The sequence below is a fragment of the Rattus norvegicus genome, chromosome 14 (assembly GCF_021556685.1).
Source record: "Rattus norvegicus strain SHRSP/BbbUtx chromosome 14, alternate assembly SHRSP_T2T, whole genome shotgun sequence".
NCBI classification, from domain to species: domain Eukaryota; kingdom Metazoa; phylum Chordata; class Mammalia; order Rodentia; family Muridae; genus Rattus; species Rattus norvegicus.
Window position 1 is genome coordinate 71,592,228 of NC_141547.1, and position 144,179 is coordinate 71,736,406.

The window sequence follows — 144,179 nt, forward strand, 5'->3', positions numbered from 1 at the left end:
TTTTCAAGTTTTGTTGAATATAAGCTTTTGTAGTAGGATCTGATGATTTTTTTTTAATTTCCTCTGATTCTGTTGTTATGTCTCCCTTTTCATTTCTGATTTTGTTAATTTGGACACACCCTCTGTGTCCTCTGGTTAGTCTGGCTAAGGCTTTATATCTCTTGTTGATTTTCTCAAAGAACCAACTTTTGGTTCTGTTGATTTGTATAGTCCTTTTTGTTACTCCTTGGTTGATTTCAGCTCTGAATTTGATTATTTCCTGCGTTCTACTCCTGGGTGTATTTGCTTTTTATTCTAGAGCTTTTAGGTGTGCTGTCAAGCTGCTGATATATGCTCTCTCCTGTTTCTTTCTGCAGGCACTCAGAGCTATGAGTTTTCCTCTTAGCACAGCTTTCATTGTGTCCCATAAGTTTGGGTGTGTTGTACCTTCATTTTCATTAAATTCTAAGAAGTCTTTAATTTCTTTCTTTATTTCTTCCTTGACCAGGTTATTATTCAGTAGAGCTTTCTTCAACTTCTATGTATATGTGGGCGTTCTTCCCTTATTGTTATTGAAGACCAGCTTTAGCCTGTGGTGGTCTTATAGGACGCATGGGATTATTTCTATCTTTCTGTATTTGTTGAGGCCTGTTTTATGACTGATTATATGGTCAATTTTGGAGAAAGTACCATGAGATGGTGAGAAGGTATATCCTTTTGTTTTAGGATAGAATGTTCTATCTGTTAAATCCATTTGGTTCATGACTTCTATTAGTCTATGTCTCTGTTTATTTTCTGTTTCCATGATCTGTCCATTGATGAGAGTGGGGTGTTGAAATCTCCTACTATTACTGCATGAGGTGCAATGTGTGCTTTGAGCTTTAGTAAGGTTTCTTTTATATATGTAGGTGCCCTTGTATTTGGAGCATAGATATTTAGGATTGAGAGATCATCTTGGGGTTGGGGATTAGGTCAGTGTAGAGTGCTTGCCTAGCAAGCAGAAAGCCCTGGGTTCGGTCCTCAGCTCCAGAAAAAAAAAAGAGTTCATCTTGTTGAATTTTTCCTTTGATGAATATGAAGTGTCCTTCCTTATCTTTTTTGATGACTTTTGGTTGAAAATCGATTTTATTCTATATTAGAATGGCTACTCCAGCTTGCTTCTTCAGATCATTTCCTTAGAAAGTTGTTTTCCAGCCTTTTACTCTGAGGTAGTGTCTGTCTTTGTCTCTGAGGTGTGTTTCCTTTAGGCAGCAGAATGCTGGGTCCTCATTGCATATCCAGTGTGTTAATCTGTGTCTTTTTATTGGGGAATTGAGTCCATTGATGTTGAGAGATATTAAGGAATAGTGATTGTTGCTTCCTGTTATATTCGTATTTGGATGTGAGATTATGTTTGTGTGCTTGTCTTCTGTTTTGTTGCAAGATGATTGGTTTCTTGCTTTTTCTAGGGTGTAGCTTGCCTCCTTGTGTTGGGCTTTACCATTTATTATCCTTTGTAGGGCTGGATTTGTAGAAAGATATTGTGTAAATTTGGTTTTGTCATGGAATACCTTGGTTTCTCCATTTATGTTCATTGAGAGTTTTGCTGGATACAGTAACCTGGACTGGCATTTGTGTTCTCTTACAGTCTATATGACATCTGTCCAGGCTTTCATAGTCTCTGGTGAGAAGTCTGATGTAATTCTGATAGGTTTGCCTTTATATGTTACTTGACCTTTTTCCCTTACTCCTTTTAATATTCTTTCTTTGTTTTGTGCATTTTGTGTTTTGACTATTATGTTATGGGAGGAGTTTCTTTTCTGGTCCGATCTATTTGGAGTTCTGAAAGCTTCTTGTATGTTTATGGGCATCTCTTTCTCTAGGTTAGGGAAGTTTTCTTCTATGATTTTGTTGAAGATATTTACTGGTCCTTTGAGCTGGGAGTCTTCACTCGCTTCTATACCTATTATCCTTAGTTTTGATCTTCTCATTGTGTCCTGGATTTCCTGTTTTGGACCAGTAGCTTTTTCTGTTTTACATTATATTTAACAGTTGTGTCGATGATTTCTATGGAATCTTCTGCTCCTGAGATTCTCTTTTCTATCTCTTGTATTCTGTTGGTGATGCTTGTATCTATGGCTCCTTGTCTCTTCCTTTGGTTTTCTATATCCAGGATTGTCTCCCTTTGTGCTTTCTTTATTGCTTCTATTTCCATTTTTAATTCCTTCACCTGTTTGTTTCTTTCAGGGATTTTTGTGATCCCTCTCTATCAGCTTCTACCTGTTTATGTTTTCCTGCATTTCTGTAAGGGAGTTCTTTATGTCTTTCTTGAAGTCCTTGGTCATCATGATGAAACATGATTTTAAATCTAGATCTTGCTTTTCTGGTATGTTTGGATATTCAGTGTTTACTTTGGGGGGAGAATTTGGCTCTGATGATGCCATGTAATCGTGGTTTCTGTTGCTTGGGTCCCTGCACTTGCCTCTCGTCATCACATTGTCTCTGGTGTTACCTTGTTCTGCTATTTCTGACAGTGGCTAGACCGTCCTATAGGCCTGTGGGTCATGAGTGCTGTAGACCTGTTTTCCTTTTTTCTTTCAGCCAGTTATGGGAACAGAGTGTTCTGCTTTCAGGCATGTAGTCTTTCCTGTATACTGGTCTTCAACTGTTCCTGTGGGCATGTGTCCTGAGTCCACCAGGCAGGTCACTTGAAGCAGAAAAATTGGTCTTACCTCTGGTCTCGGGCCTGAAGTCGATCCTCGGGGGCTGCGTTTCAGCTCTCTGTGAGGGCAGCAACCAGAAGGGCCTGCCCCGCCTTTTCTCGGGTCCCTGTGCACAGGGTTCCCAGATGGCGCTAGGCATTTTCCTCTAGAGTCAGAAATGTGGGCAGAGTGTAGTCTCTTCTGGCTTCCCAGGAGTGTCTGCCCCTCTGAAGGTTTAGCTCTCCCTCCCACTGGATTTGGGTGCAGGGAGCTGTTTGACCGGTTCCCTTCAGATCCTGGTGGTGTCTGGACTGCAGGGGACCTGCGGCTCCAGTGCCCCTATTTTCCTGTTCCCAGAGGCCCTATACAGTTTCCTCTTGGGCCAGGGATGTGAGCAAGGGTGGGCAGTACTGGTGGTCTCTCCTGTCCTGCAGTCTCAGGAGTGCCCACCTGTCTGGGTGATGAGCTCTCTCTCCCACCTAAATATCCCATTTCAATGCATAATGCACTGATGTTTTCATTTATCATTTATTCACTGAGCAAACATTAACTGTTCATATGAGATGGCAACTGCACAGGCCCCCTTGAAGCACTGGTGGATGCTAATAAGCAGCTGGACCATGTCAGCACACAATAGACCAAGGAGGAAGCATCAGCAGGCGGAGGAGGGCTGGGCAGAAATAGCAGGTGTTCATTGTCACCCAGGCAAAAACTAGGAGCATGGAGGAGGATGGGAGAAAAGTGTATAGAAGTGTAGAGTGCCATGCTCTCCCTGACAGCAACTGAAAAGTTCTTCAGGAATCTTAACCAAGTGGGTTTCTGAAGCACTGTTGAAGATGGCAACAGTACCAACAGGAAGAGTCATGTCACCCAAAGTCAGAGGAAGGTCACAATGTCTTCTTACTCTCTACCTCAAGGATGAATAGGATGGAAAAGGCAAAACTTTCTGTGCACCAGAGCACACTACTATTTAACCATAATTTTATACCCATTTCACCTCCATTCCTGCATGTCCTCCTCTGTCCCAGGGAGTCAGCATTCTACTTCTACAGGCTTCTCCTCTCTCTCTCTCTCTCTCTCTCTCTCTCTCTCTCTCTCTGTGTGTGTGTGTGTGTGTGTGTGTGCACACAAGCACACGCATGCATATGTGGCTGCACAGAGCCAGAGGGATGTCAGATGTTCTTCTCTATCTCTCTCACCCTGAGACAGGGTCTCTCATTGATCTGAGAGCTAGACTGGTGGCCAGCTGACCCAGTGGTCCTCTTGTCTCTATCTCCCATGGGTGTGTGCAGCCATACTAGGCTTTTATGGGATTCTAAGATCCTACAGAGCCAACTCTCAGCTTTTAAATGCCTTTTAAATAAGAATTTAACAGGGATGTGCAAGTTTGATACATTTTCTTCTCATATGTCTTTTGGAAGGGGAGTTCATCAGTAGTGCAGTGACTTGTTTAAGAATAACAGGCATTTTTCTGGTCATCTATCTTTTCCCTTCCCAAGAAACACTATGCAATGATGCCAAAGCCCTTCGGAGAACCTGAGAAACTTTCCCAAGAGTTTCCAGGATGCCTTTGCTCAACCAGATTGGCCTTTTCCTCAGCCACACTTGGTTGTGGGGCTTGGATATTGCTCAACTGGTGGAAGACTTTAGCATCATTTATATGATGCTGTGTTTGTAGATGTACAGAATGCATGTGTTAAGCCATCATGAAGACTTCCACTAAGATTTAAAATCAACAGGCCAGACAAGACCTAGCTGGTTCAGGATCTCTGCAGACAGCTCCCGAGTCTGTAATCCATTAAAGTTGTTGGGATGGAGATAACAATGGAGTGGATGTTCCATGGTAATGGAGAATATTAGGAACATAGAACATCTGCTGAAGAGCACCATAGGAATTGAATACATATAATACAGTCTGCCTGAGCTGGAACTAATGAGAAGTTAGAGGCCAGAATGCCAAAGCCCATTGGTGCTCATAACATCACACCATACCCCAGGTGATGAGCATGGACCTACTGACCTTGGTGTTTGCATTCTGAGGTTTGTTCTTGACTTAGCCTAATATTTTTTTGGGTGGAGGGGGGCTATTTTTCTCTGTCTCCTTTTTGGGATAGAAATATTTACTTTTTGGCATTGTATATTGGATAAAGATAAGAACTAAAAAAAAATTTAACAGGGACTTACAACTAAGAATCCTTGAATGTTGGAGGAGACTTCAGTGTTGGGCTTGTAAACAATACTGCAAATGGTGAGTATGGAAACTCACAGGTCCAGCCTGGAGGGGTAGGAAATGAGACCCCAAGAGGTACTGTGGCCTTGACACCCACTATAAGACTCTCAGCTGTTAGTTTTGAACTTTGTAAATGGTCAATGGCTGAAGAAATGGGAGTACTTACTAGTCTTGTATGCTTATTAAATATTATATGCAATTTTTATGGAGTAGTCTATAAAATAAGCAAATTAAAAATGATAAAAAATTTAGAATGTGATAAAAATATATGAGATTCTCAAAAAATGAATAAAAACATTATAGAACCCAGGTGTCTAGATCTTTTTTTCTGTCCTTGTAAGGCTATGCTATGCTCTATCATTTCTCTGGATGTCAGTTTCCTTCCCCATAAAACTCAATATTCCAATCACATTTCATTCTTATTGGTCTAAAGAACATGAATGGCATTTGCCCTATTATCCCCAAGGGAGATGGGGAAAAGGGCACTCAATTACCAAATGAGAAGCCTGTGCTGGTCCACAGTAATCTACATTGCTCAGCCTTTCCCTACTACAGGGAGGTAGTCAGGAATACATAACATGAATGACAGCAATGTGTCCTTGGAAACATTGTTGCAAGGTAAGCTGGTTTCTGGCTAAACAAAGAGGTGTTTCAAGAACAAAAAGAAAACACTAACAAAAGAAGCAGACCTGGATGCCGGGAGGGACCCTGATTCCACTCCGTTTCTCCTTTCTTGAAGTTTGGGAAAATGGCTCATCCTTCATCTTCTGCCTCAGTGAGTAAAGTGAGAGCTCAATTCTCTTGGTTAAGAGAGAGGTGTTACAAGACCCTGAGGCTCTCAAAGCACTAGAGGTCAGGTTTCTCCCCACCTTCCACATTGTTCTGCCTGAGAGGGTAGCTCTCTTCAATTCACCCTGTCTTTCCTGGTCTCCACTCTCTAGAATTTCACAGTGTTGTTGACAGCATCAGTTTCCACTCCTTTTGGGGTACTCCCTAGTCTCTTCAGACTTTGAAATTTAAGTCTTTCTGTTCAGAGAAATGTTTGGCTCCTTTCTTTATTCATGGTTTCATCCCCATTATTTTCTGGACTTGTTGTTTTACTGCTGCCTTGTTAAGGTGCAGACCTTTTGGGTTGCCTCTGTGATTTGCTTTTCTGTCTTATTCCCAAAACCATTGCTTCTTAAGCTAACTAATCTTTTTACTCCTTCCACTGAAAAAAAAATATATATATACCATTGAATATATATATTCCACTGAATATATATATTCCACTATATATATATATATATTCCACTGAATACACACACACACACACACACACACACACACACACACACACACACACACAATCTTCCAACTACATTTTCCCTAAATTTTTTTTCTTTATACAATTAGCTGTATTTGTTGATCCAAAATGTTTCCATTTGAAGCTCTTTTACTAAGGTCTTCTTTCCTCAGATAAGTCAGTCTCAAAACTCTTTCACAGACATGCTGAATGCTTTGTCTCTGAGGTGATTCTAGAGCTGGACAGGTTGACAATCAGTGTTAATGATTGCCATAGTATCTTGTTATAGTTTTATTTTCCAGTAACTAAATATGTCATCTTTTGCTTAAGTTTTCGTCGTTTTTTGATTGTCCTCCGGGTATTTTTTTCTGCTGGTCGGGGTGTCTAAATTTCCTTTTAGGGGAGAAATTTCCTTCCTCATATTTAGTGTGATCTTTATCTTGTTTACCCATCGAGGTGACTAGTTCAGGATGCATTCCTTAGCAAACTAGACCCTTCAACAAACAGCTTTAAAATCACTGTCCACATTTGCTTCCAGGGCACACACACAGCAGGTGAAGGTCTTTTTGTTTTGTTTTTCAATATCTTCACCCAAGGCCATAAGATGCTTCGAGTTCCACCTCAGCTTATGCATGGATGCCCTGAAAGGAAGGAGAAAGAGTTCACAGTGGCTCTCAAAGCTGCTTTTCTGGAGTGGCAAGCATTGTGCCCTGTTAGCCATGGCCGTGACATTTGGGGAAGTTCCTTGACTTATAAATAGAACAATTTATTTTTTCCTTATTCTAAAATAAAACATATTAAACTATGGTCATCAACTAGAGACTATTACAGATGCTTTTCCTCCAATGAGTTTCCCTAAAATTGTAGATTTCAGTTTGTTTGCTTATTTTGTTTTCTTGGGGTTTTTTGTTTGTTTTATTTTGTTTGTTTTAATAACAGGTTCTAGTGTTCCAGGAAATAGTTCCCAGGATGAGGAATAGCCAAGGAAAGGAAGTTAGGGAGGTGAAGAATAAACTGTCACTCTACAGTTGAGATTCTAGATTGGAAATCTACTTAGCTTTGTGCTGTGGGGCCCGCAGTCCTGAAGTATAACACAGCCTTTTGGGCTCCTTCAGCATCTTAAACATGCTGAGAACAAGTGCGAAACACCCGTTATCCCCACCTTGTTGAACTGACTTAACTGTTAGAGGTAGCCCGAATCCAGCGATGACTGTGACGTCACCCATAGGCGACAGGGTCCTGCGCATCCGTTGCCCGGCAATCGCCATAGATTCCCAGCGTCCGTCTGCCCCACCTCCCACCCTGACCTGCAAGTAATTAAATAGTAGCCCAAATAAAAGGCAGACCCTTCCTGATCTTTGCCCCCTTTTTCTCTTTGTTTTCATCGCTCCCCTTTGTCCTTTTCCCCATAAATAAACCTTTCTCTCGTGGAACTGTACTGGCCTGGTGTGCTCTGTCCTGAGAGGAGCCTCATTTCTAACACAATACACCTTCCTGTTGCTAAGTGACCACTCACGATATTTAGCCTCCAGGCAATAAGAAATAAAGAATGGAAACTCTGGCTAAAGGGACTGATGAGTAAGGTTGCCAAAGTGATGGTTTAGTGATAAATTGGAAGTAAAATTAAGAAATAAAAAATGAAAGTGTGTGTAATCAGTATCTGTGTAACAAGGAGCAACTAGAATTTTCTACAGATTTCTGAGTGTCATGTGTTACTGTCTTGGGGCTTATTAATTGGTGGCTGTGTATATCTTGTTGTTTCAAGATGAATATTTGACCTCCTAATAGAGAGGTAAGGGAGAGAAGTCCTGGTGAGATTAAGGCCAAAGAAGAGACCTCTCAACACAAACTGCCTTCTATATCATGATTCTCAATGTCAGCAAACCAAGAGGCTGAGCTGTTCTTATATCTATATCTCTTAATCCACTGAATGCACCAAGATAAAATCCATATGTAAAGACAGAAATGTTTTTGTTTTTGTTTTTTGAGACAGGATTTCTTTGTGTAGCTCTGGCTTTCCTGGAACTCACTTTGTGCACCAAACTGACCTCAAACTCAGGGATTCTCTGCTCCTAGGATTAAAGGTATGCATCATCATTTTCTGGTTAAAGCCAACACTATTAAATGATCACTCAGTATTCCATAGGACTGAGGAGCTTGGGTCAGTAGGACTCAAAAGTGTTTACCAAACCTTTACCAAACCTGTACACAGGTCCTCACCTTGGCCTGTTTAAAATATAAACACGATCTGGCTTACTACATAGCTACTGCAGGGCCCTGAAATTAAAACACACTTTGTGTCAGTAATGCTGTGAGATCCAGGTATATTTTTAGTTCTGAGAATTTTATCAAGATTCAGATTTTCAGCCAATGAAGCCACCATGTTTCTGCTTTTAGCACCATGGCTTATTCTTCTGCTGTCCGAAACCAAAAGAATCATAGATTCTGGGGATCCAACTAGAGTCGCCATGCTTTTTCAACCGAGCTGTGCACCTAACTCTCAGTCTTTGGACTCCTTTTTGAATAGATTTTTTTCTAAGTTGTTTTACTCCTACTTTGCAGAAGACAAAAAAACCAAACAACAACAACAACAACAACAAAAACCCACCATTTTAGACTCAGATCTTCGAAAAATCTATTCCCAGGGAAATCTCACATAGAACTCAATTGTTTGAAGTCATGAAAATATTCCTGTGACTTTTGCTTTAAAACAAGAATCCCAATTGGGCCTGCAATTCCGAGGTGTGTATTAGAAATCAGGTTATAAAACAGTTCACTTTCTCTGGATTGTAACTATTTTTTAAATAAAAATTAGAATTTATGAAATAAAATTTATAAAACAAAATAGGGTATTTCTAAAAATAGAAATTCAGGGCCTGGAGAGCTGGCTCAGGGGTTAAGAACACATACTGCTTTTTCTGAGCTTGTTCTGTAGCACCTAAGTCAGGGTGTTCACACAACAGCCCAAAACTCCAGCTCCAGGGATCTAACACCTCTGGGTTCTATGGATGCCAGGACTCAGACACACATATCCACACATAGGCACACACATCAATAAAAAATATATATATATAATATATATATAATATACATATACCTATAATTAAGTGAGAAACAAAATAAACCGTTTTCTTGGGTTCGTATGCTCTCCCAGGCATTAAGTTAGTCATTACCCCCCAAACTCCAATCATGCTGATTAGCTCTGCATGGTAGAGGAGAGACTTTTCACTTTCTTATCCCTCCTTTCAGAAATTTTGCCAAATTTTATTTTGTATTTAGGGGTAAAATTATGAGACTGGCCCTCGAGATCAAGCTTGCATAAGCAGATCTACTCACAACATTTCACTCAACATATTTTGCTGATCGTAGGACATGTGCCTGAATTATCTTTAGGCTCCAAAATCCATAAAACCAAGATGTTGTTCCAGCAGAATCGGAAGAGCAGGCTTTGAGCGTTCCTGGATTTAGAGTATACAGGCTTGTCAATAACTCTGGTAAACAGCCTGTTAATTTTAATGAATCATTTGCATGGGGAAGCTGGGAAAAACAGATGTGGCTGCTTCCCACCAACCTCAGGTGAATGAGAGAGGCCACAGAATGTCCTTGTCTTTGACAAGAATGCTGTAGATGGCAAGAAGGTACAGTGCACTAAATACAAAATAAAATTTAACCAGCCTTCAAACATTCTGAAATTCTTTATTAGACCAGTCTAGAAACTGACATGCAAAAATTATAATCACTTACTCTACATTACTACCTGTCAATTCAGATGTAGTCTTCATTGAATAAATGCATTTGCTCTGGTCTTCAGTTCAGAGAGAAAATGGTGATGTATCTTGTCAACCTAAGGCTAAACAGACGCACTATGAACAAAATATCTTAGGATGGTATTGCTTTTCCGAAACATATTTGTTTTGCCTTTCTTATTGGCATATATAAATAGGCTTTACTATATCTCTCTTGCAAAAATAATGACAAGTCTTGACAGAAATTCATTAGCAACATGTGCATACTTCTCTAAGCTCTACAGTTATAAATTCTGTTCAGCTAAGGGAAATACAAGGTTATGCAGATGCCTTCCACATTACAAGGCAAGACTAGTTTTTCTGATTCCATGCCATGCCATGTCCTGGCTGGCACTGTCTGGTCTAATGGAACATGGTGTAATTAAGGAGAGAAATCTAAATTGAGAAGCTGAGGAGCTGGCTGAGACTCTGTTAAATGGTTTCTCCCAGTTTCCTCAATCTTGAAATAACAATGTAGCAAGGGCTGTGGGAATTAGCAGTACTCGCCATGTTCAAGGCTGTGGGAATTTTCCTCATAGAACTGCATGACTTGAGCCTCCTATGAAGGAGGGTGGCTGTGAACTTCCTGGAGCTGTGTCATCAGATAGCAGGTGGAAGCACGAGTAGGGGCTTAGTGTTTTGGCCCCTTTATGATGCGCAGGAAAGGGCCCCTTTATAGAGTGCTACCCACATCTTTCTCTTTCATGGAATTTGCAGTTATAGACACTGCTTCTATCCTATAAGCCACTGTTTAAAAAAAAATCTCTTCCAAACTACATATTTGCTGGTCAACAATCTGACAAATTTGTAGGCTAACAATTATCGAAATCTTCAAGCAAGAAAGACCTAAGAAGCCATCCTGCCTGTTTCCTTCATTAAATTAAAAAGTAAGCCCTAGATAAATGAAGTGACTTGCCCAAAGCCACAAGGCAGGCCCTTTCCATCAACACCAAAGCAAAGCAACTTCAATGCCATTTTCAAGGACAGCTCTGGGTCCCCAGTACTCTTTTTATGAAGAGGGATTGTTTCCCATTGTGTCCTTGTGCAACTGAGAACTGGGCTCACTGTTGTTTCGTTCCAAGTGGAAGGAAGAACTGCTCAATGGATGCCACGTTTACAGTTGTAAAGCCAGAAGACTCATAGATTGAGCCATCTTAAGCAGTCCCTATCATCCATGGATGCTCCTGCTGACACACTCCCTTGACTTTGGATTAATTCTTTGTCACCCACTAGAGCCGGAAGTGCTAGACAATAGGCTAGTGTTTGGGAGAGCATTAGTGAGCTTGCTCAGGATGTCTGTGAAGGCAGGAAAGCTAAGTGAGAAAATGCATGAATGAAGGGAGGACAGTGCAAGAAGGTACAGGGATCTCAGAGGCCATCTGACCCATTTGCTGATTTAAAAATAATAAAAATAAAAACATATCCATCAGCTCAGGAATACTTGCTGAGAGCCTGATGGGGACCAAAGACTTACCTAGATATTAGAGTTTCACCACAAATGGGCAGTCCCTCCTTCATGGGCTTTATCTGCTATTTAGTATGTAGTTCAATAAATTGTTGTGCTAATTCATCCAATAAATATTTACTGACCATCTAGTACAAGCTAGGGCTTTCGTACATATTAGAAATATAGAATAGAATAAAACAGAAGTCTCTGTCTTCCTAGAATTTACATTTTAATTAGAGAAGACGGAAATAACCAAGGACTTACATAAATGACATATCACACAGTCCCAAGTGCAACGGGAAGCATCGTGTAGATTAAGAAGTCTTAGAGTGTACAGCCACACCCACACCCACTGGCTTTGAAGTCAGTTTTACCCTATGATAACCCTAAAACTCCCATCAAGCTACGCCACGTAATTTTTCTATACCATGTGCTGATAGTCACATGGCCTACTTCACAGCAATTTTTGTTAGAACTAAGTGAAGTATCTGAGAAGTACTGTTAGGTTGGTACCCAGCTACTCACTATTAAATGTCTAATCAATAAATAACAGCTTCTCCCCTGCCCCCAAATTTAAAGAAACCAAAGACTTGTCTGGATGTTAGGGTATTGTGAAATGGGTAAGCTTCTTGGATTTAAAGAAATTAGGTTACAGTTTGCCTTTCCTCCATGTTCTCACATCAAATCCCCTCATGTTTGGATCAACTAGCAGCACTTGTTCTGGCCTCTTTCAGGTTTTTACCTCTTGCTTTTATTGAAAAGTAATTATTAGTTTTCAGCAAAGAAATGAAATCAAATACAGAGCATGTAGAAAAGAGGCCAACTGCTCCCTTTCATGTCAATCTCAATATTTTCAGCAGACCAGGAAAATGGCTCCCAGATAGCTCCTCTTCTGTGACCCAGGCCAGTGTCTTTAATGACTCAGTAAACTTCAATTTCCTTCATCAGGTTGGGACTCAGCCTGACTTCTATCTTTCTAGAAAATCAAGTGACACCCATGCCGTAATGCCTAAGCATGATTTTCTGAAAATGACTGAGCATGGATAGCCTCTCATAAATTCTCTGATATGACCCTGCATACACTAGAAACTCAGTGATAGACCACAGCCTCATAACCAAGTATGAAGTTCATACACATGCATAACCAGATGACAGGCTTCAGGTTGGGCAACACCTTTTACTAGCAAGACTCAGAAATTTCTTTGTTTAATAAGAAAAAGGAGAGTTTGGATTATGTGTATGGGAGGGGACTCCCATCTCACTGAGTGGTGGGCCAGCCCAGTTCCTGGAGGTATGGATACCAGAAGGACACTAGTAAATGTGAATTTTAGCACAAGCTCTTCTTCAAGCGCTGCAGTCACATGTGACTTTCACAACAGGTGGCACTTTCTGAGAAACCAGGTGACATCCTCAGATTCCCACAACTAAGTAATGGGAAATGTACATCAAACTCTGCCTTCAAGTTAAATACCAACTGTTCCACCTGACTGAAAGTGTTCCCTAAATATGGAACTATCAGTGCCAAAATACAACTGTCCTGAGAAAATTGGGACAAATTGATGACCTTGTCTTTAGTACAAAGTTTTCCATCGAATTGCTCAAGCTGTGGCTTACATGGGATGTTACTGTGAGATAGCCTGATCATCTACTCATGGTTTGAAACATGAGGATGTTTTCAATTCATTCATTCATTCACTCATTCATTCATTCATTCATTCTACATCCCAATTGCATCTCCCCTCCCTATATCCTATCCAGTACCATTCTATCACCCCTTACCTCTTTCCCACTCCCCTTCAGCAAAGGTGAACACTACCAGCACAACCTATCATACCAATCCTCCCTGGTACATCGCGTTACATCAGGACTAAGCACCCATTGAGGTCAGACAAGGCAGCCTAGCTAGGGGAATTCAAGGGCAAGCAACAGAGTCTGAATCAAAAACAGACCCCACTCCAATCGTTAGGGAAACCCACATGAACACCAAGCCAAATATCTGCTACTTATGTGTGGAGGCCTAGATCCACCCATGCTCTTTGGTTGGTGGCTCAGTCTCTGTGAGCCCCCATAGGCTCAGGTCAGAAGGCTCTATAGGCCTCCTTATGGTGTCCTTTTCATGACTCTTCCAAGACTCCCTCAATCCTTTTCATGACTCTTCCAAGACTACCTGAGCTCCGCCTAATGTTTGTCTGTGGGTCTCTGCATCTGTTTCCATTAGCTACTGGATGAAGTCTCTCAGTAGACAATTTTGCTAGGCTCCTATCTGTAAGCATAGCAGAGTATCATTAGTAGTGTCAGAGGTTGGCTCTTGGGGTAGATCTCAAGTTCAGCCAGTCATTGATTGGCCATTCTCTCAATTTCTGCTCCATCTTTATCCCTGCATATATGATAGGCAGGGGAACCTTTGGGTCAAAGGTTTTGTGGGTGTGTTGGTGTCCTGCCACTTCAGGTTCTATATTTTGCACTGCTAGAAGTCTCAGTTAGGGTCATCCCTAGACCCTCAAAGGAGCCTCCCCTATCGCTGGTCTCTGACTTGTCTCAGAGATGGTTCCCCTGGATTTCCCTTCTCTCTCCCAGCACTCCCACCTCCACCACCACCCCTGCTCTCCCCACATCTGATCCTCACCCACATTCCCCTCATCCAGTTCTTTATCCCCATTTATTTCTATCTTATTTCCCCTTCTGACTGAGATTCAAGCATCCTGCCTTGGGCCCTCCTGTTATTTAACTTCTTTGGGTCTGGGATTATAGCATGGTTATCCTGTACTTTGTGGCTAATATCCACTTAAAAGTAAGTACATACCAGGTGTATCTTTCTGAGTTACCTCACTCAGGATGGTATTTTCTAGTTTCATCCATTTGCCTGCAAATTTGGTTGTGTCCTTGTTTTTAAGAGCTGAGCATTACATTGTATAAATGTACTACATTTTCTTTATGTATTCTTTGCCTGAGAGTCATAAGTTGTTTCCAGTTTTTGACTATTACAAATAAAGTTGCTATGAACATATTGAACAAATGTCTTTGTGGGATGCTGGAGCATCTTTTGGGTTTATGTCCAGGAGTAGCATATAGCCGGATCTTGAAGTAAAAGTGTTCCCAGTTTTCTGAGAAACTGCTAGATTGATTTCAAAAGTGGCTGTAAAAGTTTGCACTTCCATTAACAATGGAGAAATGTTCACCTTGCTCCACATCCTCTCTACTATAAGCAGTCACTTGAGGTTTTGATCGTAGCCATTCTGGTAGGAATCTCAGATTCATGTTGATTTGCATTTCCTTGATGACTAAGGGCCTTGAACATCTCTTTAAATACTTCTCCACCATTAAAGTCCTCTAGTGAGAATTTTTTGTTTAACTCTATCTTTTTTTTGTTTGTTTTATATATTTTAGATATTAACCCTCTGTTGGATGTAGAGTTGGGGAAGATCTTTTCTCATTCTTCAGGCTGCCATTTTATCATATTGAAGGGTGTCTTTTGCCTAACAGAAGCTATTCATTTTCATGAGGTCCTGTTTATTAATTGTCAATCTTAGTGAGTGAGCTGAAACAGGAGAATTTCGAGATAGAAAGTTAAAAATGACCCTTGTGCTTCCTTCTCAACCTATTCCTCAACAACAGCCTGAATACCCATGTCACAATGTGGTTCCATTTTCCGCTTCTTTCTTTGGGGGTATTCAGGCACTGCTCCCACCAGGTAGGGAAGGATGCATCTTTGAAGTCTGGACTGAGTGGGTCAGCAGGATCCCAGTCTTGCAGTGAAAGCTGGGAGTAAGGGGATCTTCTCCAAAGATTTCAGAATTACAGCTCTGCAGCGTATTTCTAAATCTAATCTGTAATTGTGCATTTCATTTTCTATTCAATTAAAAAGATAGGATATTTTGAGCCATAAAGATTATAGATGTTTCTATTCCAAAAATGCCATCCCAAAGAGTTTATCTCCTAGTTTATAGCAACAACAAAATTGTACTTTTCCTTCATATAATTTAAAAATGCCTGGGTGACCTCTTTGTGAGGCTGGCTTGTAGGGTTCACTTTTCCTTATAAGCAGAGGGGTTGAGAGTCCTCCTGGGGAAGTCATTCATAGTGCTATCTCTATTTTATCATCTATCATATCTATTCATTGTTGTGCTTAAGAACAAACCCAGGCCTTGAATACGCTAAGAACTCAGTTATTAATCCTTCTAGGGCCTTTATTGTTCTTTGGCATTCTGTTTTTGTTTGAAGACCCATCCTTCTACACTGCCCATGCTGGTCTTGAATTTGAATATTCAATCATATCTTGATCCAAGTACCTTCTGTTGGTCTCCAGATGAGCCAAGAGCATGTACCTGAATAGTAATAATGGTGCTAAAGGACGTTTGTGTACATTTACTGAGTAGTGAGGAGTTAATGGTAGTCATGAGCCTGTCGACTTAGCTGTTTTGAAACACCCATTTTCACCTCCTTCTAAAACAATGGCATATTTATCTAGTTCAAAACAAAGCCTCTTCTGTGGCTGGGTGAAGTTAGAATTTTAGTGAATGGTATCAGTTAAAAGTGTTCTATGAAACATTCTAGAAGCCTCTTAAAAGACAAAGCAGAAGTATTCTTTGGTTCTCTGTCTTCCTTTCCCCTCCTTCCTGTTACTTGGATCACAGATGCAATTCTTGGAAAGCCATTTTGGACCATGAAAGCAGAGGACAGCCCTGCAGTACGCAGTAGGCAGTTGGGTTTCTAAGGAGCCTTCCTGCCCCAAATCACTGGCTCTGGAGTTTTTTAACATAAGGAAAAGATCAAGTATTTTTGGCACTAGCTAATGATTATGAGTTTTACATTTCTTACCCTGTCTTTATTATCTTTTATTCAGATCCCAGAAACCCTTCAAGGTAGGCATTGTAAAATTTTACAGTGAATGGAAAAAGCTTTGGGGCTATGGAGTAGAAGAATCAGAATCCTCTACCCTAACACTGAAACAACCCTCCACAGGGTTCTCTGCTGCCCCCTACTGCCTCTCTTCTCACTCTCACTCTTAAGCTCCATCCTTCAAGACAGAAGATGCTCTTGAACACAAGGGCAATCAAAGCAGCCATTCTCCAGTTCTTATGGCTCTCAATGTACATCATGTTCTGCTTAAGGAAGCCAAAATCCAGAGAAGCCAAGTACATTGACCAAGGTCATGTAATACAGGAGGAATGGAATCCAAACCTGGCCTTATTTGACCAGTGATATTTACAGACGAGAATGTCAGGCAGAGAGCACGGTGTGCTGAGGGAAAATAATGGGAAGAAGCATTAGTGAAGTGAGATGATTAAGGAAGAGGAAAATATGGCAGGAGAGGGAGGGGAAGACCCTGGGCTTCGCTCAGTTGTCACCACTGGTCTCTTACCCTTCTTGACACTCAAGGATTTCTCATTCTATCAAGGTGAGCTGCTGACGTGACCTTTAATGCCAGTGTGGTCAGCCACATTCTGGAGAGCAGGAATTGGGTTGGCAATACAAAGGCTGCTAAATGCATTGGCTTAAGGAATGAAAATAACAGATCTCAGGGTCTTAGACATGGGGCTGGGGAGTCCCATCTTTGTCTTGGTCACAGGATTTGGAGGAGATCTCACTTGAAATAGAGCCAACTCTGTTCTCAGATGGTATCTGGACTTTTTTACTTTAGATGGGGAAATATTAGCCACTTAAGTTGATTCAAAGCTAGCGAAAGGTTGTAGTTGGTCCTTCTGGTAGGTAAGAGAGCCAGTCATTCTTTTAACTGCTACCTCACCCCTCAAAGTCCTAAGGTTTCAGCTTCTAATCCAAGCTTGTCAAGGATTTTTTCCAGAACAAACACAACACCCTTCTAAAAACCAGCATTGGTAGAGTTTTTGCAGATGTTGAACAGTTTTATAAGAATTTTACATTTCATTTCTTCCTACAAAATCCTCAAAACAATGTAACAGGTAGGTGTTCTAGTCTCTGTCTTGTTGTTGTGGTAAAATACTCTGACCAAAGACAACTTAGGGGAAAGAGATGAGCATTTTAGCTTGTAACTCCAGGCTACAGCCCATCACTGAGGGAAGTCCAGGCAGGAGCTGAAGGCAGGGACTTGAAGGCTGGTTTGCTTGCTATTCCATACAGCATTACCTTCAACCAAGGAAATCACTTCATAGGCAAAGAAGTGTGGCAGGAAACACAGAGAACACTACTTTTTTTAAAATGTAGTTTAGGACTACCTGGCTAGGGAATAGTGCTGTCCACAGTGGGGTAGACCCTCCTACGTTAATTATCAATCAAGACAATCCCCACAGATAAACCCACAGGCCAATTCGATTTAGGAAGCTCCTCAACTGAGGCTCTCCTTTCTCTCATATGACTGTACTATACTTTATGTGTATGTATAGATCACATACTATAGGCTGTGTCAAGTTGACAGTTAAAGCTGACCATGACAGTGCAAACTACTGTGACTCCCATTTTTAAAATGAGGGAACCAGATCCTGCTCTAAGCAGTTGTTTATATCAGGTCTTCATATCAGGCAGACCTGTGCAGTGAATTTGAGAATGATATAGCAAGCAAGCATCAGGATCCACCCATCACCTGCCATCCATTCACTTCTGCAAATTCTATTCCCAGAAATAGCCATGACTGTTTAGCATAAAAGATGGCCTATTATCTAGAAGTAACGAAAGACTCTTTCACCTCACCAGTCAGTGGAGTACCTGGAGATGTTATTTTTGCCGGAGTGATTCCCAAATCTGTTTCTTGCCGTCCTGCAGAATCCATAACATCCAAATAGCATTTAGAAAAGACTTTTTAAACACTGAAACAAAGACACAGACTTTGCTTATGAACAAATACATTGCCCATTCCAGGCATCAGGGGTTTCAAATTACACCTTCCTGAGCAGCTTGCTCCTGTGTGGACAAAGAGGAAGAAAGGGAGCTGTGAGGAGAATGACTCAGGGGAAGCTAGGGCAGGGAAAGGGAAGAGGAAGCAGAAGAAAAGAAGTCTCAAGGGAAAAGGCAACTTAGGAAGTAGAGACCTGGCATCAGACTGTGTAGGGTGACCAGGCTAGACATCACTAGGCCTCAGTTGCTTCATCTGGGCTTGCTCCACAGGAAGAAGTTGCAGCTTGATGAGAGATCATTTGGAGGACCTTGTGGCTTGGCACATGTGTAGAAATGGCGACCCAGATTAGGTCCTGGTTTTTTCACGATCCGCATCACACACGGCTCCCTGTGGCCTCCACAGAGGGGCATTGGTGATGGCCCACTCAGCACGGACTTCCAGAATGAGGCCTGTGCCTCCTCCTCATCTCTGACCTCAGAAACCTTGACCTGCTTATCGGTCCCTGTGGCTATCACATCCCCTTCCAGAGTTGTTGGAGTTACGAGAGTGCCCACTAGAGGCAGCTGAGGCAGTTCCACAGCAGGAGAAGTCTGGGAAAGGCTAACAGAAGGCTGAAAATAGCTCCTCAGGTTTTTCTGGGGTCTTCTGGAACCAGGCTTTCGAGGCCTGGATGAATGCCTATGGGCTTGAGATTTTCTTTGTTTCTGTGGTTGGATTTGTTTGCTGGACTGCAGGACTGACTGCCCGCACATAGGTTCTTGTTCACAAGGGACCAGGAAGCCAAGAATCTTGAGCTGGGTACCTGCAAACTCGGGAAGGAAACGGGTGCACAGAGCTGGACACTGTTTCGCTGGCACACAGGACACATTCAAGACAGCTCCCACAGGGCAGTGGTCAGAGCCCATCACCTCGGGGAGCAGAAAGGCATCTTGTAAAGTGTCTATAATTAGATCCCTGTTTCCTAGGATGTAGTCAAGTCGGGTACCATAGTTGAGACTGCGTGCCCCACTGATCATTGACCAGCAGGTGAAGGCCCTCTCCTGTTTTGGATAGAAATAGCGGTAGCTATCCATGAAAGGCCCTATATGGGACCCAGCCGGGTATTCCAGGTTACTGAGCAAGCCATCCATCCATCTACGTCCCAGGTCTTCTTCAAAGCACTCCAGATTGCCAGCATTACAGTGGTCAATGGGATGGTGGGCTGTATTTATGTCCCCCAGGATTATCACATGACTTCCGGCTGCCAGGAGTGCTTCTGCTCGGATCTGCAGCAGGCGATAGAAACGCATCTTAAAGGTCAGCCGCTCATGGTTCCCAGGACTGGCATGCGGGCAGTACACATTGATCAGGGTCAAAGGCTTCTCCTTCCCTTCCTGTGTACAGATCTTGTGCTGTGTAAGGAGAGCCCGGCCCTCGCTATCCAGAGCCCGGAGTTGCTCTTGGGTGAACTCGTTCATGTTTCCATAGCAACCGACATGCCCACTCAGGGTGGCAAACTGACCACTCAGGCCTTCTTCAGCAGCCACTGGTGTAACACTGTCCTTACAGAAAGTAGCTACACCAGAATAGCCACTCCGGCTGCGGCTGAAGCTGAAATAGGAGTTATAGCCCTCAACAACAGCCAGGGGCTCTGTCAGCGCATCTCTGCTCACTTTGGTCTCCTGGAGACAGACTATATCGGCATCCAGTTCCCTTAAAATATGTCTCAAGGCTGTGGGACAGTTGCTGGTTACCTCGCATCCCAGACCTTGCAGGGGTCTCCGGATCCCATTGATGTTCCAGCTTACCACGCGCAACATTTTGATAAACTGCACTGCTTCGGGAAGAATGTACAGGCATAGGCAAATTGCCGGAAGTTAACAAATTTCCATCTTCCTCGTGCGTTGGCTCAGTTGTCTCACGCCACAAACCACTGGACTACTCACAGGGCCTTTAAATTCAGTTCTCTTTGGAGGGAGACAAATTATGGTGGAAACTGGGAGGGTGGTGCAGATCCCAAAGAGGAAAGAAAGCTGGGTTGTACATGCTTGTAACCCCATCACTCAAGAGGCTGAGGCAGAGGGTTGCGATGAGTTGAAGACCTACCTGGGGTACAGAGCAAGACTGTCCAAAATCCAGGAAAGAGTAAGCGATGAGAGGGACATCTATGGTCCGTTTCTTCTGGCCGTACACAGGAGGAGACTCCTGAGTGTAGGATCACCTTTCTTCTCTATTCAAAAGTCCTCTTGATGCATCAGATTAGTTACAACCCGGATTTCCAAAGACTATTACTCAAAAGCAAAACAAAGTTCTTCCTAGCATTTAACAGTCAGCCAAGCAGAGTCTTCTCAAGACACACAAGTTATATTTTTTGGTTGTGGGCCTAGCCTTTAATGGCTGAGCCACCTTTCTACCCTACACACACACATTATAAACATGGGAATTTGTTTTAGGAAGAAACAGGCCACTGGGGACGGAAATCTGTGTTGGCAGTGCTGTCTTTTGCCTCCGAGGACGTGCAGACTTGAGTTGGGCTGTTTTCAGGCAATGGAAGAACATGGAATACTCTTCCATGGGGTGACGAGAGAAGCTTGTACAGGAAAGTGGAGTGTGGAGAGCAGGCACAGAAAGTCTATGAGCAAACAGTAATGCATCAGTCATGGAAGGTGAGGCACATGGACTACCTACTACACACATAGGCCATCAAGTACTCAGGGCTGGAAATGGCAGCAGGGCCAATGGTGTAAATGCTCAAAGTCAGAACCAGAGAGAGAAAAGGTTCGGGATAGTGTGCTATGGTGATAATGTAGCAGTTCTCAACCTATGGGTTATGGTCTTTTGGGGAGTTACATATCAGATATCCTGCATATCAGATATTTACATTAAAATTCAAAACAGTAGCATGATTATTGTTATGATGTAGCAATGAAATGATTTTATGGTTGGGGGTTCACCACGACATGAGGAACTGTATTGAAGGGTCACAATATTAAGAAGGATGAGAACCACTGTGATAAAGGGAGATGCAGGCAGGCGAAGATGGCTCCTGAGGGTCCATTTCAGCATCATGTGAAACTGAAAACCTTGTGATTTGCCTCCTCCGAGATCTCTACTGACCGAAAGCTTGACCTCAGAGGAGTGTTCCTGGTTGCAGCTTATAAGTTGATTTCTACCTTAGGTACACATTGATTTCTACTCTGTTCACTTCATCTTGGAAGGGGATGTGAAGGCCCAGGAGTTTCTGACACAGCAGCCACCTCCAGAAGATGTTCTGGAGCAAGGACATTAGTAAATCCTGAATCTAGCAAACAGCCTTCATAGTAAGGGAGGAAGTCTTGTGCAAAAGCTCCAGGTTGCAGGCTGGACCAGCAGGAATCTGGTTCTGAGGACATTTTTTTTTAACAATGTACTTTTTTTTTTAATTAACTTGAGTATTTCTTATATACATTTCGAGTATTATTCCCTTTCCCGGTTTCCGGGCAAACATCCCCCTAATCCCTCCCCCTCCCCTTCTTTATGGGTGTTCCCCTCCCCATCCTCCCCCCATTGCCGCCCTCCCCCCAACAATCTAGTTCACTGGGGGTTCAGTCTTAGCAGGACCCAGGGCTTCCCCTTCCACTGGTGCTCTTACTAGGATATTCATTGCTACCTATGAGGTTAGAGTCCAGGGTCAGTCCATGTATAGTCTTTAGGTAGTGGCTTAGTCCCTGGAAGCTCTGGTTGCTTGGCATTGTTGTTCATATGGGGTCTCGAGCCCCTTCAAGCTCTTCCAGTTCTTTCTCTGATTCCTTCAACGGGGGTCCTATTCTCAGTTCAGTGCTGGCATTCGTCTGAGGACATTTTATAGGGGAAGCTACTTGAAATCTGGGGCAAATCTGAATCCCTGTCAGGACTGGGTTGTCAAGCCAAGATGTAAATTCTCAATAAGGATACATAAGTGGTCCAAATGCCAGTGAGACCTATTCACTGTGTGTCCACTATGGCTATAGCCACTAGGGCTTTTAAAAGAACAGGGTTTTAAACCAGAGGATGACACAGAGTAATGGATGCATATTCTTGGTTGTCAACTTGACTACATCTGGAATTAAGATCTAAAGGGCTGGGTGTGGGATGATGTCATACAGGTGAGGCAGATACAAGATAGAACGAGGCCTGTCATTGGACCAGAAGGAAGGATGGGCAGGAGAAAAGTTTGAGGGAAGAGGAGAGACTGGAATGGAAAGGAGGGGGAGACTGGAGAGAGGAGAGAATAGCCGCGGACAGAACATGGAGGCTGACGTTAAGATTCCTCTCTGCACATTTACAGGTTGTTATGAATATTATTAAGGGATGGATGTGTACAGGGCTTTGTATGTTTAGGTGGGCAATTATATCTTATCAATTGGGTCAGAGGTTATTGCGTTGTGTGTTCTTTCTTGTGGTGATTTGACTTTGGGAGAGTGGCGGCAGAAACACTGGGCCGCCACGGAATTGGGATGTATATTTTGGGCAAGATATCTACCAGAAATCTTGGGGCAATGTGGTGCTAGATCTAGTGGGGGAAAAAAACAACCCATTTTTATAATTTTACTACAGCTGGGCACATCTGTGAGGGGATTATTATTATTATTATTATTATTATTATTATTATTATTATTATTTTACTGTATAATTTCAAGTTAGAAGACCCTCTTCTAATCTGGATCATTGAGGTGGGAAGATCCACCTTAATCTGGCTATTCCTTCTGTTGGCAGCCTATGTAAAGAACATCAAAGAAGGAAGCTTGTTTTCTCTTTGTTTGCTTGATCTCCCTCTTGTTAGCAAGTCCATTTTTCCTTGACATTAGAGCCTACTTCTTTGGGATTCTGGCGTATACTGAAGACCAGCTGAGATATCCAGCCTCATGGACTGAACAACTACTGGATTCTTGGACCTTCTGTTGATATATATATATATATATATATATGTATATATATATATATATATCAACAATATATATATATATATATAGTGGGAAATTTTTCTCTGCTTCTCTATTACTGAGAAACCAGTGGTGTACCACCCACCTAGTTTTTGCATATATATTCTAACTAAATCAACCCCCAACTTGTCAAGGCTTTGTGACAAGTTAACAATTTTTATCATACAGTCTAACACCATATTTGAGGGGGGGAGGAGGGAGAGAGGGAGGGAAGGAGGGAGGGAGAGATGGAGGGAGGAAGAGAGGGGGAGGAGCATGTGTGTATATGCAGGTTCATATGTGTGCACAAGCATAAGAAGGCTACAGAACATATTCAGCTATCACTTGTTAGATCCCTTCTACCTTGATTTTTGAGAAAGCCTCTCTGAGACCTGGAGCTTACCAGTGAGGCTGGTGGTGAGAAAGGCAATGGGAAACCATCTTTCCTTCTTCATTCCTGAGATTGCAACTGTACAGCACTAGCCTAGTTTTTGGTTTTTAATGTTTTATTTGAGGTGTGTGTAGGGTGGAGATAGCATCTTTCTATGTGACCCTGGTTGTCTTGGACCAGTATGGCTTCAAACTCGGAGATTCACCTGCTTCTGCTTCCTAGCCTTTACATGGTTTTGGGGAATTGAATCCGAGCTCTTATACTTACAAAGTAAGCATGTAATGGACTGAACCATCTCCCAGCTCTCAACATACTGTAAGGGAGCAAGATAATGCCTTTTAGTAGTTTTTAGAAAGTTTAGAGAACATATATATTATTCAAAACCACAAAATGGTGTCAAAACATGAACACAGAAGCACCTGGCTCCAACATTTATGCTATTTTCAATAAACCAAGCAAATTCTTTGGTGCTGTTTCAATTTAGTTTATTGATACCCACTAAAGACATTTAAAAAAAGAAAACATTCTTTAGTTGTTGAAAAGTAAATATCACATTTCTAAATAACAATAAAATCAGGAATTATTTTGAACTGAATCGTAAGTAAGCAGGAAAGGCATACAGAAATTCAGTGTTACAGCAAAAGCAGGGCCCAGGGGGAAACTAGTGAGAAACATCGGACTGAGCACAGGGACCTAAATGGAGGAGATAGAGAAAGAACTGAAGGAGCTGAAGTGGTTTGCAACCCCATAGGAAGAACAGCAATATCAACCAAACAAACCCACCAGAGTACTCAGGGTCCAAACCACCAACTAAGGAGTATACATGGAGGGACCCATAGCTCCAGTCACATATGTAGCAGAGGATGGCTTTGTCAGGCATCAATAGGAGGAGAAGCCCTTGGTCCTGTGAAGGCTCATTTTCCCAGTGTAGGGGAATGAATGTCAGGGTGGTGAGGTGGGAATGGGTGGGTGGAAGGGGAAGTATCCTCATAGAATCAGGGCGGGGGAACTGGGAAAGGGGATAACATTTGAAATGTAAATACATAAAATATCCTATAAAAAAGAAAAAAGAGAACAGGCTGAAATAGCAATGGTCTAAACATTTGCCTCAAAAAAGCTAAATGGAGATATTGAAGACAGAAGAAATTTCTATGTTTCTAAAAATAGACAAAAGCTCAATTAAATAAATAAATGAGGAAGGGTAAAGAGTGGAGCTTTGAAAAAGACAACCAACAACAACAAAATAACAACCAAATTAGTGACTCCGAGCAAGACAGATGTAAGAAAAAAAGGATAAAAAACATAAATTGCCGATATCAGCAACAAATGTAAGCTAACTCCTGACTACCTACAGAAGGCACCAAGAATGAGGAAGAAGAGAAAGAGAGTGCAAGTAATTAGTTTCGAAATCACCCATAAAGATCACATTGCAGAGTCTATTGCTAGACGATAACACAGGCTACTATCAATTTGGCAATAAAAGCTCAGAAAAGAAAAAAAAAAACTTATGTTGTTGACTTTGACAGAACTGATTTAATTTCAGATGTAACCATGATCCTAAGAATGTGACTTTAGGAAAATAAATTATCTCTCTAAACTCCATTTTCTCACGTTAACCCCCCCCAATCCCCCCCAATAAAACTCAAAGTTAACAAGGACATGTTGGATGGGTTAAAAATCGACTAAAGCACAGGGCATGTGGGTAGTTTCCACAGAGCACCTTCTCTATAATGACCCTATGACCTCATGTTTACCATTTGAATATTTGTGGGGAGAATGCAAAAACATAAAAAAATAAGGTTATTCATTTCGATAAACTTGATGTTTGATTTTCTTTGTCCAATGGGAAGTTGGATTGGCATTTTTCAATAAAAATCCAGCCATGCTGAGGAGTTAGCTCAGTGGTATATAGGCTTATCCACCATGTGTGCAAGTTCTCAGGTCTGATTCTCAGCCTCATTAAGAGAGAAAGAGAGACCTCATTAAAAGAGAGGAAAAAAGGATGCTAGCAAAATATAAACAATATAAAAGCACCACATTGAAATAACAATATAGAACCTTAACTCTGGTTTATGGAGTGACTTTTCTTGACTATTACTGGTAGTACACAGGACGCACTGAGCTGATCGTGTCGTTCTGTCATAATGTATTGGGAAGCTCTTCCATCTCTGATGTTAGCATTGTAGTAGAGACCTCTCCCTGACAACTGCTGCTTTCCCGACAGTGTTGCTTCTGAATCTTTCACCTCATTGCGTGCTGCGGAGTGTGTGTGGGGATTCTGAGATCCAAGTCCTTCACACATTAAGTCTACATGATGGATGCTCAGGATTCTTCACACACTGAAGAAATCTTACAGGTCTGTGGGAGAGAGGCAAGAAAAGAAGTTAGGGTCAGTGTGAGGACTGGCAAGATGGGTCACGGTGTAAAGGTGCTCACTGCTATGCCCAGTGACCTGAGAGTTTGATCCCCAGAGTTCATGAGGTCGAATAAAGCACTGACTCCTATAAGTAGTCCTTTGATGTCCACATGGAGGCTACTGTATGTGCATACATGTGAACATTTATACACATACAGTAAATAAATAAATATAAATGTGACAAAATTTTTAAGAGGAAAGAGATCAAATGATGTACCTATAGTCTAACTCATCAATGAAAGAAGACCCTCCGTGGCAACCAAAGATTAACCTCTGAGCATCCACACATGTCTGAGCTCAGAGACAACACTGAGAAAGGTCTAACCCAGGAGTAAATGACTTGAAAGCATGTCCCAAGTTAGTTGAGGTTCACTTATAAGACCATAGAAATAAATACCAAGGAGGGTGTACAATGGTAATATGTGGAGGTAAAACCAAACAACTGGCTCAAATGTGTCACAAGTATATGACAGCTGATGATCAGAAGACAGCAGATATGGCCACTGGGACCAAACACAGTTCCTTCCTGAGAATTCTTCTTTCCTCGGATCAGAAGCTCCCTGGTGACTTCTGGGTGAAAGCATGAGACAGCAAAGATCTCAGGGACCTTTCTCAAGAGGTTTGGGGGCCACTGTTAGAGAACCATGCTCCCTCTACACAAAGCACGCTTTAGGTAAGTATCTAACTGGTAAATTTAAAAGACTGTCATTTTCATAAACGTGAGCTAACAAAACCACAGGATCTACATTCCTCAACCTTCTTCCTGTGCATCTCCATAGAAAATATCTTAGAGTGATTTAGCCTATTCAACTGTCTACAGGGTTTCTCTTATAGTTGCTCTTTTGTTTTTGCATCTAACTGCTGCATGTTGATAGTTGTATGTGTGTGTGTGTGTGTGTGTGTGTGTGTGTGTGTGTGTGTATGTGTGTGTGTGTTTAACTCCCAAAGAACAGACGGCTGATTGGTGGGAAATTTGGATCATCTGGGAAATGATTGATCCATTTTTTAAGTCTGTCTTTGAGATGTGGTACATGACATGAAGAGACTGAAAAATATCCCATCTCTTCAGCTTGTACATATGCCACAAAGACTTTTCTCTTTCCTTTAGTCTTGGCAGAAGCTATTCCTCATAGGAAAAGCTCGAAAAGTGCTTCTCTGGAGAGGGAGATGTCCCTGCCTGTATCATTAGCTACAACTAATTAAAAACTATGATGGGGTCCTGACATTTTAAAGTTAAAGGTGACTTTAAAGACAATATGCCTGCCCATAGGTTAATGGTAAATTTTCCATTAACCGGCCAAGGCCTGAGAAGATCCCTAAAGCCCTCTCAGTTCACACAGCTCTTTTGTTTCCACAAAATTAATTACCGGTAGTTATCCTGGCAGGCAAATATCATATTCCTTTTGTTCACAATCGACTTCAGCTCATTTATGGAGGGGCTCGAACATGCATTACTAGGAGAGAAAATAAAATTTAAATAATGAGATCTTTCATACACTCTGAATCTCTTACTTCCTCTTGAAGCAGCACTGAGTAGAGGCGAGGCAGACAACCGCCTCTGGGGCTTCTCTGGTCAGCAGGAGCAAAGGTATGAAGCAGTCACTGTCCTTTGTGGAGACAGAATTAAGAGAGTACAAGGAGCACTAAGTGTGTAAGCTCCATCCATTTGCTAAGCCAGTCTGTTCCCAGTGTGCTCCTATGACCTGGGGGTCCTTCTGCAGACTGATTCATAGACTATCACTCTGCTACCAAGAAGTAACATACCTGGAAGTTCCTTTAATGTCATGCATTACCCAGGCCTGTAGTTTATGAACCTTATTTGGGTCCAAATTAAAGACTTCCACACTTCCAAAGGTGCTAAAACAGAAGAGATAAATAACATCACCGACCTCAAGCCGAAGTGTAGGGCATCCATACCTCCTGTTACAGTTCAGCCTGCTGGACACCATTGAGCGCAACCGACCTTGGTTCCCACTCTTCCTCCTTCAGAATGACTCTTGGTTACTAGATTTTTCAAGAAAGGACCTTTTCACTATACACTGATGCTGATGGATACATTAATAAAAACTTGCTATTCAAAAAGTAGCATTATCAGAGTGCTGGTTAGAAACAGAGGATTTCCATTCAACAACATCTTCCTAGATTCTTTCTTGTTAGTTTGGACAGCTACCCCTCCTGAGGCAAGGACTTGGATCTCAAATAGTAGATGGTGAGGTTCTGAACACTAGCACTTTCACCCAAAGCCCACAGAAAAAGAGGGTCAGAAGATGACAAAAGGGTTAATGTGGCTGTGTAATATTAAATACTAAAACAGAAGAAAGGAACAATTAACTGAGGGTACCTACAGAGCCAGGAGAAAAATTAATATGTGTTCTTATTTTTAGAAGGATGCTCATCAGAGAAAGATTAGAGAACAAGACTGTTATCACTACAGAAACTAAGATGAGAACGAGGCCAGAGAAAGAAAGCTTGAGTGTGAGCCAACTCAGCCTTGAGGGTTAAATGAAAAAAAACATAGCTAATATGTACCGGGGAGTCTTCAATAGGCATGGAGCACAGCACTGCTCACACTGTATCTTAGTCTATCTCTATAGCATCTTCAGCATATCACTTATGTAAACAGGGACTCACAGAGGCTAGATGCCTGCCCAAGGTCACATACAGTATGTGTAAGGACCTCTGGTATCCTCACCATTGAACCACTATAGAGCTTTGCTAGCAACGCTGCCAGAAGAGGAGGAAGATCAGAGCCTAGCATGGTTTCTGATGACCCAGTGATCCCTCTACTGCTGATGTGGGATTCCCTCTCTTCACAGAGAAGAAAGCCATTACTCCTGAATGGTGAGGATGCAAACAGGGAGAAGGGTGGAGGCAGGATAGACCGTATCGGTGAAGTGACAGCACAGAATGCAGCGGGGAAGAAAGCTGAGAAAATTATGTGAGGCCTCAAAAAGTCAAGGGCAGTAACTGGAAACCTGCAATAGTCTTTAGGAACTTTGGAGAATCTTAGATGAACCAGAGAAAACATTGACCCAGAAAGAAGAGCCTACATAAGCCCTTTTAAAAGCTCAGCTCTTCAGGACTAATCTGAAACATGGAAAGAACATCCTTTCTAGAAATGCTATGTCCAACAGGAGGCTATGATAACTGTGAGAATTAACCCTTTTGAAAAAAAAGGAAATAAGTACCTGTTTCTGTAAAATGGCTCACTGAGGGACCCATTGAGCATCACTTGGACCACACCACAGGCATCTTCTGCAAACTTAAAAAAGAAGTCCATCAGCCAGGTCAGGTGGTAACGCATACCTTTGATCTCAGCACTTGGGAGGCAAAGGCAAGTGGATGCATCTCTGTTAGTTTGAGGTCAGCCTGGTCTACAAAGTGAGGTCCAGGACAACCAATGCTATATGGAGAAACCATGTCAAAAACCAAACCAAAACCAAGAAGAAGAGTAAGAAAGGAAGAGAGGAAGAGGAGGAGGAGGAAGAGGAGGAGGAAAAGGAAGAGGAAAAAAATGATTCTCCAGTTCTTCCATCCAGAGAGTACTTGGTATTACCTAGAGATGGAGAGAATAAATTGTCTCCATATTTCTAGTATGAGAATGGTGAATCTATCCAATAGTATGAATTCTTGATGCAGCCATGGCAGTCTGTGTGACACTATTTAGTGTCATGTACTACAGTAGATGCTACATCTTACTTAACAGAAGCAAGGTAGACACTTTAGGGGTTAGGGAGATGGAGCACTGTAGAAAGGGAAGCCCAGGTAAGAGGCAGTGATCCTGAGGTTCTGAAAGGGCACAAATGGGGATGCTTGAATAAATGAACATGGTTTCATTTCTTCATGCAACCAACTCTCAGCTGGGAGGTCCGCTAAGCACTCGAGGACACTATGTGTACAGGGTATTGGAGTATTGTCCAGCTTCCTTTGGAGACAGACTTCTGGGACTTGGGTCTCCTTCCACGACACCTGTGCACATTACCTAATGACATTTCATTGTAAAGGCGGGTTGAACAGATTTAGCCATCAGTATGAAGAGCTTTGTGAGAACAAAGAGTTTGGATTCCCACATGCTTCTAGAACTTTCAGTGATTTATACCTAGTGCATGGCACAGGGTAGATTTTACTCAGTAAAATTCAAGGGATTGAAACAATGGCAGGAGAAAGAAGATACTCTGTACTAGAGACTAGGAAATAACAAGAAAGTATCATATATGGGACAGAACCAATGTTCCAAAGAGTAGGCGAGACTCCAGTGGTGAAGTTGTGACTAGAAGGGGCCCGTGGTTTTGGAGAACAGTAACTTGTGGGGAAAATTGCAGTATGAATAATCAGTTCATAGATGACCATGTACTTTGTTGGGGAGCCTGGACTTTATTTATTCTTTGGGTGGCTTCTACACTATGGATGGATTTGGAGCTGCATTATGAATTTCAGTGCTGCCTGTGTAGCCATAGACGGACCTAGATCTAATCTTTATGATTGATCATTAAACATTGACTCAGAAGAGTCCTGGACCCTACAAAGGAGAATTCGCACGAGTTCTCTGACACAAGGTAAACATTGACTTCATTGACCTCAAGGTCACATGACTGAGCAGCAAGTTGTCTCTATGGATTCAAACCTACAAGAAGAACTCTCCTTGTTGTCAAAGAGAGGCACTAGTTCATTTGTCTTCACCAAAGAGATCCTAGAAAAGATCAAGGTGCGGGTGCACAGTGTCTCAGAAGCCAGGGTGCCGTCAATCACCCTCACCATGGAACTCTTAGTACCAAAGGCCGAGATGGGGTACAAAAAGTACTTAGTTTATATAAAACATGAACTGCCGTAGAGGATTTCAGAGACGACGTGGCTGTAAAACATAGCCAAAAGTGATAGCATAAATGGAGCACATTCTCTGTAAAAGCAAGCAAACAAAACTATACAGTAGCTTTGAGTTTTTAAAACATGCAGTAAGTGTTCAACAAACCCTTGTTACATGGGTGGGTTCCATTACTTAACAAAATAGTGGTATTTTATTTAAATGCAGCAATAGCTATCTAGAATAGGTATATGTTGATTTCCATTTGATAAAGGTGAAATGAGAAAAAATAAAAATAAATAAATAAATAAATAAATAAATAATAAAGGTGAAATGAGGAAACTGTAATCAGAACGTCTAAGAAAATTGCTCATTGGGGCTGGAGAGATGGTTCAGCAGTTAAGGGTACTGACAGATCTTCCAGAGGTCCCAGGTTCAAATCCCAGTACCTATATGGCAGCTCACATACGTTTGTAACTCCAAGATCTGACCCTCTCATATAGGTATATGTGCAGGCAAAAACACCAATGCGTGTAAAATAAAGGTAAGTAAGCTTTTAAAAAGATTTTTAAAAGTAGTCATGATATTGGTGGAGTTTCATATGGTAATTGTGAGGATAGAGCTCTTAACTCCTGCAAAGAGTTTGGACACATATTAAGTGGTCTACAGATGCAGATTATTAAGACTGTTCTAGAAAATAAATCAATACCTGGGTCCTAGGACTAAGCCAAGCCTAGTATCCTGGTAGATGCAGCCAATGAGTGTTATACCCTCCTTGGGTACAGGGATTATTTCCCTGAGCTCCCAAAGCCTTCATGGGTGTTCTAAAGTTGTGTGGGAAAATCTTCTGGCATGTTTTTTCCTTTCACACTTTCACAGCTAAAATGACCTGTATAACCCCAAAAGGCTGAAAATTAGCCAATCATCGACTGGAACAGTATCTTCAGTCAAAACTCTAGAATTTAACTATTTGGGACTTACCTTTTGGGAAATCACATTCCAGAACACAGCAACAGGGTTGTTGGGACAATTTTCACTCCAATGTGGGCAAGAGTCATAGTTCATATCTAAAACACATTGTTTATAGAAAATAGTTAAGTGGAAAAGGAAATGTACTTTTGGGCTCCGTTCTTGGCTGTCCAGTCCCAGTGGGAGTGATTTCCAACAGCATCTGTGCCAAGACAGAGGCCGGAGAATGGACACAGCTCAACCCAATTTAACTAAGTGTCCCCTGAATTCCTTCCAACTCCTTACCTCCCTGTCCAGATCTCAGACAGGAACACTGTGATGGGTTTTGACTCACCATTCTGGGAAATGGCAACAAATGTCCACCCTAAAGGCACTGGCCCCTGCCACTCTCCTGGAGTCCAGGAACACTTAGAGAGAAGGCCAGGCCTTTTCGGGAAGAAGACACTTTCCCCGGATAGTCCTCCGACTCCTGGCAATTCTCTCTTGTGGAGAGTTTCCTTCTCAACCTCCATAAATTTGGGGGCTCAGGTGGTCTCATGCTCTTTCTAGCCAACCCTATCAAAACAGGCTCAGCCCTTAGTGTGATATAATGTATAGAGAGTTGATACATGGTTTCTATGACACTGTTCTCAAGGTTATCTGCCTTAATATATAAGCATTCACTGAGGGCTAGATTCTGGAGATAAAGGGTTGAATAAGGTGGGAGCCCTGCCTCACAGGACATGTGATATAGTGAAGTGAAATAATCATAGACAGATTAACTTTGGTTGTGCACTATGACCAGAAAATAATTCAGGTTGAAATTTGATTTTGAAGAAGAGTCATTGTCTTCAGACAGACTCTAAAGAGAAGAGCACTTAATGCAGATGTAATGTGCAGAGGCCAAGAGTCATGATGAGTTTTTGTCAGAAAAGGGATGGAGAGGGGAATGAGGAGAAGAGGCATTTGAAACATGGAGGTCATATCTTTAGACCATGAACCTCGGGGCAAAAGAGAGATTGTTGGGTTTTAGAGGGAGATAGATATAATCACATTTTCACTCTAAGAAAAACTCTATGGTATCAGATAGAGACTGACCTAGAAGAGTAAAGAGTGACCAGTAAACCATTATAGCATTCCCAGCAGGAAGGAGAGGGTGTTCGTGTGCTAGACTAAGGCAGTGAGAGAGGAGATGCACAAATGGCTTAGTAGGCAAATAGATCCTCATTGGCTATGAAGGGGAAAGAAAGATCACCTTAAGATGATACCTTAAGATGTCCATAGTTAATAGCTCAACTATCACAATCGGTTCACTTTGTCTATTTATATCCAAACGTTACACTGTACACATTAAGTATATGTAATTTCAATTTCAAAAAATGTTAGTGACTTAGTTATATTCAAAAATACACTATATATATGTATATATATACATATATATGGAGATAACTTGCCAAGAGTGAGGAAGAGAAGGAGGAATTGGAGAGGGAGAAAGAAGAGGAAAGTGGAAAGGCAGGAAAGAGGTAGAGAGGGCAAGTGAGGGAGAAACTGAATGTGGGTTGTCTTTACCTCAACAGCCTTATAAAGGAGTGCTGTGGTTGGATACTGTGTGCCCCGCCAATGCTCACATTAAGCGCAATTCTCTATTGCAGTGTGTTTGGTTGATGGAATCTCTAAACGGAGCTGGGATCATGAGGGAATTTACCCCCATGATTGGATTCAAGACTTTCTTGGGAGATTGGGTTATTTTTCTCCAGACTGTATTAGAGCTAATGAGACAGGGTTGGCTATCACTAAAAGGAGTAATAAATGATTTTGGCTTTTTTCACTCTCTCGCTTCTCCTCTTAAGCGATGTTTCCTCCCACATGTATATCTATCCCTCAGAGATCAAGGGCAATCCTAAACCCCAAGGCTGATATCTCAAGAGGACAGTGATTTATTTTGTTTTGTTTCGTTAGAGCCCAACTTATCGCTAAGGTTACTGATGTCATTAGATATATGCCTACTGGCCTTTCCCTTGCCCAGCTCAGAGATCCCTTCCCATTCACCCAGAGCCATCCTAGGTGGTTTAGATCCTTACCGGAAGTACTGGGGTCTCCACACCACCTGAGATCATCTGCAATATAGCCCAGCAGTGTGTCCTCCAGGGTGAACATTTTCCCCTGGATCCAAGTATACTGATGGGCCAGGTGTTTGGACTTGCTCCAAAAGAGAGTCTGAGAAAGAACAAAAACACAATTTAGTAGGTCCAAAAGTAAATCTAAGGGCTAGAGATGTGTGTGGCTTAGTGGTAGAATGAGGGTATATGCACACGAGGATCCAGATTCCATCCCCAGTGCTACAATACATAGATATAGATAGATAGATAGATAGATAGATAGATAGATAGATAGATAGATGGATAGATAGATAGATAGATGATAGATAGATAGATAAATACACATACATACATACATACATACATACATACATACATACATACATACATACATACATACTAAGTTTATTGAGTCATGATTTCACTGGGTTGTTGGTAGTTTATTCCTTAACTGGGAATGGGGGTGGGATTGTGGGGAATGTGAGCAGGATCCGTGGCAGGGAGCTGTGATAAGCCAGCCCTTGCTGGACTTCTAGAGCCCCGATTTTACCAGGTAGCTGGAACCAGAGAGTTTGTGGCTGGCAGAGAGCCGCCTAGGGAGATACTAATCAGAGATAAATTATGGTTAGTTCCATTTGGCCCCACGGGTGCCGGAACTAACACTGGAGACCAGTGTGGCAAGATGCCACTCCGGAACAGCCCCTGGACCACCTGGGTCAGAGAGTACTTGTGGGCAGCGTGGAGCCGCTGAGATAAATTAGAGCTAGTTCTTGTGGACGGACGGAGCCGGAACTAGTGAGAGCGTGACCACACTGGTCAAGAGAGAGCCTGGGAGAGAGTCTTGGAGCGGTATGGGCATGAACCAGTTGCGCTGCTTTTTTACTGAAACAGGTAACTTCATTTCATCTAACCTCCATAAGCCTGAGCTACCCCACTGGTGAAATAAAGTCCCGGATACCTGGTTTGCTCCTCCATAGTATAACTCTGAAGAGCTATGAAGATGAAAAAGGGAAAATAGCTCTTCTAACACAACTTCGCCTTGTGTTGCTGTTTACGTGTTTATGATTATCAGAAACCAGGGGGAAATTTGCATAATTATAAAAGTCTGGGTCACCTTGGTTTGTGTAGAATGGAATTGATGTTAGATTCTCTTTCCCATGTGTCCCCATCTCTCTCTTACCTTCTTTCCCAGATGTCCTAAACTGTGATGGTATTCCAGTTTTCCAAAGCCCCACCAACCATATCCAATGATGTCTAATGCCAAGGTCCCCTCTCTGTCAGCATCCTAACATTGGTCCTGGGATGTCTTCCCTCTGGCTTTTTTCTCAATCTTAACAGGAATAGCTTGCCTCCTTACCTTGTTACATGGTATGGTTTGAGTAACCAATTTAACCAGTGGTGCGTAGTCTTCATTGGTGATGTTGCAAGGATTCTTGGAAATAAACCCTCTTTTGAATGTACTTAGTATCTTCTTGCAGTCCTGATCTCTAGAAAACCAAAGATGGAAAACATATTTTTAAACAATTTTTGAAGAGTCTGGAGAGAAGGCTCGTGGTGGCTCCCAACTGTGTGTTCAGTTTCCTGAACACACATGGCACTTGAACATATATACAGACAAAACAACCTACATATAAAATAAAAATAAATCTTAGGAACTTGACAAATAGCTCAGCAGTTGAAAACACTGGTTGCTCTTCCAGAGGACCCAGGTTCAATTCCCAGCACCCACGTGGCAGCTCACAACGGTTTATAACTCCAGTTCTAAGGGGTCCGGCACATTCATGCAGGCAAAACCCCAATGCACATAAAAGAAAAATAAAGAAAAGGAAAAAACTCTCTAAAATATTTTTTGGGACATAGATAGCAACAAGAAATACCCTCCATCTGGAATCATACACCCAGGGGCAGTCAGTTCTTAACACCATCCATCAGCTGTCTCCGACACCCCTGCAAGACGGGAATTAGCTGAGGTTGAGGCTGAGGCTCAGTGAGATTAAAATGACCCACGTGCCCAATATCATTAAGAAGAAAATATGAAGACAACTAGTCTTTTCTGTCTCATACTACACCTTGTATTTTTTTTCTTTTTAAAAAAATTTTAATTTTATTTTTCTTGGATATTTTATGTATTTAAATTTCAAATGTTATTCCCTTTTCCTTCCTCTTCTACCCCTACCCCTGCTTCTATGAGGAAACTCCCATTCCCACCCACCCACTCTAACCTCATTGCCCTCGTATTATGCTACATTGGGAAAACAAGCCTTCACAGGACCAAGGGTTTTTCTTCCTATTGATGCTGGACAATGCCATACTCTGCCACATATGTGGCTGGAGTCGTGGGTCCCTCCACGTGTACTCATTTGTTTACACCTTGTATTTTTAAGGTTTCTTAGTGCCTACAGTAAGGACAATGTTTCAAAGTAGCGAAAGAGAGGTTCCGAATGTTCCCAACATACAGATGTCATGAACACCCAAGGTGATAGCGCTGTCTATCATTTTGATCATAGACCTGAATGCCACAGTGTGCTCATAAATATGCCCAATTACTTCTTTAAGTTGTGCCGATTACAACTTAAAGTAAGTAGGGTCACTGCAGGTAAACTTGGTAACGTAGGGTGGGATCATGAGTCTATATTCATAGCTCCCTCCCCAAACCCCACCCCAGGCAGTTCTGACCCTGGTTCTGGTTGAGAATTAGTGGGTACACATGAAAACGTGAGTTTTTTTCCACAGTCTAGACAGAGTAGCTTAAGTTCATCAGCACCTGCCTTTGAAAACCATGCCAGGAAACCATTAGTGCCCTCTCTTGCCATACCTTTTACATACATAAAAAGAAAAAATTATGACATCATGTACTTTAGTGTCAATCAAAATTTATAGGGTACCATCACAGGCAATTGAGAAAATAGATGTTTGGCGGCTCCCTGGCTTTCAGGGTTTATGTTTTAATTCCAGTAATTAATGCAATAGCCTTCTCAAGAACTCTCTGTTCTAAATCCCAACCATCATAAAAACTCCTCTACTTTTCCCCCTTGGAGCACCTGCAGGACTTGAGGCAGAAGGAGACGGAAGAAGGAGAGAACAGTTTCCACTTTGGAAAGAGGCTGGTGGGAAAGAAGTTATCCAGCACCAAGGACCTACCACACATCTGACGTTTTCATCAGCGAACTCTTATTTAAGTGCTGAAACTCACATCCCTCACAAAATATCTTTGTACTTCTCTTAGGTCTTATATTCCAGTTTAAGAAATAATAAAGATTCAAGAAACCAACTGGGAGAGGGTTGTCTGATCAGGAGAGGAGACTGAAGTAGTGTTGTTGAACACGACTTGGAAGAAGTTGATTGTATTTGGAAGAGTTGGTAATTTGAAGAGAATATCAAAAACATCTTGCATACACTATAAATACTGTTTTTTAAATTAAAATCTTTATTGGTCCTTTGTGAATTTCACATCATGCACCTCAAACCCACCCATCTTTCCCTCCACCCCTGCAACCTTCTCCTACCCAAAAGAAAACAAAAAATAAAATGAATTAAAGGAAAAAATCTCGCTACAGAAGTTGTAGTGTATGCTTTTGTGTATGCTTTTGTCCACACATCTTGACTTGCAAAAGTTCATTGCAATGAGCCGTTGATTGGTCTTCCTCAAAGCCTCTAGCTTCTGTCACACCATCAATATTGGATGCTCACTGTGACTCCTCTCAGTTATCCTGTTGTTGCCCTGTGTCGTGAAGATCCCACAGCTTTGGATCTGAAGGACTGGTCTTTTCATTTGCTCCAGCAGTTCATAGGTAGGGTAGATGTTCCGGTGGGTCAACTCAGACCCCTGGACCTGGGCCTAGGTGGAAGCTGTGTTGGTCAGTTCACCAGCTCTCCCATGCCTGCACCACTGGGACCAACCCTCCTACCTTGACTAAGTAAGGGGCAGGTCCAGTTCTCCTGCTCACATGCCCTCTCTGTCCACTCACCCTTGTTCTCACTGTTGTACTGTGCTGCCCAAGGGAGGAGGTATAGGGCTGCTCTCCTAAGTGTTACCGCTGATGAGGGACACGGGACCAGCTCTCCACACTCACTCTATTGGGGCCAGCTCTTCAGCATCCACACCACCAGAGCCAACTCTCCCATGCTGCCCAGGCAAGGGGCAGGGCCAGCCTTGCCTAGTACTTGGACATCAACATGGCCTGAAGTGGTAGCCCAGGCCAGCGACATTCCCATGGCCTTTGGTGTGAACTCTGGCCACAGACATCAACACAGACTTTGCCCGCAGTAGTGTCGCAGAACCAGACATGGTTCTTGGCAGCAGCCTGGGGCCCAGACATTACCGTGGCTCCCTGTGGTTGCACAGTCTCCTCCTATCTGCCTGTTTCTAACTACTATCCAGTCCCAACTCTGTCTACGGACCATGAACTGCTCAGCCCCACCCTCCTCTCTTCTGAGTACGCCCTCTTCTCCCTCTTCTCCCTCTTTCCCGGCTGCCCTTCACACATTCACTCACTGTAGTAACTCTGGGCACTTGGGTGCCTTTTTCCTGGCTGCTCCAGGAAATATTGTTTTGTTTTCCATTTTTTAATAGATTTATTTATTTAATGTATATGTGCACACTGTTACTGTCTTCAGACACTCCAGAAGAGGGCACCAGATCCCATTTCAGATGGCTGTGAGCCACCATGTGGTTGCTGGGAATTGAACTCAGGACCTCTGGAAGAGCAGTCAGTGCTCTTAACTGCTGAGCCATCTCTCCAGCCCCAATTGTTTTTCATTTTTTGGGGGTGTTTTGTTGTGGTTTTGTTTTTAATATTGTTTTTATAATTTCTCTATGCATTTGAAAATTTTTCACTTGTAGCAACATAAAAATAATGTTAAGATTCAAGTTTTATTGGCAAACTTCTACAGTAAGACATTTAAAGTATTCTTTCCCTTTTCCAGCTAAAACATCTTTTTTCTTTTTTAAAAAATGTTGAGCATGCCCAGAGTGTTTTTCGCCGCCATCGTCCTGATTCAAGTTGAGTATCCCCAAAAATGTACTCACCCACCATTGTAATCCTGCAAACAAATGCTTCACATTTTCTTTTACCTCAGCATGCCCCCGACGTGCGCGCTATCTTTTCTTCCTCAACCTACTGTTTGCGGTGAATTTTTCTCTGATCTTATCTCTCAGCGGTGCTTGTACTTAGTTTTCACTCATCAAGATGCAAACTCCACTTTGGTTACAATAACAGAATTTATAGGTTCTGGGGCTACAGTCACCTAACAGGACTGGGTAGTTCTGTTTTGTTTTTTTAGTACTAGGAATTAAACTCACAGCATCACACATGCTAGGCTGTACCTCTGAGATATACCTTCCATCCCCATCTTGACAATGTCTAACTGTATAAATAGTTATGATGTTTTGTAACTCATTAGCATTAACACCGAACCCTTCCTCTACCCAGGCCCTGGCTACCATGATGTTTCCTTCAATTTGACTATGCTAGGTATTTCACAAACCTGGAATCTTTGTAGATGGCTAATTTTACTTAGTATGATGTTCTCAGCTATATTACATATTAATTAGGGTCATTACTGCTATGATCAGGTTACATCATAAGCAGAGCAGCTTATAAAATAAAAAAATCCTTTTAATTGCAGACTTGCTTAGAGTTTCAGATGGAGAGTCTCAGAGGGCAGGGAGCATGGTGGCAGGTAGGCAAGCATGGTGGCAGGTAGGCAAGCATGGTGGCAGGTAGGCAAGCATGGTGGCAGGTAGGCAAGCATGGTGGCAGGTAGGCAAGCATGGTGGCAGGTAGGCAAGCATGGTGGCAGGTAGGCAAGCATGGTGGCAGGTAGGTATGCGCTGGAGCAGTGACTAAGAATGCACATTCTGATCTTCGAGCAACAGGCAGGGAGAGGGAGAGGGAGAGGGGGAGGGGGAGGGGGAGGGGGAGGGGGAGGGGGAGAGGGAGAGGGAGAGGGAGAGGGAGAGGGAGAGGGAGAGGGAGAGAGACATAGACTTTTGAAACCTTAAAGCCCAATTCCAGGGACATGCCTCCAATAAGGCTACACTTTCTAGTCATTTCTAAATCGTTCAACTGAGATGCAAACATTCAAATATTTGAGCCTAAGAGGGCCAGTCCCATCCAAACTACCACATGGTAAGTATTAAATTTCCTCCCTTTTTAAGGCTGAATAATTTCCACTGTAGAAAAAGTCAGTTTGTCTGCTCATCAATCAGTGGGCATGTAGGTTATTTCTATACATTCTTTTGCTGCATGTTTTCTGTAGGAACTGCCATGAGTCTTATAACATGTCCAGGATGCTATCAAGATAAAAAAATTCTCCGTGGGGCACTTGAACATAAGAAGAAAAACACTAATCAGTATTGGAGCAAATATTCTTGCTCCTGACCTGAATGCTGACTCTCACTATCCGTTATCTTTCCATACCCATTTTCCAGTGAAGGACCAATATAATCAGAAAATAGTGAGCCGAGGTGTTCATCCCTCATCCTGAAGCCCAAGGATGTGAAATCTGGGGTAAGGGAGGAGGCCTACAGAACTTTTTTACAATGAACTTATTTTCTCCAACTTTAAAATATGTCCTTATTAAGTCACACACAAACCACAGATGGATGCCAGATCCAGACTTTGCCAGCAAGGTCAAGGAGAAGGGAAATGAAAAGTCTCAGAGAAAATGAAAAACAAATGGCGCACTCTACTAAGGTCCCTGAGTCCCCCTTTCTTCCCTGCATAAGGCACATGCTTTTTGGATCAGAATAGAAGGCGCAGCCACATGATTCTTTGTATTGCTAGAAGAAAATGGTTCCCTTTTATTTTCCCAGAGTTCTCTTTGTTTGCATTTTTTGAAAGTCATACCCTACGGATTCTAAATATATTTCCTGGAACTGATGCTGTAAGTATAATATATTCAAGGGCATCCTGCTGAGTCCTTAAAGAAATAGGATTTTGTTCTGGTCACTATGGTCAGTCTGTCTCCCAAGCATCCAGATGGTAAGAAGACTGAGTCAGTTCCCTGGCACTTTCTTTCCCTTAGGCACATCTCTCTCCAGAGTAAGTAGACTGATAGCAGGCTGGTTGCCTTAGCTCCTCCTCCCCAGGACAGGATATGGACAGGTTATTTGTAGAGATCCTGGGGGAATTAAGGAAAAACAGCGCTGACTTCAGAGAGGGTAAACAATGTGGCCTCACACTAAACCTCATCTGAAGTCTTTTCAATTCGCCACAAGCAATTCCACACAGCACCAACATTGGGGAAAAGCAACGGTAGGTTACAATTTGAATGCAGACAAAAGAGAAATCACAAACATGAAGAAGCAATGGTGAACCCATCCTCGAAGTGACGAGTGCACTGCTGCATCTTAACTATCCAAACTTCATCACGTTTCCAGCCTGGTAGAGAGAAATGTATCAAGATTTCACACCAGAGGATTAGACTCATCCTGTTGACTCCATGACACTGTTCAGGTAAAGTTAGTTTCCTTAAAGCTTCCCTCAAACTCTTAAGCCAAGCTAAATCCCCCAGGTTCCCTGGAAGCCATGCATGCCCTCCATGAACCTTGGCTGTGAATGTTTCCTTCTTGCAGAGAACCACAAACCCAACCCACACAATGCTCCCAGTGGTCCTGGATTAAGGTCAAGAGTGGTGGTTCTCAACCTTTCTAATGCTGTGACCCTTTAATACAGTTTCTCACATGGTGGTGACCCCAACACATTGCTACCTCATACTGTAATTTTGCTATTAATACAAATCATAATATGAATGTCTAATAGGCAGGGCATCTAATATGCAACCCCTGTGAAAGTGTTGTTCCACGCCCAAAGGGATTAGGACCACAAGTTAAGTCATCAATGAACAATCTTAGGGTACAAAAGAATCCAAAGGCTAATGCAGGGGTGCTTTCATGAGTGTGCACACTGGGCACAAGTTTCACTAAGCCTCTGTCAGCCTCTTGACTTGCTGGAAAAAAGATTTTCCTGGTGAAGAAGAAGAAGAATCTTAGTCTGAGGGCAGGTTTTTTCCCTTGCTTTCCAAAATGGAGTCCTACAGTCTCAGTACAGAAGAAGTTAGCCCACATATCCTCTTTTCTACTCCTCTGCTCCTGCCAACAGAGCTTCACTTGATCTGCTCCCGCCACCATAAATCACTACTCTCACACCTTCTCTTTCTTCTAAGTTACTCAGGGTTGGCCAAAGGTGGAGAGCAGCAACCGAGGAAAGGCCAGATAGTCGTGACCATGTTCCTGTGAGCCAAACGCTGCCCAAGACGCCAATGACTCGTGCTTACATCAAAAGCTCACACCAGCCAGTGAAGAAGACTCTATGTCTCTTATTTAGAAGTAAAGACACCAGAGTTCAGAGCAGCTTAGCCCCATCCAAGGTCAATTAACCAGCTCCAGAAATGCCTTGCAGGCCAGATGTTGCTGTTTTTGCTAGACAATGCTGGCTCCCACAGGCAAACAAAAACTGTGCACCTGTATTTCAAATAGAGTTGCTTCTAAAAGGAAGATTCTGGGTCTCAGGAGACATTCAAGATTAGAATGAACAGTCATGTCTAGATGCTAGAATAACATGCGCAGGGAAGGTAAAGGTAAGATCTTGTGCTGAGGGGAAATATATACACATCTATATGATCATTAAATTCAGTTATTATTATTGTTATTATTATTAAATTTTCTCTCATATATTATATCCCCTCCCTCCTCTTCTTCCAGGCCTTCCCCTTTCCTCCTTCCACTCCTCCTCCATTTCCCTTCAGAAAAGGGCAGGCCTCCCAGGGACATCAACCAAACATGGCATAAGAAGTTGCACTAAGACTAAGCACCTTTGCTCAAATTAAGGCTGGATGAGGTGACCCAGTGGGAAGAAAAGGGCCCCAAAAGCAGACAAAAAAAAAGTCAGAGACAGGCCCTGCTCTCACTGTTAGGAGTTCCACAAGAAGACCAGGCTATACAACCTTAACTATCCCAGAGGGCCTAGCTCAGACCCGTGCAGGCCCCCTGACCACTGATGCAGTCTCTGTGAGCTCCTGCTGGCCCAGGTTAGTGGATTTTGTTAGTTTTTTTGTGTGGTCCTTGTCCCCTCAGACCCCTACAATCCTTTCTCATCCTCATCTGCAGGATTCTCTGAGCTCTGCCTAATGTTTTGGTTGTGAATCTCTGCATCTGTTTCCATTGGCTACTCAATGAAGCCTCTCCCCTGCAAAATATCATTTATTGATTTTTTTCTTGCTAGTTCTATTTTAAGTTTCTGGGCCATTTAGCCTTTAGTTCCTCACCTTCCAGGCAGTGTCAGGGGGCTCCCTCTCATGGCATTGGTCTCAAGCTGGACCAGTCATTGGTTGGCCACTCCCATAATTTCTGTGTCACCTCTACCCAGCACATCTTATAGTCAAGACAAATTGTCAAAGGCTGGGTTGGTGTCCCAGTCCCTCCACTGGAAGTCTTGCCTGGTTACAGGAGATGTCTGGTTCAGGTTCTATATCCCCCTTACTAGAAGTTTTAGCTAGGGTCATCCTTGTAGACTCCTGCAAGTTTCCATTGTACTAGGTTTCTATCTTACCCCCAAAATGCCCTTCCCCAATTTCAGTTGTCTCTCCCAGTTCTCTCTCCCTTCATCTTCTCCCCAACCTCATCCTGTTCCCATACCTACCCATCCACAGTTCACCTTCAATATCTGTTCCCTTTCCCAGGGAGATTCATGAGTCACCCCTTGAGCGCTCCTTGTTATTTAGCCTCTCTGGCTCTGTTGCAGCACGATTATCCTTGATTTATAGCTAATATCGCCTTATAAGTGAGTACATACTTAGTTTGTCTTTCTAGGTCTGCAAACTCAGCTTTTATACTGAAGCCTGCACTGGGTATCAGAATGTCACTGATGCCACTCCCATGAGAACCACATTTCTACCTTTATAATGTGCCACTCCTGTGGGAGGCTTCCAAACCCTAAACCTTACCCTTTTCTCAGTACATTTGGCTCTTGAGATGCAGGGATACACAGTTGATCTCTGACCTTCCCAGCTAGCTGGCCCTCCAGGTCAAGCTGACTCTGCTCATGGAAAATAAGCAGGTTCAGGCACCAGCTGGAGTCTTGACTTTGAGGACACTACAGCCTGTATTTAAAGTAGAGACTGCCACCTTGTGGGAGAAATGGGTGATCGGTGAGATGCAAAGAAGCGATGAGGATTTTCTAAACAGGTAAGAAAATTCTTGAGGTTGAAGGTGTCCCTAGAAACAGCTAAATCACAAATTTGAAAAACAGTAAGAGAGGAAAAGGGGGGACAGGATCAGGTATGGGAGGAGACAGGGGAGATGTACAAAGGGTCAGGAATTTGAACAGAGGTGTGTAGCAATGGGGGATGGGGAACTGGGGGTAGCCAATAGAAAGTCCCAGACGCCAGGAAAGCAAGAGGCTCCCAGGACCCAATGGGGATATCATTAGCTGAAATACTCAACAAGGAGAAAGAGAAGAACCTGTACAGGCCACATCGAGAGGTTAGGCATGGTCCCCGGTTGAGGGATGGGGCCACCCACCCTTCTCAAAAAATTTAACCCAGAATTGCTCCTGTCTAAAGGAAATCTGGAGACAAAGTGTGGAGCAGAGACTGAAGGAAAAGCTATTAGAGACTGCCCCACCTGGGGATCCATCCTATATGCAGCCAGCAATCAAACCCAGTCACTTTTGCTGATGCCAAGAAGTGCTTGCTGATAGGAGCCTAATATAGCTGTCTCCCGAGAGGCTCTACCAGAGCTTTATGGATGCAGATGCTTGCAGTCAACCATCGGACTTAGCAGAGGGACCCCAATGGAAGAGTCAGGGGAAGGACTGAAGGAGCTGAGGGGTTGACAACCCCATAGGAAGAAAATAGGGAGAAATGGCTAGGTTAGGGGAGGGCACAAACAGTGTTTAGCATTAGATGAGGTGGGGACATTAGATGACATTGAGGAAAGAACAGAAGGGAGACAGCCTTTGAGCAGTAACTTTCCAAAGGAGTAATGTTCTGGATAGAAGGCCCTGGCATCTGATGTGTTAACAAGAAACCGTTAGGCTGGAGCAAAGCAAGCACGGAAGAGATAATGGAAAGAAAGGAAGAAAGGCAAATTTGACCTTCATTATGGACTTTGATCTTTTGTGGCAGCAGAAGACTTTGTACACTGGAAGTAGGAGATACCAGAATGTCCTTCTCTAGAAGCTGCACTCAGAAGGAAGTGGGGATAAAAGCACGTAGATCAGTACTCCTGACAAAAAGAGCCGACTTTGAGCCATGGAAGAGGAAGGACGATGTAAGTCAAGATAGGAAAAAAGTAGTCAAGAGTGGTGGTGTACACCATAAGGCCTGCCTGGTCTACAGAGCAAGTTCCAGGACAGCCAGGGCTACACAGCGAAACCCTGTCTCGAAAAATGGAGAAAGAGAGGAAGGAGGAGGAAGAAGGGGTGGTGGTAGAGAAAGAAGAAGAAAGAAGAGGAGGAGGGAGGAGAAGGAGGGGAGAGAAGAAAAAATAAGACGGGAAAAGGGTATAGATTCTGAGCTCACTGTGGATTTCTAGTGGACTGAATATGTGTAGGGACACAGTGTTAGGGAAATTATAGAGTCAGTAACTAGGATGAAGTGGCCATCAGCTGGAAGAGAACTTCCAGCAGAAGTCATCTTCACGATGGGTTCCATTTGGAATAGCTGGGTCTTGAAATGCCTATAAGACATCCAAAGGAAGCAATAGAATAGGGAAATGGGCTTGTGACAAGGACAAAGAAGAGATGGTGATGAGCCCAGGAGAAGTACTGGAAGATGAAATATAGACACCAGCAAAAGGAAAAATGGAGGGTTGTGACAAATGCTAAGTGAACACAATATGTCAAGCTTTCTTACCAGTCCTAAGTTTGGTTGGAAAATTTCCTGAAAGTATAGATCAGAAGCATCAAAAATTTTAGGTTTAGTAATTCTGTGGCAGTCATTTGTAATCTCTTCAAATTCCTATATTCTATAAAACCCACTTACCATTTTTCTCTTAAAAATTCCCAATGTCACAAATGCAAATTTATAGAGTATACTTATACATCAGTACGTTATAACTTGATCTGGTCTATGTGGAAGAGATCACATCCTGAGAAACGAGTCCAGAAAGCGTTCCTTTCCTCTTTTTTCTTGTCTTTGAGGCGGGCTTTCATGTAGCCCAGGCTGGTGTGAACTCCTCGTGTAACTGAGGACGATCTTCAATGATCCTCTTGCCTCAACCTCCCAAATGTTGGGATTCCACCACATCAAGTTTTATGACGTGTCAAAGATCGACCCTCAGCGTAGCACATTTTAGGCAAGAAGTCTACTGACACAGCTACATCCCAGCCCAGAACCTTTTTCTTTCTATCATGCCATCTCAGGAACTGGCTCCTGGCAGGAGATGGTACTCTTCTGTGCATAGTGTCCTGATGACTTCATCCTTTTTCACTGGGCCTGACTCCTAAAGGCTCTCCAACTTCTATGTCACCACACTGAGGGCTAAGCTTTGAGCACAAGGTCTTGGGCAGTATACTCAAACCATGTCTATCCCTTCCAAAAAGTTTATTCTTTAAAATAAATCCTTACCTTTAAAATTATTCCCAGCACCATTCAAAACGGCTTGGTGGTTTCTCAAAAAGTTAAGCATCCATCGGCCATTTAGCCCAGTTCTTTATTTCTGGATACCTCCCCTTTCCAAATGAAACTATATGACCATATAATTGATTAATCTATATACTAATGTCCAGAGCACCTTCATCCATCATATCTGAAATGTATATAAGCCAAATGTCCATCAACCAGTAAATGGATAAACAAATTATCATATACACACATAGTTGACTTAGTAAAGAGCCAACTTTTAAAATAAATTATGTGCGTATTTATGTGTGTGTGCATATGTAAGTGTGGCATATGTGTGTGGAGTGTATACACGTGTGCAGATTGATGCACTTTTGTACATATCACAGAGGCTCAGGGAACACAAGGTGTCCCACTCTGTCACTCTGTACATTACTCCTTTGAGACAAGGTCTCTCATTGGACTGGGGCTAAGCTTATGACCAGTGAACCCCAGTGAACCCCGGACTCTCCAGAGCTCCGGTATAGATACATGTGGTTGTAGGGCAAGTGGGCTCTGCCCCCAGAAGGGCACAAGAAGTGGTCAGGTGGAGTGTACTTGAACTCTGGAATCTTAGAGATGTCAGTCAGCAGGAGCTGCTCCCGCTCTGAACCTGATCTGGAACACATAACCACAACTAACTGAGAGGACCACGGGCAGTCTGTCATGTAATACAGCACCAGGAGTCCTCTTCTCTGTTTGGATAGCAAGTCTCCATTGAAGATTTCAAAATATCAAACACTTCTTGAAACACCTCCTTAAGCCTTGGGTTATCCATGCAGGCCACTTCCAGTCAACGGAATTTAAGGAGAAGGCAAAAGAGTGAAGAAAAGATTCTTGGAAAGAGATTGTTCTCTGACAAGAGGAGTCCCAAGATGAATTCTAGTCTCCCTGATCTTTTTCACTCTGGATGTGATTACATGAGGACAATGGCTAGGATTGCCACAACCATTTTTTGACAAAGGTTTAAGGATAAAAGATACTCCTGGAGATGGAAGACTAGAAATAAAAAGCCTGTCTCTCACTGAGCTGCTAAGCTGACCCTGCAGTCACCTCACTTCTGGGTATCTCATTATATACATATTATGCAACTCTCACTTAAAGCCTGCCTTGAGTCTCTGTCGAATGTCGCCCCAAACCATTTAATTGGCATACCCAGTGTGGTGGGTTGAACTATGTCCTCACAAAGATGTTGAAACCTTACCCGAGTATCTCTGAATGTATTCTTATTTGGAAATAAGATATTTGCAGAATACACACACACACACACACACACACACACACACAGACACTATCTATATCTATATCTACATCTATCTATATCTATATCTATATCTATATCTATATCTATATCTATATCTATATCTACATCTATCTATATCTATATCTATATATCTGCTGAGCACATTTGGTGTGGCTTGAGACTAAATTATATTTCAGTGATGAGCACTGTGTATTAGTGAATCAATTAGGGGGTTTGTTCAAGGGAGAGGTGAATTCATCCAAAGAGGCCATCAACTGGAGAGGAATATTAGAAGAGAATCATGGGAGTGATTGAAAGGAAGAAAGGAAAGAAAGTGATGTAATTATAATTTAGCTTGAAAAATGTTAATAGAAATTTAAAAATTTTAAACTACTGAAAACCATCTTTGTAGAGAATCGATTTTATATGAAGTCACTGAGGGTTTTCCACATTCCATACGACTGGGATGATGTACAAAGGGAGACTAGGGCTGAGGAGATGGCTCAGTGGGTAAAGCGCATGCTGTAAGCCTAAGGACCTGAGTTCGAATCCTCAGCATTCGTGTAAAAGTTAGGCACAGCTGAGTATGGGGAGCAGAGATGCATGCTCCTCAGCCCTCAGTGGCCAGCGAGTCTAGCCAAAATCCCAGGTTCAGTGAGAGACCTTGTCTCACAATAAAATGGAGAGCAAGAGACGAAGATAACCAGTGTTGCTCTTTGGCCATACAGATGCACAGGCATATTTACACACACACACACACACACACACACACACACACACACACACACACACACACTGAGGAAAAGTTGGCTATAAAGACAGATGTGTGTGTACTGAGAGAATACAATATGAAGACTACCAGAGAACTCCTTGAACCCAGGCAAGGATGTCTAAAGATCCCAAGAGCTGGGAGAAGGGAATGGAACAGAGCTCCTCACAGAAGCCACCCCAGCAGCCGTCTCCGTTCTTGACTTCCAGAACTCTGGACTGTCAGCTAGTATTGCTGAAGCCGGGTGTTTAGTAAGTGCCTGTTGGGGCAGCTCTAGCAAACTAAAGAGCCATGGCACATTCTACAGCTCTTACTTATGCATAGATAAACGCCATAGATAAAGGATTGTAAGATCCTTCACAAGGAAAAAAACCAAAACAGTTAACTCCACAGAATGAAAGTGTGCAAGGGACACAAATTAAGAACAGCTGGAGCCAGTACCGTCTCTTACCAGAGCGCTGGTCAGAAAGACAGCCACACCTAGAAGAGGCAGGGTGTGAGGAGAGAGGAACACTCCTGTGTCGAAAAGAGAACAGCCCTGAGAAGAGAAATGGGGCTTTGGTTTTGTTTTTGTTTTTTTTTTTCAAATAAAAATAATATATGTTTTAACTTAGCAAATTTGCTCTTAGGATTCTATATTAATATCACACACACACACACACACACACACACACACACACACACACACACACACACTTTTAACATTGCTTTGGAAATATTGTAAAAATGAAAGCACGGCAAACGTCCGTCCCTGGGTGTGAATCTAGAGGACAGTAAATGTACCAACTGTGGGCCAATTAACTGTGACAATATGTTCCAGCTGTGCTCATCAGTTAACTGTGGAGGAAGGGGAAGTGAGAAAAGAGGTTGAAAACAAGATCATATGCTGCCTTGTGCTAGAAGCACTTCTAGAAAGCTGTGAGAGAAACAATCGGCAGGATTACTCTCTGAGAAAAGGGGAAAAGATGTTAAGGGAGGTATTTTTGTAACCATTCGTCTGTAACTGGCTACTTCTTTAAAAACAGAAAGAAATCTGTGACAGGATATAGCAATTTCTCTCTATTGTATTATTGAACAAAAAGAGTTGCTTCTAACATTCCAGGGACATCTCAATGTGCTTTAAATATTTATTATGTAACTTTCTCACCTTTAAGAAAAGGACAAAAGATACTGATTGAGGTTGTTGAAATGAGGACTGAGAAGAACCCCCTTGGCATATGAAGAACAAGGTTAACTGGGTACAGGCAAAGCACGTGGTCCTCAGCTGTGAATTGATCTGTTCAGACCTTGAGAGTCCAGAATGCCTTTGATAAAAAGGGCTACACCAAGAAAACAGTCCCCAAAATACAATCCACTGTCCTTACCTAAGCCTCAGTATCCCCTTGTGCCTTTAAATCTTTACCAATTGTCTGTATTCTGCCTTTGTCCTTGAAGAACTCACAACGAGAGTTCATCAACTTAGATACCCTAACAGATAATTCAGCTTTCTGCTGGGAACCTAGATGATAGGTTTTGCTATGAATTTCATATGACGTGTCAAAGACAGAAGTTACTTTGTAATATTTGTTTGATAGTCATAATGAGAAAGAAGAGAGAGAGAGAGAGAGAGAGAGCAAGTGTATATAAGTGTGTGTGTGTGTGTGTGTGTCTGTGTGTCTGTGTATCTGTGTGTCTGTGTGTCTGTGTGTGATGCCAGGGAGAATCTGGGTGGTAGCCATGGAAGTATAAACCTTAAGTGAAGTCTTTTCTGTTATTAGATTAATAATCTCAAAAGATTCCAGGATCAATGAGCTAGATAGTTTTTGTCAACTTGGTCACACAGTTTTGTCAATAAGCTGCACAGACCTGGAAAAGGGAAGGTTAAGTGAGGAATTGTGTCTATTAGACTGCCCTCTGGTCATATCCATGGGACATTTTCTTGATTGCTGGTTGATGTGAGAGGACCCAGATCACTGTGGCCAGTGCCACCCTTGGCAGATGACTCTGAGCTATCTAAGAGGCAGCAGAGCAAGCCACAGAGAACAAACCAGTAAGTGGCATTCCTCGTGGGTTCCGCTTCATTCCCTGTCTTGGTGGAACTCTGCTAGTTCCTGCCTCCCTCAGTAATGGACTATGACCTGGAGGATCAAATATTCCTTTTCTGTCTCTGAGTTGTTTCTGGTCATCGTGTTTATTATAGCAACAGAAAGCAAATTAGGACAATAATATATGTAGGTCACCTTCTCCCGGTGTGTACAGGTCTGACACACTCTGGTGAGAAGGAGAAAACACCATAGCAATTTTAAATTTTCAATTACAAAATCTTTTAACTGCATTCTTAAAACTACTTAATGCCAAAGCTACCTGATGAAGCAGGTGTAGATTGCACTTGTCGACCACTTTCAACTTGATGGATTTAAAAAAAATTTTAATCCACTGTTTAGGATTCTAACTGGGGATTAATTGGTTCTTTATTTTGTATTTTAAATTTTTAAGTCAGTGTTCTATATCGGACTTGCTTTCTTTGCATTGTTAGAAAAAAAATAGTGATTGAAGGGAAGTCTGCTGGGTTGACTCTTGCTATTTCTCACCTTAGTAGTCACTGCCCTCTTTCTTCATAGCCTCCTCCAGAGTGGGCATTATTGGTAAAATGGCCTCCTTATTTCCATCCATATCAGTGTATGAATAAAACCGCCTTGCCCTTTCTGACCCTTCCTAGCACATGTGCACAGGAAACCGATTCTTTATCTTTCACTCTGTTTCCTGTTTTGTTACATTTTTTTCTCAACACCTTAATTCTATTCTTGTCACCACTTCTCCTTTGAGAAGACTGATTGTTTTCGCTATTCTGACCTGATTGGTTTCTAAGTTGTTTCTCAAAGAACAAGCACCAGAGCGAATCAGCTCTGGAGTCATTTTACCAGAAAACCATGTCCTACTCTACACAGATTCGGCAAAATAAAATCAATCCTCTCCAAGTTGCTCTTGGTTGTAGTGTTCATCCCAGCAACAGAAAGCAAACAGGGCAAGCATATACTTATCCCCCTGTGGGTATAGCATCAACTGTAGAGGAAGTTGTCTTCACAGACCTCGGAAGCACAGGCAGAAACTTTTGTTTCCACTCACTTGGATGTGTATTTATCTTTCTGCAAACATGTTTATGCTTCCTATAATTCCCTAAAATGTTATGTAAATAAATTAGGTAAGTGACAAATTAAAAGCTACTTTTCCTATGAAAATTAAGTGATTACTTCGGTAAATAATGACTATGTGTGAGACCGTTGAAAAAATGCTTCTTTTGATATTGAGATGCTAATTGTAATGACCATAGGACATTATGTATCTCTGGAGGCATGGTTTCTCGGCCTACTTAAAAGGCTCTGCCTCTTCAATACCACCCCACCCTGTTCCTTCCGTTTTGTATATTATATCAGCTGTTAGCCAATTTTGTTCTTCATCTTTCCCAGAAAAAAAAATCAGATGAAAGACGACTGTGACTTGGATAGTGGCAGATACGGTAGGAAGTGGATATACTCTGGGTACATTTGGGATGGGGGACAGACTCGCCAGATACCCGGAAGGACATTAAATCATGCCCCTCCTGATTCTCAACTCTGGGATGAGCGCATGTACCCACACCAGCTGAGATAGATTTTGAGAATAGAACGCATTTGATTTAGTGTGTGATCGCATACAAAATATGAAAGAAAAAAGAAGACAGAAGTGATACCAAGATTTTTTAGCTCAGCTACTGGAAAATGACTTGCTCTTTCAAAGAAGGAAAGAACAGAGCGGAACAAATTTAGAAAGGCACCGGGATTTGGATTTGTACAAATGAGTTTTGTAATGCCCACTGCCGTCCAAGTGGGGAATTTTAAATAGGAAGTTGGCCGTGTCAATCCTTGGGTGATAAAGTTTTGGGTGAAACTATACCCCATGCAGACAATGTAAAGAGTTTAAGGGAAGAAAATGTTTCAAAGGGAGGATGTGACATCAACTCTTTCTAGTGATTCTAATTGATCATGTGAAGGGAAGGCAGGAAAGGAACAGAAGATTGATGAATCTGACAAGATTTGGTTTAAGATGAATAGTAATGACACTGGAGAGGACTAAAGAAAAGCTAACTGAAGAGCCTCTGGATCACTTTCTTAGTTGAGTGTCTTACTACTGTCTGTTCTCAATGAGACAGCCAGCATGATCGTCTCTTTAATTAACAGCAGCGTGTCAGTACATAGTATTCTCAAGACACATCACTAGTGACATGAACCCTGTCTCTGAACCTTGAAGAAAGCTTAATCACTTAGAATATAGTGTGTTACCAATAACACTGATGTAAGCATAAAATAAATATACAATAATTACATATCACACATCCAGAGACAAAGCAAACACACACTTAAGTTATTGTTGTTGTTGTTGTCTAGGTTTTCAGTATAAGATAAATTAGGTACAAACATAAAATTAAGAATATTATGGACTTGTACTTTTACTCCTGATTGAGGTTATAAATGTGAAGTTATAATGGGTCTGTCTTTCCTTAAATGACTATGAAACAGCCAGAAACATGACTTGGCAGTTAAGAGCATAGCATAGGCTGCTCTTCTAGAGGACTTGGGTTTAATTCCCAGCACCATGTCCAGCAGCTCACAACTGCCTATGACTCCAGCTTCAGGGAGCTCCGACACTCTTTTCTGCCCTCCGAGGGCGTTGTACTCACATGCACAAATGTACACACATATGCACATAATTTCAAAAAATAAAATATTAAAAATGCAGATTTCAAGAACAATCCACTAAAGTCCAGAAACATCATGTCAACTTCCAGTGAGTAGCAATGTCACACTCTCTAAGTTTTGCCTCTACCGACAGCAGTTAGGATTCCTCAGAATAACAGACAACCCCATCTCACAGGCAGGACAGTTACTCAGTAAGTTAGAGACTTTGTTCCCCTGTCTTGGGTATCAGAGGTGCCAGCTGCATGATCCTGGGAATTCCAGCCTTATATGAGCAGCCAGCCTGATCCTCTGGATTTTGGTCCTAGATTGAGTGTCATACTGTTGGCTACTCTGGCTCTGAGGCCTCAGACTTGGGACTGAGCAATGCTGCTGGCATCCTTCAGTTACCAGCATGCAAGCACTTATTGTAAGACTCCCCAGTCATCAAAGTCATGTGAGTCATCTCTGCTAGCAAATACCCCTCTTATCTCCCCATCCTCATCGTTTACTGCCTCTGTTTCTGTGAAGAGCTCTGAAAAATACATTTGCCACCTGACTGATAAAGGACCCAGAACTTTTCAGCCTTTCTTTTATGAACTCTCTTTCAGGACAAGCAGCAAAGAATGCCCTTGCTTAGAATTAAAGTAAAGGCATGCCAAAGGACTGTTTCAGTTTAAAAATAATGATTCGCTCATCCCCATTGGATTCATCAATCTTGTCTAGAGTCATCAGATGCTGCTAAACTAATGGGATGAGAAGTCACTGTGGAAGTTGAGAACACAGTGACACACAACGCTCAACTCTAATAACCTCCAAACTGTGGACAGTGTGACATTATGGGGCTTTTGATGTGATGCTGGAGGAAAAGCCCCCTCTGTGAAGTATCCCTGCTCCATCCCTAAGTCTAACCATCTCTAACCTGCCTATCAGTATATAGGGAATACTGCTTCAGGAAGAACGTGTTCAACAGCAGCACAGAGGCCAGCCAGAGGAATCAGCAGGTCAAGGCACTGTCTGTACAAGCCTGACAACCTGAGTTGTTCCACGGAACCCACATGAAGGTAGAAGGAGAAAACTGACCTCCATTCATGCACCATAACACGTGTGTATCCATGTACATGTGCACTCACACGCATCATACACATACATTCAATAATAATAAATCAAACCAAAGCATAAAAATAAACAACACCACAAGGCTTTAACCACTCAAACCCAGAAGGTGGAAAATCCTAAGCTAAATGACCAATCTGTTCCACATACTGATAGGTATCTGTAAATGGAGAGAAAATGGTAATAAACTAAAAAAAACATAATATACATCTATACAGCGTAAACTTTGACTCTCCATTAGAACTAACCAAAGTTATAATATGTCTTTAGGAAAGTCCTAGAAAATTAAACACAGACTAGACATTACTAAAATTTTACCTCCTAGAGAAGTTGTTCTTGTGTTGTTTTAGTCCCATAATTGAACATCTAAACTGTCTTCCACATTCTTTCCAGCTCTGCCCACCACTTGCTATATAGTATATGTTCTTCTGTCTCACGTGTACCTCTGCCTGTGAGAATGGAAGTTTCTGAAATTAGAAAAATTCTGTGTGTTTTGCTCACTGTTAAGAAAGAAGAATCTGCAAGAGTTCAGGAATAAAGTTGGTCTTCTGTGCATGTGGCCGCCACATCTATGAGTCCAAACCACTACAGATTGAAAATATTCAGAATGAGCTGTCTTCGTACTGTACATGTACACACTTTCCCTGTTGCTATCATTCTCTGGACTACATGATGTAATAACAATTTATGTAGCATGCATGTTGTATTAGCTCCTTTAAGAAATCCAGCAAAGATATAAAATATGAATGACAAAGTGTAGACTACAAGCAAATATCTCAGAATTTTATAGAAGAATTAACCGTACAGGAGTCCTGGGCTTCCTAAGACCAGCTCCCCACAGGTACATAGGAATGCATAGTATTCTTGAATAAATATGTTACACAATACATAAAACTTTGAAGGGAGACCAAATTAGAGCCACAGGATATACAGCATTCTTTGTAGCATCATACTGAGGTGTTATCATAGCTTGGATATGCCTGTACCCCAATGTTTCCCTTGCTTAGAGCTTGGCCCACTATGTGGCTGTGTTGAAGTTATAGGACCTCTAAAGCTGGGACCTGGTAGAAGGTGCTTAAGTTATGGGGCATCACCCTCAGAATCAATGAGTCCTGTTCTGAAGGTGAGCGTTAGTGCCTGTGACTAAGTGCTCTCCGCACAGGGCCCATCATCCGGCCATGCTATCGTGGAGCCAGAAGGTGCTTCAACTTCTGAAATTGTGAGCTAAACTCATTTTTCCTTCCCCTGTTTTCCATCATCCTGTACTCTACTATACTAATAACAACAGACTACAGCAGGTACTATTGGGGAGATTTACAAAAAAAAATTTACTCAGTAGAATATGTTTTTCATTCCTTGTCATCGGAGGTTATAGCTTCAACCTTTCAAGTGAGAGAATAGTGTGTCATTGTTGTCTGCTAGAGGTACAAATACTTTCTGTGCAATAACAAGGTAATCACAAAAGTTCTGCTTCATAATGCCTTCTAGAACATTAGCTTCTTCGTGTCACTGCACCTAAGTCTAATATTCATTTTGAGCACTAGCAAATACAAAGTGCCTCAAAGTATTCTTTGAAGTGAATCTATCATTTTACTGATGTCCTCACGAATGAATATTTAAAGCCAGGTCTCTCCGGCTTCAAGTCTGTTCTAGTTACATTTCACCTGGTCGCTTTCAAGGCTGACACAAATGAATAAATAAATCACTAATGTGTGTAGGTCCACGTGCGATGTCATATGGAAACTTACACTTGGGAAATGTTTTCAAATTCTGATGAGGCGGGCTGTTGAATCTGGTCACTGTTCTAGACTTTTTCCTGATTCATCAGTTTCCTGTCACTGTAGTGAAATGCCTGACACAGTCTTATGTATTTTAGTTCACTGATTTGCCAGTTCCATCCAAGATCAAGAAGTCTTTACTCTCTGTACTAGTTTTCTGCTTTCATCAAGACTTAAGCAAAATGCTGAGCCCATCAAAGTGGGAATCACGGGGAAGTAAAATGCACACACTTGACCTCCTAGAAAACCCAGAAAGTTTGAAGAGGAAGGAGCAAAGGACATTTTTTAAATGTAACCCAGAAACAATGGAATCCAAAAAGCCAGAAAGAACGAAGTGAGAAAGAAGTGTAGCAGGAGAATAGAAAATATTCTTTCACTCTCATCATTTACATCTGGGTCCAACCATCTTGATATTGACATAAGTGTGTTCCATTCAAAATACTTTTATTTTTTAATAAAGAGATCAGAATATGATGGGCAACATATGAGGTAACTAGGGGTGGTGAGGTGAATTAGTGGCTGACATCACCATCATCCATGGAGGAAGCTGATCTGATGGGAGTCATGGAACTTAAGTCTTAACAACCAGGCTTCTCTCTAGAGAGCCATCTTCCTTCATGGCTTGGTCTCTGCATCAGTCTTCAGACCCTCTCCTACCTCTGCACTTACTCTGAGTCCTGAGTGTTACACTTTCCCACAGAGCCAAGAGATACTGTAAGTGCTGACATCCTGTACACACTTTGATAATCTTCGACACGTGTCTCTCAGTATGTCTAAGAAGACAGCTCATAAGTGTAGCCTTTAGATAGAGGAACCAAGTGGGATAGCTCAGGAGTACTCTACATTCGTGCTCCTGGTTCAACTTAGGGAGTTGAGTTTCATCTTCAAGGAAAAGCTTGATATCCATCTTCTTATGAGGTGGAGACCATGACTCAGCCAAGACCCCAAGTTTAAACCCCACCTGTTAGTAACTTTTCTTGTCACTGAGAATAGCTGGTGTGTTTATTTCCCCTTGAAAACACTTAACAAAAGCCACACTTAAAGGGAAAGCTGTCTTGTAGCTCACAGTTTGAGTCATAGTCTACCAAGTGGCAGAGTCAGGAAGGAGAGAGGTTGGTCACATTGTCTCTCCAGTCAGGAAGCACAGTGGGATTAATATGGGCACTCACCTGGAGTTCTCTTTTTCACTCAGTACAAAACCAAAGTTCTTGGAATAATACTATGCACACTTATGTTGGGTCTTCCTACTTTGATGAATGCAATCTGAAAACTCCCTCATAGACATGCCCAGAGATTTGTCTCCTAGATGATTTCAGATCCTGTCAAGTTGACAGGTAATATTAACCATCACCGTTCATATAAACCAACTTAAGAAATGAAGGAAGGAAGGAAGGAAGGAAGGAAGGAAGGAAGGAAGGAAGGAAGGAAGGAAGGAAGGACCAGTTGATGAATTTTATGAGGACAAAATCAAATTTAATTTTTTTTTAAAATAAAATTTGCAGTGTTGAGGAGATGGCTCCATTGGTACTAGCCTTGCAAGCATAAAGACTCGAGTTCTAGTTCCAGAACTCCTATTAAAATTCTAAGTATGGTGGCATGCAACTTGGGGATAGGAGGCAGAAAGAGGTAGATCCCCAAGGTTCATCAGCTAGCTAATCTTACTTATTTAGCATGTTTTGTGGTGGTTTGAATGAGAATGGCCTCCATAGAATCATACGTTTGAATACTTGGTGTCCAGCTGGTAGAACTGTTTAGGAAGGATTAGACTGGGTGGCCTTGTTGAAGGAGCTTTAAAAAAAATACTTAGTCGGGGCTGGAGAGATGGCTCAGCGGTTAAGAGCACTGACTGCTCTTCCAGAGGTCCTGAGTTCAAATCCCAGCAACCACATGGTGGCTCACAACTATCTGTAATGAGATCTGATGCCCTCTTCTGGCACATCTGAGGACAGCTACAATGTACTCATCTATAATAAATAAATCTTTTTAAAAAAATACTTAGTCAATTATCAATGTGTCTCTTTCACTCTACCTCAAGATGTGCCTCAAGACATGACCTCTCAGCTACTGCTCCAGCACCATGCCTGCCTACCTGCTGCCATGCTCTACACCATGATGGTCATGGACTCTAACCCTCTAACCCTGTGAGCCCTGTGGTGGTTTGGAAACAAATGGGCCCTATAGGCTCCAGTTGATGAGTTCTTTGGAAAGGATTAGGGGGCATAGCCTTGTTGAAGATGTGGTCTTGTTGAAAAATACATGTCTTTAGGAGTGGGCATTGAGCTTTCAAAATTCCACGCCAGCCCCTCCCCCTTCGGCCTGTGGATCAGCTGCTACTCTAGCACCATGCCTCTATGCTTCCTACCATGACTAAATGGACTAAACCCCGGAAACTGTAAGTCAGCCCTAATTAAACCTGTTCCTCTATAAGAGTTACTGTGGTCATGCTGTCTCTTCATAGCCCTAAGACAAAAGACAAGCCCCAAATTAATTGCTTTGTTTCATAAGTTGCCTTGGTCACAACAATTGCATCATTGCCCCCTCCCCCCACAAAAATCCTACAGCTTATAAAGAAACTACCCCCTACTGGGGAGGTATATTTATTATGGCTTTGTGCATATATACTCATAGGCCAGTTATGTAATCCAACTAAATATTTAGAGCTTATTATAGTTTAAGCATTGATCTAAGTGTTCAATATATGCCACTACATAACAGTCCCCAAACTCAACATGAGTCACTTGCTATTCTTTTTCATTATAAATCTGGTTGTGGGAGGTTGTTAAGGGCAGCAACAGAGGTAACAGAAAAATCATAGCAAAATGCTAGCAGGAACAGAGACGAGGATGCTACCATGCAAAACCTGAAGAGTTGAGGGTACCCACAAAATGTGTTATGCCCCCCCCCCCATTGAGAAGCAGAGTTTATTTCTCTAGCTGTTGAGTCTGAGCTGGCCTTGGATTGGTGACCTGTAGCGGTGAAGCCCATCGTGAGCTTAAAGCTTTAGGAGGAGCCATTTTCCAGAATGTGGAAACCATGAAGGGACCCTAGTCTAATAGGAAAGGCCTAGTGGAGGGGATCATGCAGAGAAAGAGAGATACAACTTCTCTGCTGAGCCAAGATATCGTTCACGAAAGCACGGCATCTTGAATGATGGCCTGGGTGATGGCAGACCCAGATGACATCAAGTCAAGTTGGCCTCTAGACCATCCCTGTCTGCTGACAGAATCATGAAATCTAGATAATCCTCATTGTAAATCACTGAATCGGGGAGTTTGTTATAGAGTCTTAGAAAATGGTACCCGGCATAAGATTCTGCATTTAAAAAAAAAATCTTGAAATAGGGGAGTCATTGGCAGTGTCATCTCCATAAGCAACAGCACTTAGATATGTGCTCAAACATAACGACCTGCCCGCTGTGAAAATGTTCTAGGACATGAAAATAGCATTAAATCATAGGCCAGTAGGAAGGACATCACCCTCCATAATTGTGAGAGGGCTGTATCTTATCAAGCCTTAAGTCTGTGGTTCCAGGCCACACTTCCTTCAGACTAAAGCTGCAGCAATTCTACAACTTATAGCCTGTCGGCTTAGACTGCAGGGTTTTATTTTGTTTGTTGTTTTGAATTGCCAGCATCCATGAGTGTGCAGACCAATTCCAATACCCACCCCCCACACACACACACATACACTATTTTAATTTGCGTGAAGACCCTGAGACTTCAGTACAGGCAGAAGAAGAAAGGTCTCAAGGAGGGACTGTTCATGCTGACTTGATGAACACACAGGAAGTGGTCATTGGAGGCTGAAAGAAAGCCCCTTGCAGAAGTGATGTAAGATGTTATAACTTGTCAACTGCAAAAGCAGAGATGCCTAACACCCTTTAGGAGCCCAAAGCTTTGGCTCAAATCCTTAGAGCAGAAGCTGAGAGTCCAATTGTCTCTTTTCTTTTTAGCTGTGCAAGAGAAAGTGCAGACGCGGAGAGGAAAGAATTCTTAATTCATAGTGCAGAATGGAATGTAAACATTTCTGGTTTGCTAGGTTTGAAAATAAAACTAACGTTCTCAGGGCTTCTTACTAAGGGCATCAAAATAAGAAGTAGCCGGAGATAATAATGAAACTCAGGGTGTTGTCAGTAAAATGTGTTCTCGGGGCAGAGGTCTTAGTGATGTAGCTGTGAGATACTTTGCGTGTATAAATATGATCTAGAAATATAAACAACCCCAAAACACATATGTAAGTAACTCAACAGAAAGAGTGAAGATCTGAACAAAGTTTAAATGGACAGAAGCCAGACAAAAGACTTGCTGGCAAACAGGGAATGGTTATATGCTATTTTTCTATCCTTCTCATAATTTAAAAAGATTAAAGACATTCAGTTATGGTTGGATCATGAAGGAGTTGTCCCTGTAGACTGACGTGGGAGTTGGAAATAATAAAACTATTTCAGAACAGATTAGGAATTTGAAAGCCATTCAAACAAAATGTGCACTGTGGCTGGCAATGGTCTGAGTGAAATGGCCCCCAAAGGTCCATAGAGAGTGGCACTATTAGGTGTGATCTTGTTGGAGTAGGTGTGGCCTTATTGGAGGAAGTGTGTGAGTGGGCTTTGTGGTTTCAGACACTCAAGCCAGGCTAAATGTCACTCTCTCTTCCTGTTGTCTGCCAGTCCAGATGTAGAACTCTCGGCTCCTTCTCCAGCACCAAGTCTGCCTGTGTGGCACCATAATGCTAATGAGCTAAAACTTCTAAACTGTAAGCCAGCCTCAATGAAATAGTTTCCTTTACTAGATACCCTATGCTCATGGTATCTCTTCATAGCAATAGAAACCTTAACTAAGACATGCACAATCTCCTAGCTTACCCAGAAATCCCGTCAGCGGGAGTCTGTCATAAAGAAAACACTCCAGTACACACATGAAGGTGTAACTTGAAATGTTTACAGCAGAAGGAAGCCTGCATGAGAATCAGAAATGTATCACTCCTGTGCCACCAGTAGCCAGGTCACCACCTGGAACACAGTAGGGGCTCAAAAATATCGAATGAAAGAATCAATAAATGGGATTGAAAAATTAGAAAATGGGCCAACAAGATGGCTCACTAAATAAAAGCGGTTACTGCCAGGCCTGAAGACCTGAGTTTGATTTCCAGAACCTGAATAGTGGAAGAAAGAAGCGACTTCCACACATGCCCTGTGGCAATCCTCCCTTCCCCCAAATGTAACAGAGATATGTAACTAAAACTTGGAAATTAGATTTTTGTTGACTGAAAATGGTTACATCTACCCTATAAAAAATAAGGTAGATTTGAGTAGAGCAACATGAGAGAACCTGACCAGACCACCAAGTGTTAAAAGTTAACAAGATTTGAAACAATGTAACTTTCAGCACTGAAGGACTGAATTATGGGACAATGTTCTACTGCATGAATGATTGCAGTTCGTTTATATATGTTTTTGTGGAGAGGTATCTGCACCACTACATTTACACAGCGGTAACCTTTCGAGCATTCACCATGACAAGATTATTTGTCTTGGTCTTCTTCATTTCTCTAAGAATTGGGTGCTGACGTTAACATTCCCGTTTTACAAGGTGAGAACACAGCACCGTACAGAGAACCTAGCCCAAGGTCATACTGCAACAGAGCCAACATTCAAGCTCAAATGATCTGGCTTCAGGGCTCACATTCCCGAACCATGGGACGATAAGGTACTATGTGTTCAGGTTAACCTTGTTGGCTCGTTATTCTCATAATTATCATTTCTTTCCTGTTTCAAAGGTCTCTCTATACATGGCCTATAAATGTCACAGAAACTTCCTATAAAGCATACACAGGCAATTAGTTTAGTGGCTAGGAGTTCAATCTCTACAACCACAGGTGGACACTCCAACTTTCTAACTAGGTTTTCTTGTCTATAAAATGGAGATATCAACAGCAACTGTCCCTGCATCATTGTCTTCTGTCCAAGTCTGTTCTGTCCATTCATTCTTCTCCTGCGATGCTGGGGATGAACCCAGGGCACTGTGTAAACTAGGCCAGAGCTCTATCACTGAGCTGCATCTCAGCCTCTGACATAAGTACCTGACACATGATAAGTGTCTATCACTAATCTGTTAATACAAAGTGTGTGTGTGTGTGTGTGTGTGTGTGTGTGTGTGTGTGTTGTGCAATGTCTGGAAAGATGCTCAATATTTATATGTTATAGGTCAATGAGGTGAACCAGCAGGTAGGGATATTTGCTTCCAAACTTGTAATTACCTGAATTTGATTCCCAGAAGCTACATAGTGGAGGCAGAGACCTGATTCCATGATTTCTGCACACATACACCCATGCGCACATGCGCACATACACAGTAAATATGTATACTTTTATTACTTAATCTCATTATTTTTAGATTGACTATTATTTGATAAACACAAATTGTTCTTGCAGAATGCATACACATACACATGAGTGGAGAGGTTAAACAAGTGTTTAACATCTACACACCACAAGGTTAATGCCAATTCCGTGCATCCCGTTTGCAAAGCTCAGTGAATTCACTCAAAATGACTGAACAACCAATATCATTTAAACATCTGTAAACAAAATGTTTGCCAGGACCCTCAGAGTGTTCATACATGAACATTTTCGAGTAAGACCAAGACCCAAACCACTGAGCATGGGAAGCGTGCATCTGAAGACAGAATGTAAAGTTGGGCTTCTATGGGTGCCTTCCCAGCCTGTAGGGCTTCCTGTTTGACTTCAGAGATCAGTTCTACATTAAAATGATGTCAGGGAGTAGCAACACAAATCCTTCCCTCTGGGGCAGGTAGTGGGTGGGAGGGGATGTGGGGGATGAGGGCTGGTTCTATGAGCTGACCCTATTGACTGATGAAGATGTTGTTCCCAAGGTTCACCAAGTGCATTTAGCTTACCTGATGAGTAATATTTCAGTTTTTATAGTCTTTCTTGTTTTATTTTTATTAATGATCAGGTGCAAAAACCAAACAAACAAACAAACAAACCCAGGTTGCTGTTTGGGCTTGCTTTTTCGTTTTCTTTGTGTTGTAATTAATTAAAATTTATTTTAACTTATTTTGAGCCTGGTCTCTCTTTGTAACCCAAGCTTGCCCTAGAACTTACAATGTAGCTGTGCAGCCCTTGCTAACCTTGAATTAACAAAAATCCTCCTGACCCTTCCACCCCGCAGCGTGCTCAGTAAGTCACCCAGTCAAGAGTCGCCTGTGACCCTAACTTTCTGGGCAGGGGCAGTGTCTGAGGAAACCACAAACCAAATGACAATGTGAAGTTCCTGTGCCTGCGAGTCATCTTTGTCCCTGAAACACGCTGTGGCTAAAGATGGTCCTAAGGGCCCCACAATTCAGGACCCACTGTGGGAGGCTAGCATCTTTAAAGAGCTAGCAGAGCTCAGCAAGGATCAGCGCCCCCGTCGCAGACACTGCCAACCCGGAGGTGGTGGTGCAGGCGGTGTTCTGGTAACTCGAACAGGAGACCTTCGGCTCAGCACTGCCCCTCGGCTTCCAGCTGATCCACAACAGAAGTTTCTTTGTTTGGGGCAAACTGGAAGGTCCCTGCCATGAGAGCTCCAGCTGGGTCACAGCCGGCTTCCCCGGTCCCGCTGCTCACTGTGCCTAGAGTGTGCCTCACAAACCAACTCACCTCATCTCCGGCCGGAGGATTTGAGTATAGATCAGGCAGCGTCCCAAGATGATGTCAGCGAAGTGCTTCGTGGTAGGCTTCCCTTTCCACACCAGGGGTGAGCGCGGCCACAGAACTATGACCACGACCACTACCAAGGCGACCAGGAGCAGGAGACCCACTCCAAGACCGATCTGGGCTTTCCTAGTGAGGCGGCAGCCAGGTCTGTCCTCAGACACCTGGGAAAATTCATAGTTGGCCATTGGGCTCCTGGAGACTGGCCCAGGCTAGGCAGGAAGAGAGCACAGGGCTGGCTGGGTCAGAGCCTGCCCCTCCTCCTTTCTTTCACTTGCCTTTTATCTGCTTCCTTTCCCACCCCCTACTCCTGCTTCAGAGTTCCACCGGGGGTGACTAGACTAACAAGGCTTTTGGGTTGTCAACAGGCGCTCCAGCTGCTTACTTCCAGACTCCAGAGCAGACTGACCCGAACCTCTCTCTCCAAGAGAAGACAGCACTTTAGCCTCTGTGGGTGCACAAACAAGAGCTTCAGGATACTCCTGGCCAACGCCCCCTGTCACCTGTGCACTTGACACTTTCGCTACATATGTGCCCCGGAGGGTAAAAATTCCTCCCTCTCTCTCTCCCTCTCTCTCTTCTCTCTCTCCCTCTCTCTCTCTCTTCTCTCTCTCCATCTCTCTCTCTCTCCATCTCTCTGCCTCTTTCCCACTCTCCTTCTCCCTCTTTCCTCCCTCCCCCTCTCTCTGTTCACCCAAATGCCTGGCAATGAATGTCCCACCTCTAATTCTGAACTTTGATAAAAATCCTACCCAGATATCTTTAAAGTCTCAGCATCACTCTGTTCCTCTTCTCGGGAGTTATCAGTTCAAACCCAGCCCCAGCTGCTAAAATGCTGTTAACTCACCTCTCTGAACCAGATAGACGTGAGCAGAGACTCACATTAATTACATCACAGCTTGCTTTGGTTCGGTGAGTTAATATCGCCTAGGTGTTTGTATAATCCCTAAAACATAATAACTGATTACTCAATAAATATAAGTTATTGCTGCTTGCTCTAGGGTGTTGTCAAATAGGGTTTTATAGTTGATAGGATGCCTGCAACCCGTCTCATGTGCACTGATACGTCATCCCACATAGGAACCCCAAAATGCAGACGCTCTTCCTGCCTCTCCTTCCTATGAAGACATATATTGCTTAAACAGAGTCTTGTCACATAAGGATCACAACGCTGGATCTTCATGGGACATTTTCCAGGCAGCGGGAATACTAGATGAAGAGACTGGGACAGGAAAGCCCCTTGTGTTGTTTTAAGGAGTGGGAAAGCAGCCATTGCAGCTGGACTAGAGGATGAACAGAGAGAGAATCCTTCTGAAAGCAGCAGGAGAGGAGGTCTCTGCAGCTTCCTATGTCAGCGGGACATTTTTAGACTGTGCATTTCATTTTTTTAAAAATGTTTGCTGTCATTTTGCTTATTCATTTTGTGTGCCTCTGTGAGTGTGTGTGTGTGTGTGTGTGTGTGTGTGTGTGTGTGTGTGTAGGTCAAAGGACAACTTTGAGAGGTCTTTTCTCTCTCTCTCCCATGTGTGTCCAAGGCATTGAACTGAGGTCATCAGGCTTGAGAGCAGAGAGGACTGAACAGGTTGGGCCATTTCACCAGCACACATTTCTGTTTTAAACCATTTAAGATCAGTGACCTTAAATGACCTGGTAGATGAGGGTTCAGCACATGGTTTGTAAAGAGGGCTGTCATGTCTCAGAAAGACTGTAACAGACAGAATGGAGAAGTTTCAAAACCTTGGGGAACATTCTTGAAGTAGGAGTCAGAAAAACGTGGGAATCCCAGCAAGAGGAACTTGGAAGGATGACACCTGAAAAAGAAAAAATGGTTCTTAACTAACGGGAGCTCAAAAAGATTAAAAACCTAACATAGTATCTGTGTATGTGTGTGCATGCTCCTATGTGCGGTGCCCATACCAGCCAAAATAGGGCATCAAGTCTCCAGAGTTGACATTGTAAATGGTTGTGAGTTGCCCAGTGTGGATGCTACATCCTAACTCCAGTTTTCTGCAAGAGCAGCAAACACTCTTAAATGAAGGACACGGCCTAGCAGATTAGGTTCAAGAGAATGTTTGAAGGTTCTAAAAGTAAGTTAGAGTGCAGTTGTGTTGAAAAGGGAAGCGGTTTTGTTTGGTTGGTTTTTTAATGTCAGAAGGAACAGAAAAATAAGGATGCAATTAGAAGGCGCTGAGTATTATGACTTAGATATGTAAACTTCTCTAAAGGATCATGATTTTGAACTCTTGGACCTCAGGTTGGGGAACTATTTTGGAAGGTTTATACATTTAGGAGGAGGGACCAAGATGGAGGACTTGGGTCACTGGTTAAAAGTCTTTGATGCTGTGTTATCCCTGGTAACTTCCTGTCCCGTTCTCTGCCTTGTAGTTGGTCATGATGTGAACTAATCTCCTATGCCATATAATGTTCTACCCAAAAGCATGACGCCAAGAGACCATGGATCAAATCCTCTAAAACTGAACCAAAGTGAAATTCTCTTTAGTTGTCACGTTGGACATTTTTTCTCAATAATGAGAAAGTAATAGCAGCCTGGGAGTCAGGAAACAGCTTCCTGTTCTGAGATCAGACTTCCCACAGAACTTTTGGAGGCTGACTCACTAGCACAGAAACACTTGACAAATGTAGGAGATGGTGTGAGGAATCTGAGGCATGGTCAGGATGTGGGCAGGAGCTCGAGAGCTCTCGTTCCTCACAAAAGAGAGGTGGAGAATAGGGGTGGGGGTGGGGTGAGGCTTTAGAGGACATTCTCTCCTGATTGCTTCCTTCATGCTGTAAAAAGGGAAAGATCCTGTGGTGGGGAACAGCACCGAGCACTGATGGAGTCTAATCAGGGTGCAGGTTAGACAAGGCCTCAGGGTGTCATTAAATGGTCAAAAGTTCAAAAAGAGGCCAGTTAGTGAACCAGTGTTTGTGCAACCACACCCACTACTTAGGAAAATACCGGAAAAAAAGGTCAAAGTTCAGTCTGCTGGAGGTGCCATAGCAGCATACCACACCATACACTGGATGTCTTAAACAAAAGAAATGTATTGTCTTGCACTACTGAAAGCTGGACGTTCAAGATCAGGGTTTCTGCATGGGTGTCTCCTTCTGAGGCCTGTTTACTCGGCTTTCAGACTGCCCTTCTCTGTGTCTTTATTTGCTGAGCAGGTCTCTGTAACAGACTGCGATCTGATTTCCAGTCTGTATGAAAACACCAGGTGATGGATTTGAGCCTTCCCTCCCTCCGTGGTCTCATTTTAATTACTCTATACAGGTAACCAGGCTATCTCCAAATACAGCTGCCTTTTGAGACACAGAAGTTAGGGCTTAGACCTAAGAATTGTGGGAGTCCTCATGAAGTCCTGTTAACCTTAACACTGGGTAAACACCAAACTGATATTTGAACAAGAATAGATTTAAATAATAGACTATGGCTCCTAAATCCTCCAGCACAAAAGGAAGATGAAAAACGGTGAAAAGACACAATATATTACTGCCATGATTCTTATGGGACTGCAGGATTATGAAAGCAGAGATGTTCATCCTTCTGGGACTTCACAAGTCCACATGGCAGACAGGATATGGAGGGAGCATGAGGCAGGTGGTCCTTGGTCAGGAAGCTTAGAGCAATGAGAGCTATCGCTCAGTTCACATTCTTTTGCTTTAGCCTAGGATGCTGACCCATAGTTGGGATATTTACATTATACATATTAAATATGGTTCTTTATCCATATCTGCATATTTAGGATGGGTGTTTCCACTTCAATTAGTCCAATCTGGAAAATCCCCCACAAACACGCCAGTGACATGTCTCCTAGATGATTCTAGAGTCTATATTAACAGAAGGCCTCCAAGTTGTACCCTCTCCTTGAACACTACAGATGCCAGATCTCCTGAGACAAGGCAGATCTCACAGCCTTGGAAATGAACTCCCTAGTCACCAAATACAACTTGGGAGAGCTTCTTCTAGGTTCCTTCCCACAAGGCTGGGTATTTGCTGAGGGTGTGGTTGGTAACGATTGACCTTTTCTTTCCCTCTTTGTATTCTGAAATTTAACTTGAAGTCCTTAAGTGCCTGTTAGACAAATGGATGCACAGATCCCCCCCAGTTTACTCTCAGTATCCAGACTTTCTGAGGAGCAGAAGGCTATTCCCACATGTCACATCCGAACTATAGATTTGAAAGGGAGCATGGAATGCTGCCCCTGCTTTGCCTCAAGTTTGCTACCCTTACCTCTGACCCTGTGTTGTTCTCTTACCTTCTTTTACCCCTTTTCCCTGTGTTTCCTTTCATGCTATAAGGGCAAAGTTCAAAGACAGTGGCCATGTAACAAGGCTCCTTCCTTGTCAAATAATGATACCTGTCAAATGATACCTGTCCCCCCACCTCAACCATCCCTTTTAAAAGAATATTGTTAAATTTTTTAAAGACATGTTTACATATTTTTATCTATATGTATGTATGTGAGCCCACATGGGTCTCTATGCGCATGGTGTATTTAGGAGCCTGTGAAGGTCAAGAAGAGAGATCAGATTCCATGAAGCTAAAGTTAGAAAAGGTTGTGAGCCACCCAAGATAGGATCTGGTTCTCAGTTAAGATTCTTCCAAGCACTATTCTAGCTAGCCCTGTGTGTTTGCTTTTGACAATAAATATGATAAGTACACATGGAGCAAAATGGTAAATATAAAAAAATGACTTTTTCCTTCCCTGGTTTCCTCTTAGGTTAATGAACAAATAAGACATATTTACATATATACATATTTACTCATATATAATCATATACACATGCATCTGCACATATATATAAGCAGAACTTCATTATGTCACAACAACATAGCATGCCATGTCCTATTGGTTACCTGGTTACTTTGGAAAGATATCACTGGTCAAAAACATTGTACCCAGTGGCACACTGTGTCTAGACCTCGGGTTTCCCAGCATTCACATGAGTCAAACTGCTCTTTTTGCTGTCTTCATTTCTTGTTATTAACCTTCAGGGACTTGAGGAAACTTGTGTTTTAGTTCCCCTTTCTCGTAAATATAAGAAACACAGGAGGAAATGAATCCAAAAGGAAGTCGGCAACCCTTGACTTCTGCAGTCACTGGATTCATGAGCTCTATTCTTTTGCATTTTATCTTTCTAAAAGATGTCCAGCTACAGTGTCTAGCATTGATACGTACTTAGAGAAGAAAACTACATCTGCGTCAACTGACCATCTCTTTTAACTGTAACATACTGCTACAATATGACTGGGGGTGGGGCTGGCTCCCTAGATCTTTCTTTTAAGAAATGGTTATCGTGCTATGTTTAATCAGACAGAAGTGGTGCTGACACGAGAGAATCTACACACCTAAAATAGACAAAGCCCTGTGATTATGGACTTATTGGGACATAGTTAATACACCGAGACTCAAAACATAGCCTATGATAGTATTCATTCATTTGTCCATTTATTTGACAGATATTGAGGACCCACCACATGTAAGGCACTATGTCAGGTGTGGAGAGGACAGAAATAAAGGGGTCTTGATCTCCGCAACACACAGTGAAAAGCACAGGCTTTGCGGCCTTTCCAGGTGATTATGAATCAGCTCGGGAGCACACATTCCTCTTCTGTACAATGAAATTAAAAGACTCTTTGGGCTTCATAGAATTCCTTTGCTAGGGACTCCTTACAACACAAGTTTGAAGAGTGAGCTCAGATATTGCAGCAGCTATGTGGCTGGCAAGAGGGATACCAGTGAATCTGAGCAGCTTTAAGAGAGGCTTAGAGAAGACAGGGTGTGAATAGCAATCAAGGTAAGTGAACAAAGGAGTTGGGTGTCCAAACACAGCCTCTAGCAGTCTTGTGGATCTGGGGGTGCCTCTGGTGTGGGCCAGAGGAGTTACTCTTGCAGGCCATACACAATTCCTATTAACTTTTTTTATATCCCTCTGTTCAGCTTTTGTTGTTGTTGTTTAATCTTTGGTAGGTTCAAAGTTAGTTATGAAACCGGAGGGCTGTCAAGTCTGTTATGAAATTGTGTCTCCTAGAAATGACAGGGAAGCAAATATTCATGATACTATAACAACATGGCTGCCTAAACCAGACCTGAACAACAACAACACCGATACACATGGTATCATGGAAGGAGGAAATCTCATGGGGTTCTCACCCTAGACAAAGAACTACATGCAACTCATGACTGCTGGGAGAGGGAGAATTAATTTTCCCCAGGGAGGAACTCCCTACCTGGCTATACAATATGAATCAGTCAGGCTAATCATATACATACAAGAAACATCTCAGCAGGTTGTACTTAGATATTTGTGTGTGTGTGTGTGTGTGTGTGTGTGTGTGTGTGTGTGTAAAATAGCAAGAAGGAGGAGGAGGAGGAGGAGAACAAGACAAGAGGAGGCTATGAATTCCAGATGCAGTGGGATGATGGAGGGAGGGGTTGGAAGAAGGGAAGGACGGGAATGACCAGGCATACCTCCTCTCTATAACAAAGGACCCAGGTTCACTCTTCAGAAGCTCCTTGAACATGAGTGCCCTCCCTATGCAATCTCTTCACTTCCCAGGCTTGCTATAAAATCATGTACATATAAAGCAGATACACCTCCTGGGTCAAGTCTCCAAAACTGGATGGAGCCTCTCCTCTGTCCTGCCGCCAGCAGCTCTTCTCCTCTAGGACAGGACAATGCTTGCCTTGGTTTATCAGCTGTCACAAGTACATTATGCCCCAGTACCAAGACAATGTGCAGCATGAGGCTGGCACTTGGGCAATGCCTGTAGCAGGAAAGCCTCTCTCAACGCCTAGCTCATGGCATAAGCTAGACCATAAATCTAAGTCCTTCTTCATATTCTCCAGCTGAAATCCATCTCATGATAAGCAACTGCTGTTCATCTGCTGAGAATAAAAGCAGAGTCACAGGCAGCAAGTAATGGAGAGAGAAGAAAGAAACGCCATAGTCAACTGTGCAATTATCTTTTTTTCCCCCTTCAACATCTTAGAGTATCGAGCATCTTGTGAACAATAATGCCATCTCAAAACCATTGTGTCCTTGAAGAGCATTTGTGGTACAGAACAGACACTTCAGAAGACATTCTTCTCTGCCAGTTGTCAGGAGTCTTTTGTGACCTGAGAAAGCTCAGGGTTGATCTGTTGGTCTTGGTAGGTGTCTGTCTCTTCAGTATGTTCTGTGTGTCCTTGACTCAGGAGGACCATGGAGAGATATTTCTCAAAGCACTAGGAAAGCCTCCTCACTGACAGTATCAAGTCCCAACCTGGGCTTTTATTTCTAGTTGATTCAAGAGAAGAGAAGTCACGTGTCTCTCTTCCTATATCCTGAGCAAGGTCCAATATCCTAGCTTCCATTTTCCCCTCCTAGGTTTACTATGAAACAGAAGTAAACAGGACTTGGCACAATGGCAATATTTCCAACTCACTGGAGCCTCCTGCTCTTCTTTGCAGGCTGCCTGTTTATTATTTGGTGTGAGTAGAACTCAGAGTGCAGGAAAGCTAATGTAGCCACTTCCTTGGCAAGTACTCACCTCCCTCTACGTAATTCAGTGTCATTTCATCTCCCCTTGCTTACCACATCCTCTTCCTAAGTCCTTGCACTCCTGAACTTTCAAGTGACCCCTTAGACGCAGTACCTTTGGCAAGTTTTATATATCCTTATGGATAGCAAATCCTTTTCATGTGTTTTCATGCCCACCCTTAGGTGACCTGCATATTGTCCATTCTAGCAGCCAGAATTTGATTGAATATGCTAATGGCTAAGGCAGTTCAAGATACCATCATCCCTTGTCTGGATCCAAGACAAAATACTCTTTAAAGGATGTATTTATTCTATGTACTTGTGTGTTTGCCTACATGTATTTTTTGCCATGACTGGGGAGGCCAGAAGACATTGTCATATGCCCTACATTTAGAATTTCACATAGCTGTGAGCTACCATGTGGGTGCTGGGAATGGAACCCAGGTCCTCTAGAAGAGTGAATGGTTTTAGGCACTGAGCCATCTCTCCAACCCCACCCCTGAATTTCTGGCAGTTTCTCCACCTCCACTAGACTGTGGCAGGACACCAAAGCAGTCTTTGTTTCAGTTGTGTCCCCAGGGTCTAGAAAGCCACAGGTATCTAGAAGGTACTACAAACCATTAGCAAATAACATACTTCATTGCAATGTTTTCTTATATTTCCTCAATCATCCACTTACTCATTAAATATTTATTGAGTGTTTATCTTATGTACCAGGTATCCAAAAGCTAAAAATAGTCCCCCAGTCTAATAGAGGCAGACGTGAAATAGACACATTCAATAGGCAATCCATAACACAGTCGAAGCAGTTTTGAGGGCCAGAAGACCATCTCAACAGGGATTGGATCTGCAATTGGAAGGTTTGCTATGGGCCTGCCTAGAGGACTAAGAAGGGTCTCGTGGGGAAGGTTATTATCCAAAAACAGGTGAGGGAGCTACATAACACAGATGTATAGACAAAGCAGGTGAATGATCTTCCTTGAGGCAGAAGTAAGCCGGATGTGCTCAGGGAGCAGCAAGGGCAACTAGAGGACCCTGGTGCCAGGATTCTGAAATAAAGGAACAGGAACTCGACGATAGGCTCAGAACTGGGGTCAGAGATAACTTTGGGATTTTAGTTGCTACAGTGAGGCTCCAGGTGTGTGTTTGTGTGTGAGAACAGGGATACAGCTGGCTGTGCGTTGGCAGTGGGTGTCAAGCAGACACATATATAGAAAAGTTACACCCATGGACTTGAATTTTTTTTTTAATTTAGAGAATACTTTATTAGTTTTTTTAATCAAACCGACGTATATAAGACCTTACATATTTAATACAGTGTGTTACCCCTGTACAAATGGAAAAAACTTAAGTTCAACATTTCTAGACCAATATGGCTGTTAATTTCTGTACAGTGCCAACTCAACACAGTAAACGGGGATACTATTTTCGAAAGTTGACAGCACAGGTAAAGTTTCAAAAAATTCAAATTATATATCTATATATATATATATATTTATATTTATATAAAAAGACCAATAATAGCAGTGTGTTATGCATCAACAGCAGCAACAGCTTTTCCAGGTTCTGCAGTCATCTGAACAAAACTGTAGAGACATCCAGCACACTCCATTAAAAAAAAAAAAGTAAAAAAAACAAAACCCAAGAAAACAGCACAGTTCTGTTACTCTTGTGGTACCTGGCACCATTTTTTTTTTAAATTAGCTTCTCAATCATCATCTGGAAAGAAAACATTCTGAGCAACATCATTAAAAACAGCTCTGATAAAGCACGGTCACTACTACGTATCATAAAGCAGGTACAAGCTATTTTACATCCACAGAGGTATGATACAGTACTGTCCTACATCTATAATACTAGAGGATACAATTTAAAAGGCATTATTTGAGACTTGATTCTACTTTTCCAGCAGAGGGCCCAAAGGATGGTGTGACACAGCTTTGTAAAGAAACATACTCTAGACAGGATTTCCTTTCACTAGTGGCACACTTCTAAGGATTCATTCTCTCCATGAATGTCAGCTAAAACCGTTATTAAAAAAATGAAATATCCCTAGAACAAAACCGTATAACCACCGGATTCACATGAAGATGACCTAGTGGAGACAAGCTGGACCTCACCTTACCAAAAAGCTATCAAATCTGTTATGTTTAAACAGTGAGACCTCCAAGGAAGGAGATGCCAAGTAGTGCTTCAAAGCTTCGGACCACAATCAAACACAGCATCCTTTTCAAAAGAAGCAGAAGCTCATCTGAATATGCTCATGGATGCTGACATCAACATTTAATCATCTCCTCACTCATCCAGGAAGAGGGGGAGATCAGTTACTACTGTACTTTATTGTGTTCAACCAAATCACCATGTTACAAAAATAGCAAGCTGCCATAATAAAAAATAAGGCTCCTCTATCCAGCACCAGATAGCATCATTTTACTTTCAAGCCTAGAAATTGCACACTTGTATATAAACCAATCGAAGATGAGGATTGAGAGTTCATCTTGGTGGATTTTTCCTTTGATGAATATGAAGTGTCCTTCCTTATCTTTTTTGATGACTTTTAATTGAAAATTGATTTTATTTGATATTAGAATGGCTACTCCAGCTTGCTTCTTCTGACCATTTGCTTGGAAAGTTGTTTTCCAGCCTTTCACTCTGAGGTAGTGTCTGTCTTTGTCTCTGAGGTGTGTTTCCTGTAGGCAGCAGAATGCAGGGTCCTCATTGCGTATCCAGTTTGTTAATCTATGTCTTTTTATTGGGGAGTTGAGGCCATTGATGTTGAGAGATATTAAGGAATAGTGATTATTGCTTCCTGTTATATTCATATTTGGATGTGAGGTTATGTTTGTGTGCTTTCATTCTCTTTGTTTTGTTGCCAAGACGATTAGTTTCTTGCTTCTTCTAGGGTATAGCTTGCCTCCTTATGTTGGGCTTTACCCTTTATTATCCTTTGTAGTGCTGGATTTGTAGAAAGATATTGTGTAAATTTGGTTTTGTCATGGAATATCTTGGTTTCTCCATCTATGTTAATTGAGAGTTTTGCAGGATACAGTAACCTGGGCTGGCATTTGTGTTCTCTTAGGGTCTGTATGACATCTGTCCAGGATCTTCTGGCCTTCATAGTTTCTGGCGAAAAGTCTGGTGTGATTCTGATAGGTCTGCCTTTATATGTTACTTGACCTTTTTCCCTTACTGCTTTTAATATTCTTTCTTTATTTTGTGCGTTTGGTGTTTTGACTATTATGTGACGGGAGGTGTTTCTTTTCTGGTCCAATCTATTTGGAGTTCTGTAGGCTTCTTGTATGCCTATGGGTATCTCTTTTTTTAGGTTAGGGAAGTTTTCTTCTATGATTTTGTTGAAGATATTTACTGGTCCTTTGAGCTGGGAGTCTTCACTCTCTTCTATACCTATTATCCTTAGGTTTGATCTTCTCATTGAGTCCTGGATTTCCTGTATGTTTTGGACCAGTAGCTTTTTCCGCTTTACATTATCTTTGACAGTTGAGTCAATGATTTCTATGGAATCTTCTGCTCCCGAGATTCTCTCTTCCATCTCTTGTATTCTGTTGGTGAAGCTTGTATCTACAGCTCCTTGTCTTTTCTTTTGATTTTCTATGTCCAGGGTTGTTTCCATGTGTTCTTTCTTGATTGCTTCTATTTCCATTTTTAATTCCTTCAACTGTTTGATTGTGTTTTCCTGGAATTCTTTCAGGGATTTTTGCGATTCCTCTCTGTAGGCTTCTACTTGTTCTCTAAGGGAGTTCTTTATGTCTTTCTTGAAGTCCTCCAGCATTATGATCAAATATGATTTTGAAACTAGATCTTGCTTTTCTGGTGTGTTTGGATATTCCGTGTTTATTTTGGTGGGAGAATTGGGCTCCGATGATGCCATGTAGTCTTGGTTTCTGTTGCTTGGGTTCCTGCGCTTGCCTCTCGCCATCAGATTATCTCTAGTGTTACTTTGTTCTGCTATTTCTGACCGTGGCTAGACTGTCCTATAAGCCTGTGTGTCAGGAGTGCTGTAGACCTGTTTTCCTGTTTTCTTTCAGCCAGTTATGGGGACAGAGTGTTCTGCTTTCGGGCGTGTAGTTTTTCCTCTCTACAGGTCTTCAGCTGTTCCTGTGGGTTTGTGTCTTGAGTTCACCAGGCATGTCACTTGCAGGGGAAAAGTTGGTCCTACCTGTGGTTCCAAGGCTCAAGTTTGCTCGTGGGGTACTGCCTAAGTCCTCTCCGCGGCGGCAGCAACTGGGAAGATCTGCGCTGCTCTTTCCGGGAGCCTCAGTGCACCAGGGTTCCAGATGGCGTTTGGTGTTTTCCTCTGGCATCTGGATGTGCACAGAGTGCAGTCTCTTCTGGTTTCCCAGGCGTGTCTGCCTCTCTGAAGGTTTAGCTCTCCCTCCCACGGGATTTGGGTGCAGAGAACTGTTTATCCGGTCTGTTTCCTTCAGGTTCCGGCGGTGTCTCAGGTGCAGGGGTCCTGCCGCCCCTGGGCCCTCCCCTACGGGAACCCAGAGGCCTTATACAGTTGCCTCTTGGGCCAGGGATGTGGGCAGGGGTGGGCAGTGTTGGTGGTCTCCTCCGCTCTGCAGCTTCAGGAATGCCCACCTGATCAGGCGGTGAGGTCTCTCTCCCACGGGGTTTGGGAGCAGAGAGCTGCTGCGGGCCGGGATCCGCGGGTGTGGGACTTCCGGTCGGACTTGAATTTTTTTAGAGACCTTGCTGAAAAGCAGCAGAAAGAAGTCCAGAAGCAGAAGCTGCTATATCATTTAAGAGTCTGTGGCGCCTGGATCCAGACAAGAGATGATGGTGTTTTGAAATGGGTTACCTGTGGCAGATACAATTAAATTCTGGGTGTGGCTACAAGGACTGGTAAAAGAGACAGGAGGAAGCCATGATCTGGGCTTGTACAGCAGGGGGGATAGCAATGATGTGAGCATCTGGGATGATAAAGAAGTTGCGTGCTGAACTGAGAAAGACTAGGAAGGAAAGTTCATTCCATGCCCAAGGTTGGGAAGTCCATTACTCCCACAAGTAGACATGTTGAGAACAGAAGTTCTATGACAGGCTTTATAAATGTTAACTCATTCAGTTCTAGAACAAGTTCAAAACACAGGCGGCACCTCTGTCCCAGACTACTGTGCCAGGAAGACTGACTTACTAGCAGTTGGTAGAGCAGGTACTGGGATTTAAGCCTGTAGGATGGACACAAGTCTGTTCTTCCTTACTGTATCACTTTGTAGCAGAGCACTGTGAGGTCACATGTACTAGCCTGGTGCCTCACTGTAACAATTAAAACCCTAGTGTTACTTTTGAGCCCACTTCTGAATCTGTATCTCAGCCAATTGCTAGTGTGTGCCTTAAATTTGGGCAACACCTACAGCCTGACCTCAGAAGCAGACCCCCAGGTGGACTGTGGATTGGGTGAGAGAATAGTCCTGTGTGGAAAATCAGCTTTAGGATACTAGAAAAGGGTGCACTGATGCTATCATAAACACCAGACTCACTGATGTAGCCAAATTAACCCCTTTGTCAAGTGCTAAGTCTGCACATTAGCTGTTCTATATATGCATCGCCAACCCAACCAGAATACCAATGTACACCATTTTTTTCCCCAATAGATCCTCTTATAAGATGTTTACTTCATTTCTAGGGATATTTATGTTTTCCTTTCTAATATTCAGCACCAAAAGGCTGAAGATCAAGTACCTTAGCTTGAGAATTGTGAAGGACACTGAATAATGCTCTCTCGGCCCAGTATCATTGGAAGTAAATTAAAAACAAAATCAAGGGTTGGGGATTTAGCTCAGTGGTAGAGCACTTGCCTAGCAAGCACAAGGCCCTGGTCGGTCCCTAGCTCCAAAAAAAAAAAAAAAAATCAAACCACAGAAGGAGCAAAAAATGAAGACAAAGTTCCAAATGGAACCCATTTGAAGACTTTGACCCTAAACATCATTTACCGACTTTCAAACATGTTTCATTTCAACAGTGAACTTCCTTTTTATGGCAGGTTTTACAACATAGCAAAATTGAGCAGGAAATAGAATTCTTACACCTTTTCTCAACCTTCCACCCATACACCATCACCACACCCCACCCCACCCCAACTCTCTTACACCCCATCCCAACCCACCCACACCCACACCTATACCCAAGCACCCCACACCCTCACTCATGCACCCCACACCCACACCCATGCATCCCCCACCCACGCCCATTTACCCCCACCAGGTTAATTAATATTCATTATCAACCTAACTGAAATTAGAATTATCTAAGAGATATAGCTCTGGTTGTATATGTGAAAGAGTTTCCACAAAGATTTAATGAAGGAGGGGAGACTCACTTCGTGTGGGTAGCACCACTGTAACCTGGATGGAGTCTGGAACTGAGTGAAAGAGAACAAAATGAAAAGGGAAAAGGGAGCCTGAGAACCGACATCTGTCCCTTCCATTCTCTGGACTAAATGTAGTGAAAATAGCCCCACATGCCTGCTAACCTACCTTCCCTCCATGATTGACTGGATTCCTTCACAAACCATGAGCCCAAATCAACCTTTCCTTGCTTTAGTGGCTTTTGACAAGTATTCTGTCAAAGCAGAGAGAGAGAGAGAGAGAGAGAGAGAGAGAGAGAGAGAGAGAGAGGGGGGGAGAGAGAGAGAGAGAGAGAGAGAGAGAGAAATTCCTGCTATCACCAGCACCACCCACAAAAGTGACATGTTATAATGACATGTCATGACTATGTATAAGTAGGAGTCTACTGTTAATACTCAGACCCAGTCCTGTCATCCGACATTCTCTGAGTTGTCCTGGAGGTAGAAGAATATGGACCTACTATACTTGCACCCCGCCTAATTATGAGCTTCCTGCTCAACTCAGGTAACCGTTGTTTTTCTTGATAGTCTTTTGTTTTCTGGAATATCGTAATATCTGCACTATAGATTACCTGTTCAAATGTTTTATTTGATTTCCTTCCTTGTGTCTGAAAGTTTTGCCTACTTATATGTCTGTGTACTACTTGCACAGAGGCCAGAAGAGGATGGCAAATTCCCTTAGAACTGGGGTGACAGTGAGTTAGCCACCATGTGGGTGCTAGGACTTCATCCCAGTCCTCAGGAAGAGCAGTCAGTACTGTCAGTTGCAGGCTATCCTGCCATTCTCAGTAGATTGCCTTTTAAAATAAGCCTCTTTCACATAGCTATGAGCACTCAAAGCTCCCTTGGCTTTTTATTGTTGCTGCAAAATTATAAAAAATATTCTCTTTTACCTCCACTAGGTCTGACACCATAGCACTCCAAGATATCTGATAGATATCTTAATCTCAATCAGCAAAGTCTCTCACCCACTTTGCTCTAACCCATATCACATACATATCATATCCCACATCACAGTGAGATGGCTTCTCTCTGAGTCTCTACCCATCTAGTTCCCAAGGCAAGTTGCCATCATGCCAGAAACAAACATCCTAATTCTGTGGCCCAGTGTCTCTAGCCGCCACACACTCTCTTAAACTTAAATCGCTACATGAAAGAACACACAACACAATAACATCTTATCCAATTGATAAGACATGATTGCCCACCTAAACATACAAAGCCCTGTACATATCCATCCCTTAAGAACATTCATAACAACCTGTAAAGGTACAGAGTGGAATCTTAACATCAGCTTCCATGTTCTCTCGGTGGATTCTCCGCTCTTCCCATTCCAGTCTCCTCCTCTCCCCTCAAACTTTTCTTCCGCCCATCCTTCCTTCTTGTCCAGTGACAGGCCTCGTTCTATCCTGCACCTGCCTTCACCTGTATGACATCATCCTACATTGTATGACTAAAGAGTGCAGTCCTTTTTTAGGACTGAGTAGTATTCCATTGTTTAGATATATCACAGCTTATCTTTCATTCATCCACTGTAAGACATCTTGGTTATTTCTTTCCTTCAGACTAAAATTTTACCAACCTAATAAATTATGAAATCTTGTTTATTTTATTAAGGATTTAGTAGTCTAAGTAAAACTCAAACTTATATTTCAGAAAGATATGCCGTTTTAAATAAGGACAGGATCTACAGATATTTCCCCCTTAGGTTCAGACATAACTGAAAAATATGAACAAAAATTATGTAACTTTTGTTACTCAGAAATAAATAATAGTAATATTAATATTGTTGTATAAAACATAATTTTTCAAAATTTAGGTACTAGGATTCCGAGTTAATGTTATAAATGATTTACTTTCCCTCTAGGTGTAGTTAGCAATTTAATGACCATCTTGTTTTCAGATATTTCCAATCTTTGGCTGTGCTGTAGTTACATCCTAAATATAATATCCAGCAACTGACCCCTTCAAGTTGTCTTACAATAATTTTCTGGAATTTTAATAAAAATATAATTTTGTTGTTAGAAGAAAAAGGACAAAAATTAAAAGGAATTGGGAATTTTAAAATGTTCAAAACCCTTTACTTACTAAAAACTATCCAGAAAAAAGACTTGAATTTTTTTATCTTGACTGTTAAAGGTTCATTATTTACAAAAGCATAAGGCTCAGTGTCAGAGCACTTGCCCGCCAAGCCTGAGTCTAATCTCCAACATAGAACAAAGAAATGGTCAAGGATCTAAGCTGGGCAGTGGTGGCACACATCTTTGATCTCAGCACTCAGGAGGCAGAGGCAGCCAGATCTCTGTGAGTCTGAGACCAGCTTGGTTTTATAGAGCTGGTTTCAGGAGAGTCAGAGCTAAACAAAAAACAATCCTGTCTCAAAAACAAACAAACAAAAAACAAACAAACAGGAAGGAAGGAAGGAAGGAAGGAAGGAAGGAAGGAAGGAAGGAAGGAAGGAAGAAAAAAAAGAAAGAGAGAAAGAAAGAAAGAGAAAGAAAGAAAGAGAAGCACAGAATCTAAAAGACAGGGGTTGAGGATGTAGCACTATTGGTAGAATGCCTGCCCTATGGTGCATGAAATCTGGTTTGATTCCCACATAAAACTGAATATGGTTAGGGTTAGGGCTAACCCAATCACAGAAAGACATACATGGTATGCACTCATTGATAAGTGGCTATTAGCCCAAATGCTTGAATTACCCTAGATGCCTAGAACAAATGAAACTCAAGACGGATGATCGAAATGTGAATGCTTCACTCCTTCTTTAAAAGGGGAACAAGAATACCCTTGGCAGGGAAGAGAGAGGCAAAGATTAAAACAGAGACTGAAGGAACACCCATTCAGAGCCTGCCCCACATGTGGCCCATACATATACAGCCACCCAATTAGACAAGATGGATGAAGCAAAGAAGTGCAGACCGACAGGAGCCGGATGTAGATCGCTCCTGAGAGACACAGCCAGAATACAGCAAATACAGAGGCAAATGCCAGCAGCAAACCACTGAACTGAGAATAGGACCCCCGTTGAATGAATCAGAGAAAGAACTGGAAGAGCTTGAAGGGGCTCGAGACCCCATATGTACAACAATGCCAAGGAACCAGAGCTTCCAGGGACTAAGCCACTACCTAAAGACTATACATGGACTGACCCTGGACTCTGACCTCATAGGTAGCAATGAATATCCTAGTAAGAGCACCAGTGGAAGGGGAAGCCCTGGGTCCTGCTAAGACTGAACCCCCAGTGAACTAGACTGTTGGGGGGAGGGCGGCAATGGGGGCATGGTTGGGAGGGGAACACCCATAAGGAAGGGGAGGGGGGAGTTTGCCCAGATACCGGGAAAGGGAATAACACTCGAAATGTATATAAGAAATACTCAAGTTAATAAAAAAAAACTGAATATGGTGTTGCACACCTGCAATTTCTGCTCTAGGAAGTCAGAGACAGAAGACTCAGAAGTTCAAGGTCATCCTCAACTCCATAAGTTTGAGGCTAGCTTGAACTACATAAGAACCTATTTGGAAACATGGGGGAAAAAAAACACAGAAGTGTCAGTTCTTTGATTTTCAATGTTTCATTTATTTACTGCACATGCTTTACCATACAGCAGTGCAGCACATTTCTTTTCCAAAATAACGGGTAAACAGCACCCGCAATCCCTGCAGCATTCTTCACTATTGTCAAGAAACACGACTGAGGTGGACATCAGTGAGTGAAGGGCTACAGAAACAGGGGCAAATGGATACAATGGAATGTTATTCGGCCACCACACAAACGCCTGCGCATGTGCGCGTAGGCACGTGCGCGCGCGCATGCACATACACACACACACACACACACACACACACACACACACACACACACACACGAGTAAATTCTGCTGTTTTTACCAGCACAAATGAACACAGAAGACATTAGGTAAGAAAGATATGCCAAGTAAATCCTTTAAGTTTCCAGTTACAGGTGGAAATCAAAATCATTGAAGTCAAAGAAGCACAGAATGAGACGGGCTATCAGCTGAGAATGGAAAGTGGGTGATGTTGGTCAAAAGGGGCTGAGTTTGACTCTAATATGACTGTGTGTTGAACACTGGTGCTCATATGCTCCCTAATGATTTGATTTTGACAATCACTACCCAGTGCCACTGAGTCAGCACTTGGCACATCTTGAGTACACACAGTCTGCCTATGAAGTATTTTATAATAGATAAACTTTTAAAGATAGATAGGCAATGCTGAGGATATAACTTAGTCATGAGGGCTTGCCTAGTACATGCAAGGCCTTGGGCCTAATCCCCACAAGCAAAAAAAAAAGGGGGGGAAATATACAGCATTACAAGAAACAGAAAAAAAACTACCGTAACTAAAGGACCCTGTAGGGGTTTGAATATGCTTGACCCATAGAGAGTGGTACTGTTAGGAAGTGTGGCCACTTGTTGGAGGACTATGGGGATGTCCCTGTGGGGATGAGCTTTGAGACCCTCCTCCTAACTGCTTGGGAGACTTTTTCTCCTGTTTGCCTTTGGTCTGAGATATAGAACTCTCAGCTCCTCCTGCACCAGGCCTGCCTGGATGCTGCCATGTTCCTGCCTTGATGATAATGGACTGAACCTCTGAACCTGTAAGCCAGCCCCAATTAGATGTTGCCTTGGTCATGGGATCTGTTCACAGCAATGGGAACCCTAACTAAGACAGACCCCAAGACAACTCATGCTTTTGTGTGTGTCTGTGTATGTGTGTGTGTGTGTGTGTGTGTGCATGTGTGTCCGTGTGCAAGTACCTGTGTATGAAGAGAGAACAGAAAGAAGTTTATATGCACACACACACATATATAAATGCATAGATTCGAGTGAAATTCTTGGCCTGGTTATGTAGTTTAGTGACAGAGTGCTTGCTTAGCATGTGACATACTGATTCAAAATTTTAGCACCACATAGGTGTGCACCTACCCACACGTACATATGTACACATTATTAGAACTTCCTGAAGGAATAGGCTTTTGTCCTTTTGAAGGCAGGGGGATCTTGTTCATCCCAAATCATGATAAGAGAAACAGTCTGAGGAGCCCTAAGTGTAATTTTAAAGGCTGGAAGGCAGAGAAGAGAGATGCCAGAAATTATTAAGTTAATAAACTGTGGGCTGAGAACACAATAGTCTTTATGTTCTTGGGTGTACATTAAGTCTTTACTTCAGAGGAGGGAGAGAGGGAGAGAAGGAGAGAAGCCGTGGCAGGGGAATATGGCAGGTGATGTTAAGATTCTGCTCTGTGTATTTACAGGTTGTTATTAATGTTCTCAAGGGATGGATGGTACTGGGCTTTGTATGTTTAAGTGGGCAATTATATCTTACCAATTGGGTCAAAAAAAAAAAGTCTTTACTTCAAATCCCATCATGATCTCACCACTGCTTGCAACCCAGTGAATCCAGAAGCAACACGTGCTTCTGAGGTATTGCCCTCCCTTCCCAAACTTCTCTGCTCCCATCCTTACTTCCCATAATCCCAAGACCCTTATCTGTGCTAAGGCAGATTCAAGACCACTAGCTAAGCCCACCTCCCTCAGATACTCTTACTGAAAAGTTGTTCTTAACTCTGGTCCAGTGGACATTTTTTCAGCTGCCTTCATTACCTCTGGGGAGTTGCACAACTCTGTAACTGGTGTTTTCATTGGAGAGATCCCATGATCTCAAGAGCTTGAATTTAATCATCACTGACCTAGAGCAGCGGAACTGATTGGTATTTGGCCTTAAGCCCAAAGGGATGCATTGAAGCTAATGGTGGTAGGGTGGTTACTGTTTACACTGTGGGCTCTTTGACACTGTAAACTAAACGGACACAAACAGATTAAGAAGGGGGAAAAGCCATATAGAAGAGGAGGGGGAGGGGTTAGGAGGATGTTGGCCCGGAAACCGGGAAGGGAAATAACAATTGAAATGTAAATAAGAAATACTCAAGTTAATAAAGATAAAAAGGGGGGAGCTACATTTAATTATACAGGATATCTGGAAGTTGACTGCTAGCCAACCTGGTCTACAGAGCTAGTTCCAGGACAGCCAGGACAGCCAAGGCTGTTACACAGAGAAACCTTGTCTGAGAAAGGGGGGGGGGGAGAAAGAGAGGAGAGAGAGAGAGAGAGAGAGAGAGAGAGAGAGAGAGAGAGAGAGAGAGAGAGAGGAGTTTATGCAACACATTCTTTTTACAGAAAGGGATGGGGGCTGAGGCTTCTAGGGAAGTAGGCAGTTACCCAAGATATGGTAGGGCTGGGGAGGAAGTATGCCTATCTTGCAAATAAGTCTCCCAGAAAGCTTAATCTGCATACTGTCCTCTACTTGACACAGAGAGTTTTAGCCTTGTACACTTCCTTTTCAGATGTGTGAGTTTACAAAACGAAAGCTTGTCAGAGCTGCTCCTACATCTGCAGTTCCTCATGATAGCCTGCCTCAAATATGCCAAGTATAATTCGAGGTAGCATATTTTGATCTCCTATGATCATATTTAAGGGTAATGTATCGTGAGCCCCAATAACTGAGCGTTGTGAAAAAAATTGGCAGGCATAGCACACAGAAAAACTCAGTCTTTGGCACGATTAAGAAAGCACCTTCCTCATCCTGAGTGAGGTAACCCAATCACAGAAAAACACACATGGTATGCACTCATTGATAAGTGGCTATTAGCCCAAATGCTCAAATTACCCTAGATGCACAGAACACATGAAACTCAAGAAGGATGACGAAAATGCGGATGCTTCACTCCTTCTTTAAAAGGGGAACAAGAATACCCTTGGCAGGGAATAGGGAGGCAAAGTTTAGAACAGAGGCAGAAGGAACGCCCATTCAGAGCCTGCCCCACATGTGACCCATACATATACAGCCACCCAATTAGACAAGATGGATGAAGCAAAGAAGTGCAGTCTGACAGGAACCGGATGTAGATCTCTCCTGGATGTAGATCTCTCCTGAAAGACACAGCCAGAATACAGCAAATACATAGGCGAATGCCATCATTAAACCACTGAACTGAGAACAGGACACCCATTGAAGGAATCAGAGAAAGGACTGGAAGAGCTTGAAGGGGCTCAAGACCCCATATGAACAACAATGCCAAGCAACCAGAGCTTCCAGGGACTAAGCCACTACCTAAAGACTATACATGGACTGACCCTGGACTCTGACCTCATAGGTAGCAATGAATAGCCTAGTTAGGGCACCAGTGGAAGGGGAAGCCCTTGGTCCTGCCAAGACTGAACCCCCAGTGAACTAGATTGTTGGGGGGAGGGCAGTAATGGGGGGAGAATGGGGAGGGGAACACTCATATAGAAGGGGAGGGGGAAGGGCTAGGGGGATGTTGGCCCAGAAACCGGGAAGGGGAATAACAATTGAAATGTAAATAAGAAATACCCAATTTAATAAAGATGAAAATGAAAAGAATAAATATTTAAAAAAAAAGAAAGCACCTTCCACAGGATGGGGTGTCTATTTATAATAATAATAATAATAAATGATAATAATAATATAGATTTACAGAGTATACACAAAAGCACACACAGACTTGTGTAACCAATGGAGACACTCATCTTGAGTGGTGTGTAGTCCTCAACAGTGACTGCAGCTGGTGCACTGCCCTCCACAGTGACTCAACTCACCATTTCCTTTTTTTTTCTCTCTTTGGAATTCATTGCTCACAATGAAGTTATCCAATTTATTGATAGCCAACAGAGAGGTTCAACAAAGAGTCACTCTTGTTTTTATGGTTGTATGACTCCTGACATAAATATTGTGAGAAAAACCCATGTCGATGCAGAGTAATCTCTAAGATACTTAAACGGGAGGAAAAGCAATGGGCCAAGGTTTGGGTTGAATTGCTTCTTCTTTCTGTAGGAAAAGGTAAAGAGCAATCCTGTGTGTTCATGTCTGCTTGTATGTTCATGAAGAAACCTTTGATAGGCCCATAGGAATCTCTGAACACGTGATAACCCGAGTCAGGTACAGATCAGAAGAGGTAATGAAAGTGAGACGCCTAACCATCTGTAACCTCTCCAACTCATACTGAAACTTACTCGCCACTGAAACAGTGTGAAGCAAGACTTTTTAGGGTGTGGTGAGGTCATGGGAGTTCTGTCACCATGCAGGAGTCAGGGACTGCTGTTACTGTTGGAGTGAGTTACTGTCTAGTGTGTTCCGGATAAAGAAGAGGAACAGATCTTGATTCCCCTCTGTGTATACTGGTTTGTCCCTTCTGTTTTGTCATGACTGGGAACAGAAGTTCACCAGACAGTGATACTGTGTACTTGACTGTCCCAGTCACCAGAAGAATAAGCCAGATAAATTATTATTCTTTTGCTATGATAGGTTTTTTCCTCATTTTTATATGTGTAATGGAGTCTCAGTCTTTAACACAGACTATTCTAGAACATGCTCTGTAGCCAAAGTTGACTTACAACTTATAACAATCCTCCTGCCTCAGCCTTTTGAGTGATGAGATTACAAGCATGGTCTTCTTCTATAGCTACAGAAAAGGAATGAAGATAAATGAAGTGTGTTTTTATAATAACTTAACTTTTAAATGAATGTACATATTAGCTTTCCAAAAACAATATTAAAAACTACCAAACATAATCTATTTTTTTCTTTTTTTTAATTTATTTAATACTTAAAATAATTCTTTGGTTTCCGGGCAAACATCCCCCTCCCCCCTCCCCTTCCTTATGGGTGTTCCCCTCCCAACCATCCCCCCATTGCCGCCCTCCCCCCAACAGTCTAGTTCACTGGGGGTTCAGTCTTAGCAGGACCCAGGGCTTCCCCTTCCACTGGTGCTCTTACTAGGATATTCATTGCTACCTATGAGGTCAGAGTCCAGGGTCAGTCCATGTATAGTCTTTAGGTAGTGGCTTAGTCCCTGGAAGCTCTGGTTGCTTGGCATTGTTGTTCATATGGGGTCTCGAGCCCCTTCAAGCTCTGCCAGTTCTTTCTCTGATTCCTTCAACGGGGGTCCTATTCTCAGTTTAGTGGTTTGCTGCTGGCATTCGCCTCTGTATTTGCTGTATTCTGGCTGTGTCTCTCAGGAGCGATCTACATCCGGCTCCTGTCGGTCTGCACTTCTTTGCTTCATCCATCTTGTCTAATTGGGTGGCTGTATATGTATGGGCCACATGTGGGGCAGGCTCTGAATGGGAGTTCCTTCAGTCTCTGTTTTAATTTTTGCCTCTCTCTTCCCTGCCAAGGGTATTCTTGTTCCCCTTTTAGAGAAGGAGTGAAGCATTCACATTTTGATCATCCGTCTTGAGTTTCATTTGTTCTAGGCATCTAGGGTAATTTAAGCATTTGAGCTAATAGTCACTTATCAGTGAGTGCATACCATGTATGTCTTTCTGTGTTTGGGTTAGCTCACTCAGGATGATATTTTCCAGTTCCAACCATTTGCCTACGAATTTCATAAAGCCGTTGTTTTTGATAGCTGAGTAATATTCCATTGTGTAGATGTACCATATTTTCTGTATCCATTCCTCTGTTGAAGGGCATCTGGGTTCTTTCCAGCTTCTGGCTATTATAAATAAGGCTGCGATGAACATAGTGGAGCACGTGTCTTTTTTATATGTTGGGGCATCTTTTGGGTATATGCCCAAGAGAGGTATAGCTGGATCCTCAGGCAGTTCAATGTCCAATTTTCTGAGGAACCTCCAGACTGATTTCCAGAATGGTTGTACCAGTCTGCAATCCCACCAACAATGGAGGAGTGTTCCTCTTTCTCCGCATCCTCGCCAGCATCTGCTGTCACCTGAGTTTTTGATCTTAGCCATTCTCACTGGTGTGAGGTGAAATCTCAGGGTTGTTTTGATTTGCATTTCCCTTATGACTAAAGATGTTGAACATTTCTTTAGGTGTTTCTCAGCCATTCGGCATTCCTCAGCTGTGAATTCTTTGTTTAGCTCTGAACCCCATTTTTAATAGGGTTATTTGTCTCCCTGCGGTCTAACTTCTTGAGTTCTTTGTATATTTTGGATATAAGGCCTCTATCTGTTGTAGGATTGGTAAAGATCTTTTCCCAATCTGTTGGTTGCCGATTTGTCCTAACCACGGTGTCCTTTGCCTTACAGAAGCTTTGCAGTTTTATGAGATCCCATTTGTCGATTCTTGATCTTAGAGCATAAGCCATTGGTGTTTTGTTCAGGACATTTTTTCCAGTCCCCATGTGTTCCAGATGCTTCCCTAGTTTTTCTTCTATTAGTTTGAGTGTGTCTGGTTTGATGTGGAGGTCCTTGATCCACTTGGACTTAAGCTTTGTACAGGGTGATAAGCATGGATCAATCTGCATTCTTCTACATGTTGACCTCCAGTTGAACCAGCACCATTTGCTGAAAATGCTATCTTTTTTCCATTGGATGGTTTTGGCTCCTTTGTCAAAAATCAAGTGACCATAGGTGTGTGGGTTCATTTCTGGGTCTTCAATTCTATTCCATTGGTCTATCTGTCTGTCTCTGTACCAATACCATGCAGTTTTTATCACTGTTGCTCTGTAATACTGCTTGAGTTCAGGGATAGTGATTCCCCCTGAAGTCCTTTTATTGTTGAGGATAGTTTTAGCTACCCTGGGTTTTTTGTTATTCCAGATGAATTTGCAAATTGTTCTGTCTAACTCTTTGAAGAACTGGATTGGTATTTTGATGGGGATTGCATTGAATCTGTAGATCGCTTTTGGTAAAATGGCCATTTTTACTATATTAATCCTGCCAATCCATGAGCATGGGAGATCTTTCCATCTTCTGAGGTCTTCTTCAGTTTCTTTCTTCAGTGTCTTGAAGTTCTTATTGTACAGATCTTTTACTTGCTTTGTTAAAGTCACACCGAGGTACTTTATATTATTTGGGTCTATTATGAAGGGTGTCGTTTCCCTAATTTCTTTCTCGGCTTGTTTCTCTTTTGTGTAGAGGAAGGCTACTGATTTATTTGAGTTAATTTTCTACCCAGCCACTTTGCTGAAGTTGTTTATCAGCTTTAGTAGTTCTCTGGTGGAACTTTTGGGATCAGTTAAATAAAGTATCATATCATCTGCAAATAGTGATATTTTGACTTCTTCTTTTCCGATCTGTATCCCCTTGACCTCCTTTTGTTGTCTGATTGCTCTGGCTAGAACTTCAAGAACTATATTGAATAAGTAGGGAGAGAGTGGGCAGCCTTGTCTAGTCCCTGATTTTAGTGGGATTGCTTCAAGTTTCTCTTCATTGAGTTTAATATTAGCAGCTGGTTTGCTGTATATGGCTTTTACTATGTTTAGGTATGGGCCTTGAATTCCTATTCTTTCCAGGACTTTTATCATGAAGGGGTGTTGAATTTTGTCAAATGCTTTCTCAGCATCTAATGAAATGATCATGTGGTTTTGTTCTTTCAGTTTGTTTATATAATGGATCACGATGATGGTTTTCCGTATATTAAACCATCCCTGAATGCCTGGGATGAAGCCTACTTGATCATGGTGGATGATTGTTTTGATGTGCTCTTGGATTCGGTCTGCCAGAATTTTATTGAGTATTTTTGCGTCGATATTCATAAGGGATATTGGTCTGAAGTTCTCTTTCTTTCTTGGATCTTTGTGTGGTTTAGGTATAAGAGTAATTGTGGCTTCATAGAAGGAATTCGGGAGTGATCCATCTGTTTCAATTTTGTGGAATAGTTTGGATAATATTGGTATGAGGTCTTCTATGAAGGTTTGATAGAATTCTGCACTAAACCCGTCTGGACCTGGGCTCTTTTTGGTTGGGAGACCTTTAATGACTGCTTCTATTTCCTTAGGAGTTATGGGGTTGTTTAACTGGTTTATCTGTTCCTGATTTAACTTCGGTACCTGATATTTGTCTAGGAAATTGTCCATTTCCTGTAGATTTTCAAGTTTTGTTGAATATAGGCTTTTATAGTAAGATCTGATGTTTTTTTGAATTTCCTCTGAATCTGTAGTTATGTCTCCCTTTTCATTTCTGATTTTGTTAATTTGGACACACTCTCTGGGTCCTCTCGTTAGTCTGGCTAAGGGTTTATCTATCTTGTTGATTTTCTCAAAGAACCAACTTTTGGTTCTGTTGATTCTTTCTATGGTCCTTTTTGTTTCTTCTTGGTTGATTTCAGCTCTGAGTTTGATTATTTCCTGCCTTCTACTCCTCCTGGGTGTATTTGCTACTTTTTGCTCTAGAGCTTTTAGGTGTGCTGTCAAGCTGCTGACATATGCTCTTTCCTGTTTCTTTCTGCAGGCACTCAGCGCTATGAGTTTTCCTCTTAGCACAGCTTTCATTGTGTCCCATAAGTTTGGGTATGTTGTACCTTCATTTTCATTAAATTCTAAAAAGTTTTTAATTTCTTTCTTTATTTCTTCCTTGACTAGGTTATCATTGAGTAGAGCATTGTTCAATTTCCACGTATATGTGGGCATTCTTCCCTTATTGTTATTGAAGACCAGTTTTAGGCCGTGGTGTTCTGATAGCACGCATGGGATTATTTCTATCTTTCTGTACCTGTTGAGGCCTGTTTTTTGACCAACTATATGGTCAATTTTGGAGAAAGTACCATGAGGAGCTGAGAAGAAGGTATATCCTTTTGCTTTAGGATAGAATGTTCTATAAATATCTGTTAAGTCCATTTGGCTCATGACTTCTCTTAGTCTGTCTACATCTCTGTTTAATTTCTGTTTCCATGATCTGTCCATTGATGAGAGTGGGGTGTTGAAATCTCCCACTATTATTGTGTGAGGTGCAATGTGTGTTTTGAGCTTTAGTAAGGTTTCTTTTACGTATGTAGGTGCCCTTGTATTTGGGGCATAGATATTTAGGATTGAGAGTTCATCTTGGTTGATTTTTCCTTTGATGAATATGAAGTGTCCTTCCTTATCTTTTTTGATGACTTTTAATTAAAAATTGATTTTATTTGATATTCGAATGGCTACTCCAGCTTGCTTTTTCTGACCATTTGCTTTCCAGCCTTTCACCCTGAGGTAGTGTCTGTCTTTGTCTCTGAGGTGTGTTTCCTGTAGGCAGCAGAATGCAGGGTCCTCGTTGCGTATCCAGTTTGTTAATCTATGTCTTTTTATTGGGGAGTTGAGGCCATTGATGTTGAGAGATATTAAGGAATAGTGATTATTGCTTCCTGTTATATTCATATTTGGATGTGAGGTTATGTTTGTGTGCTTTCATTCTCTTTGTTTTGTTGCCAAGACGATTAGTTTCTTGCTTCTTCTAGGGTATAGCTTGCCTCCTTATGTTGGGCTTTACCCTTTATTATCCTTTGTAGTGCTGGATTTGTAGAAAGATATTGTGTAAATTTGGTTTTGTCATGGAATATCTTGGTTTCTCCATCTATGTTAATTGAGAGTTTTGCAGGATACAGTAACCTGGGCTGGCATTTGTGTTCTCTTAGGGTCTGTATGACATCTGTCCAGGATCTTCTGGCCTTCATAGTTTCTGGCGAAAAGTCTGGTGTGATTCTGATAGGTCTGCCTTTATATGTTACTTGACCTTTTTCCCTTACTGCTTTTAATATTCTTTCTTTATTTTGTGCGTTTGGTGTTTTGACTATTATGTGACGGGAGGTGTTTCTTTTCTGGTCCAATCTATTTGGAGTTCTGTAGGCTTCTTGTATGCCTATGGGTATCTCTTTTTTTAGGTTAGGGAAGTTTTCTTCTATGATTTTGTTGAAGATATTTACTGGTCCTTTGAGCTGGGAGTCTTCACTCTCTTCTATACCTATTATCCTTAGGTTTGATCTTCTCATTGAGTCCTGGATTTCCTGTATGTTTTGGACCAGTAGCTTTTTCCGCTTTACATTATCTTTGACAGTTGAGTCAATGATTTCTAGGGAATCTTCTGCTCCCGAGATTCTCTCTTCCATCTCTTGTATTCTGTTGGTGAGGCTTCTATCTCCTTGTCTCTTCTTTTGATTTTCTATAACCAGGGTTGTTTCCATGTATTCTTTCTTGATTGCTTCTATTTCCATTTTTAATTCCTTCAGCTGTTTGATTGTTTTTTCCTGGAATTCTTTCAGGCATTTTTGCGATTCTTCTCTGTAGGCTTCTACTTGTTCTCTAAGGGAGTTCTTCACGTCTTTCTTGAAGTCCTCCAGCATCATGATCAAATATGATTTTGAAACTAGATCTTGCTTTTCTGGTGTGTTTGGATATTCCATGTTTATTTTGGTGGGAGAATTGGGCTCCGATGATGCCATGTAGTCTTGGTTTCTGTTGCTTGGGTTCCTGCGCTTGCCTCCTGCCATCAGATTATCTCTAGTGTTACTTTGTTCTGCTATTTCTGACAGTAGCTAGACTGTCCTATAAGCCTGTGTGTCAGGAGTGCTGTAGACCTGTTTTCCTGTTTTCTTTCAGCCAGTTATGGGGACAGAGTGTTCTGCTTTCGGGCTTTTAGTTTTTCCTCTCTACAGGTCTTTAGCTGTTCCTGTGGGCCTGTGTCTTGAGTTCACCAGGCATGTCACTTGCAGGGGAAAAGTTGGTCCTACCTGAGGTTCCGAGGCTCAAGTGTGCTCGTGGGGTACTGACTAAGTCCTCTCCGAGGCGGCAGCAACTGGGAAGATCTGCGCAGCTCTTTCCGGGAGCCTCAGTGCACCAGGGTTCCAGATGGCGTTTGGTGTTTTCCTCCGGCGTCTGGATGTGAGCAGAGTGCAGTCTCTTCTGGTTTCCCAGGCGTGTCTGCCTCTCTGTAGGTTTAGCTCTCCCTCCCACGGGATTTGGGTGCAGAGAACTGTTTATCCGGTCTGTTTCCTTTAGGTTCCGGCGGTGTCTCAGGCGCAGGGGTCCTGCCGCTCCTGGGCCCTCCCCTACGGGAACCCAGAGGCCTTATACAGTTTCCTCTTGGGCCAGGGATGTGGACAGGGGTGGGCAGTGTTGGTGGTCTCCTCCGCTCTGCAGCCTCAGGAGTGCCCACCTGACCAGGCGGTGAGGTCTCCCATAATCTAAACAAATCTATTTATACTATATATTAACGATGGGCTTGTTTTTTTTTCTGTCAGCAGGCAAGCCTATAAAATTACTCACAGTTGACAGATCTATGGAAGAGTAGTTTCCTCTGGATCGAGCAGTGCTTCTCCCTAGCACTCACAATAGCAGCTTCCTTCCTCTCAGGAATTTTGCTTCTGCTGTAACCTCAGAAGCCCTGAGAACACAGCAGAAAATAAAAGGTGCAGATACCTCTTACAGGCCCTGTGCGACTTCCCCAATTAGGGCCACCAGCTGTGGAACAAGTGTTTAAATACCTGAAATTATCAATCTGTATAACTGGAAGAGACACTCAACAAAAGTGCAAATGTTTTTAATAATTTTAAATTCCAAGAATCAGGAATTCTGCTACTACAAGTCTGACTAGTAGTAGCCAACATACTTCATGGCATTGGAATAAATCTGGTGGGTCTTGATGCAAATTCTTGTGCTTTTAGAACCGATGGCTAGAAACAAGATCTCTAAAAACACTTGACCTCATGCAGATCACTTGATAAGTCTGAATGTAATTTTAAGTGTATGATTGACCAATGGCATTTTGTTATTTGCTCAGACAGTATAACTTTCAGAGGTTCGTGCAGTAGAAAAGAGAACTTCTGTGCTGTGATCTGTAAATGCCCCTTTATTCACTCACCCTTATTATATCACTCTTTAATTATATCTTAAATTATGAGGACTAGTGTATTTTAGAACATACCTTCCCTGTTAACAATTGCTTTGTGGAAAGCTTCCTAAGAACAATTCCTTTTTTGTCTATCTCACCTGTGCTCTCGAATTAGATACCCCCACAGGCAAGCAGATGCCCTGGTGGCAGGTCCTCTGGCCTTCCCTCTTGACCTCTGCCTGTGTCAGGAACAGCAACTGTCAAGTGTGAGCTCCACTGCCTACAGAACTTTGCAGGAAGAGTGGGTTCAGGTTCCTTGTGGTAAATGCTACAAGGTCTGCACTGGCTTCCTGCTCTGAGCAATTCATTCCCCGAGCAGACTTACGGTCTGTTACAGGGTCTGTTTCTGAAGAAATACAACTGATCAAAACTGTCACTTTTCTTAAGAACTAAACAGGATTTCCTGATGATCAGCAAGGGGAAAGGGCATTCCCCAAGTCCTGAGTTACCGCTCTCAGGCTTGTCCGAGGCAGGGGGACTGAGGGTGTTGAAAGGAAGGATAATTATTGACTGTGTGTTGCCTGGGAGGGAAGCAGCATCAGCAGGGAGCCCTTGTGCCTCCACTGGACTCTTCTTTACTTTACTTTGCTCATGTAGGAAATGGGACAGGACTGAGTAACCTGCAGAAGGTCAGCAAACCTTTGAGACAGGAAAGGAGTCTTTTCAGCTTTGATGGCTTTCCGATCTCTGTATGTCTAATCAACACTGCCCTCTTAGCAGAAAGCACTAGGTAACTCACAAAGGAAGAAGATGGCCGCGTTGCAATCGAGCCACGTTGGTGGACTTTGGAATTTCAGCATCCTGCACTTTTCTAAGACTATAAAATGACGTTCTTTATAAGTCTTTCCAATCATTTCAAAATGTAAAATCCACTCACAGGCTGACAAGATGGCTCAACGAGTAAAGGTGCTTGCCACCAAGCCTGGTCATGTTAGTGTAATCTCTAGAACCCACATAGAGGAAGAAGAGAACAGACTCGCGCACATAGAACATTGTCCTCAAACCTTCACAAGCATGTCACGTGCATACACAAGCATACACATAAATAAAGCAATAAAATGAATAAATGTACCTTTTTAAATTAATGAAAACATCAACATCGTGCATAACCTCCAGGCATAGGAAAGCAAATAATAAGTACATTCTGCCCATTGCAGTCTGTCTTGGTTAATTTTTTTATTGCTATAACAAAACATGATGACCAAGGCAGCTTGCAAAAGCAATAATTTAATTTGGGGCTCAGAGTTTCAGATTGTTAGAGTCCATTGTCATCATGGCAGGCAGATATTCAAAATGCACTAGAACAGTAGCTGAGAGTTTACATCTGATCCACAGACATGAGGCAGAGATAGAGAGACAGAGAAACAGAAAGACAGACAGACAGAGAGCTAGTCAACATATGGCATGGACTTTTGAACAGCCAAAGCCCATCCCAGTAACACAAGTCCGCTTCTCCTGATTCTTCCCAAATGGGAATTGCAGACCAAGCATTCAGCTATATGAGCCTATGAAGACCATTCTCATTCAGACCACCACACAGGCCATTGACATATAAGTCTGCAATGCTGTTGATTATGGTTTCCCCTAAGCATTGTAAGCTACTTCATAGCTTGAGAGACCCCAGCACCTCTCGCTGTAATTTCTCATGAGGATCTTCAAGGGTGTAAACAGAGTATTTCCATAGCTAGCTAGCACCTGGCTGTGTGCCTTGGCTCTCTTCCTTCCAATAGCCAATCCTATTAAAAAGAGCACCTGATAAATTTCTAAGGAGCTAAGACCTCTTTTACAGTGGAGCAAGGGTGTCGTATCATAAGTATAATGTCATCCCTGGCCTAGCCATTTTAACCAGGAACAGGCCTTAGTACATAGCTAGAAATATCTATGTTAAATAATTGTGTCAGTGTTCCATCACTATGATAACATGTCTGGAATATTTAACTCACAGAGAGAAAATGTTCCTTTTGGCTCTCAATTGGGAAGGTGTTCTTTGTGATAGATTGATCTTATTGTTTTGTGCCTGTGGTAAGGCAGGGCCTGGAGTATGCTACAGAAAAAAGTTACTCACCTCATTCATGTCCAGGAAGCAAAAGAGAATGGGGAGAAGATCGGAGTCCTACAGTTACATTTAACACCAGTCCTTGGTAACCTGAAGGTCTCTCGCTTGGCCTCACTGCTTAAAAATGTCTGCAATATTCTATGTTTCACCATGAGGACCAAGATCTTATTGCATGGGCCTTTATTGGGGTCACTCCGAATCCAAACTGCAACACTAATGATATCGGAATTCTATTCTGTGATTTTATTAGTCCACAATAACCTTAGTAAGAAACTCCATTGAAGAAGGGCTTAATGGGAAGCCAAAATCAGAGTCATGTCCTTGGATATAATACTACCATAACACTGCATACCCCTCCCACAATTCCCAATCAAAACAGTCAGTAAATGTGGGCCAAGGAAATCTGGTAATGTGAAAATGCTTCATACAAACTCAGCATTTAAGAACATAAACCTTTATGTGCATTAGAGTCCCATACACTTCTTTCCAATCTCCCAATGGCTATGTAACTTTCGCCTCCCCAGTCTCTATCACTTTTTTTTTTTTTTTGCAAAGCTTTCCTCCCATGATGCTCTGCTGGGTGGAGTCTTCCACTTTGAATCCTGAGGCTTCCTAGGCCATCTTCATCACCTACATAAAACAGATGTTACTTGCTAGGCTAATTATCCCCTAGTGGGTGTCTGGCCCCTCTTCCTCTCCACTCCCCTGCTCACTCTGCCTCTGAATTACATTGGTGACAGCAATGGTGAAAAGAGTGTTCTAGGAGTTACATTTTTCTTTTTTTGTAGATTTGTATTTTTCAAACTCCCAAATAAGCTTAGTGTGCTCTCAAAGCTAATAAGTGTGGGCTTAGTCTCAAATTGTTAAGATTTAACACACCGTCTACGTAGGATTAATGTGCTACATTTTCAAAAATGGGCAGAATAGTGCAGGTTAAGTTGGGAGAAGTCAAAGTAAATCACCCTGCTTTGGAATTGAGAAGGCACCCATACCTGAATCAGCTTTTCAACATATATTTTCCCCAAATAAATGTTATGTTCTTGGAGAATTTGGGCAATTTTAGCAGCTGTCACATGATAAAACGTCTCAAGGAGAGAATCATATAATCATGAATAAATATCTATTAGAAAAAAAATGGTGTACTTTGAATCTTTGGAGGTAAAACAAACAAACTATAAAATACCAAGTCATTTAACAATGCATATTTCTTACTCGTGGGATAGCCTTTCACTGGCTTTACAAAAAAAACCAGAAAGAGTAAGGACTCAAGTCCGGGTGATCATGTTGGAATTAGCCTAGCTCAGACTCTACAACCTGCCTTGCTGGTTATTAATGTGGCTTTTCAGAGCCCTTGCCAGGTCTTGAAAAGCAGCTTCCCAGTCTCAACAATCGTTCCATACTGGTCGCCAGAAGTCTTTCAGTTTGCCCCTTTCCTTGGTGCCAAAAGTCTCCTAAGAAGGGAAAAGCTGAGGTCTGGCTCTCAAAGCAAGCCTGTTTACTGAGTCCCAGCAACAGCAAAGTCTTCAGGGAAGATTGCTTTTCATGGGTTCTCGTTTCTACCTTGAGGAATTTTGAATAATCTCCATTGGTGGAGAACAAGAACAGGAGCTGGTTCAGCTTGTTTGGAGTCAAATGTGACTACTTTCCAAAGTGATGCTTGGTCCACTCACATTCATTCCACACCCTCTGCCAATCTTGACTTTAAAAGGACCACTTTTGCAGAGATGTGACCCTACACTTCACTGTGGAAATACTCGTTTTGTTTGCTAAGACAGCTACAACAAAATACGGAGTTGAGAAAAGACTGTGTTTCTTAGTGAACGGTCACTGTGATAAAATGCTATAGATGATCAGCTTAAATCAGGGAAAAGGTTTCAGAGGTTTCCACCCATGGGTGGTTGGACCACCGCTTTGGAGCTGGTGGTGAACACTGATAAAAGTGTATGGTAGAAGAGACTACTCATCCCTTGGTAGCCAGCAAGCAAGAAGAGAGGAGGTTAAGATTTCAGAATCTTCTCAAGATTTCCCTTGACTACAGAGTCCAACTCGCTCTACTAGGCTGTGCTCCTTGAAGGATCTACCACCTCTTGAAGGATCCCAGAGTTGGTGCCGATAGGCTGAGGACCAACTCTGCAGTACACAGGCCAGACTATGCTGGGAAGGCATACAACAGAGTACTGTCCAACCAGAACCTCCAAGGGATTCCCTGGGAGTGGAAGGCATTTTATGTTCTCAGTATCTTCAGCATCACGGCTCCCTCAGTTTCCTCTTTAGGGTCTGGGAGTCTCTTGTTAACAAGGCTGCTGCGTTTGAGGGGAAAGCAGTCAAGTATCAGGAGATCAGCAGGAGAACCTGGTGCCCAGAGCAGGAATGAAACAGGAATTCAGTTCTCTCAGGTCTCCAGAGTCTCTCTCCTATGCTCTGGGGTCTTTCGTGAGCATTTCTTCTTGAGTGAAATGTTTTCATTCATTCACCCATTCAGCATGTCTGCATTATACATCCTCTGTGTGTCAGGGGTTTGCTGGTGTTGGGATCTGTCCTATAATAAAGAAACACAGGGACTGTGCCCTCCTGCTGAGGCTTGCTGCCCTCTGACTTGGGTAGGGGAAAGCAGAAGCCATGAGAGGTGTCCTTGACTAAGAGAGTAGTATGCTCTCTATGATGCTGTATGTTCCTTGGTAACATATGATAATTACAAGGATTTCACAGGTTAAGAAAGAAGTAAAATGGATTGTGCTGAAGATATTTCATCCACACGTATTGCAAGCAGCAGCTCACCTGATGTGTTTATAAAAAGACAAAGGGGGGTGAGATATGTTCTATGGAGGTATAGTCAGGTATGGGGGAAGGCAGTGCCTCCGGTCCATGTTAAGGCATCCCTTCCCCATAAAGGACCAGCAACACGATGGTATAGTATAGAATAGAGTTTATTCGGGGCTTGGGGAGTTAGGAGGGTAGTAGAGGCTGAAAAAGGCTGAGAGAGAGAGAGAGAAGAGAGAGAGAGAGAGAGAGAGAGAGAGAGAGGGAGGGAGGGAGAGAGAGAGAGAGAGAGAGAGAGAGAGAGAGAGAGAGAGAGAGAGAGACCAGAGAAGGAGAGGCCAGTCATGAGTGAGCACATGGAGGGGGGGAATGGGGAGAGAGAGGAAACAGGAAGGGAAGAGGAGGGGGCAAGCAGCCCCCTTTTATAGTGAGTCAGGCATACCTCGCTGTTACCAGGTAACTGTGGGGAGGAGCTTAGACAGAATGCTAACATTAGCCTGTTTTGGTTTAAAAAAGAAAAATTAGAAAGAGGTGATGGTGAAGCAAGAATAGGGTCACCATGATCTTTATTTACTTCCTGCTGACTTTGGGGTGATGTGTCTCTAAGAAACATAGAAGGATGGATATGGGGATGTTTGTCCAGTCTTAGGAGTTGGTTGTTTCTTTGTTGTCCATGGTCTTTGGAGCCATCAGTAGGGACAAGTTCAGTAGAAGCTTCTGTGTCTATGAGAGAAGGTTGGAACATCTGTAGGTTGCTTCTCTAGAGCTCTTTTAGATATAGAAAGCACCTGGACTTGACAAGATGCTGAAACACACACACACACACACACACACACACACACACACACACACACACACTTATTATAGGTAGAGATTAAGTATGCTTGAGAGAAAGAAAATTTTTTTCTTAGATGTACATTTGAAACCCAGAGGAATCCTACCCTTTGGAATAGGTAGTAAGTGGGAAGATGTACTTATCTGAGCAGAGTCTATTTGATCCATGAAGGGTAAATCTGAGTGGGTTTCCTATAGCTTATAAGTTTACAAAAGAGATAACAACATGAGTTAACAACATGAACAGTCTTTAAGATAAGCTTTTTGTAGAGCAGAAGGAACATGAATGTGTGATTATATAGTTGGATCATACAGTGGAATGTTTTATTAGCATAGGTAAATTTATAAACACTTGAATGGTGTTAGGACAGTAGCATAGCAAGAAGAGGAAATATGAAGCATTTAATCAATGGAAACCAAGTTTAGGTAAGGAAGTAACCAGTTACATCTGTGAAAGCTTATGTCTAGCTGAGTTGCTAGAAATTGAGCTAGAGGTCTGTTTTCTAGCTGTCACGCTGTAGTTACCTTAGCTATCAATGAAGTCAGAAATCTAGAGAAGAATAAACTATAACCTAGCAGTCATGTATCAATTTAAAAATGACAGAGTCCACTAGCCAATACTTCCCTGTGGTTTCTGTGGTTTTCATGACAACTTGGACAGAGTCAATCTGGTTTTCAAGCCTAAAAGACACAGAGCTTTTTCTCTGTGGAATGGATATGTGTTACATGAGAAATGACTTAACTTGATTTAGATAAATCATTTACTCTGAGGGTATCGAGTTTTGTCCACTGTGTTTCTCGGTGGTTATCATATCACAATCCAGGCAGCCTCTTGGAGCTGTGTCCATATCTTCTGAGACCTTATGGGGTCAACTGTTCGATTTCAAGAGATTCTGTCTGTCATAAACTTAAATATATTAGTAATTAGCAGATTTCTGACAAGATTGAGGGCTATAGCAATTGGTCATATGTGAATAGAGCATACCATAATTTAATGGCAGTAACAAAAATCATTATTTATCAAGACAGAATAGGAATGAAAATCTTAAACAACTTTGGCAGGCTGTGTAGGTAGAGAAAAACACATTCTGAATTAACAGAGAAACACTTGTCTTAGAGTTGGGGTAGACCAGAATGGAAAGAATCAGAGAGGTGAGATCATAACGGGATGGATTCAGCCTGTGACATGAACTGAACATGCAGGCAAGCCTTGGGAATGGCTAGTCTGCAGAGTGAGAGGCAGGCTAACATCACCTGCGCACTATTTTGACAGGTGCTGACTAGGCGCTATAAAGCAATTATATTTGTAATAATAAGACCAACAAAAATAAGCATCGACACTTTCACAGTACTAAAGACATGCCTCATATTTTTCTAGGTCTACTATGCATGTCGTCTAATCATGAGTTCTTACAATCCTTACTTAAAACAACATCAAACATCTTACAGTGAGTGATTTGCTGAGGGCCACAAAGTTAGCAGGTGATAAATGACATTCAGCCCCAGAATCCATGTTCTCAGTCATACTTGCCTCCTGTGATGGTTGCTGTTCCTGTTGTTCCCCAAACTTGGTGAATCATTCTGTTTTATTTATGTTTTTTTTTTTTTGTGGTGGTTTAAACATGCTTGGCCCATGGGTAGTGGCACTACTAAGAGGTGTGGCCTTTTTGGAGTAGGTGTGGCCTTGGAGGAAGCACAACACTGTCAGGGAGAGCTTTAAGGCCTCATGCTTAAGCTCCATCCAGTGTGGAACTTCAGATCCTGCTCCTGGCTGCCTGTGTGGACTGTCAGAGCATCCTCCTTCTGCTGCCTTCTGATCAAGATTTAGAACTCTCTGCTCCTCCAGCACCATGTCTGTCTGAATGCTGCTATGCTTCCTACTATGATGATAATGGACTGAACCTCTGAAACCACCAGCTCCAATTAAATTCCGTTCTTTATAGAAGTTGTCTTGGCTATGGTGTCTCTTCACAGCAGTGAAACCCTAACTAAGACATTTTTCTATTTTTATTAGCTCTTTGAGAATTTCATACAATATATTTTGATCATATTTACTACCCCAAGTCTTCCCAGATCTACATTCCTTTCCTTAGCTACACCACTTAGTGTTGACTTCGTCCCCTTTCTCCATGCCCCCTCCTCCTCCACCTTTTTCTTCTTCACCAATCAAATCTAGTTTGTTCTATTCATATACTTATAGCTATCTGGCCTTTCACTTAATTGACCTACCAGGAGCTACATCCTCTAAGAGAACTGACCCCGCCCTGCTCTGCCCCCCTTTTCCATGCTGGAATTTTGTCTGGCTTGAGCTTGCACATGTTCTGTGCACACTGTCACAACCACTGTGAGTTCTTATGTGTAGCTATCCTTCAGTGTCGGGAGAATACTGTTTCCTTGTTAGCCGCCTACCTCCTCTGGTTCCACCGCTCTTTTGCAATGATCCCCGAGCCCTGGGAGGAGAAGTGTGACGGAGATGTTCTATTTAGGGCTGATCATGCCAAGGTTTCTTCCTTACACTGTGACTGACTGACTCTCTGTTTTAACTGCCAACCACTGAAGAAAGAAGCCTCAGTGATGAGAGTTAAGAGATGTACAAACATCCAGGAATGATTCCTTCTCTCCGCCACTGTCCACAGGAGCAGGGACACAGGACAAATGGATGAGGTCAACTTCCTCAAGAGAGACTTTGCAATAAAAGTCACTAGGACTGGAATGAAACGAGGGTTCCGCAGAGGGGGCAAACCTGAACGTTTTAAGACAGAAAGGAAGGGCTTAAACAAGAGGTAACCAAAGGGACTGCAGCTCTGTGTCTCCTGACACTCAGAATGCCCATTTTCTGGTTAAGCAACCTTGAAGATGACCTGGGTTCTGTTTCTGAGGCTGGTGCCTGAGCACGTCCCAATTGCCACCCCCTGGAACAGAACATCTGCAACCTCAGAGAGCCCAGACTTACTTATAATAACATTTACATTGTGGTTTCGAGCCCCTCCCTTGGGATTTTCCAAAGGATCATGGGAAGAATTTTCCTGAGCTGATGTGGGAAGGCCATCTTACCCTGGAAATGCACCACTCAACTCATAAAGAATCCTAAGACTTCCTGAAAATCCACAATGCCCAGCCCAATGTGCTACTAAACCCTTCAGACCCCACCTCCCAGTCTCTCTTTGGAGTGTAAGCTTTGGTGTGTTTTAGCCATATCTCTGGCCTGACTTCTTGGCTGTGAGAAGGACAGGGGTGAAGCCTTCACCTGCTGACAGGTGAATAGCAGGTTGGTACTGAGAACAGGGAACTGAGAGAAGGCATGTGGGGTGGAGGCTTCTTCCAGATACAGGGCTAGAAAGGTGCTTTTGAGTACAGGTGATGACCTTGAACACCAGACTTTAAAGTATGGAGCTTTGGCTGGCATGTACCTCAGTGGCACAGTTTCAGGTTATACAAGGCCAGAGCCTGAATTGCTGTTAGGCTACCATTACAAAGCCAGCGTTACAGACATTTAAAATAATATAAACATATATGAGTACTCACAGGGAAAGCTCTGATACATTGCCTAGGTTAACAGAATAAGATTTATTATCTTTTTCCTTGTTTTTCTACATTGCATTTTTTTCAAGTGAGCAGGTATTAATTTTATGTTCAGAAAAGGAGAAACGCTAAGATTATCTTTCAAAAAAGAAAAGCCTTCTCTTCTCCACAGAAGTGCAACGTCTAATTAAGTCACAGGTTGGTGTGCTGTGGTTGAGTGTGGAAGGCCCCTGTAACCCAGGCAACCTGAAGGAGTGGACACTGTGTTCTCCAAGCCAGCCTAAGAGACACCCCTTGGCTGCTTCTTCCATGAGAGCAGCCTGAGGAGCTGGTAAGCTCCAAAGGAAATTTGGCCATTTCCTTCTGTTTTCTCTGAGCCAAATGGTCCTCAGCAGCAACTTCTTTCTCTGCTTCCTTCACACACACACACACACACACACACACACACACACACACACACACAATACCAGACATATCAAAGATTTCACTGAGGTGTATACTAAATGCAGAAAAGGTGGCTTACCATTCTTTTAATACTGACTCTGCCCATTCCTGGTCTCCTCCAAGAAAGACTTGCAACCCGTGCATGTTTTTCTCAAAGCTTAGCTCACCTACACAGCCATTCTCTCATTCAAGCACTTACAGGTTGTCCAAATTTCTCAAGCACAGCTAAGCCAGGTCTGCAAAAATGATTAAGTCTTCAAGGAAGCCAGGAAGCCACAGTCTGGATTAAAGTCAGGCGAAGACCCAAAAGACAGTAAGACAATGGCAAGGAACCTAGTTGATGAACTTCATGGAGGCCAAAGAGACAAGAGAAAGAATGAAGAATAGGGTCAGGCAGTGTTGGCATATGCCTTTAATCCTAGCTCTTGGGAGTCAGGGGCAGGTGGATCTCTGTGAGTTTGAGGACAGCTTGATCTACATAGTGAGTTCCAGACAGCTGGGGTTACACAGAGAAATCACATCTTGAAAAACAAAACCAAAAGCAAACAAACAAAGGAAGAAGAATAGGAAGGCTGTAATGGGATGGCTTAAAATAGTGTTATTGTTTTCCAAAACTAAAAAAGGTTCTAGGGTGAGAAGGTAATATCTAATGTCTAAGCAGGACATTGTATCTGCCAGATAGGTGACAGAGCAGGAAGAAAGATCAATGCAGAGAGAACAGCATGTTCTAAGACCCAAACAAAGAGAAAACAGAGCACACACAGGCTCTAGCAAAGACATGAGTTGGGTGATACCGAGCAGGGCATGGTGCCTCTAAGAAGTAACAGCGTTTGTTTCTATAGTAAGAGATGGTGACTGTACCAAATGAACCTCTACTATATGTCAAGTCTTTGTTACTCTATGACTCACTTCTTACATCTGTTCTTCATCCTCCTGAATCTGACCATGTTCCCCACCCATCTAGGCTATGACTCACAAGTCCCAGAGCATCCTAGTATAGAAGGCCTATCAGGTGCCTGGTGTGTGTGCTGGGTATAAAAGCTGCAAGGCATGCTGCATACTGTAGAGGTATCCATCTTTTGACTATCACAACTCACATAGGCTACTTCGTCAAAAACAATAGGGCTCAAGGCATTGGAAATGGCAGATGCTAGCCTCACGATATAAATTTTACCCTGATGGAGCAAGTTTGTGTGTGGCTTCCAATGGAATTAGGTAAAGAGTGAAGAGAAATCAGGAATCAGGAATCAGAACTCACTACGTAGACCATATTAGCTTCAAACTCCATCCACACCTACCTCCCAAGCGCCAAGATCAAAGACCTGTGCCAAAGGCACAGAAGGCTGAGGAAGCCATGTGTGCCTGTATTTACACACACACAGTGGAGGGAGGGATGGTAGGGAAGAGAGATTGCCTAGGGAGGGTCTGAAATGACCTCCATAGTCCACAAGGCTGAATTGTGAACTCCTGCTGAATACATAGATCTTTGAGTACATGGCTTTCCAGGTTTATGGGAATGTTTGCTCAAGAGGCCACAGGAGTTAAACATCAGCACTGATTGCGGGTCTCACTGGGATCAAGAGATGGTGGCAATAAGGGACGATTTGAACTCAGTGCTGCAGGGTGGGGCATGGGACTGTAGGACTGGATGCCAGGGCAGTTCTCAAGAGTCTCCAGAGAGGATTCAGCCGCTGAGACAGTCAGGAGAGCCCCTGATGTTCTAGGAGCTATGTGATACCTCCACCCCAACCCCATCCCCCTTCTCCTATCCCTGACCCCCATGCCCAACCCCCACTCCAGCATCAGGGACCTCTCATGCCTGCTTGCTACAGGTGGAGAACAGATGTATCTGTAACAAGACTATTTTTGGCTTAGTGTCTTCTGGAAATGGTCTTCATTAGACCAACTTTCTGCACACATAGGGCATGTGCCTTTCCCTTTTTTTTTCTTTAATATACTGTAAAAAAGCGGAAAATATTAAGAAGCCAAAGATGAAAAATAGAATATCTGTGAGGTCACTATCCAGAGAGAACCTCACTGTCCTTGGGGTCATTTTCTTTCATTTATTTACAGTGTATGCATGTGATACAAACACACACTTATGATAGGATTTCTTACACTCATATAATATTTCATAATACTTGCATGATATTACGAGTAGTTTTATATCCCTTCTCTTGAATATTGCCATTTTCTTATGTGATTAAAGGTTTAGTTTACTGAAGACAAAGATGTTAAATTTACATCCTGTGAGATTTACTCCTTCTGGTGCACAGCTCTGAGAGATTTGAGAGGTTTACATGAGACGCCATCTTGGTCCTTCTTGCTGCTCCTTTATCAGCCCCTCCCCCATGCCTCATGCACCCCGCCTTCCCATCCTGGAATCCACTGCACCTCTCTTTCCCCATAGCTTTGTCTTTATCAGAACTCTATCTTTATCTGCAGTGTGTAGCCGTTTGGTCAGGCTTCTTCCCCATAGCACCATGCCCTGGAACTTCCATTCGTAAGATTATATCCATCAAGACCAGTTCCTTTTGATCGCTGAGCAGAATTTCCCAGTACAGAATGCACCACAGTTGACTTAACTGTCCGCCAGTCAGGCGATACACATGACTTACTTGTTAAACGAACATTCCATCCTCGGGGTGTACAAAACCTTAGGGAGCAGTTCCAAATATGTGTGTGTTTGTGTGTGCTCTTGACATTCTGGGTAGTTCTCTTACCATAAGTAGCCATCAAATAGACATCTTTATATATACGTCTTTGCACAATATCTGTATTTGTATACCTTTATATACGGTACATGTAATGGAAACTCTTGACAAGCATAAATTGTATCTTTTGAAACACAAGAAAATACAGAAAATATAAAATACAGATACTTACAAAAATACACTTAATTATAAAAGATTATACCACACTCCAGGGCTCAGTACTCTGTATCATTATCAAAGAAGAAAGAATAGCTTTAACTCCCCAGTAGCAACTTCTGCCTGCCAAGCAGGACTAGATAAATGCCTCGTTTCTCGAATCACGAATGCAAATATAATTGGATTACCGCCTGGGTACACTGTTTTCCTAGAAGGAACTGTCTTGAGACGGTGGGCTTTCTCAGTTTACACAGAACAGTGGACTGCTCAAGGGAAGCCGCAAGACTGGCTTCTGTTAGAACGCTGTGGTGATTTTCTAGTCATGCTTGAGAACTTGAAGCCAAAGCCACTAAGAGAGAGATGATGAGGCTGATGTCTCCTATTGCATGAAGAGCTGGGCTCTCCCTCCACATAGACGCTGAGGCTCTGAAAAGAATAAGGGAGACAGAGACAACACTGGTGTGTGACAAAATCACACAAGCACGCTACATAGATAGAACTTAAAGCTTATAAAGTGAATGTAAAAATTCTTAATTTCTATATTCCCAGAAAACTGCGGCTAATAATTTCAGTTGCCTTTTCAAGAAAGACAGCACACACACACACACACACACACACACACATGTGCACACACCTCTTTATGTAAGCACACAGAATGCAATTTGCTTCCTTAGCCTGACACTACCTCTTGGACGTAGTTCATGCTGGTACACAGGGTCAATTCATGTTTCCTCGTATATGCATTCTTATTGTACAATGTTCCAGAGTGTTAGCCAAGTTCCTTATTGGTGCTGAATAGTGTATTATCAGAGTTTAACTGCTTAAGAAAATCCTGCTCTGACTTTAAAACTCTGAGCAAAGGCCTGGCCAAATCCCATTTAAACTAAATAAGGTCTGACCTTTTGAGTTTTTGAAACAGAAATTACTGATTTCAGCTCAACCAAACAAAAGCTGAATTTTTAAAATTATAAAACTATCTTATTGGTTCAGAATCAAATCCCATTGCTCTGGACTAGTTACTGGCCGTGTCCCTTACCAACAACTTCCTTAGGACGCTGAAACCCTTTCTTTTTAGCCAATGGCGCCCTCTGCTGGACATTTACTATAGTTGCATCCCTGATTCAGTTTATGTTCATATTTGAATTGTTCAAAATTAATTCCTCCCACTTTTTTTTGCCTTAAGATGATTAACTGACTAATATCCAGATATATTTTATTTATTTTCAACAAAATACATCAGAGCAAAATGCAAGAAATAACAAGGGTCTTCCTTGTGCTTTTGCCTTCCTAGAAGTTATGATCCATGGTTTGTTCTCCTCAGACCCATTTCTGCAATCTGCCCCCGTTTCCATCCACAAGAGAAACACAACACACAGCTTCGTTACTCTTTGCACTATATTCTGGGTCTCTGCTAGACATGTTGGTTTGACATATTTCAGAGTCAAAGATGGTTATGAGCCACCATGTGGATGTAGGGACTCAACCCCAGGTCCTCTGGGACTGCAGCCAGTGCTGGTAACTACTGAGACATATCTCTCGCCCTAAAATACCTTAGGAAAGTATAGAAACATCTCTAAGACATACTGTTAAGTGAAAAAATAAATCCCAGGAACTTATCTATTTTATCATTTATTATAACTGAGATGAGAGATCTGTTATGTGTGTGCATGTGTGTATATGACATGTGTTGTGACGGGAATATCTTCCTCTCCAAGGACGCACAAGAGTCTAGAAATGGTGGTCTACCTACTATGAGTAAAAGAAAAAAAACTAGATCGTATAAGAATAAGGAAAAAACAGTGTTTGTCCTGACCCTTTTTATAATTGCAAATTTTGTTTCTAGCTTGTTTACTAACTTTTCAAAAGAGTAAATCAGCATTAAGAAGGAAAAGGTCCAAGGTCCCCCTGTGGCCCCACTGCTACAATGTCTGCTTTAGTGTGCCAGGTGGGAGATGGTGTTGGGCCACCTGGGAGGAGTTAGCTCAGCTTGCCGATGTCTGTGGCCGCGGCAATTTAACTCAGAGACTGAGAGGCTGCAGTGCAGAAGTACCCTGCTCTGGCCTGAGTTATTTAGGGCAAGGATGGACAATCAGACTGCAGTTCACCTGCGTTCTGATTTAAGCCATTTACTTACGAGTTCATGGCACAGTCGGGGTGAGTGCTGTGGTCCACACACATTAAGAACTTCACCGGCCTACAGAAGAGAAACTGTACTTAGGAGATCATCCAAAGAACTCCCTCGAGTCAAACGTTTATGATGTGTCTGCAAAGTGCTGGAAACACAAACTTTGAAGATCCCACAATCCCCTCCTTTATAAACAGTATCAGCTAGGCTGGGAGTGGTGGCTCGCACCTTTAATCCCAGCACTAGACGGGGAGCCAGAGGCAAGCGGATCTCTGTAAGTTTGAGGCCAGCACGTCTACATGGAGTTCCAAGAGAGTCAGAGCTACCCAGCATGCCCTGTCTCAGCACCCTTCTCACAACAGCTAGCATTTATAAAGAACTTACTCTATACCACAAATTGTGTCTGTGTGTTATATATAGATCATGTTCACCCTTCAACCATCCAATGAAATTGACCCTATTTTCAACCACAATTTGCTGCAGATAAAACCGACTCCAATGATTTCCTCACGTTGTAACAATTGTGAGTTAGAGGGCTAACCTTGAAAGTAGTAGGCTAATCCAAATCCTTTCTGCATGTACATCCTACTTTCTTGGGAAAACCTCTTTGATATGTGCTTTGGGCAGAAGGTTGAGCCTAAAGCATATGAGCCATGGCTCAGATGAGAATGCTCAATGCCTAGTATAGTCAAGGCAGAAGATGTGAAGCTCCAAGGCAACCAGGAGGGAAGGAAAGCAGCAGCAGAAGCAGGGGCAGGTGTCAGTGACACACAAGGCATGAATTACAAGGCAGGCTAAGACAACATCTATACGACCAGATGATTGGAAAGAATACGGAGACGTGGAACAGTTACACAGACACACACTGCATGGTCTGTAGTCCCTGCTTAGATTCACCTGCCTTCAGTGAAGTCTAGTCTGCATATATACATTTTACTGGTTTTTACAGACAGCACTAGAATGCCTAGGCTGCTCTTGAATGGCTGGGCTCTAATGATGCTACCGCCCTGGCCTCCTGAGTGTTTGGGACAACAGATGCAATCTGTCCAAACATATTCAAAAAGAAATAAATTTGGTTGTTATCATCTTTTGCCCAAGGCAGACTTTGGATTTTATGGAATCTGATCCAATATGGTGCTAGAAGAATCCCAAAAGAGTCTGTGTAGAGATAAGGCTCCACCAGTGTCACAAAGAACCTAATGTGAACTCTGGGTGACACAAGACAAAAGGCCATTCCACTGAGCTCTGAGCATCAGGGGAGTCTTACCTACATTTGGGTTGGCCTTCGCTTTTTTAGTCTTTGCTTCTTTGCTACCCAGGAGTAATAGTAAAGTCACGACACACAACAGGAATGAGCAGAAGCTGGATGAGTTTTGGAGCCCCAGAACCAGCAGCCAGATAAAGTGGACACCACACAAGGGAGGAGGGAAATAGGCCAGGACCCAGGACAGCTATGATGAGGGAAGGGACTTGGGGTCTGGCCTGACTGCTACAGCATGTAGCAATTAAAGAAAGAGCCTCTCTAGAGAGTTCTTGGGCCAGAGAAAAATAGTGGTAATTCTGAAATCTGTAGTTACAACTGACTTCATCATCGAGCTATAAGACAGTAAGAATTGTCCATTTAGAAGTATTTCTAATACCTGGTGTTTTAACACAGTAGGAGGTGCTGGGGGATATTTGCTTCAAGACTACACAAAATTGAGTTCAAAATTCAACTCTGATCCTGAGTACTGGCCATGAGCCAGTTATTAAACCTCATGACTCATCTACAGAGAATATTTACAGTCTAAAGACAGACAAACTAACCCATGATGCTACAAATCTAGCCAGTGACACCACAGGAGCAGCCCGCTCTGCCCAGCAGGGACTTTCGGGATACCTGGGTACTGGTCATGTACTTCTACTTCATATCTCAGAGCGGCTGCGCATTGGACCTCATCATCAAGCTGGGTAGGTAAATGTACACGTTTTTCTGTATACAGGTTAGATGTCAGGAGAGTGCATGTGCTTAGTTTCGCTTCTGAAGTGGATGGTAGATGGCACTTGGCTTTGCATTTTTGTCAGCACGAGCAGCCATAAGTAAAGGAGTGCAGGTGAGAGTCAAGGAGGCCTGGAACAGGGCCGATGTCACCCACAGGTCCTGAGGCTTTGATCATTTGGGAGAATGGTGCGGCCCACAGAGCTTCAGGAAGGCAGAAGGCAGCAACATTACGGTGCTGGGCAAGAATACTCCATGCTGTTCCACCCAGACACATCCATTAGTGTCTAAGAAAGCCTTCTAGGGTTGAACTGAAAGCCTACTAGGCTTGCACACTTACAAGCTGAAATGCTGGTGACAGCATGCGGCATTAATCCCAATGTTTAGGTGACATAGGCAAGTGGATCTCTGAGTTCAAGAACAGCCAAGACAATACAGAGAAACCCTGTCTTGAAAAGGGGTCAGGGGATTCGGGGGAGTTAGAGAGGAGCAGAGACAGGAAATCTGGGTCTAAAAGAGGATTATGACCACCCCAGGCTTAGAGCCAGTGTTTGCTAATTAATACCTGTCATCCCTTGATGACACACAAGTCGCAGCATATAAAGTGTGGGTCACAGTGTCTCAATAGACAGTGGCTGATACGATTTTTTTCCTAGTGTCTATGGTTAAGACCCATCTGTCAAACAAATGCCCAGCTCAGTATCTTTTGTACTGTGGTTTAAAGATATGGGAACCACAGCCCATGGTTCCCAGTCTCCCTCACCAAAGTTGAAGGGAGAAAGCAGACGTAGATACGTGATAAACTTCCGCTTTTAGTATCCTCCAGCTGTCCTTAAAATAGACTCAGGAAGGTTCTCCCTGCCCACACCCCCAGTAGGCGACCCAAAAATCATCAGCCGTGGCCCAAACCAACCCTTTGAATCGCTCTAACCCTTCAAAGTCGTTACACATAGCGCCACCTACGGGTAGTCATTGATACAGCTGTGCTGGAACCCCAAGGCCTCCAGTCTGTCTTCCAGGATCTTAACACTGCCTTCGCCGCAGGATTCCCTAAAACACAGAAGGGCATAGTTTTTAAATAAACAGACTAGGGAAGGAGGAAAAGGTAGAAGAAGCTGTTTCAGAGTTAACCAAAGAACCACCTAATGTTAGCCACCCCTAATGTTCTTCCCTTAGGGGGAACACTGGAAAGCCGAGCCTTCGCTGGAGACCCATCAACAGGAAAGAAGCACATGAGGACAGGGATGGCGCCGCTCGCACCACGTGTAGCCATGACTGCCCCGCAGCAAACATTTGCGATGGTCCCCAGGGGGTGAATCTTCTCAACCTATAGTAAAAGCTTCAAATAACAACAGCATACAAAGTTTGTTTAGAGAATGCAAATCAGCAAAAAAGTCTCAACTATAGAGATAATCACTGCTAAAAGTTTCTAGACAGTATTAACCCCCCCACATACCCACAATTCAGTTAGCTAGTCAATGTTTGCCTGAAAATACTAAGAAGAAAATTCCATAAACAAAATAGTTCAGAAGTTTTAAATTGCTCTCCATTTTGATTGGCACGAGAAAATCTCTTGCTGCCTCACTCTGTCTCACCAGGAGAAGCATCACACGTTGGTCCAGCATAGCCACACTGTATGCCACCTGCCTATGGGTCACTAAGTCACCATCTTGGATGCCGGATGGATTGTCATGTTCTCAAAACACCAGGGCAGTTGTGATGGCCATTTTGATAAGCTGGAGAAGCTGTGATCTTTTTCTAGGTAAAAATTCTTGACTTGGTAAGCCTTTTATAGGCTCAGCTGTGGTTACTAAACCTATAAAAGAAAATTCATCTATGAAGTTCTGCCGAAGAAAAAGGAAATTGTGCTGGGCTCGCAGTCATAGTGTGCAGCAGCGAAGTTCCGCCCACAGTGAGCCCACACATCATCTCTCTTCACTTCAGCCTGGCATGGAGGCATGAATAGAATACCGTGGGATATTTTAAAGTTAGATCGCAATCTTTTTTATTATAGTATAATATTGCTATTCTATTTTATTACTTGTTGTTGTTGTTTCTTACTGTGCCCAATTTATAAAAGAAACTTCATCACAGGTTGTACCAACAGGAAGAAATAGTATACCTAAAATACCAATCTTCCACTAGGCTTTAGAATCACACCCAAGAGTGGAGGTGCTGCTGTATGCAAGTTTAGAGGCTTTGCGTGTATACCATTGCACACTATCCAGCGTATGTGTGCGCTCTGGCCCACATCTGTCTGTATGTGGACACACATAAACATATACCGTTGTTTATAAATGCTGCATGTATAATATATACACATGCATACATATAAGTATGCATACATATATGGCACATTTTAAGCTCTACATACAAGTATATATTGTGCATATATAAGTATATGTACTATGTCATTATTTTTAAACTGTGTATTTATGTATGTATGTATGCATAGATTTGTGTCTCTATATAATTATGTTTGCATATATGCCCTGCATTGTCTCCTTTACACAAACGGATCAAATCTCACATAGCAAAGCCCCTGTTTTGAAGACCTAAGTTGATTCTTACATTTCATTATCACTTAAACTATAACAAAATTGGTTGAAATTTCATTTTGTACACATTAATGTTCTGTTTCAGCAAACCCAGTATAAACTCCTAAAGGTAGGCTTTCTTGAACCAAAATTTGAAATTCAGTTTGAGGCTCAGAATTTTGCAGATAGCTTCTTCTCTCTTAGCAACCTCAGCATATGATTTTTTTCCTAAAAAAAGTTTTATTTTTTTATCTAGAGAAAGCACCCAGCTTCTCTGGCATGACGTCTCTGATACCTTGGGAACCATAATAACAACTGCAAGTCCATGGCAGCAAAGTCACATATATCAAGCATACCCATTTCCCTGACTCCCACCAATAGAAGTCTCACTCTCCCAGTGCCCACAACTAGAAATCCTGGGAGGGTTTCTAAAGGCATCCAGTGACAGACACAGTACTGTGAGCTTGGCCATGACACAGTCCTGCTGAGTCTCTGTGGGATGGGAATGTAAGCAGTCTCTCCATCATAAAGCTGGTTGGGAGTGCATGTTCAGTGAGCCAATAAGCAGCTGGAAGATGTTGCCATAGAAACTGAGTTCTAGGTGATATAGGAATGAAGAGGACAGAGTACTGAGTGAGGCCATTTTTTTTTAGAACTTTTCTCAGAATGTGGGCTGATGCCCGTCTCTGTTGCCCTTCTCTGGGCCAGGCTTATTCATGAGTCGGCAACGGCACAAGCCTCCAGCTGGACACGGGGCCAAGGAAAGCAAGGAAAGGCTTCTTTTATGGCCTCCGTAGAGTCAGTTAAAGCTATGCTGGATAAATGGCAGCTACCACATTACTGACAGTTCGCAGACTGCATGTTTTGTTTAAATACATGTCACTGTGTGCAGCTGATGCTTGTCCCAGGATGCTGTAAGATCCGTATACTTAGTAAGACCATTATCAGGAAGGCAGATTGACACAGCTCTCACTTTACCCTTGCTTTCTTGTGGCAAGGGCAGCTGCAATCTGATTACCCAAACATAATCCCTGCCGTGACACAATTCATTAGCTCTGAGCTTTCTTTAGAATCGGAGAACTCCAAGTGCACACAAGTTAGCTCAAAACCTGCAAGCAACTTTATCCTGGGGCTTGCCTATGACAAGTAGGTGTCCACTTTTGGATCCCTCCTGACACAGAAATGAGGAGCTGAGGTGTTAAAATGACATCTCCTAAATGTAGGGTCAAAGAACAAAATCTAATAGATATGACAGCATAACCAGTAGAAAAAGAGAAACTTTACCCAAAAAAAAAATCACCAAAGTATATTGATTTTCATGCAACAATAAGTGTAGTTTGTTTTCTAGGAAGAAAAAAATGAAGATTTCCATAAAACTTATATAATAAACAGTTTCTAACATCGTTGCACTCTGTTACCCAACAGCGGGGAAAGCCATCATGAGGGGAGACTTAGGCCACACTACATATCTGAAAAGGAATTTTTTAAGGTTCTCTCCATATACATATTCTGTGGCACATGCATCTTTGGGTTTGGCAATGTTCGTCTGCATGCAGCATCAAGGCTTTGTGGGACAGGACACAGCTCTCCTCAAGGCTGCTTAGCTTGAAACAAACTGGTTCTATTGCCAAACTTCTGGACAAAATGGGTTTAACGTTTTAATTTGGCCAAATTAAGGCACAGGGTAGAACTGTTTGAAAACCATGAGCAAAGCAAGCTGGAGGAGGCTTAGGGGGTCTTTAGTCTCCTCGGCAGTGGTGTTCACTCATGAAAGAGAAGAGCTCCACCCTTGCTTGTATAGAAACCCAAGGTGTTCTTGAGAAGCTGTAGTTCTTTGAAGCCTTGGTCCTCACCAATTAGCCAGCACCTACTTGCAGAAGTGGTTGCTCCACAGAGAACACAGGCTACAGCGTAGAGCACTGGGCTGATTTTGAAAACTTTGGTGAGGGTATTGAGCCTTTAAGTGATGAGAAAGAGAAACTGACTTTGACCCTCAGAAATGTGTTAAAAAAAAACAACAACAACAACAAAAACACCTCGTTTATCCATAGCTCTCATGCCACAAAAATCAGCATGGTGTCAGGCTAGGAGCGCACTGGCATTCCCACCTATTGTCCTTCTCTACCAGCCACATTAGAATCAGAAGGCAGACAGGTCTCTAAAGCTAAGAGCAAAGAGGCCATGATCAGATCATATCCAAGCAAAGCAAGACCTCACAGCTACCTCCCCACATCCCAAAACTTACACATGGGGTCCCCCAACTTCATGCATGACCCAGATCTCAATTCTTGTGATTTTATCCTTTTGCAAGTATGGGATTTCAAAATCTGCAAAAAACCTGGGAGACACAGGGAGGATATTTATTATCCATTCTTCCATGATATTGAGTCTGTATTGTCGTCATGCTAGGCAATGTCTGACATGGAGCCCTGTCTTCAGCCCAGGAGAACATTTCTTCAAGTCTTAACACAGTATAAGAACTAATCCATTTTGGCCATTAGTTTATTTATACGTTAAAGTTTTGAAAAGTTTCCAGGGAAGCCAGTTGTGGTGGCTCATGCCTTTAAACTCAGTACTTGGGAAGAAGAGGCAGGTAGATCTCTGAGTTTAAGACCGCTCTGGTCTACATAATGAATTCCAGAACAGTTGGGGCTATTCAGAGAGATCCTGTCTCCCCTGAAAAGAGTTTCTAGGGTTCCTTTTACACTGTGTGTGCGTGCACGTGTTTATGTGTATGAAGGTGCACATTTATGTGTGTATGAGAGTATATAAGCCAGATAACAAAATTGGACGCTGTCTAGTATCTCACAGTGGCCTGGAACTGGCCAATAGGCTAGGCTGGCTGGAATAGTGAGCCCCAGACATCCACTTGTCTCTGCCATCCCAGCTCTTGGATTACAAATGAGCCACCACTCCCATATATTTCACTTGGGTTCTAGGGATCAAACAGAGGTTCTCGTGCTACCAACTGACCTATCTCCCCAGCAGCTCCTCTAACCACGAGACTTGCTCGTGTATTGGTCTGCTCTTATTGGTTTAATTGTATAGACATGGCTCTGATCACACATCATTCAACTATTTTACTTTTACTTTACCTCAGTGTACAAAAGCAGGCATCAGAGTGGGTGTGAGATGCTTCCCTAGCCTTTAGTTTAGTGCCATCTGTGGTGTCCTCTGGCGTTCTTACCCTTTCGTGGGATAGGCTCCTTTTGGCTCCGAGCCATTCAGCATGACGTTGATCACTCCTGAACTGTCTCTTGAATACTGCCAAGTAGAAAGACATTTTTGAGCAAATGAAGGCACATCATTTGTGTGCGTGTGTGTGTGTGTGTGTGTGTGTGTGTGTGTGTGTGTGTGTGTGTGTCTTAAAAGCAGCTACTTTTTAGCTGATGATTTTCAACAGAGGAAAACTTAGTATTCCATGTGTCTAGTAGAGATGCAGACTGGTTTATTCAGAGAAGCAAATCACACTTAAAGTTCCCTATCCATAGACTCGGTAATTCCATGTCAGGTAATCTGAAGACATGATACAGGATACACACCAACATGTCTGCTAGAATAAACTAGGCTAGACTCATGTGACAAATAGCCTTGACATTGCAGTGGCGTCTCCCACTGAACATTCACCACAGGTCCCTGGTGGTTTGGCGTTTTGAGTTCTCAGTATGAGGAAGCCTCCACACCTGCTAAGCTGTTAACCGCCAGAAAGGGAGAAGGAGCAGTGACTTGGCCTACAAGTCACACATGGCACTCCCACTCACAGCCCATTGGCCCATAGATGTCTCATGTAAACTAACTGTCCAAAGCAGAGTGCAAACCACAGGTGCAGATGGCCCCGGTACACAGCATGAAGTCCCACCACAAGCATGGCTAACCAGACCAAAACATGCTCACCCAGCTTGAAACAGCCAGGAAATGGTACACAGTTCCCACTAGGTACCGACATAGCACTGAAGCCTGAATTACTAACCTGCCCTGGAATGAAGCCACAAAGGACCTGCGCTGTCATAGGACGTGCTTACTTTCAGAACAGACTGCGAGATTAGATGGACAGAAGATGAGCTTCGCTACAATGTAATTGAGTGACACTGGGGGTATGGCCCAGGCAGGAGGCCTGGAGTTCAGTCTTTGGTATCATTAAAGAAACAAACAAATTAATAAGCGGATATCTAGGTGGTCTTGTTTTCAGGGTCGTTGGTGTTGACTTCTTGTCTTTGGGCTTCACAGGACAGGTTTACTCACTAAGGACACGACACCTGACACCAGGTACTCCAAAGCAGAGATACATTTTGAGCCATTTTTTCTCCTGCTGTTTCCCCCAGTACTAAAAATATTTTAAGTCTTCAGTTACTGGAGTCTGACAACCTCTGTGTTGAGGGGGTAGCATTTTGATGGCAGGAATATGGGGGAATCTCATTTGTCTTTCTGTAACTTGCCATTCTCTACCCAGTGGTTGCACTGACATTGCCTGGGTATATGTGGACCTGCATGGAGCCATATTGGATTTGGGCCTAGCCGCTTTTTGAACTGCTTGCCTCAAAGTGGCTAGGTGACTCTGGGCTGTTTGGCCACAGAGACTCACCCCTAAGATGACTGCCATAAGTCTTAAGATTGTTGAATGAAAGCCTCTCCCATGAATTTATAGCACTGGAAGATAACATTCAAGGGATGCCTCAGCTTGAACAGATACCAGTTATCTCCTCAGTTTACACCCGGTGTCTCCACCACCTGACCTCATCGCCTGACTTCTTTGCCTCCAGCTATCACTGCCTATACCCTCATCTCCCCCTCCTTCATGTTTCACAAAGGTCACTCCCCCTACCTGAAAGCCTTAAAAGCTGTAACGTTCATCCCAATAAACGAGACCTTGACAACAGAACTTTTGCTTGGTCTCCTTCTTCTCTTCACCCCCATTTTGGCCCACAGGTAGAAAGCCTCTTCGGGACCCTGAATAACTGGGTCCCCGCTGGCAGGGACATGGACCAGAGCTGTAGAAAGAATTGGTTAAAAATCCAGTCTCTGGAACTAAAAGATCTGTTTTAGAATCTTGGTTCACCTACTTATTACAATCTTGACCTTAGGGCAATCTTTTTTGACCTCAGGAATTAACTTTCCAAGTCTTAACAGTTACCTCAGAGGATTGCTGTAAAAATGAACATTTAAACTCCTAACATTTCAGCCTGGGAGATGTAGCTCATGGTAGGACCTTGCTTGGTATGTGCAATAGAGAAACTGACTTTTACCCCCAGCACCACAAATAATAATAATAACAACAATATGTTTGATTACTTAAAAGGTTCAAGGCCTCTTGTTGCTATACTGTATTAGCTTTGCTTTTGCTTCAACTGTCTAGTATACTATAAGGGTTTAAAGATTGGAGGCATTGATATTATTTTCCCATAATAGCACCCAGGTGAGGAACACTCCTTAAAGTCAGGAAGATTCCTAGCGACCTGTGTCGCAGTTCTTTTACAGATAGTGTTGATATGACCCCTCTTTAGAGGTGTTAATTTTTCCAGTCTTCAGTAACAGTGTTTGACAGCTAACGGGAGCCTGTATTTCAGATGATGCCCTCTCTCCGAAAGTGGGAACAAACATTGCTCCCATGGGAGCTGGCTGGAGTACACAGTCCTCAGTATGAGGTCTTATGCTTACAGGAAGTCCTTTGCATGGCCCTGGTGGAAGGTTTGATCAAAGTCCTTTACCCTATCAGCGGCCCCATTGAACTCCTGGAGAGCAAAGTAGACAAGGGGAGGCAAAGACAACTTACCTCTGAAAGGGGCGGGGTAGAAGTCCCCCGTCCTCTACCTGCTTCTTGATCAGCACAATCAACATTTAACCATCAGCACTGAGCTAAGGTCTTAACCGTCCTTGTTTCTAATCTTTATTCCAATGCTCCAAGCAGAGACTGTAAGCTACAAACAATGTCATTTTATAGTCACTGACAGCTTGCATGAACTCTGGGGACAATACTGTCAGAGACACAGACAGACGTGCCTAGGGACCGTTTCTGTGGCTCCAGATTCACGGTAGCCTATCGACTCTTCTCCCATTGATGCTAATCTGTGGACACTTCTGACACCCACAGTGAAGTCTCCGGTTTCCCAGACTCCCCTGTAAAATTGAGGTTACTCCAATTTTCCACAGCACTAAGAATTAACATGGCTTTGAACCACTAAACATGGCCGTGGTGCAGTAGGTATGTTAACACTGCCTATTTCTTTCTGCACCAGCCACTGCTGTAAGTATTTTTCCTCGTAAACCCTCACAACTTTGTGGAGTAGAGAAGAGTCAGAGTACTCATTGCGGTGGAAAGGAAGATACACAGAAATTGGGTAAAGGCCTGGGGTTCAGTTCACAGATTCCGCACATGCTCGACACTCACTCACCCATCCCAGGATTACCTGCATGGATGCACTTTTCCAATAGGCATCCACGGCATTGTTTTCACAGTCTTCTGCTGTGGGGCAGGACTGGTAATCAAGTCCTAGGAGAAAAGTACACATATGCATTGCATATTGGAGATGTATTAACTTCAAGAATTTGCTAGTTCCATATTTGGCATGGATTCTGAAAAAAAATGTATGTAGTACATTTACCTTCATTTAGCCTCAGTTTCCCCCCTCTGGAAAATAAAGACCCAAAGGCAGAGTCCTGCTGGGTTGGAATTAGAGGCTCTGAGATCAGACTGTGAGACTATACAGCTTCTTGGCTATATGTTCCTAAGCAACTTCCTTGATCATGCCATGCCTCAGTTTCCACATTTGCCAAATAAGGCTAATGATAGGATCATAGTGGATAATTGTGGATTATAGACTTAATGTGTCTAAAATACTTGTAACAGCATGCAGCAATGGTTAGGTACAGTCTACCCATTGTTGTTCCTTTTTGAAAAAAAAATTACTTAATGTATATGTGTACACTGTAGCTGTCTTCAGACACACCAGAAGAGGGCATTGGATCTCATTACACATAGTTGTGAGCCACCATGTGGGTGCTAGGAATTGAACTCAGGACCTCTGGAGGAGCAGTCAGTACTCTTAACCTCTGAGCCGACTCTCCACCCCCCTAACCACCCCTTTTTCCCCATTGTTGCTCTTATCCATTACTATAGATGCTACCTACCTCAGAGAATTTAGGAAGATTAAATGAGATGAACATATATGAAAACACCAAGCACCAAAGACAAAAGTCTTACCAGAGGCATTTTCCTGTCGACACCAGCTCAAGAAATCTCCAACCTTGCCATACAGAACGTCACACAGGGGCATAAGGCGGCGGGTGTTCTCTGCATAGCTCATAACCAGTAGGTGGTTATTTTCCCAGAACAGTGACTGGTGAGAAACAACCAGGAGTTAAAATACAAAATAAAAGGAAAGCACGTTGATTGCAGTTTCGTCAAGGTAAGTCAGCAACTATTCCTCGCCGGTGGAATTCGGACCCGTGGAAGCAGGCCTGCTGCTTTCTCTTTCTTTGTTGCTATGGCGCGTTTGAAGAGTGTCACCTCTGCCCTTCCTATACTGCAAACACACCATGTAGATCAGTAGTTCTCAACCTCCCTAACACCGCAACCCTTTAATACAGTTCCTCATGCTGTAGTGACCCCAACCCTAAAATTATCTTCATTGCTGCCTCATAAGTGTTGATTTGCTGCTATTATTAATTATAATGTAAATATCTTTGGGGATAGACGTCTGCCAAAGGGGTCCCACAGGTTAAGAACCACTGGCTTAGATGATGCCATATTTCCCGTGTGGTATAAAATGTGTGCACCATTGGTAAGAACCTTGCATTAGGAATGATTAGGACCAGGGCTTGAAGACTGGCTCTGTCCACACTAGATGTGTAACCTTCGCTAAGGCATTTCATCTGTCTGTGCCTCAGTTTCTATATGTGGAAAACGAGGAGCAGAAGCCTTAGGCCTTGTTCCACAGCTCTGATTAGGAAGGCAGGCAATTGAGCAATGCCCTTCCTGGAGCGCACAGTGCTTCAAAACACCTAATTCTTTACAGCACATCTGGCACCTTCCAGGATAAACAGTGTCTTCACGCTGCATATAGAACAACATTCCTGGTCACTGTCTCAACTGGTCCTCAGTAGCCAAGTGTCGTTGTAGACTGGAAGGGCTACAAGAGCAGTTGTTTATGTTGGATCCTTAACCCTTAATGCAGCACCGGGAACACAGAAGGATTCCAGTAAGTTATTTATTGAGTTCATCAGCCAGCATTTTAACTTATGCTCCTGCTTTTCACCAACAATGAGATAGGAGGAAACAAAAGGCAGCAAAGACGTGAAAAGTACACTTCTGTCCCTAGCTGAGGCAGTTGTCCTTACCTTGTCCCTAGGAATGGCGTGCCTGGACAGGTTAATGAAGAGATCATAGTCTGAGGGGAGCACAGAGCAGGGATCCTTGTCCAGCACCACCTTGAAGGCCTCCCAGATGGCTGTGCAGTTTTTGTTCCTGTGCAAAAGTGCCAGTCAGAACCAGAGATGTGGTTCAGAGGGTCAGACTGCTTGTGCTGCAGGCATGAGGACCTGAGTTTTTCACCCACCACTGTGCCCATGTGGCTGCCTGTGCCTCTAACCCCAGCATTGTATGGGGTGGAAACAGGAAGATGACTGGGGCTTGCGGGACACCAGCCTAACTCTAGCTTCCAGACTAAATTCAGAAGACAATGGAGACAGAAAATGATAGAGCAGACGCCCAGTGTCTTCCTCTCTGGGCACAGACACAACACACACACACACACACACACACACACACACACACACACACACACACACACACTTGTACACACAACACAGTGAAAGTTATAAAAAGAAACCCCCAAATGCACCATGATTCACTGGGAAGCGCTTCCACTGAGAGAGGAAAAACAGAGTTCTCCAGTCTAAGTAATACAGTGCCCTACCCCACCCCCAATTTCAAGAAACTATGCAACTTCTGGTTTTCAGATCTCTCTCTCTCTCTCTCTCTCTCTCTCTCTCTCTCTCTCTCTCTCTCTCTCTCTCTCTCTCTCGTGTGTGTGTGTGTGTGTGTGTGTGTGTGTGTGTGTGTGTGTGTGTTGTGGAGGTACTGTGTATGAACCGAGTGTCCTCCGGGGCCAGTTCTCACTCCTGAGGTCCGGGACATCTTTCAAAATCACGTTCTATAGCAATGCTTTCTTACCCTTGGTGATGAGGACCACCTGACTCCGTATGTTATTCTCTTACTTTATTTTATTGAGACGCATCCCAATTAAAAACAACTGGCGCAAAAAAAGAATAGTATAACAACACAGAAAGCGGATCCAAAGGAGGGAGTATTTCAATAGGAAGCACAGTGTGCACAGGACAGAGGAAACCAGAGTCCTCCTGGACCTGGAGATCCCCTGCACAGTGGACCCTGCCCCTAAGAATCACCTACACACACATCACCTGCCTGAAGACCCGCTAGTCCCTCCGCCTGACTTTCCAAAGTCCCGACCTCACCTCACCCTTCTGCCTATTCACTTTCTGGCTTAGCACTTACCCCGGCTCAAGGCTCAGCAGCGTGGTGTACTCCGCACAGCGGCCCAGGAAGATGCTCTGGAGGTGAGGCGTGGTACCCTCCCCGCTCCACCGCGCTCCAGCAGCTCTCGCCCCCGCCCCCGGCAGTACCGGCAGCAAGAGGGACATCCACAGCCCCAGCCGTAGAGACAACGCGCATGCTTGAACCGCCATCAGGGAAACTGATTCCTTTAGCCAGTGACCTCCTGAACTCCTCCCAGTTTCTCTTCCACCGCGGAGGCGGTTCCCTTTAGCTGAGCTTTGGAAGGACGCTTATCCAAGTGCCAAGCCAGCACACCTCCCATCCTGTTTCCTCTTCTGTTCTTACAGACATTAAACTTGGGGCGTCGTTTGACAAACGACACCTCAAGGAGGGACCTCAAAGGGAATGGGAATTTGAAGGACGTGAGGGTTTCAGCCATAAGGAGAAAAAAACTTTTTTGGTTCGAAATGACAACACCCTTGGGAGGTGTCCTCTTTCTCAAAGGCTAAAGATAGGTGAATTCTGTTTGTTTTCAGGAAACACACACACACCTATAAAAATCATTCATCCATTACCATGTGAGTACCAAGAAAACTTAAATTCTGTTCCGGTTCATACCGTCCTTCCAGGACAAACATATACTACCCTTCGTGAAAACAGATGGCTTTGAGTAAAGCCACAGGCACAACAAGGGCACAGACAAGAATCATTCACCCTTCCTAAGCTTTGGACTTTATAGAGTTTGTCTAGGTGGACTTTGGATGTGACTGACTGACTGTTTTGCCTTTCCTTTTCTTCCTTTGTGAGGGACAGCGTCCACAGGCATCACCTACACCTGCCCCATTGCTTCTGGAGCACAGGACTTGTTTTCTAGTTTTCCAAGTGCACACAGATAACCTTGTCTGAGAATACAATATGGTCAGAGCTACACTCCTTTGTAATTTAGGCAGTTTACATGTGAGGTTTGGGGCTTAAACTGATACTAAAATAAGTTCAGAATTGTGGGGGACATTAGGATGGGTAAAGGTATATATCATGTAGGATAGATGTGAATTTTTGAAGACCAGAGAATTACAATCAAGCTGAGATGCTCTTTAAAGATGTCTACACTCATATTCTGGAGGTCTATGATTATTGCCTTACATGGTAGTGGATTGTACAGAAGAATATGTGTGTATAAGTATACACACATATATTACACACATATATATACACACGCACACACACACGCACACACCACACATACACACACACACACACACACACACACACACACAAACCTCTCAGGGTCTGAAGCACAACTTACAGTTCAAAAACAAAAAAAAAAAAAACAAAAAAAAACGGGGTTGGGGATTTACCTCAGTGGTAGAGCGCTTGCCTAGCAAGCGCAAGGCCCTGGATTCGGTCCCCTGCTCCAAAAAAAAAAAAAAAAAAGAAAAAAGAAAAAGAAAAAAAACCCAGCTACAATGGCACTGGACCATTGGTGTTGGACCCCATGCTTCAAACCCCTCCATGAGATGCAATACAGGCTAGGCATTACCTGTGGTTCAGTGGGTTGACCACAGAAGAACCTCAACTGTTAATACACTAGGTTTTTATCCTAGAGAAACTTCATTATTTCTGGGGCATAAGAAACCATTTCTTACAGGTAGGTGAACACTTATTACCACATTTCTACAGGCAGGTGGAGTGGGAGAAGAAGCAAGCTTTTATCTTTGTGTGTGTGTGTGTGTGTGTGTGTGTGTGTGTGTGTGTGTGTGTGTGTGTATGTGTGTGGCTGTGCTGTCACCTATATGTGTGCAGGCCAGAGGGAGGCTGATGTTAAGATCTTCCTCAAGGACTTCTCTAGGATATGCTTTAAGTGCCTGGTGTTTCGAAACACCTGAAAACTTAAGGTTCTGTAATTGTTCCTCAGTGAACATGAAGAAATTATAATAAGTAACTTGCTTCTTTGGGCACCAGGTTTCACTCATTTCTTAATTTTTGGTTTTAAAACACAAATAGATCTCTTAACCAACTGCTTTCTTAACTCCAAGCCCTTACATTTCTCTTCTGGAAAGAAGTAGCTAAAATTGAGCCAGAGAAGAGAGATGTAGCAATGTCTTTGACTTCTCTTGTTTCAAAGTGTCTTCATTAACAATATCCTCTCCAAATATTATATAAATATTGGGAACATAGGGACTAGAATTCACCTTTAACCCTTGCTTGCTACAGTAACAATCATGCAGTTTTAAACTCATTTGTTAAGAAGTTCCCAAAACAATAGTCAGTATAATATGCCAAGTTTGTTATACAAACATCATTTTCAAAAACAATTTCCTAAGTGAGATTTTTTTTCCTGTGAAAAAATGTGAATCCCATTCCCGAATTCATAAGCCCTGCCTAGTACTTTCCTTTGAGAAAACCAGCACACTGTGTTGTGCTAGAGCAGGTCGATTCCAAAATCTGAATCAAATGTTTCAAGAAATCATCTATTCAGTGAGCTTCCTTGACTCAGGTAAACCGTTTTCACTGCACTTTCTATGCTCCTTCGACAACCTGTGGAACTTCCCTGGATGGGGAAGCACTCCAGCAGATGACACAGTAATTCCACACCGAACTGTTCCTAGCCATTTCTAACACATTGTTAGTTAGCTGCTCTGTTCTCAGTGAGACTTGCTGCTCCACCTCTTGTGATCATTTATAACTCTCCTGCTTAACTTATATTGATGATATACGTGCTTTTCTAATTCTTTAAAAGTATGTAAAGACTTAGATATGAGGTTAAATTTAAAAAGCACAAATATCCTCCATAAAATCTTCTTGACACACACTTCTGACATAAGCTTTAAAGGTGTTGGGTGGCTCCCATTGTTGGGTTTTTGCTTGCTTGTTTGTTTGTTTGTTTGTTTGTTGTTTTTCTGTCAAGCTGGATTGCAAAATCTATCCTGGATGCAAAATCTATAACTGAATGAGAAGCACCATTTTTTTTTTCATCTTTATTAACTTGGGTATTTCTTATTTACATTTCAATTGTTATTCCCTTTCCCGGTTTCCAGGCCAACATCCCCTTAACTCCTCCCCCTCCCCTTCTCTATCGGTGTTCCCCTCCCCATCCTCTCCCCATTACCACCCTCCCCTGAACAATCACGTTCACTGGTGGTTCAGTCCTGGCAGGACCAAGGGCTTCCCCTTCCACTGGGAGAAGCACCATTTCTAATGGTTCGGCAATACTACAGATTGGAAGATCTACTATGTTAAGTTGTGTTTTCAGCTTCTCTGTTGACTAATCACCAGAGTCAAACATGCTGGGACACTTCCTTCACTATCTGTGTAAGACACCGAGGGCTTCTTGCTATCAAAAAGAAGGGCAACCACTTTGATAGCTTTCTGTTTTCTTTCTTTGAAAACATTCAATTGTCTCACCCTTAAATACCTCACTCTAAGTGTCTGGGTGCCCCTTTAGTTTGGAAGGTTTTAAGCTTTCATTTGTAAGAATATTATACATGATGCCTGGGTGTCTTTCATTTCCAAAGAGCTCTACACATTTGACAAAGCCATATTTTAAGTAATCTTCATTATTATGCTTCATGCTCACTTTTTCCTTTCTGAAATGTGACTCAACTAAAGTTGAAGCTACAAAATTAGGAAGAGTATTCTTCATTACTGTCAGCATTAACACTCACAGATCCAGAAGTCGAACTTAAATGTGTGTCTAACTGTTCCTTTCTCTTTGAATAAAAAAAATGACTTATTTTAAAAGTAAAATTTTTCTTCCATTTTAATTGAAATATCATACTTGATACTAATAAAAATGAGCAAAACAACTTAAATAACAGTTCCAAAAATACACTTAAGATCTGCAACTGAATCTGTTGAAAATTGTAGACTTCATCTCTATTTGTAAGTCATGGTTGTTGTCCTCTGTCTGCCCTGAGAGAGAAGAGAACAGGGACACAAATATATTCCACCAGGCTCTGGTCCAGCCTGGAATGCTCAAAGTGTTGTTACAGCTCTTAGAAGAGAGGCAAGGTTTGGGCAGCCTGCTCAGGGCAGGTAGTCAATGTCCCCGGCCTCTCATCAGCTACTGCCTCCAGAGGCAGGGCTGGCTGGGGCTGCTGGGGGCAGTATTGGTGAATACTTTGGGTGAGAGAACTCTTCCCCCCGTGTTACAACTCAGTAAAAACAGCCACTCTTAGGTGGTCCTTGGTCAAATAACTTGTGTGTTTTGTTCCATGTGGTCAGAGACTATATAAACATTGAAGGGTTGGGTGGGATTTAGGGGTTGGTATTTCCTAGTTGCTCTGTTTGAAATATAGAGTGATGCTCCATTTGCATGGTGCTGCCTACATGACTGACTGCCGTGGTCCTCTCAGTGGGGTTAATGTGTTCCAGAACTGGTACAGAGATGGATAGGATGTGGCTGAACTCCTGCTGATCTCAAGTCTCTGAGATTCCCAGGATCTGAGCTCACTCAACCTTACCAGTTCTTCTGTCTGGTGGCATGGTCTGCTTGCTCCACAACTCTTCCCTTTTGTTTTTATAAAGGAGAAGTGTCATTGGAGTAACCCCTGTGTTGGAAATGGTTTGGTATCAAAACCAAACCTGATAGAAGTGATCTTTACAATGATACTCATCTGCAATTTTAGAAATTGGATAAGGCAGGATGCCAGGAGAAGCAGGGCTCCAGTGGCTAGTATGGGGCCAAGAGGGGAAGAAGTCAAGCTACCAAGGGGTGTAGGAGTATGGGTAGCATAGTGTGCCCTAAGATCTCCCTTGAGATCTTTGAGCATGTGTAGGTCTTGTTCTACCAGCCCGGATTCATTGACATAGAAGCAATATTCCTCCCCCAGCAAAATGTAAGTCCCTCTGTGTTCAGCAGTCAGTAAGTCCAAGGACTCAGGTTTTGGAGAACGACTCTTGCTAATGAAATTATCTGGTGTTGAAGGCACTCAAGTCTGTCTGCAGTGGAGGCCATTGCCTGGTCAAGTTTGTCCTGGACGTCATTGGTCAGATGTTGTGTTTGGACGTGGGCTGCTCCAGCGGTTCCTGTCGTACCCAGTGAGACATCAAGACCCAGTTAGACAGGCAGAGGATGAAGATCTCTCTCTTCTTCTGGTCTCCTCCCAGCTGTAAGGCGAGTTCTTCAGGTTTGTAGAGATAAACCTGGGAACAATCAATACGGGGCATAGGAACCTTGAAAAGGGATGTTAATGTAGAAACCTTTAGTACCTCTGTACCAGAGAAGGGGTCGGGTTAGCACATATTGGCTTGGTAATGGGTACATGCATGTAGGATGGGGTCTTGAGGAGAGTCCTACAAGGCAAAGGGGCAGGGTAGATAAAAAAGAGGAATGTCTTGTGATTTTTGTGTGGATAGGGATCCTTGGAGTTCATAAAAGGAAATGTTAATGGGAATGGCTGCCAATTGCATTCAGGACAGGGAAGCACAGAAAACTCCTCATTGGGAGGAGTTGGGGTGGGTGATTAAGGGAAGGAGGTCAGCTGCATATTGGATGTATTGTAGCCAGGAAAGGGGAGCATGGAGCTCCTTCTGAGATTGATTTTCCTGTTGAAGAATATTAACATGGATGAAGACTGATTTAGAGGTAAGGACAAGCTATCGAGAGACATGCAGGTCAGCTACAGGGTATTTGGCATAGCCATTAGGGTAGAGTTTATTCGTGACTCTCATGCGCCAACGTTCATCCCAGGGATCGCTGATGAAAAGCTGAAGTCTAGTTTTTAGGTTGGTGAATATGGTACTGTCACAGCTGGTAGATTCAATTCTGTGACTCCGATATCTGCAACCTCCATATGTGGAGGCCTCCTGGAGGCATTTACCTGTGTTTCAGTAAGGAAAGCAGAGGAACATGCTGTGTATGTGTGTGTGTGTTGCGGGGGTGGGTGATTGGGAATGGAATATGGTTATAGGAGATCTCAATCTTGATCTGATATCCTTCCAGTGGGAAATTCCTCGTTTCTATGATTTCGTTGTGTCTGTTGTAGGTCTCCCTAGCAAAGAATCTCCAGGGATGAGTGTTGGGAATGCTAGGGAGAGGCTGGGCAGTAGTAGAGTTAGTATGAAGAATGACAAAAACAGCCATAAGAACAGAGGAGAGGGGAGCCTGTGGATGGCACATGGCCTGGGCAGCTGTCACCAGGTCATGGATATCCTTCTAGGAGATCTTGTTGTCCCTTTAAACAGTGGCATCACCTCAGCTTCCTCTGCCTCCTCTGACCTTGATCTGTCAGTGAGAGGCAGATTACCTTTTTGGTTGGTGGGGTGGCGTTGGACATTTCTGGTGGGAACCCAGACAGGCCTAGGCTGGTCCTGTGGAAAAATGCAAACAAAACCTCTTTGAAAAGAGGGGGTCTTGTCCCTCCCAAATCCCATCCAGGGGATCCCACCGTCATTTCTCGGTTATTTCTGGTGTGTGCCAAAGGAGGGAGATTGGAAAGTGTTTGGAGCTCTTGTGGATGTTAAATATATTTAGGGTAGTCAGAGCTGTCATTAATTTATAGGGGGGGTTAGGTATTTGTCTTTTGTTTTAGAAGTTGGGCTTTTCAAGTAAAAGATCTGTACAATAAGAACTTCAAGACTCTGAAGAAAGAAATTGAAGAAGACCTCAGAAGATGGAAAGATCTCCCATGCTCATGGATTGGCAGGATTAATATAGTAAAAATGGCCATTTTACCAAAAGCGATCTACAGATTCAATGCAATCCCCATCAAAATACCAATCCAATTCTTCAAAGAGTTAGACAGAACAATTTGCAAATTCATCTGGAATAACAAAAAACCCAGGATCGCTAAAACTATCCTCAACAATAGAAGACTTCAGGGGGAATCACTATCCCTGAACTCAAGCAGTATTACAGAGCAATTGTGATAAAAACTGCATGGTATTGGTACAGAGACAGACAGATAGACCAATGGAACAGAATTGAAGACCCAGAAATGAACCCACACACCTATGGTCACTTGATTTTTGACAAAGGAGCCAAAACCATCCAATGGAAAAAAGATAGCATTTTCAGCAAATGGTGCTGGTTCAACTGGAGGGCAACATGTAGAAGAATGCAGATCGATCCATGCTTATCACCCTGTACAAAGCTTAAGTCCAAGTGGATCAAGGACCTCCACATCAAACCAGACACACTCAAACTAATAGAAGAAAAACTAGGGAAGCATCTGGAACACATGGGCACTGGAAAAAATTTCCTGAACAAAACACCAATGGCTTATGCTCTAAGATCAAGAATCGACAAATGGGATCTCATAAAACTGCAAAGCTTCTGTAAGGCAAAGGACACTGTGGTTAGGACAAAACGGCAACCAACAGATTGGGAAAAGATCTTTCCCAATCCTACAACAGATAGAGGCCTTATATCCAAAATATACAAAGAACTCAAGAAGTTAGACCGCAGGGAAACAAATAACCGTATTAAAAAATGGGGTTCAGAGCTAAACAAAGAATTCACAGCTGAGGAATGCCGAATGGCTGAGAAACACCTAAAGAAATGTTCAACATCTTTAGTCATAAGGGAAATGCAAATCAAAACAACCCTGAGATTTCACCTCACACCAGTGCGGTTGGCTAAGATCAAAAACTCAGGTGACAACAAATGCTGGCGAGGATGCGGAGAAAGAGGAACACTCCTCCATTGTTGGTGGGGTTGCAGACTTGTACAACCATTCTGGAAATCAGTCTGGAGATTCCTCAGAAAATTGGACATTGAACTGCCTGAGGATCCAGCTATACCTCTCTTGGGCATATACCCAAAAGATGCCCCAACATATAAAAAAGACACATGCTCCACTATGTTCATCGCAGCCTTATTTATAATAGCCAGAAACTGGAAAGAACCCAGATGCCCTTCAACAGAGGAATGGATACAGAAAATGTGGTACATCTACACAATGGAATATTACTCAGCTATCAAAAACAACGACTTTATGAAATTCGTGGACAAATGGTTGGAATTGGAAAATATCATCCTGAGTGAGGTAACCCAATCACAGAAAGACATACAAAAGATGCCCCAACACATAAACAAGACACGTGCTCCACTATGTTCATAGCAGCCTTATTTATAATAGCCAGAAGCTGGAAAGAACCCAGATGCCCTTCAACAGAGGGGCAAAGTCTCTGGTCCAGGGGAATCCTTTGTAAAACTGGGGGAAAACTGCCTTAGGGGCATTGGTTCCTTTATGGTTAGGGACTTTTCTGGGGATTCATTTTTCCAGTGTCCTGTCTCTTCACACCTAAAGCAGATCCTTTCTGTGTGTGTGTGTGTTTTTTTTTTTTTTTTTTTTTTGCTGCTGCTGAGCTACAGATGTAATCTGATGTGATGTTGTTGCTATCCTTGGGTTGCCCCACCCATCAATCACAGTGTTCATCCCAGAGACCTTGGCAGGCTAGGTTTGACTCAGAAGTCATACCCTCCCAGAGGATGTTTCTAAGAAGGAGATCTCTGGCTGTGGCGTTCGGACTTTTTCCTCTCTAGGCTTACTTTAGTTCTAAGAATATGATATGAGCTTGCCCAGCTTTTGATGGAGAAAGAACACGGAAGAGGCAGGGTCTTCTGAGCCTGAGGGTGGGGTTAGTCTGTTCCGTGCTTGAATTGTACAGAAGCAAACCTGTTAATAGTAACCTGTTGGCTGTGTTGTCTGCTGTGCTCTAGTAGGAAAGTCTCCCTGGCCAAAGAGTTCATCAAATCCCTGTGGAATGTCAACCCAGTCCTGATTTTGCCTGATTTGTTGAAGGCCTTCATCTTGAAATAGGGTCTCCCATTGTAATAATATTAGACTGAGTAGGGAGAAGCAGCAAATCTCTCTCCAACCTTGGGGGCGTGTTTAAGGTGGCAATAAGACTCTATAGGAGAGATTGTGTCCTGGGTGCATAATGTCATTCTCCTTTACTGCCTGTCTGAGTTCTTTTAAATCTGAGGCTTGGAATGGGTACCAGTTGAGTGGTCTATTTAGAGTGGGGTTAATATTGATTGGGAATGCTTGAGACTTGAAGGATTCTGGTTCCTTAACATGAGTAGAGTGGTAGGTAGAGTTTGTTTTCACAATAGAATAGAAGATTACGAAGCTGTCCTGTAGTAGCGGGTTGAGGGTAGGGGCTATGAAGTTATGTGGCTTTATGTCTGTGTTTTTGATAGGTTTTTGGAGTGTGTGGCTTTGTTGGCTCAGGGAGGGAGGAGAGGAGGTAGCTCTGTTTTGTTTAGAGGGGGGAGCAGAGTATGGGGTGGGGTGGGGAAATCTCATTTGTTTCTCTAATGGAGTCCTGTAGAGAGTCAGATAGTTGGTTGAGGTAAAGAGGGGCAGGTGGGACGGAGGCCCATCTATGAATGCTTTGAGACAGAGAACTCTTCCCCAAGTGTTATAGCTCAGTAAAAAATGGCCACTCTCAGATTGTACTTGGTCAAATAACTGTGTGGTTTATTCCATATGGTCAGAGACTGTATAAACGCTGAGGGGTTGGGTGGGATTTGGCTGTAGGAGTTTCCTATTGGAATATAAAGTGATGCTCTATTTGCATGCAGAAGGACTCCGGGTGTTGCCTCTGTGACTGCCTGCCGGGTTCTCTCCGTGGGGTGTCCCGGTTAAAGTTCCAGAGCAAGTACAGAAATGGATAGGGTGTGGCTGGACTCCTGCTTATCTCAAATCGCTGAGATTCCCAGAATCGGAGCTCACTCAAGCTTACCGTAATTCTTCTGTCTGTTGGTACGGTTCACTTGCCCTACACATGGTGATAGAAAACTAGACCCGTACACCATTACTTCTGCTATCATGAATACCAAATGACATGCACAGGCAAGTTATTAAAAATAATTACTAGCCAATTTATTCATCATCTCTCATTCTTTTCTAGTGTATTAAAGTCGAACTCAATAATCCTTGACATGTGCAAAATTCGGGCAGGGGATTTATGCAAAACCTTCGGGTACTCTGTGTTTTATTTTGCTTCTAAAAGTTCATCATGTGGCCAACGACTGACTTAATGACTCAAAGACATATTGGGGTTAACACTGATAAGAAGACATTTTGTGCTGTCTGGTACTTGAGTGTCTGGTGATGAGATTTTTTGCTGATTTGCTAGACATTTCAGACTTGCTTCTTGAAGTGATTGAAATACATCCTAGATTTTCATTGCTGATGCCTTTTGATGAGGTGAGTTTAATTATCAGGTTGAACTTGGTGACGTATTTTCACAGAACGTTCTTGGAATGCATGCTTGGCCTGGGGAGTAAGACCAGGAATGTGACAGGAAAGCATCACAATACAAACTAAAGTCGTCGCCAGCCTTCTTTTGACTGGTACATTTCCTTTGCATGTAATACCTGCCTTCTTCCAAAGTCTCACTATGTTGCTCAGGCTGGCCTCAAACTTGTGATCCTCCTGCCTGCTTTGGACTCTGCCAGGTGTACACCACCATACCTGGCCTTTTCTTGCCTTTTTTTTTTTTTCTTCTTTTTTTCTTTCTTTTTTTTTTACAAGCTGAAATCCTTTCCACTGTTTACAACCTATCTCAAATGCTATACCATTCGACAAAGAAGTATTTAAAGTGTTGGGCGCTAGAGACACAAAACAAAACAAAATGGCCATTGTTATTGTCAGTAACCACGTGCTGAGCGCTTTGCATTGTCCGGGGGTCTGCTTAAATCCAACATAATTCAATCACCATGTCAATGCAGATGACAGAAATGTATTGTAGTCAAAACCTCATTGATTGGTCAGGGCCACAGAACAGACTTGGGAGCCGAAGTGTGACCTTGAAGGGAAGTGGTACAGCATGTTTAAAGGCTGAAACCATACAGCGAGGGGTAGCAGAGTGGGTTGGGGCATTGTCCAATCATATTTTGATGTAAGAGGTCGAGCAAAGGAGTTTCCATCTATCAGGATAGGAGTAGGATCCTGGAAACATGAACTGCCGTGTTTGACCCTGCCAGGAGGACCGAGAAGTTGTCCTGGAGATGCCTGGATTCAGACAACTGTTTCCTTATGTTTTTCTAATTTTTTTTTTCTAATAGAAGATGTTTGGTTTTTGGGAAGTCCCAGCTCCCCTAGGGCCTGGGACTTTGAACTTAGTTTCTCCTAGGACTAAACAGAGTCTGAAAACGAAGTGCAGCATTTAGAGTAAGTTCCTTTTGCTTGTTCCCAGCGGTATGAACTAGGGCTACAAGAAAAAATCTATTAAAATAATATTACATGAACAAAACAGGTATAAGAAAATATAAATTCCTGGTCTAAAATACACAATACCACACAGGACATGTAACTTAGGAATTAAAGCATGAACGTGTGTAAAGTATTACTATGGTAAGAGGCGCATGAGCAAAATAATGGGACGAATGACTAAGGACTTCAATTGTTTATCGTAACATTTATTTCCCCGGTTGGGTAAGTGCACATAGTGTTGCATCTCTTTTTGTCTAAAATGATCTTACTGTGTTTTAAAGCATTCATAAGACTTGGTAACTTTATAAAGCTGCCCTCCCTCACTCGCCTTCCCCTTCGTCATCTATATTGCCCATACACAGGAAATCTTAAAGAGTAACTTCCAGGTACCAGCTGTAGGTCTATTAGAATGTAACCATCTTCCCAGGAGATTCCTGACTGATAGCTCCCGATCTTCAGGGACCCAGCTACGACTCCAAAGAACTTCAGCCTCATTAGACGAGCTGATCTCTGTGTCTGTCCTCTGGGATACTGAATGTTGCCTCACTCTTCCATCAGAACTTAATTTATCTCAGAGTACATCCGGAAGGTCACCTTTTCGGGTCCGTCCCAATTATAACTAGCCTTTCCTCCTTCAAATCCCCGGCTGGCTGGCTGCAGACCTCCTCACAGTTAACCCAAAGCCCTGCAGTTTAACCGGTCCGCGATTCACCCCAAAACGCCGGCTTGGGAATGAACTGGATCCACCCTTGCCCACGCACAAATGCGAGCGCCTGGCAAAGATCGTTCTTTTCCTCTGCGGCTCCTGACGGTCTCGCCGCGTTATCGCGGTAGTTCCTCTTCTCACCGAGTGGTTTAAAGCCTGGCGGGAACCGGCTTGTAAGAGCTGAATCTGAAGAGACCAAGGGAGCTACATACAGCAAGAGGTGATCGGGAGCTGCAGTTCTGAGCGCAGGGCCAAGGAGAAGCACCTGCTAGTGAAGAAGGGGTCTCAGCTGGGCTGTTGCAGCAGCAGAGCCACCGGCTGATGGTGGATCCGCTCCGTTTCCGGGTCCAGCTGCGATCCAGGCAATAAATTCCAGAGTAATGCACAACCCCTGTGCAAGTACTGCAGAGCTTTTTGATGTTTGTATTCCGGTTTACCTTGTTTATATACTTGGAATACTAGAGTGCTTTTGATAATCACAGTAGTCTTGTGTGCGCCTTTAGGTTAAGACAACCGTTGATTTTTAAAAATAAGCTACAAATTCTTTGATTCGATGTACATACGTATTTTCCCCTGCAATGATTTTAATAAAACACATTTTGAAATCACTAACTAGTAAGTACAAATGCATGCATCCCTGTCACAACCCATAATTATTTTCTGTTTGATGTATTTGCAATCTTTTACTACAGTTCGAGAAGTAGATTAAGCGATTAAGAGCATGTGCTAATCTTGCATGGGAGCTGTTGCGTTGCCAGCAGCCCCATCAGGTGGCTCAAAACCAGCTGTAACTCCAATTCTAGGGGATCTAACACCCTCTTCTGGCCTCCAGTCGTCTGTACACACACACACACACACACACACACACACACACACACACACACACACACACACACACACACACTTTTTTTAGAATGGAAAAAAAAAGTTCTGCACGAAAGTTTGAATCTCATCTCAAACTTCACCTGAACTTTACATCCCCCGCGCCCTTTTTGGCGATTTCCCTTTTTTTCTTTATTCTTCTCTCATACAGTGCATCCACTTCCCATACAGCAGCTTTCACTCCCTCCCTTCCTCCCAGTCCCCACCCCCAACTTCCCCTCTCCCCCAAACCCACGGCTTCTTTGTTCAGAAAAGAGCCCGCCACCAGATGATACCACCAAACATGGCATAACAAGACACAATAAGAGTTGGCATAACTCTTCTCATCAGGGCTCGATGAAGCAACCCAGTAGGAATAAAGGGTCCCGTGAGCAGGTAAAACTGTCAGAGATAGCCCCACTCCCACTGTTAGGAGTCCAACAAAAACCTCAAGCTAAACCCCACAGCATGTATGCATCGGGCCAAGTTCAAACCCATGCACGCTCTGTGGTTTCAGGTTGAGTTTCTGTGAACACCTTTGAGCTCTGCTTAGTTGATTCCATGGGCCCTATTTTCCTGGTGTTCTTGACCTCTCTGGTTCCTACAATCCTTCCTCTTCTGCAGAGAACCCTGAGCTCCACCTTGTTTGGCTGTGAGTCTCTATGTCTACTCCCATCAGTGGCCGGAGGAAGCTTATCTGATGGTGACAGGGCTAGGCACTGGTTTTTATCTCTTCATGTTGAATCTTTCTCTGTCTGTGATAAGTCTCAAACACCATAATTGTGTGTGAGTCATGTGTGTCAGTCATGGACCTGGTCCAAAGGTATTAGCATCTGATCATCTCCCTGGGACTTTGTTCTTCCCTCCTGCTTTCTTTGTCTACAAACACGGCCTCAGATACATAGGATCATCACACAGTGGAGAATCTCATGGATGGGGGTGGTGGTGGCTGGCTTGGTCAATTTTTTTTTCTTGAACTGCTAATTTCATAATTTGAGAGGCTCACTGGACAGGTTTTTGAGGATGTTTCTTTCCAGGAGTGCAGCTGGTTAAGAGAATAGTCTCTCATGTTCTAAAGTAAGTTGTGTTCCTGTGGTTGGCAGTATTTGCATATTTTGCACTATCTCATAGAGAAGACTTCAAACGTCCCCAACACAAAGAAATAATATATGTTTACTGCAAGGGATGCCAATCTATAAGGCATTACATATTGTATACACATTTTGAAATATTACACTGTACTCTACAGATTCAACCCATTATGTGTCAATTAAAAGTTAAACTACTCTTTGATTCTTAAATCCATTTGTCGATTGGCAAATATTTAATTTACCTGGCTCAAACTATATAAAAGGAAATTCACTGAGAAAACTCAACATCTTTTAGTCCACTTCTGCCTTAGTTACTTCTATTGTCTTGACAAAAGACTGTGACCAAGGCAACTTGTAGAAGAGAGTTTCTTTCTGAGCTTGCTAACAGTTTCAGAGGATTAATCCATGACAATCATGGTGAGAAGCACGGCAGCAGGCAAGCAGGCATAGAGTTGGAGCAGTAACTGAGAGTTTACACGTGACAAACATTAGTCAGAGGAAGAGAGCTATCTCAGAATGGCATGGGCTTTCAAAATCTCAATGCCCAGCTCCATTGACACACCTCCTGTTGTGGTTTGCCCTGAAGTTATTTGTATTTTGATGCTAATTCCACTGCCCCAAGGATACTGCCTAGTCACTACTCAGGATTGAGGTGACCTCATCAGAACCTTCTCCCCATTTAATTTTTTAAAATACAGGTGAGTGCAGGAACAGGATAGAAGGAGACCTGTCATTGGATGAGAAAAAAGGGGGCAGGAGAAGAGTTTGAAGGAACAGGAGGAGAGAGAGAGTAGCTGGGAGACAACATGGAAGGTGGTGTTAAGATTCCACTCTGTGTATTTACAGGTTGTTATGAATGTTCTTAAGGGATGGATGGTACTGGACTTTGTATATTTAGGTGGGCAATTATATCTTATCAATTGGGTCAAAGGTTATTGTGTTGTGTGTTCTTTCGTGTGTAGATTTAAGTGTAAGGGAGTGTGGGGCAGCTGGTCTGGGCCACCATGGAGTTGGGATATGTGTTTCTGGCATGGCAACCTGCCTTGGGAACTAGATAGGCCGAGAGATTGCTGCCAGGCTCAGAGAGAGGCCCTCAGCAGTGTGATATGGGATGGAGCAAATCGAGTGAGAGGCTTTGCTGACTGAGTTTTAAGATATCTATTAGATATCATGGGGTACTGCAGTGCCAGACCTAGTAGAGGATAGTGACAGCGTTTTATTTTTTTTATATTTTTACAACAACAACCTCCTCCCACAAGGTTACACCCCCCTTAATCCTTCTCAAACAGATCCATCAAGTGAGGACTAAATATTCAAACCTATGACCCTATAGTAGTCATTCTCATTCAAACCACCACACCATCCGATTGTATTCCTGATAGTCTTCTACAGGTAACTTTTTAATTAATGTCCTGATTTTTCCATTCTTACTGTGGACACAAGCAAATGAGAATACATATTCTTCTGTTTATTTCACTGTTGAGATGGTCTCATGAACTAGAATTCCCTAGTAACCAAGAATGATCTTAAACTCATTATCTTCCTGTCTCTACCCAGAAAGCCCTGGAATCACAGGCTTGAAACACTACTCTTGGCTGAGAATATAGTCATTACTATTAATTATAATATAGTAATTATTATTATTTTAGCCTTCAGTTCTTTTGTGTGTGTTTGGGTGTTTTGATTGCATGTATGTTTGGTGCCATATGTGAAGAGTGCTCATGGAGGCCAGAGAAGGCATTAGATCCCCTAGGACTGGAGTTCAAGATGATCGTAAGCCACCACGTGGCTGCTAAAAATCAACCAGGATCCCCTGGAAGAGCAGCCAGTGTTCTTAATTGCTGAGCTCTAGAAGTATATTTTCATTTCACTCGATTCTTCCTTCAGATTTTCTGTAGTATTCACCATCTTTTAGAAACACATATGGCTATTCCTCCATCCTAGTATTTAATTAAGCTTACACATCTTCCCCTGTCACATATTCCATTTTGTCAATATAATCAAAGCCCTATATATGGACACTTGTGTGGTTTCTAGTCTGTCAATATTGGAAAGAATACTTTGTTGAATGCATTATTCCTTTTTTTTTTTCTTTTTTTCGGAGCTGGGGATCGAACCCAGGGCCTCGCGCTTGCTAGGCAAGCACCCTACCACTGAGCTAAATCCCCAATCTCTGAGTGCATTATTCCTAAAATTTACAAGCATAGCTGCCCAACTCTTAGGATTGCTGATGAAAGTAGAGATGATTTGCAAATGTAATAATGTTGATGCCTGCCTGTCACTGGGAAGAGGTACAAGGAGAACAAAGTATACTGACATCAGAATGCCATAATGAAATCTGTTTCTTTGTTATTAATAATCAGCTAGAGAGATGGTTCAACAGCTGAGAGCACTTGCTGCTCTTGCAGAGGCATGGAGTTGGGTTCCCAGCACTCATTTGGTGAGGCTCACAGTCACCCAGCAGCTGGTAATCACTGATGTCTCTAGGGGATCTGACACCCTCCTCTGACCTCCAAAGGCACCAGCACATGTGCACATAATCACACATAATCACACACTTATAAAGAATCTTTAAAAAAAAATTAGGCAACAGACTTATTAGCAAAGATAGAAGACAAAAACCTTGTTGGCTCTTTGGTTTGTTTTTGACGGTATAGCTGACCGCAAGTTTGAAGGCTATTCTTATTCTCTCCCTGAAAAGTTCCATACATAATGTAATATAATGACAAAATTTGAGGGAGTGCCATATATAAAACAACAGTTTTAGTGTAAAGGATACAATGTTAGGAACACTTAGTTATAGTTTCTATTGTTGTGAAGATACACAGGAACATAAAGGAAAATACTTAATTGGGGCTGGCTAACAGTTCAGAGGTTGTCCATTGCCATCACAGCAAGCATAGTGGCAAGAAGGCAGACATAGTGCTGGAGAAGGGTTCTAGATCTGGATGGGCAGGCAGCAGGAAAAGAGAATCACACTGGGTCTGGCTTGAGCTTCTGAAACCTCAAAGCCTACCCACGGTGACACACATCCTTCAACAAAGCCACACCTACTTCAACAGGGCTACCCCTAATAGTGCCACTCCCTATGAGCCCAAGGGGGCCATTTTCATTCAAATCACCACAAACACCAAATGAAAAAACATAGGGCAAGCCATGGGAGCCTGAAAACACTGCTTTCATGCCCTCTTTATGTGCCTCAATCCCAACAGTTCAGTACCTTCAAACTGGAAAGTCCTTGAATGTGATTGCTTGAAAGTCTTTACATGAGCTTTTACTAAGTATCTATGACTCAGCTGTCTCTAGGCCCTCTCTTACTCTTAGACATGGAAGGATGGCTTGGCTAACACAACTCCATATAAGTAGTTGATTGCTCTGTGGACTAGCCTAGGACTTGGAGCTACCTAATAGTTCTCTCTACAGTCCAATTCTCATGCATCATCTCCTTAGTACAAATTCATATATAATTGAGCAAGTGACTTACGAAAGGATTCATGTCAGGAAATGCCAAGTATTTAAATGGCTCTGCACTAGGAACCCAAGACAAAAATCAAGTACCTTTTGTTTTGTACTATTGTGCCACTTAGAGGATAATAAAACGAAAGCGTTTACCTAACATCCAACATAAGTAATAGAGGCATGGTGGGGGCTCATATCTGTAATCCTAGCACTTCAGAGGCTGAGGTAGGAGGACTTCCATGAGGTAGAGGGTAGTCTGGGGTACTGTGTGTGCAGTTAAGAACCAGAATTCTAAGGTAGTTTTTTTTTCTTTTTTCTTTATTTTCGGAGCTGGGGACCGAACCCAGGGCCTTGTACTTGCTAGGCAAGCACTCTACCACTGAGCTAAATCCCCAACCCCCTAAGGTAGTTTTTTAAGTCTCCCTTTCTGACTACATTCCTTCTAACGAGAAGAAGCCAGTACAACAAGTTTTGTGTTGTCTATTATATCGCTTTTCTTTTAGTTAATGTCTTTTAGTTTATCTTTTGGATATTAGAAATGTCATGTCAACCAACAGTGTTTATACAGACTAGATCTAATTCAAATTTGCACGTCATGCTTAAACAACAGAATGTCCTTCCCAGCTGATCTTTCTACATATGTCTAACAAAGTGTTATGTAACTTGTCTCAAAGGCTGGATTATGAAATCTTACAGCTTGCAAGTGCTGCCTGTAAATGTTCTGCAATGGTAAAAAAATGAGTGTATTAGACCGGGGCTGCAGACCAGCGGGAGAATGGTTCCCTGGAGGTGCAGTGTCCTGAGTTTGATTCTCAGCACCGTTCAGAAAGAAGAGAAAGTGAATAAGCTTGGTTATTTGTTAACTCTACATAACTTTTAATTAGCTGAACTGTCAACACACACACACACACACACACACACACACACACACACACACACGTAAGGGAATACATGAACTGCTTTCTGCCCCACAGTGGGTATTCCATGAAAATACAATTTCATTAATAACAGTGGTGGAATAACTAAGAAATTAGGTGGGACTCTTGAAGAGTACTTTTCAATTTCTTTATCAAATAACCACATTCCCCTTTTCCTCTTCAGTGCTAGAGATTATGTGGGACCTTGCACACATTAGGCAAATGCTCTAACAGTAAGCTATGACTCCCAGTTCCTATATAGTTTTTATTAATTTTTAGTATTTTAACTTTTATTTCAAGAACACCATTGACGCACTTGATGAACTCACAGTTTAAGTTTATCTTTAACCTAAATCTTTATTTTACTTCCTTTTAAGAAGATACTTTGAAGTCAAAATTTGCTGTTTAAACTTCTAAAAATAACATTTTTTTTACTTCTTTGAGAACTCCATGTTTTTAGCACATTATTTTCCCTCCCCCAACTCCTACCAGATACTACCCACCCTCCCTCCCTCCCTCCCTCCCTCCCTCCCTCCCTCTCTCCCTCCCCAAGTTCATGTTCTTTCTCATTCTGAAAAGAAAAGAAAAAGAAAAAGAAAGGGGGAAAAAACCAAACCCATAAAGTCCAGTTTGCGTTGGCTGGTATTCCTGAGCATGGGGCCTGCTCTGGACTGTGGTTGATGTACCCAGTGTCACTCTATAGAAGACATAGATTTTTCCCTCTCCCAACTGCTGTGGATTGAAAATAGCTTCTTGAGTAAGGGTGGCACTTTCTGCCCCCTTTCCTTCTCCACACTAGAACTTTGGCTGTTCTGAGCTTGTGGTCTTGTGTGTACTATGACAACGTTTTTTTCTTTTTCCATTAAAAATTGTGTATGGGAGCACATGTGTGCTATAGCAAGTGTGTGAGAGTGCATATGTGGAGGTCAAAGGTGCATGTATGGAAGACAGTCTTTGAGATTTGACTCTTTCCTTCCACACCGTGGATTCCAAAAGTCAAGCGGAGACAGTTAGGCCTGGCAGTAAGTGCCTTTACTTCCTGAGCTAGCCCTCTGGCTCCAACATTTTTCTTTATATTTTCACTTACTTTGCATCTGCCATCCAGCAGTTGGACTTAAACATTGTTTTTTTTTCTTTTGCATTCTTTATTAAGTTTTAAACACATTTTAACTTTTAAAAATTAGTTTTTTAACATTTCTGGATGACATTTTCGTACATATTATTTTTGTTTTTAAAAGTAGAATGTTGGCCTTGGAGATATGATTCAGTGGGTAAGAATACTTGCTGCCCAAGTCTCAGACCCTTGGCTTGAACCCCCAGCTCCGGTAAAAAGCAAGTAGCTATGTTTACCTGTGACCCCTATGCTGTGCTGGCCTGAAACAGGAAAACTGATGGGGTCTGCTGGCTGCCAGTTTAACCTGAGGGTCAGTGAGAGACCCACCATCATGGGAATATGGTATAAATGATACCTCAGTACATCTGATGTGATCCCGGCCTCCCCATGTGCAAGTGCATGCATCTACACACACAGCATATACATCATACACATAGACACCCCCCCACATTAATTAAGATAATAAAAAGAAAGTAAGGTCTGGGTACAGTTATATTACTTTAAATGTTATAAAGATATAAATTCAAATATCTTGAAACAGATTATGTAGTAGTGTATGTATAGTATGATATGCTGAACCCCCCTGAAATGATACCTTTTCTGTCTTGAGACTTTGTTCAGTAGCAATGAACTTTCTTCAGATATTGTAGCAACTAATTGAATTCCACTAACTAAAAATGTAATTGTACAGCTGTTAGTGTTTCCATTAAGGTACAATGTTACCATGGACATATGAGGAGGTACCATTCTCCCAAAAAGGTAGCAATCAAAATCCGCTGTCAACTCAGGCTTTATTTATCCTCTTCATTATTGTCTCTCATCATGGCTGCTGGTGATTATGGTACTTGTGAGAATAGTGTCACTGCTGAAACTTCAAGTCTTGTTCTGTTGAGTTCTGTACACAGGAATTATTTTCAGGGCTCTGGAGATTGCCAAGTGAGTAAGAACACTTACAACATAAGATGACCTGAGTTCCAATCATTAGCAATCACATAAAAAAAATTTGGAGTGCCTGTCACCTCGGTGATGTTGGGGGTGGGGGTAAAGGGGGCTTGCTGACGACCTGTCTATAGCCCAGTTGAAAGACCCCATCTCAGCTGACTTAAGCAGAAATAGAGGAAATAGAGTGGGACCCTTGGCAATGCACACCTCTGTTCTCCGTGTGCAAGTGGAGAACTACTACTTCAATCCATGCTTAGCTTGTGACCAGAGGTTATAAAATATAGCACCTTACATGGTCTAACTTAAAATTTTAATACTTGAGGCTGGAGAGATGGCTCAGTGATTAAGAGCACTGACTGCTCTTCCAGAGGTCCTGAGTTCAAATCCCAGCAACCACATGGTGGCTCACAACAATCTGTAATGAGATCCGATGCCTTCTTCTGGTGTGTTTGAAGACAGCTACAGTATATATATATATATATATATATATATATATACATATATATATACATATATATATATTTTATTAAAAAATTTAATACTTTACAGTATGGCAAATGGGGAGGTACTGAGTCTAAGAAGTAACTCACAAAGGTGGTGATTTATCTAGTCTGAGTTAAAACTTCTATTTTAACAACTACTAAGTGCTGCCTGTATGAAATATCAAATATAATTCTAGGCATGTCACGTTTTCTCTGGATTGCCATGAAGGATAAGTGACCTTGCACAGTGAAAGAGTAGTAATAGAACCCAAGCACTATGACATTTATCCAACTGGATTTGTACCAGGCAGTTCTAGTAGGTTGAAAGTCTATTTATCATGTATAATTTTTAATAGCACCAACATGGTGTACAATTTCACTAAACTTGCAAATATTCATGAACTGATTTATTTCAAATTATTTATATTGATACTTCATAAGTTTGTACATTAATGAGTATAATGAGGGCTTTTCATAAAAATGCCCAATGTACAATGATTTTCATGTAAATGCCCAGTGTACAATAATTAAATTAGTTAATAAAATTATCACTCACTTCCCTTTTTTTTCTAAAGTGAACCATTTGAAATGTACCCTTATTTTTGAAATATATTATTTTTGACCATAGTTAATATTCTATGAAACATATGATCTGTTCTTCACTGTATCTGAAACTCTTTGCCCCTTATCAGCAGCTTCCCATCCCCCCCGCCAGTCTCTCTACTTCCAGCTCAATGTTTTTAGAATCTATATGTAAATATGATCATGCATTCTTGGTATATCTGTGCTTGTCTTATAGTAATTTCTTTTTAAAAGAAGCTTATTTAATAACAACAGATTAAAATACTACCACTGTTTAAAGCCATAATCTAGTAAGAAGTGGGCGCATTTCACCCATTAATAATTTATTCCCCTCCCCCAAAACTGTAGTTTTATCGACAGCCAGCGCAGTATAAGTAACAGCATCAGCCACCAGTAGGATAACACTCATAGTTTTTAAAATTGGAAAAAACCTAACTGAAAGGATTTCTATTATATGAGCAAGTTAGGGGAAAGCAAGAACAACAAATACCATTGCTGGGAAAATGTGGCAATTCTGTACATCAAGCCGTGAGGAAAGTGAATCAGCTTCCTCTTGCTTCACCTCAGTGGGTGTGGTGGTTCATGGTCTTGGACAGATCTCACTTACATGTGACCCAGATTCTTCCAGAGGGTTCTAAAACATAACTGTAGGTAGACTGAATGCATATTCTGGTTTTTATTACTCTAATTTGCTTAAATTACAGGATTTTTGTGCCATTTTTGCTTGTGTCCTTTTCTCTCACAAGCATTAGTTCTGCTCAGATATGGCAACTTTTTATTACTTGTTAAATAAAATTCCTGGGGGTTTTAGTACATACAGAATTGTGGCAGGCAAGGGAAGTGGGCCAGGGACGAGTGAGACAAATGATATCTGAATATTAACTATGCGTAGTTGGGGATTCAAATAATTTTAGATGTAGTTGGTAAAGTTGCAGATGACCTCGTGAAACTCTACAGAAATGTTAGCCAA

General features: G+C 42.5%; 3 protein-coding genes and 1 long non-coding RNA gene across 12 annotated transcripts; all 4 read right to left on the reverse strand.

Annotated features, from left to right (window-relative positions):
- Window positions 1-5,883: 5,883 nt before the first annotated feature.
- Window positions 5,884-7,645, reverse strand: LOC148001385 (uncharacterized). The gene is made up of 2 exons (XR_015637063.1): window positions 7,357-7,645; window positions 5,884-6,816 (listed from the first exon to the last, which is right to left on the reverse strand). It is a non-coding gene; the product is annotated as an uncharacterized LOC148001385 (long non-coding RNA).
- Window positions 7,646-18,188: 10,543 nt separating this feature from the next.
- Apex2l1 (APEX nuclease (apurinic/apyrimidinic endonuclease) 2-like 1) lies at window positions 18,189-20,075 on the reverse strand. Its single transcript, NM_001277396.2, has one exon. It carries the CDS (start codon window positions 20,015-20,017, stop codon window positions 18,467-18,469), a length of 1,551 nt encoding a protein of 516 aa, NP_001264325.1. The 5' UTR covers window positions 20,018-20,075; the 3' UTR covers window positions 18,189-18,466.
- Window positions 20,076-23,996: 3,921 nt separating this feature from the next.
- On the reverse strand, window positions 23,997-63,962 carry Cd38 (CD38 molecule). Of its 5 annotated transcripts, none has more exons than XR_015636499.1 (8): window positions 63,656-63,913; window positions 35,150-35,279; window positions 33,775-33,910; window positions 31,727-31,812; window positions 29,133-29,206; window positions 27,862-27,948; window positions 27,312-27,398; window positions 23,997-25,886 (listed from the first exon to the last, which is right to left on the reverse strand). XR_015636499.1 is itself a non-coding variant. In NM_013127.2 (8 exons), the coding sequence occupies exons 1-8, from the start codon at window positions 63,895-63,897 to the stop codon at window positions 25,823-25,825; spliced, it is 912 nt and encodes a 303-aa protein (NP_037259.1). In that variant the 5' UTR covers window positions 63,898-63,962; the 3' UTR covers window positions 23,997-25,822. The 5 variants fall into 5 exon arrangements, 4 of the variants coding, with proteins under 4 accessions (NP_037259.1, XP_087438487.1, XP_087438486.1 ...); NM_013127.2 differs by lacking the exon at window positions 27,862-27,948 and adding an exon at window positions 27,709-27,801 and having other exon boundaries at window positions 63,656-63,962; XM_087582361.1 differs by having other exon boundaries at window positions 27,862-27,927.
- Window positions 63,963-105,622: 41,660 nt separating this feature from the next.
- Bst1 (bone marrow stromal cell antigen 1) lies at window positions 105,623-122,095 on the reverse strand. 5 transcript variants are annotated; one of them, XR_015636819.1, is made up of 9 exons: window positions 121,888-122,088; window positions 120,711-120,837; window positions 119,575-119,710; window positions 118,781-118,863; window positions 115,564-115,640; window positions 114,622-114,714; window positions 110,803-111,178; window positions 107,871-107,930; window positions 105,623-106,162 (listed from the first exon to the last, which is right to left on the reverse strand). XR_015636819.1 is itself a non-coding variant. In NM_030848.2 (9 exons), the coding sequence occupies exons 1-9, from the start codon at window positions 122,076-122,078 to the stop codon at window positions 106,057-106,059; spliced, it is 960 nt and encodes a 319-aa protein (NP_110475.1). In that variant the 5' UTR covers window positions 122,079-122,095; the 3' UTR covers window positions 105,624-106,056. The 5 variants fall into 5 exon arrangements, 1 of the variants encoding a protein (NP_110475.1); XR_015636820.1 differs by having other exon boundaries at window positions 110,803-110,889; window positions 115,472-115,640; XR_015636821.1 differs by having other exon boundaries at window positions 115,472-115,640.
- Between the last annotated feature and the right edge of the window lie 22,084 nt (window positions 122,096-144,179).

What these genes read in the sequence shown, in the direction of transcription:
- Apex2l1 (NM_001277396.2), bottom strand. Translation starts at nt 20,017, where the DNA reads ATGTTGCGCGTGGTAAGCTGGAACATCAATGGGATCCGGAGACCCCTG.
- Bst1 (NM_030848.2), bottom strand. Translation starts at nt 122,078, where the DNA reads ATGGCGGTTCAAGCATGCGCGTTGTCTCTACGGCTGGGGCTGTGGATG. An exon ending in GGAGCCTATCCCACGAAAGG is followed by an intron (nt 114,715 to 115,563) that starts GTAAGAACGCCA and finishes TGTGTCTCCCAG; the next exon opens with GTTTTTTGCAGATTTTGAAA. An exon ending in GAAGTTGGGGGACCCCATGT is followed by an intron (nt 110,890 to 114,621) that starts GTAAGTTTTGGG and finishes TCTGTGTTTTAG; the next exon opens with GGAATCCTGCGGCGAAGGCA.
- Cd38 (XM_087582360.1), bottom strand. Translation starts at nt 63,897, where the DNA reads ATGGCCAACTATGAATTTTCCCAGGTGTCTGAGGACAGACCTGGCTGC. An exon ending in GGAATGTGATTTCCCAAAAG is followed by an intron (nt 29,207 to 31,726) that starts GTAAGTCCCAAA and finishes TTCTTTTTTAAG; the next exon opens with TTTGCAGAAGATGCCTGTGG. An exon ending in GAGCCATTTTACAGAAACAG is followed by an intron (nt 27,928 to 29,132) that starts GTACTTATTTCC and finishes GTCATTCTGAAG; the next exon opens with GAGGAAGAGTGGGAACCAAG.